Source organism: Danio aesculapii, chromosome 12 (assembly GCF_903798145.1).
Source record: "Danio aesculapii chromosome 12, fDanAes4.1, whole genome shotgun sequence".
Classification (NCBI taxonomy): Eukaryota; Metazoa; Chordata; class Actinopteri; order Cypriniformes; family Danionidae; genus Danio; species Danio aesculapii.
The window spans coordinates 11920901-12065079 of NC_079446.1; the positions used below are offsets into that span (position 1 = coordinate 11920901).

Genomic DNA, 144179 nt, shown 5'->3' on the forward strand with positions numbered 1-144179 from the left:
TGGAGGCTATAATAAATAATCTGAAGGGTATTTTGAGCTGAAACTTTACAGACACATTCTGGAGACACCAAAGGCTTATCTTACATCTTGTAAAAAAGATGCCCTTTAAATAAATATATGTTTGTCAGAATATACAGTCACTTGAGAATCTGACAGGCTTTTCAAAACTCTTAATTGATAACTCTTTATTTAATTACTCTAAATATTTGCCTGTTTTCATGTAAGTGGTTCAGACAGTAAGTTTAACAATGTTCACACAGCAGTGTTTGTGATTTATTATAATATTTCTTCAGAAAGGCAGAACAAATCAGGGGTCAGACAGTAAGTGTGTGTGTACTATCCATTATTCTCGTCATGTCTCCTAGTTCATAATGTGACCTCTTCATGTCCAGTGTTTTCCTTTGAATATTTTACACTCTCTCCGACTGTACAGAGAAGAAAACAGCAAGGGGCAGAGTGAATCCATATGACTAAAATTTCCCATAGCAATTTTTTTAAAAGAAGATACATGTACAGTGACCCCAAAATTCATTTGAACACTTAAAGGCGCAGTTCTCCAAAAATATTTTGTCTTTTACTTGTTCTAATATAGTTTAATCTTGAGATTTCTTCATTATTTGTTTTGATAGTATAAGGTGGAGATCAAAATTGGAGAACAATTTATTAACAGTGTATTTTTTTCAAAAATAATGTCACTCAAAATCCTACTGAAGCTTAGCGAAGATTACACCATACTTGTAGAACAGTGAATGACCACTTAAAGGTCTCGTGAAGTGCTTTGAAATGTAATCTTAAATTAAATATAAAGACAGGGCAGGACATAGAGTAGCTCCTCCCATTTAAAAAATAAGCAGTCAATAACATTTTCTTTCACCACTCTGCCAGTCTGCCAGTGAGAGTGGTTGAGATCAAGCGCATCAAATGAAAAGCAAATAAAAAGCGTCTTAAAGGGGGCGGGGCATGTCAGATACTAGTGAGTGTTTGATTGGTCAAGATTTGATGAGAAACTGAAGTATGAGGTGATGTGAAAAGAAAATTGTTGATCCATTTAGGGGGATGTGACAAACTGCAAGCTTTGGATGCTTATATCAGGTTTATGTCTTCGAAATGTGAATTTAGTTTCTGTTTTGCAGCACGCTAGCTTATAGATATCCTCGAAACTAACACACTCGTGCTAACATATATAAACTTTATTTTAATTTCACGAGTCCTTTAAACAAAAACCTTTTTTTAAAAAAAAACACAATGATGGTGGAGTATGTACATCTTTAACCTACACTTACTGTATCAGTAACCGTTTACCTTTATAGGTGTAACGCATTTAAACATGTTCACACAACAGGATTTGCAAAGAAACTCAGATTGAAAGATCTGCTGCACCTCAAGAATGAATTGTACAAGTTTAAAACATTTTTAAAACAGATATGTTTCCAATAAAGTAAAGACAGTAAAAGCTTTATGTAAAACATATGCTAAATAAGTTGGTGGTTCATTCCACTGTGGCAACCCCATATAAATAAGGGATTAAGCCGAAGGAAAATTAATGAATGAATAACCGCAGGAATCACCACAGTAGCACAGCGTCAGTAAACAGTGTGTGTGTGTGTGTGTGTGTGTGTGTGTGTGTGTGTGTGTGTGTGTGTGTGTGTGTGTGTGTGTGTACAAATACACAAATACATTTTTTTAGAAAAATTATAAATAAACAAATTAAGATATTTTAGATGAAATCCAGGAGCTCTCTGATCCTTCATAGACAGCAAGAGTTGAGATGTTCAATGTGCAGAAAAACATCTGAAAACATTGTCAAACATTCTACTTTGGTGGTTCAACTGTAATCATAAGAAACTCCAAGAACACCTTTGTGACCAAAAAAACTGTAACAACAGCTTTGTTTGACAGTCTTCCATATCAGTACAGGTTGCACGTTTGCTACACAAGAAATACGGCACTTGTGTGTTTGCATATTGCTGCTGACTCTAATGTAACTCTAATGAAGGTGAACAAAGTCATATTTTTATTGCACACAAAAGCATTCATGGAGCTTTGTTCATTCATTCATTTTCCTTTGGCTTAGTCCTTTTATTCATCAGGGGTCGCCACAGCAGAATGAACCACCAACTTATCTAGCATATGTTTTACACAGCTTATGCCCTTCCAGCTGCAACAGTACTGGGAAAGGAGCTTTATATGAAACAGAAAAAATGTTTTTAAAAAGGCTTGACTTTTTTCTTGCAAAATGCCACTATATTTGATTTTAATATATTTAACAGTTACCAAAACATCTGTTTACTTTTTTAGATTTAGTACAGAATGCGGAATATAGACCTAATTCTGTGAAGATTAAAAAAAGTCTGTTTGGAATCTATTTTAGTTGAACACCTGCTATTGCTGAGAGTCATTTTACTTTCGTTCGCATTTATTTTTAATCAAATTAAGCATTTCTTTTCACTTCATTTCATTTGAACACATTGTTTAACATTCATATGATGGAAAAAGGAAGCTGTGCTTGGATGAAACCATAACAGAAAATTTGGTAACACTTTATAATATAGTGGGACTAATATGCATTAAATATTGCATAACTGATGCACAGATAATCATGTGTTACTGTATAACTCATAAACAACTAAATCATTGGTAACACTTTACAATAAGGTTGTATTAGTTAATGTTGCTTAAGGTACTTACTAAAAATGCTGGGTTCCACACAATTCCTTCATGTTGTCCTAATCCAAATTGGTTAAATTAGCTTAATTGTTTTTTGCTCAATACTCTTCGGTTTATAAAAATGATTAGGTTATACCCCAAAAAAACTAAGAATTGTGTTGTTTTAACTCATTTTTAAAAAGTATTTTAAACAAGCAACAAAAGTCATTTTTGAGTGGTTATGAACAATACATTTATTAGTTTTTATTTGTCTTTGTTAACATTAGTTAATAAAATAAAGTTGTTCATTGTTAGTTCGGGTTAACTCACAGTACATTAACAAATTCTAACAAGAATGAATTTTAATTTTAATAATGCATTGCTAAATTTTGAAATATACGCTTGCCGGCCACTTTATTAGGTACACTTTATTGTCCAACTGCTCATTAACACAAATTTCTAATCAGCCAATCACATGGCAGCAACTCAATGCATTTAGGCATGTAGACATGGTCAAGACGATCTGCTGCAGTTCAAACCGAGCATCAGAATGGGGAAGAAAGGTGCTTTAAGTGACTTTGAACATGGCATGGTTGTTGGTGCCAGACGGGCTGGTCTGAGTATTTCAGAAACTGCTGATCTACTGGGATTTTCACGCACAACCATCTGTAGGGTTTGCACAACAAGCCCAACCTTGAGGTGAATGGGCTACAACAGCAGAAGACCAGACCGGGTGCCACTCCTGTCAGCTAAAAACAGGAATCTGAGGCTACAATTCACACAGGCTCACCAAAATTGGGCAATAGAAGATTGGGAAAACGTTGCCTGGTAATGAGTCTCGATTTCTGCTATGACATTCGGATGGTAGGGTCAGAATTTGGCATCAACAACATGAAAGCATGGATCTATCCTGCCTTGTATCAATGGTTCAGGCTGGTGGTGGTGTAATGATGTGGGGGATACTTTCTTGGCACACTTTGGGCCTATTAGTACCAATTGACCCAGCCGAGCCATCGCCACAGCCTACCTGAGTGTTGTTGCTGACCACATCCATCCCTTTATGACCACAGTGTACCCATCTTCTGATGGCTACTTCCAGCAGGGTAACGCGTCATGTCATAAAGCGCAAATCATCTCAGACTGGTTTCTTGAACATGACAATGAGTTCACTGTACTCAAATGACCTCCACAGTCACCAGAACTTAACCTAATAGAGCACCTTTGAGATGTGGTGGAACAGGAGATTCGCATCATGGATGTGCAGCCGACAAATCTGCAGCAACTGTGTGATGCTATTATGTCAATATGGACCAAAATCTCTAAGAAATATTTCTAGGACCTTGCTGAATCTATGCCACAAAGGATTAAGGCAGGTCTGAAGGCAAAAGGAGATACAACCCAATACTTGTAAGGTGTACCTAATAAAGTGGCCGGTGAGAGTAATTAATAAAAGCTGTAAGTATTGTTGCTTTTTAGTTTATGTAAGTAAATAAATTAACTTATCAAAACCTGTGATCAAACTATTTATTAATGATATTTATTAATGATTACCTCATTAAATGAACATTCTAGACAAAAAGAAATCTGTAAACTGGTAATATTTGCAAGTTTTGTAACGTATTAATTACCTATTAACATATAGCATAACTGTGTAAATTGATGCATTAATTACCACAAAATGTCAAAGCCATGCATTTCAACTGCCCAATGTCTGCTTTAATTATTCATTAGCTATTTGTAAAGGTATCATCTTATGACATGTTAAAGCTAGCTATGCCAACTATGTATATTTGATGGTAAAATGAGCTGATGTATGACGAATGATGTATGACTTACAGCAGTTCTGTCACTTTAAAAAAATGAATACTCTATATGAACCAAGGTGTTAGAGAAGGTTATGCGCCCAAAACAATTAATCACAGATTCACACCATCTCCAAACAGGCATTTATCTTACAAACCTACAGACATGAAACAGTAAAATGACAGAGAATGTGATTTATGCATCTCTCGTGCTGATCCGTTTCGAAGCCAGCTGGACTATTTTAAACAGAACATTGTGACATCCGTCTGTCTGCAGACTTGAATGAGATAAACTGTATTATTTAAAGGTAATTTGTTGCATAATTTCCAGGCCAGAAGCTGCATTGTCGCCTTTTCTGTTATTGGCTCCAACTGACAAACACAAAAGAACAATAGACTCCTCAAATAGCACAAAGCATGTCATTCAGATTTTTAACACTGTTAAAACACTGAAGATGTTGTCGATTGAACACAAACCCAGATTATTCCTCTAATGAAGTCTATTTTAAAAAGTTTTGAAATGGCTGCTTTTATCTGCCATACAAACAAATGTGATTTTAGAACAAAATTTCAGTCATATCTGTACGAATTTGGGTTCATCCTAACATCCAACATCCAAAATGTCCTGTGTACCAACCTTTAACTATAGATCAAGAAAAAAATTCAAACAGAATTTGGAAAATAAATAGAAGTGGTTTGATTCTGTCAGTAAATTTCATTCATTTTTCATGAGGATTTTTAATAATAACACATAAATCACGTAGCAACCACCTTGATGTTAAATGTTAAAATTACAAATCAATTTAATGTCAGTTGACCACCTTGATGTCAAAATTAATTTTAGTTGGAGTGTGTAATTAGATTGTGAGACTAGTTTTTTCCTATTTCATTTATCCATCACATAGTGTACCTTGTGATTCAGCTCTGGTTGGTTCAGTTAATGGCTTAGAATGATGATACTAACCAACTTTGCCATCTGGAGAAACATAAACAATGAATATTGAATATAGAGACAGGACAATCAACACAAACTGAAAGCGCCATTTTTTTTTTTTTTTTAAAGAAGACGAGTGGCAAAAAAACTCTTGGGTAAAAAATGTTTTTTTACAAACATATTTTTGTCGCATGTTAGCAGACCACTTTAATCCAATTGCTTAGGTCCACACACGAGCTGTGCTCTCATTGTGAAGAAAGCACATATAAAAACACAACATTGACAACCCATGTCTCCAAACAATTCATCTTCTTCCACTTGTTTTAATTATGGTTGGCAACACAATGTGGCGTCTAACTGAACACTGTAACACGTAGAAAGAGTAGGGATGTCCCAATAAGGTTTTTTTGCCCTCGAGTCTGAGATTTTGAATATCTTCCGATACCGAAACCCGCACTGATACTTCTATAATACACAAAAAGAATAAAGAGCATAGAAACAGATCCAGGATGTTTCTTTTTTTTTTTATTCACCTTATTTTAACATTCAACAACTCTGTTATTTCTGTGAGGTAGCTTGAATAGTCAAGTAATAAATAACATCAATTCTTCACTTTTGGACTTTTTTGGATTTAAAAAAATCTAATATAAAAACAAATAGCACCTTATCTTAAACTACCCCACAGGCAATCAAAGTTAAAATATCTCACAGTTTGCTATGGCGATGTTGTCATCATTAACTTTATAATACCTCCAGACCGCAGACAAACTCACGCTTTCCTCTTCAAGCTCGTGTGTTCTACTTTGTCTGCATTTAACCAGTAGTGTCTCTGCAACAAAGTTGTTTCATGCCACATGTGTTCCTCTTTCTGTGTAAAGTCAAGAAAGAGGTCTAACTCTGTGCCACCGCATAACTATTGATGTGTTATAAATAATGAATATATATATATATAAATATATATATATATATATATATATATATATATATATATATATATATATATATATATATATATATATATATATATATAAACTGTATTCGAGTCCTGATCGGGAGGTAACGTCTGATTCCAATCAAGTCTGAAACCTTGTAATTTCCGATCATGTGATCGGATCTAGACATCCCTAAAAAGAATATTTGAAGTTATATCATGAATATTAATGAAGTTGCATCTCATTCAAAATAAAGCGTGCTGTTTGGTTCGAACTAAGTCTTTCTCAGGATTTAATACACAGATATTTTGAAAACTGATCAACATCACTTTGTACCGGCTGGCAAAGACATCTTTTTACACAAATTTACACAATGATCACTGTGACACAGCTTCAAACATTCTTTTCAAAAACAACCTATTTTCACTTTTTAGTTAAAAATGTACAGTATGTGTTCTAAGTATGTGTTTTTAGCAACGTGGGCAATATATATGTTTGTCAACATCTCAAATGTGTTTTGGTGCTTTGTGACTCTTTAACAAAGCCGTCTACAAATTCCCTGTGTGAAAACACTTCTGGAACTAGCTCTGTTTATGCAAAAAATTTATCCATATTTCAGTCGTTTTTACCCCCTTTTTCACAGTACACCTGGATTTTATCAGGTGGTTGATGTCCTGACACCAAGATTATGTAGGACGTACAAACCGGCTCCACCAATCAGCATTTCTCAAAGGGATGGTTCTCCCAAATACTAACATTTACTCACTATTTACTCATCTTCAAGTGGTTCCAAACCTTTAGCTTTCCTTTTCTCCTGAACACAGAAGAAGATATTTTGAAGAAAGCTGAAAACCTTTGACTAGGAAAAGCAAATACTATGGAAGTCAATGGTTGCAGATTTCTAGCTTTCTTCAGACATTTTATTTAGTTTTTAATAGATGAAATAAACTTATGGTGGACACAAGTTAAGGGTGAATGACAGAATTTTCATTTTTGGGTGAACTCTCTCTCTAACAACTTTATCACTCATGTGAATCCTTACCTTACTTACAAGGTTTAAAAATGCTAAGCTATGAATCAAATATATATATTATATTATTATCACCATCCACTTGTTAAGTTGTGTTGTATGAAATACTGTTTCCGGGTCCTCAGTTGAATTGAAAAAATATTCGTTTATTCGACAAATTTTTAGTCATATCACATCAAATCATGGTTTACACAGCAGCCTCCGGTGTAGTGATTGCCTGCTGTGTTTTCCCCGCTGGAAATTACTTCCGATATTTTTTAATGAACTACAACTATATATATGTATATGTATATGTATATATATATATATATATATATATATATATATATATATATATATATATATATATATATATATATATATATATATATATATATACAATTTAGCCTACCCAATTCACCTATACCACATGTCTTTGGACTTGTTGGGGAAACCAGAGCACCCAGAGGAAACCCACACAAACACGTGGAGAACATGCAAACTCCACACAAAAACGGCAACTGACCCAGCCAAGGCTTGAACCAGCGACCTTCTTGCTGTGAGGCGAACATGCTACCCACTGCATAAAAAAATTAGAAATATGATTTTTATTTGTTACTTAATATTAATTTCATAATTTAATAAACATTGCAATATCACTGGTGTTCAAATATGGGTTACACAGATTCGTATTTTATAATTATTATTTTATATATATATATATATATATATATATATATATATATATATATATATATACATACATACATACATACATACATACATACATACATACATACATACATACATACATACATACATACATACATACATACATACATACATACATACATACATACATAGAGGCGCAGTAGGTAGTGCTGTTGCCTCACAGCAAGAAGGTCACTGGTTCGAGCCTTGGCTCAGTTGGCGTTTCTGTGTGGAGTTTGCATGTTCTCCCTGCGTTCGCGTGGGTTTCCTCCCACAGTCCAAAGACATGCAGTACAGGTGAATTGGATAGGCTAAATTGTCTGTAGTGAATGTGTGTATGGGTTTCCCAGTGATGGGTTGCGGCTGGAAGGGCATCCGCTGTGTAAAACAAATGCTGGATGAGTTGGCAGTTTATTCTGCTGTGGTGACCCCGGATTAATAAAGGGACTAAGCTGGAAAAAAAAAAGAATGAATAAATGAATGAAGCTATACTGTATATATATATATATATATATATATATATATATATATATATATATATATATATATATATATATATATATATATATAAATTTTACATATTTAAGTATATTGAACATGAAACGTTTAAGTTGTCCCCAAAAAACTAGAGAATTGTGTCATATGAAAATGTACGATTTTGAAAAGAAGGCGTGGCACCCAACACCACCGCTAAACCTAACCGTCATTGGGGATAAACAAATCGTACTAAACTGTATGAATAAGATCGTATGAATTCATACGAATTAGCCACTAGATCAAAAACTTACGAATTCTTGTGAGATCATGTTAGTAATACAAAACATTAATCTTCATTGTAATTAATCCCCATTGAAGAATGGTGATATCTAGTACTTTAAATGTTTACCCTAACCCCTGGTTTGTGTCTTAAAGAGTGCAGTAGAGGTCATGAAAACCAGTTAATTCAAATTTTTTGGGGCTATCCTTTTGGAAAATATTTTTTCAACGCATTACCTCATGCTTAAAGAAACTTGAATGTCGACATGTGCAACAAAATATTTTTGTTGAAAGATTACACCATCAGCATGAACCCTCCACATAAACTTATCCGCAGTGTGTTTTTCTTTCACTGTGGAGTTCAGGACATAATCCCAGCTTGTGGACTAGTTTTCCTGGCCAATATTGGTTTCACGTTTTATCAACACCTCATTGAGAAGCTCCCAACAGGAGCAGAATGGAGTTGGGGTGAAATCCTAGAAACTTCGTCCTGATGAAAGCTGGTTCTTTATACCAACAGTCGAATGCGGGAAAACATCACCTATAGGTCAACATGTAGTGGACTGTAAAACCTGTAGGAGCCTCCCAAAAACAATGTGTTTCTGACAGCAATATGGCTTTAGTAAATTACTTCTATTATTTTTTGTTTCTATCTGTTCATCTTCCGTAATCGCTGACTGTCTGCATGACCGTTTCCTGAGTGGAAACACTTTGAAACCTCACAGAGAAAGTTCCCACTTATAAATCTATTCTACAGAGACTCTTGGGTAATAGATCTCCTATGAGAGTGTCATGTCTGTTTTTCGAGATTAAAGGTACACTTAAATCCACTTTATTTGGAAATGGGCTAATTTTAAAGCACTTTAAAAAGTTTTATCCAACATTGGTTCATTCTGAAAATGTAGCCCTATATACGTTTCTGGAGACAGCGAATTATGTAGCCAGAAGTACGTATGGCTGCATTTCATTTTTAAAATGAACGCTACGGGGCTATATGATGCCGTTTCTTTTCGCGCTTACCCGCTGACAGCTTACGTTTGTATGGATGGCTTGTTGACCATTAAATAAATGCACTAATTTTAATCTAGGGGAGATAAATTACTGTGGATGAGAACAAAAAATTGGATGACAGTTGAAAGTGCCTGATTTTGATGAATTAAAAAAAACAAAAAAACATTGTTTTTAATCCACATGGAAGAGAGAACATTTTAAATCAACCTTTATTCCTAAATAACAGCACTGAAAGACAGAAATGAAATATTATATAAAAAATGGTGGAAGGGTGGAATTGTGAAAATTAGGAATGTGTTGTTCAAATTTGTTGTAAAAAATTTTAATTTTTTTACCAGTGCAATATATTTTTGATGTTTCAGATGAAGCAAGGGAAGATTTTAGTAGAAAAGAAATAGAAAACAAATATGATGTAATAAAGAAAGCTATACCACAAGACTGGATTAAAAGAATTGAAAATAAGGAAGACGAAAAATAAGGAAATGAGATTTATATGAAGTGGGCGGTAAATATGCTTGTTTTTAAAGAATATTCTGTTAAAATGTTTTATTGTATTTTTAGAGATGATGTTTTTTAAAATCTGACTGTGAATGGATATTGATTAAATAAATCTGATGGTTTACAAGAGGACAGTATATGGGATAATATGAAAGGAGGAATTATACAGACAAAGATAGAAAATCTGGAATATTTTATTAAACATGAAGCAATATTTACAGATGCAATCTTAAGCAAGATTTGGATGGAGCAAAGCGCTATTTGTCAAGTATGTAAGGACGAGGAGGAAACATTTTTACACGTGTTTTTACATTGAAAAAAATTGAAAGATTTTAATAAGAGATGCAAAGACATGATTCTAAAGCTTATGGGGAATGCTAAAGATGATTTTGAGTGGATTAAAATACTGATGTTGGGTGTTAATAAGAAATGTCACCTGTGATGTTGAATAAAAGTGCTGTATGGGAAGAGTAAGAGCAAAAACAAAGAAGATATTGTACTAAACATATGGCAGGTTTTTAAAATAAACTTTTTTTATGTAAACTTGTAAATGTCTGTATTTTCCTAGTGAAAAAAATTTGTGTAGACATAAATGCTGTAAATTATGTTCATTTTGATGCTGTAATTTGAGTTTGAAAATGTATTTTTGTTTTAACATTTTAATAAAAAATAATTAAATAAATCTTAAAAATGTATGTCTGCGGCCTTGAGTCCGGTGAAGAACTGTTCCAGAAAGCAGGTAAGACAAAAACAGAAGCCAAAAAAATAAAATAGTTCTGGATTGCTTTTGAAAATTGTTGGTTGGGTTTAGGGAAATGGGTGGTTGGGTCAATCAATAAAATTGGTTGGGTTTAGGGAAGGAGGAGGGTGGGTCAGTCGATTGGATAGTTGGTCAGTCAGTCAGTCAACAGTGGCCTCTGGTGGATTTACGCAAGAACAGCAGGCATGAATGGCTCTCACGAGAGAAATGTCAGTTCTCAAAAAGCATACACAGTGGCCTCTGGTGGATTCACGAAAACAAAAACTGCAAAAAAACCTACCTCCTGGGACGTATTTCGCGATCTCCAGAAATGTATATAGAGGTACGTTTTCAGAATGAGCCTGGGTTGATTTTAACATTTTGAATAAATTCAGCCAATCTCCAGGTTTGGCGGGAGCATTTTTAGCTTAGCTTAGCATAAACCATTGAATCGAGACCATTGGCATCTTGCTCAAAAAAAGAATTTAAAAAGTTTTAATATTAATAGGAAATTTTAAATAACAGGAAAATCATCAAAAATAATTCGAGATGCTACTGGTTTACTGTAATTTGATTCAATGATGTATGCTAAAATAAGCTAATCTAAAAATGCTCCCACCAAACCGGGAGTTTGGCTGCTGGATTCAACTATAGTAAACAGTTTAACTCTATTTGATTTGTAAAACGAGTCCATTTACAGAGATAGAGAAAAAAAAAAGTGGAGCATTCCTTCAAGACCCATTTCTGTCATGTTAGCAGCTTCTAGAAAGATCTGAACACTCAAAAGAAGAATGTTTGTGAAGCTCTTTTATGTCCTCTTTATGGTTTTCACAATGAAGAGAAACTTAATAGAGTAATTTACACCGCCACACTCTTTCAAGCAATCTCTCCGTGTTAAAGACGGGTGTAATAATACACCTAAGGGGTCGGAAGCAAAATACAATTTAAACATTAGCCGTTAACATTGGTGTTATATTTTTTATATTATATTTTACTAAGACTTTTAAAGCCATCTGAATTACAAAAAAAATACAAATATGACTTTTATTTGTTGCTTAATGTTTATTTCATAATTTAATAAACATTGCAATATCACTTGTGTTCAAATAGGGGTTACAAAAATTTGTTTAGATAGATATAGATATAGATAACTATATCTTATTAAATGTCGCCCCCTCCTGGAAGAAAGAGTCGTTGCATGCCATTTACGTTCCAGCTCCACTGAAAATTGCACACAATTTATATAAGCTGAATTTAAACAAACAAATTACATTTGGTAATGTTCAATTTAATTTGTTTGTTTAAATTTAGACCAAACAAATTGTTTAGAACCACTTACCATTAAAAACCACTGGGATATATATATATATATATATATATATATATATATATATATATATATATATATATATATATATATATATATATATATTGTGTATACACACATTATATATACTCTCTCAGAAATAAATGCTGTAATTTAGGTGATGCTTTTTCAATAATAATAATCACGGCTGCACAAGGCAGATAAACAGGGTAAAAGCATGTGAATGGGGTAGAGGAGGGCGAGCGATCACAAACAGACACAGTTCAGTAGATGAGTTCAGTGCTGTGGTTAAGCACCAATATAAGAATAGTCACTTCACTTAAATAGATACCACTTCATTCACAGGCGAAGGAGAAGAAGGAACATCCACGGAGGAGCACAAAGGAGAATCCGAGGGGGACCATATGTTTTTGATTTCAGCCGCTGACTGAGTGAGGTAAGTATGGTGGCTGGTGATTGCAGGTGTAGGTAATCAGTAATCAGGTGATGGTTCACGGGTGTGGTGTGTGGTGGACGGTGAGGGAGGGCGGTGGACTGGACTGCAGGAACGTGCCGAGGGTGTGACAAATAATACATACACTTACAGTACGAAAACTGTATGTATTGTTATCATAACAATGTACCATGTAGGACAACTTAAAAATGTAGTTATATGTCTGAGTGAACACATTTTTTTATCCTTTAAACCACAAAGAGCATTTCCCTATTTAAAATGAAAAAGTCACTTGTACCTTTTTTTGTATGAAATAGCTAGAAAGACGGCATGTTTTTGACAGGTTTGTATTCATTTTGAACAACAAAACAACAGCGTGTTCACTTCTGAGGAAGTTTTAAAAAATCATCTTCATCTTCAAATTGAAAACGTTTGCTGAATAACTACTGACCTTTCAGCTGCTGTCTGGGCTTTCCATGCCTTTTTGCACCTCTCTTTCTTCATGTGTTCAATACTTCGTTTTTCTGTGTCATTTTATTTTATTACACATAACATTTACCTTTTACTTTGTATGTATGGATTATTTAGGTTGTTATTGACATCTGGTGAAAATTTCAAGTCAACTCAAGTTTAGAAATATATTTTCATAGAAAAAGTATCATGTGTTCAATCCTTTTATATGTGCTGCATATATACGCTGCTCTTTTGACTTGCTGGAACATTGTTGGATCTAGACTACTTAGGATTTTGGTCCTCCAGTAGAGGATTGGTCACCCCTGATGTACAAGTATGATTGTGTAGTGTTGTGAAGTTGCCCTACATAGATAAGGAGACATCTGAGGTCATTCTCTCATGCATGACTCTTAGATCTGAGGCATTCCAGAACACCAGGCTTTCTCTCTGACATGATTATTGCCTATATTTCATCATCAGAAGTGTTTTTGATGTGGAGGATTATTTCACTTCACAGGAGAATTACACAGAATAATTATTTTACAAGGATTATTTTCAGTCAGCATGTACACACACAGCCTCACTTTGCACAAATGGAATACTGCAGGGATTAATGTAATTATTTACTAATGCGTCCTTCAAGAGTTTCCTTTGGGATTTTTTAAAATCTAAAAAATGTAAAAAGAAAAAATGTTTTTGTTGGGACTAAGCCGACAAGAAAATTACTGAATGAATGAAATCTTTTTGTTAACCAAATTTAAGAAAAACCATCTCTAGTTTACATAATGCATGTTTGTTTATATGTATATATATATATATATATATATATATATATATATATATATATATATATATATATATATATATATATATATATATGAGCAATATCACACGAGTAGCAGTGCAATATGGTTGTATATCGGCACTAGTGGGAGGCGTGCATTGGCTCAAGGCCGCAGACTGAATGCCTCAGTGTCCCACCAGTGCCGATATACAGTACTGCTACTCGTGTGGTATTGCATTTATTCAACAGTTCGAAAGCATAATCATGTATGTAAAAAAGAAAATCAAACATGGAGAGTCTCAAAAATACTTTTGTACGAGGGACTACCTTCCGCCACTCATTCACATCTGCAGCTGACGTCAGAACAGCAGAAACCGTTGCCAATTTACAATCATCACTTTAGAGCTAGTATTTGATTGCTTCTCTGTCGTAATATCTAAAGTGATGACAAAAAAGGTAATTTTTGCTCACATTTGCTTCTCTATTAACAAACTTCAGCTAGTATAAAAAAATGCAGCTGCCAGAGTTCATACCAGGTCTAGAAAATATGATCATATCACCCCAATTTTATCCACCTTATACTGCCTCCCTGTTAAGTTTCGTATTGATTATTAAAATAATCTTTGTTGTTGTTAGAGTACATTTACTCATGGTCCCTTTGCCTTTTCTACACCATTTTTATTTTATTTTTTTGGGGGGGGTTACATTTCCAGATGCTCATTCAAACAAGAGATGCAAAATATTAAAAAAAATAAAGTAAAAACTGTCATAACTTATCAGCATTAAAAAGATAAATTTGTTATTTACTGATCTGCTGAGAAACTAATGTACCTACTGCACCTTGGTGTTTAAATGTGTAAAATGTTAACATTTTGCTATATCACAAAATCCAAATGTAAGAACTCTTGAAATTAAGTTTTAAGTTTTTTATATACAATTTTTATACAATTGGTTTAAGTTTTATATATACAATTTAAGTTTTTCTATCACCATTGGTTAAAATCGAATTTAGGATATTTTAAGAGTTTCATAAAGTCTGAGTTAACTGATCACCAGTATTTTTTTCTGAAAGATCCTTAAAGTTAATCAGCAATTTTGAATGCTAACAGGTGTAATTTTTTTTGTAAATGGCGCCACCTATTGAAGCCATTCAAAATTTTTGAGTATCCCTTCAAGTTTACCCGAAACTTGAAATCCTGCCATCATTTAATCACTCTTCACTTCTTCCAAAGCTGTTTGAGTTTCTTTCTGCTGTTGAACATATACAAGATATATGAAGAATATTAGTTAAACTTCCATTGACTTCCATAGTATTCTTGTTCTTGCTAAGGCTGTATTAGTTTTTTTATAACATTCTTCTGAATATCTTGTTTTGTGTTCAACTGAAAAGATTAATCATAAAAGTTTAGAATCGGTGAGAAAAATGTTCATTTTTGAGTAAAATAGATTATTAGATATGCACAATAATAAAGAAAACCCGCCAAACACTTCTATTATTGCTGTATTTCTTGTTTATTTGGATAACCGGTATATAATTGATATTGATAGAGCTGTCCATATCTGTACAAAATATTATTTCCGATTAAAGATAGACATTAAGATTATATAGCTAATTATATATTATATAGCTTCGGTTTCTTAAGCATTTTAAACCAGAGATTCACATTCACAGAAGAGTTGCGGTGTCTGATGTGGTGTTAAAGGAACGCTACACTTCTTTCACTCCTCTACAATTGAGTTTTACCATTTTTTAATCTATTCAGCCGATCTCTCGGTGTGGCTGAAGCACTTTTTAGCTTAGCTTAGCATAAATTGAATCGGATTAGACCATTAGCATCTCGCTCAAAAATGACTAAAGACCAGTGATATTACACAGTGACCCAAAATAGTCTGCAGCACAAATCCCTACACCATTTAGAATTTGTGTAATATGTGCCAGCTGTAGCCATGGCACTGCAGCGTAGTTCCTTGATTATTACACCAAAATAAGAGTATAGTTCCTAGACATGTCATCCTTGAAAAATAGCAACTTTTCATTTTCCGTCAGTCTTAGTCAGCACACAATTTAACTACAGAAGAGTCAATATTTAAATAAAAGAGCTAAATGTGCTCCCACCGGAGCTGGAGATCATCTGAATGGATCCAAAAAGCATAAAACTCAACTGTTTCACTCCAGGGGAGTTGTAAATCGAGCCTATTTCCGAAAAAAAGTGGAGCGTTCCTTTAAATAGCCACACATAGTTTACTCAGCCAGCTGATTCACTGGGTTCTGCTTAGAAGTCAGGCCTGTCCTTCTTCAGCTTCGAGTAGTCCATGTTGACTGAGAAGAGCTGCAGGAGGTCAAATGGGTAGATTTCAATTAGTACACTTGGGACTATTTATAAGGGTATTGTAGGCATAATAGGCTATTAAAGCAAAATAAGCAACCCAAAAAAGAAGTTTGCTTTCACCTTGTACTGGTCATTAGGCCCCAGTTTGTTCCATGGCTCTGGGTTGTTCTTGCGATCCCATCTGTTGACAGATTTCAGTCAGTTTTCCAAACAATCTTAATGGATCAGAAAGATGTAATGGTTACTCACGAGCAGTCAGGGTTTTTTAGTGCAAGGCGGCCCAGGTATAGCATAGACATGGTCGCTCCACCACCGATGAAAATAAAAAGAGGAATTAGCTTTAAAGAGAAAAACAATTATAAATCAATGATAAAATCATGATGAAACTGGACAACAATAGAACTAAAGACATATCTGTAATATTCTGCCTATATATACTACCTTTCTTACTTACCTACCTACAACCCTTCTGTAATATTTTCCCCCTTTGTTCAAGTCATTAATTCAATAATTAGGTTTTAATTATAACTCATTCCAACACACCACATTATTAAATTTATTAATAATAATGAAACAATAAAAATATATATTAATTAAAGTAAAAAATACATTTCACAACGGCTATCTGAAACATTTTATTTGACGACATCAGCTTCATCTCTAGTCAAACTGAAGGTTTTTTTCTAGATTTATTTTGATTAGTAACATCATTTCAGAAATATTGTTATAACTGGAAAGGTTATGCTTTCCTGCAGCTATGGATTTTGATAATAAATACTATAGAATAGAGCACAAATTAATATATGGAAAATATTAAACAAGTTTTGAATAAAAATGACCTCATTTGATTTTAAATGTATTATCTTTTTTATAAAGACGTTAGCTGACTAAAATCTTGTTTTAATGACAGGGGTGAACTTAAGTGATTTGGGGGTCTTAAGCAATTCCAGGTATGGAGCCCTAGCATTAGAACTCAAAACACTCTCTCTATAGATTCATTTTTTATGTAAATAAACTGCATGCTAAAATATATTTTTAGCGGAAGCTTTATCTTCTTAATGTTAAATTAAATACAGTAAATTCACAAATAAAAAAAAAACAAGTTCACAAACAAACTACACGTACAGTTAATTGGCCATATTTGTGATTATTTATTCATTCATTTTCTTTTCGGCTTGGTCCCTTTATTAATCTGGGGTCGCCACAGCGGATTGAACCACCAACTTATCCAGCATATGTTTCACGCAGCGGATGCCCTTCCAGCTGCAACCCATCACTGGGAAAATATTTGTTCCCAGTGATGGGTTGTATTGACTATAATATTTGCATGTGCATTATGGAAGGAACGTTCCACTATTCATGGAGGCCCCTGGTTTTGAAAAGATGTAATAATGTTAAAATAATAATGGCTATAGACAGATTTTACAACATATGATAGAACATTTAGAAAAGAGCTATATGATTAATATATGCTTCTTGGCATTGGTAGGGGCCCCGTAATTCCCTGGGGCCCTAAGTGGCTGCTTCTCTCGCTTATTGGTTAAGTCCGCCCCTGTTTAATGAATACAACTGTTTAATATAACTGTTTTGTTGATATGCCGGTCCATATTCACTATTTACAAGCTGAAAACTCATTCCTTGTTTGTGTATATACAAACTCCTTAATTGTAGATGTAATTGTGCAATAAAATACAAGATAAAGGTTGTCCGAATAACATTAGTTTTTATTATTTATTATTTGCGTAGATGTCCACAACATTCCTTCGCATATGTCATTGTACATTCAATACAAATACTTCCTGATTAAGTCTTGTAAACCTCGATAAAAAGGTAGAACGCTAAATAAAAGGAAAAATGCAAAGCTATACTTTAACCTCAACGTCCTTGACAGCACTGAACACTACAACACAACAGCCATAAATGTGACAGATAGGTGACCTATAGCGGGCGTACGTGCATAGACTGTACGTGCTCAGACACTGTTGTAATATGGAGAATGCACAGCACATGTAGCCTACATAGACTGAAAACATTTGAGTAAAGCCAGTATATTTAGCATTTCCCAGAATGACAAGTATCACTGTCTGTGACGTAAAATAACATGATACCTTCTCATGGTTACACTGCAGTCATTCAATTACCTCTTAAATTTAACATATTGAGTGATATTAAGGGTATCCCGTAATCAGTGGACGAGGTTGTAGCTTGTTTATAAATATATAAATATATATGATCTAGTCGACGCCTTTAAACGACTGTAAGGCATAATTTGAGAATGAATGAATCATCATCATTAACTGACAGGACCATCATCTGTGAAGGATGAATCTGAAATACTTACCGCCGGATGGCTTTTCAATTGTTTCATCACGGTTGCAAGCATGTTTGACACCCAAAATGTATCTGTACAGCAGGAATGAAGCGCTATCAGATCACCGTTTTCTCTGAGTGGAGTGTGATGGGATGCCTGTGCGGCGCGGCTCTGCGTGAACACGGGGGCGGGTGTTTCTCTGCCTCACGTTCAAAGCTCGAGACCGAGATAACGGATGTTAGGCAATATACGAAGTGATATGATCAGTTTATTTGAATAAAGCGAACATTTCTTTTTATACTACGATAAGTGGAAACTCCGATGAGTCATTACATTATTTCATCACTTTCCTAATAAATGCTAGTGGTACTCGGCTGGGTTGCCAAGTCTGCATAAAATCTAATCTATATATATATATATATATATATATATATATATATAGCAGTACTTGTTATAAACAATGTATGTGTACAGTTTATTACATAATCTTTAATCAAAAACCAAACCATAATTTTTCTTCACTTCTGGTCTCATGGAATTCCTTTAGCTTTTATTTGATTTTTATATGATTTTAGATCTATTATTATTATTTTGTGTGTTTTTAGTAATTTTTATTCTTTTTTTATTTTATTTATTTTATTTTTTTGCATATATCCTTGTGTCTTTTACTGTGGCACATTCAATGAAAAGTACCTTAAGATGATACATTTAAAGGCACCTTTAAAAGTAGCATATTACATAAAAATAAAGTTTATTATTATTATTATTATTATTATTATTATTATTATTATTATTATTATTTTTATTATTATTATTTTTATTATTATTATTATTTAGGGAGGGGATATCAGGGGGCATGTCTCGTTTCTGACCTGTCTTCATCCATTCATCAATTTTCCGGCATTTTATTAGCAGCGGCCATCTTTCAAAGATCTAATAGGCGAATTACCGGTTTGTAAACATTCAGGATGCACATGCATCGAGGTTGCAGAAAAAAAATGGGAGCACTAGCATACAGCGAGGGAATGGCATCCGATGCAATACAGAGTTTGTTGTTGTATTAGAGAGAAGTTACATTGATTACATATTATATATATTATTTACATAATGCTTTCAGCGTATTATAACAGCTTGTCACCCAGTGATAAGCACTGTTATTCGGCAAAACAAGCGTTTAAAGTGAGCGGTGTTTGTCTGACAGGTCCATTTCCGATAGCACCCTCCCAATGGAAATTGGAAAAGACGAAATGGTCAAGCATCCAGCCCCAAATACACAACTATCTCATTGAAACTCCAAGTGTTTTTACAAGAGAAAAGTTAAAGCCCTGCAACTCTTTGGATGCCAACAATTTTGTTCTGTGTGGTCATGTGCAAGAAATAATGTTCTATGATTACCAGATTTAAAACTTTGTAGTGCTAAAAACCGAGGTTCTGCCTAGCCAAAGACGAGGAAAGAAGACGGAGCTACACAAGGCCTGGGCAATCATCAACAAGCAAAACAACTGCATTCTGACAGCAAATGGCACCTGTGTAAACTTACATTTTCACATTTCATTCTAAGCATTCAGTGTCCGCAGTTTAATTAACCATATTTAACTGTTTTTGCTGAAATCATTGCTGCAATCAAAAATGAGTAATGTGTATGATTCAGCATAGCGTGAACTTACCTGATATGAAATGAGAACTGCAGAATTGAGTATTTTTAATTAGATCCTCACACCATTCAGCTTAGCCAAAGACATTTGCAGTGTCGTGTACGGTAAAATAAAATTTTTCTTTTTTGGACTTATGATTTTGGCATCCTACCGCACAACACAACGTTTGCTATTGCAATTGGTCTTTTTTGCAACCGGTATGCGCCGTTGAACCTGTGAATTCCACTATTGGTTCCCAAAGGACAAAATCATGCACCGCCCTCCATTTTTCCCCTCATTTCTATTTTAAGTTGGGGAAAAAGGACAGTCATAACTTAGTTTTCATAGCATGTTTTTTTTTTTTATCTGCAGGATAAAGATTTCACATTTTGCACCAATTATATTTAGCCTATAGGGTTACATCGATATATGTTACTTTACTAAATTAATATTTCACAAATTATAAACGCTGTGTTATAATGATAAAACAGATTAGCCACACGTTTGTGAGATGCAGGGGCTCTAGAAAACAGACTGTGTGGATTTGGATTTGGACTAGTTTTGTTGTGAAAACCTGGCAACCCTAGTACTCAACGTACTGGCAAATCTGCGCCGACCCACGGAGGCATGGATGAGCCAAGGCCCATGAAGGTGACACCAAGATTTGTCCTGTAGGAGTCTCCATGGATCCAAGTCGTCCTGTACAGATGCTCGTTTGGTATTTTAATGTGAATTTGGAGACCAGGGTGTCATCTTATCCTGTTATCCTGAAAGACCAGTATTCTTTAGGGTTTAACTCCATCTAAAATCAAGCTTTTGATCATTTCCAGCAAGCGTGGTGAAAACATGGGTTTGATTTAGAGTTCAGTGGCTCTCCATGACAAGAGTTGACCATCCATGCCTTAAACTTCATGTTCTTTTGTCCATTCCTGAACAAGATGTGCAGGCTGGCAAAGTGCATTATCTTGTTGTGAAAGAGGCCAATTTCTCCAAAGACCATCATTGTTCTGAAAAAGTGAAAGTGGTTTGGGTAGGTAGTGAGAAACATGGACTCAAGCCTGAAATTATTCTTATCCCAGGGGCCTACTGTTTGCTAGAGAAGTGTTTAAAATCTGAGCAGGAATACCATATTTGACTATTCTTGCTGTTTTTGTTTAATTTATTTGACAAATAATTGTATAGTTTGACTGAAAACTATTTAAAATAAGATTTATATTTAATAAATAACATCAACAAAAGTAAATGGTGTTACAAATGTTACATTGTTAGTTCTGGTTAACACATTTGCTAATGTTAAGAAATGTTAACATTCTGCAATAATTTTCTATATGTTGTCATTTTAATTCATTCGATCAATGTGTGCATGTGTGTAACATAAAACCTGTGTAGTTTCTGTATAATTGTTTAAACATAATGATTATTGCTGGAATAGGCTGTGATCTGTTGTGGTAAAGAAGGAGCTGAGTCAAAAGGCAAAGCTCTTGATTTACTGGTCAATCTACGTTCCTACTATCACCTATGATCATGACCGCAAGGACAAGATCTCAGATACAAGCAGCCGAAATGAGTTTCCTTCGCAGGGTGACAGGGCGCACCCTTATAGATAGGGTGAGGAGCTCTGTCACCCGGGAGGAGCTCAGATTAGAGCCGCTGCTCCTCCACATGGAGAGAAGTCAGCCGAGGTGGCTCAGGCCTCAGTTTCGGATGCCTCTGGACACCTACCTAGGGAGGTCTTCCAGGCATGTCCCACCAGAAGGAGGTCTCGGGGAAGACCTAGGACACGCTCCAGGGACTATGTTTTTCAGCTGGCCTGGGTATCCCCCCAGAGGAGCTGGAGGAAGTGTCTGGGGAGAGGGAAGTCTGGGGTTCTCTCCGAAGACTGCTGCCTCCATGGCCCGGCCTGGGAAAAGCGGTTGAAAATAATGAAATGAAAGAATATTTTTATGGAGTTTCTGCAGAAGCCTGCTGCCACTGACTGCGCTAGAGTTTACACAGTCTATCATCTCCGTTATGCTTGAGCAACTAAATGAATGCTTAAGTTTATTTAACTGATTGTTTTGTACTTGCATTACAATGTCAATGCTGTAAAGGGAATCTTATAACATTTAAAAGTCACATTAAGCTTTTACCAAAGTGTACCGTTGGCTGAAAAATGAGCTGCATCCCAAATGGCACACTATGCACTATGTACTTACACACTCAACAGCATAGTATATGTATGTAGTGTCATCCAAAATGCAACACTAACATTTTTTTTTACCAAGCGGAAATTCAGACTGTTTCCCTGATGGCGTTTGACAGTTGCCAAATTAGCTAAATAAATGACCAAACTACCAAATAACACCTGTCATGAGTATAACTGCATTCACCATCGGAAGGGGCTATAAATCACTCTCGTAGGAGATTTTTGCTTTCACAATACAAAATAAATAAAGTAATCCAACATGTGCGCCCGAAAGCTCCGCCCCTTCCATGACGTGAGGAAAGCAGCAGCCGTTGAGAATGTGAAGTGTCCAACATTCCACACTTCATTTTAGCAGTTGAATAAGTGCATCATCTGGGTAATTAAAGTGCACATATTATTTTTTAGAGTTTTCAGTGTGAACGAAGTACTTACACTATTTATACTACAAAATGGTGTCGAATATTGTATAATTATGCGATTTGGGACGCACCTACAATCTGTGCATATATCCCATTCCTAAGCATCTACGTTATTGATGTTCCTACTTCACATTCTTCACCTGATGATCTGAACATAACCATTTCTTAACACTCTGTCCTCCCTCAAAACATCACCCATTTAAAATTTAGGGAAATGAAAATATTAATGACTCATGTTGCTCATTTCTCCTTTATGGGTGCCAAAACATACTGCAGACAAACATATTTAAAGTGATGTATAACAATACAAGTATAAAAATCATTACATCTTCAGTCAGCATATAATATTCTGAATACTTCCCGATTGAAACTCATTCATCATCTGAACAAAACATTTCAACCAAAGCTTTCAAAAACAACCCAAAAAATCATGTGCATTAAATGTGCATATTGAACAACGCAAGTCAAATAATATGGCACCATCCACATTCTATAGCTTATGTTTAGCGAAAACGTGCAAACAGTACTACCTTAAACAACTATCTTACATATTGTACAGATTCATCTTTACGAGCATAAAAAAATAACGTACACCATGTAAACATTCATTAGCCAAACCTAAATGCAAATCCAAAAACTTGAATAATGGCCTATAATTGTGGAAATCCCCCCCACAATACATTCTTCAATAAAGATACTAAATAAAGCTGTATACTTTAAGTAAACTAAAGCTAAATTTGCCTATTTTTCATTCATTTTAACAGATTTAACACTGATTTAAAATACAGACATTGCATTTACAGTACCATTCATCTTTATATAGCAAAAATGTAACATTCATCGTCTATAAGAACAGCCATTTGCTTAAGAAAAAACTGCCTAAATTGTTAAACCATAAGCCATTTTCACCGCTCTCACTGTGACCCATATAAAGAAAGCCAGTACTCTCTCTTATCACTAATACTTTTTTAAATAAGAAAACAAATGTGTACAGTTTTCACTGTTCAACAATGAAAAATGTACTTTTTAATTTTTTTTTTAATCAAGGTCAGAAGCTGAAGCAAATGCAACAGTGCTTTTTAAAGATACAGCCATTTCACCCCTTACAAACAGGTTTCTTATGAAGTGTTCATTGTCCAACCCAGCAGGAGCCTGGAGAAACTGAGAGGCTGCAGATCAGGAAGTCCACAGGAGGGAGGAGGGGCTTTGAGAGATTGACAGGGCAGAAGGCGGAGCCCGTGTGTGTGGTGAAGTTCACTTTGTTGGGGTCGGGGCAGGAAGACATGCACACTTGCTCTAAACATGAAGGGCTGAAATAGAAAAAAAGGGAGAAAATGACTGAAGACATAAGGTGGAAGGAATGGAATTAAGGCCCCAGTTTAGTATTGTCAAAAAAGTATAGTTTGGTACCAATTGGTACAAATATTTTTAAATGTCCATTTCCTGCTAACATTCGAGCATGTGCTTAAACACCGCTAATTGGCCATTTTGTTCGAGACCTCAACGAAATTCATATTTTTTTATTCTCAACGTAAATTAATTCAATTGAATTCAATTCATCTTTATTTCTGTTGCGCTTTTACAATGTATAGTGCGTCAAAGCAGCTTAACATAGAAGTTCTAGTAAACTGAAACAGTGTCAGTCCAGCTTTCAGGGTGAAGTTCAGTTTAGTTCAGTTCAGTGTGGTTTAATTTTCACTGCAAGTCCAAACACTGAAGAGCAAATCCATCAACGCGCAGCTTCACACGTCCCAAACCAAGCAAGCCAGTGGCAACAGTGGCGAGGAACAAACTTCCCCAAATGAAAAAAAAGTGAAGAAAAAAAAAAACCTAGAGGAAAACCAGCCTCTGGTCAAATGTCTTGTGCAGAGCTGTCGTCTAGGAGGCAGAGGCTGGAGAACACTGGAAGTCCATTGTGGAGAAGCTGCAGGTGTGAGTAGGTCACCGGTGTGTGTTCAGGCTGGCCTATGGGATCAATGCGGAGACTTGTCTGTCACTGGGGTCTTTCATGAATGAGTCTCATGCTCTTCACTCCTCCATGATCGCCACAGCATCTGCTCGGAATACGGCCTGGTCGAGGATTATGGATACCTTGGCATCACCTCACAGGTCTTCATTTCAGTAACGATTGGTACCAAACTTGATATTTTTGACAACACTACCCAAGAACACTTCAAATGAAGTTCTTGTTTGTATTTTGTTTGAGGGCAAATAGAAGCTTGAAAAGGCTGAGAGACGGTATACTGTTTTTGCTCCACTAAACTGCTATTTTTACCTCTAAACACAATAACGATGGCAGATTTGAGAGTAACAGTCTTCTCCACATCAGACGAAAAGCTCCATTGTGGCATGCCGGATCTTTACATTGTTTTCTATTCGTTGTGGACAGACACTAAATGGAACAATGAGTACATTTACATGGAAACCAATAATCAAATTTTAATACGATTAAGACAATACTCTGATTAAGAGTCTACCATGTAAACAGCAATTTTTGATTACCTTAATTTGTCTAAAGTCAAACTAAACAGAAATGGAATTAAGACATGTGGAGTATTTGCAGCACAGACATGTAAACACCTTAATCAAACTATTACTGTCATGTAAGACTTTTAGCCAAGCTTTGCGACAGAATAGTCTTTACACACACGGCTGTTTGACACTATTCTTTGCACCTACTGAGTCAGTAAGGACCACAGACACCTGCATCGTGAAATGCAGAGTTTTTTTTTTCCCATACACTCTTCCAGCAGTTCATACTTGCATCTAATATATCGTTTGTCATGGGGGGCATGCATGAAATGTTCCTGAATGAAAGTGAAAGTGCCAAACTGCCGTTAAAGCTGAAAATTTAAGAATGAAACACCCAAAATTACACGAAACTCTGAAGGAGATATGGATAACGTGGTGATGAATCGAATTATGTACTATAACATGTAAAACGGGATCATGAAAGCAAATCATGTAAATACCTTAATCATATTATTGATTAATTCAGATTAAGGCAAATAATTTGATTACTGATGTCCATGTAAACGTAGTCAATGTTTAAAACTTTAAAAGACAGGCACAAGGGGTGGTGTTTCTCATCGTTGTTCTCTGCTACTCGACTCTCCAGTGTATTAAAGTGGCTAACTTGGTGTATTTGTTATGATGTTGTTCTCCTGTCTGATCATGGCTATGGGATACCAATCAATCGTGAATCAAAGAAGGTGGAGTTTTAAAAGATGATGTCTACAGCTTGCGTAGTTTGGGAGCCAAAATGAATTCCCTCAAACTTTCACTTTGTTTAGCGGTTTCAAACTAACTTAAAACAAACTTCATTTTACTTTTTCGATTTCGTTTGAAGTATACAGAGTACTCAGAAAACTTTAGCAACTACATAACCAGTGTTGCAGAAAAGTAATGCAATACAGTATTGAGTTACTCCCACAAAAAATGGTTACGTTACTGTGTTTATTTTTATGGTAAGTAATGCGTTACATTACACGTTACTTATGGGTTACTTTTTCGGACCTGGCAGAGAAATAATTTCTCTGTCTGAACTTGCAGGGTTTTTTTTCTTTTTCTTCTTTTTCTTAAATAGAGGAGCTCTAAAATTAAAAACACATTCTTTCATTGAGTGCGAGATTCAATTCGACTACGATCATTTTATTTCAGCAATTTATTTTTTAAAAGCAAATTAACTAAACTAAAAATTAACTCGCATTACATTTTTTAAGAAGTTACTCAAATATTATTACTTAATTTTGTAAAGTAATGCGTTACTTTACTTCTTACATTAACGATTATTATGCAACTCGTGTTCCTTGTAATGCGTTACTTCCAACACTGTACAGAACAACATGCCTACTTACAAGTTTTCTTCACACACTCGGATTCTCTCGCAGCCCTCTGGAGGATCTCTCTGAAAGCAGTAGCTGTTGTTAGGCCGTGGCGATGAGGACAGCATCAGGATACAAGAGTTGACTTCTTCAACTGAGGAAAAAGCAGGATCACAGTCAGTTCAAGATAACCAGTTTTATTAAACCAGGGACATTTCCTGGGGTCAGTCATCGAAATTTGTTCATAAGGTGCACCTTAAATGCACAGTATGTACTTTTCACCACTAGAGGGCACATAATCATAACAAACAAAAGCGTAGCTTGATCACTGAGTGTAGAATTGTGGGAGTTGTTGTCTTTATTACATCCTGCGTACCTTATTATATTCTTTCTTTATATTTTGATTATAAAATTACGGTTAAAAAATACCAAATAATCAAGAAATAAAATTGTCAAAATTTTGTAATTTTCTTTGAATGAAGAAAGAGCAGTCACAAAGTGCCTTAAGATTAATAAAATTATTTACATGTTCAATTTGTGACATATCATATACTGTATAACAAATTATCAATTTAAACCACCATCAATTATCAAATTAACAAGTTGTCAGTCACTTAATACTATAAAACAATACTATATAACAATACTACATTTGTTAAAAACAATATAAGCTATATTTAATAAGAATACAAATTTTTTTTCCATTTAAAAAATTGGTTGAATAGAGACTATATATTGCATACATGTGAAGTCATGGCATGCATTAACTACAAGGGTAACTTTTTGCATGCTACTTTACATATTTGTAATAATTCAAACTCAGCTTCTGCAAATGTATTTATTTATTTAGTTTTTTACTCAAACTCAATGTATTTTCACAGGGCAGGAATATTTTGAATATTTCTAGAATATCTTGCATTTTGAAAATTAAAAAGAAAGACCTACCAGTGTCGAGGTCTAGAGTGCGCTGTGGAGAGCAGGATGTGGAGGACGAGGATTGTGAAACTACACAAGAAGAGTCAATCTGAAACTCACTCATGAAGTTCGGTTGTGGGACAGGAGCTCTGTGGCCATCAGGAACCTCGAATGACTAAAACACAACAACATGAAGTTTCACAATTTTAGAAGTTTGTAACTAAACCAAATGTCAAATTTCCTGACATTTCTCTGACTTTCATTGACTTAAAAGCTGCAATTCCCATTACCTAATGTACAGACATTAATTGAGACATTAAAAAATGCATATTTACACATATCTGCTAGTTTAAATACATGGCTAACTAGGTTTTGCTGATGCTAAAAAACTGTCAAGAGAGTAATTAGTTTGTAACCCAATTAGCTACACTTTTGATTTTGTTAGCAATCACTTATGCTACTCAACACAGGCTACACTTTAGAAATTAGGACTGCACGATATTGGAGAAGTATGACATTGCAGTATTTTATTTTCTTGTAATAAATATTGCGATGTGAATACGGTTTCACAAGATAGTTGAATGGCTCAGATAGCTGAACGGTTTTCTGGAGAATCTAACAGCATTCAGGTACAGAAATTAATTGCAATGGAAAAAATGCTTTTCTTATTTGTTTTGACTCAAAACTTGTCAGTGAACTATGTGGGCAAAAAAATTAAATAAATAAAATAATGGTTAATTAATTTTAATTGAGTTGAAATGTTCAATTAATCAAGATTTAGATTTTAGGTTAAATCGCCCAGCCCTAATAAATCGTATAAATTCTGTATAAATACAGTGATTAAATACAATTCTGTAGCTCCTGATCTACTATAATCCAGACTTAACATTGCATGTCTTTGCGATGTGACTGCTGCGGATGCGTACATTGCGATATCGATCCTGAAACGATATATTGTGCAGCCCTATAAGAAATAATGTTAAATCATATCTACAGTGCATGCGGAAAGTATTCAATTATTCAGCACTTCACTTTTTCTGAATTTTTTTATGTTACAGCCTTATTTCAAAATAGATTAAATTCATTAATTTCCTCAAAATTCTACACAAAATACCTGAACTAAAAATACCAAAATACCTTTTTAAAAATAAAAAAACCTGAAAAATCACATGTACAGAAGTTTTCACAGCCTTTCCTTAATACTTTATTGATGCACCTTTGGCAGAAATTACAGCCTCAAGTGTTTTTGAATATGATGCCACAAGCTTGGCACACCTGTCTTTGAGAATTTTTGTCCATTCCTCTTTGCAGTACCTCTCAACCTCTATCGGTTTACAGCTTTTTCAGATCTCTCCAGAGATGTTCAATAGGATTTAGGTCTGGGCTCTGGCTGGTCCACTCAAGGACATTCACAGAGTTGTTGTGAAGCCACTCCATTGATATTTTGGCGGTGTGCTTTGGGTCATTGTCCTGCTGGAAGATGAACCGTCGCCCCAGTCTGAGGTCAAGAGCACTCTGAAGCAGGTTTTCATTCAGGATGTCTCTGTACATTGCTGCATTTATCTTTCCCTCTATCCTGACTAGTCTTCCAGTTCCTGCTGCTAAAAAAAAAACCCTCAGCATGATGCTGCCACCACCATGCCTTGTTTTCCCAAAACGTAACACCTGGCATTCACTCCATAGAGTTCAGATTTGGTCAAGAGACAAGTTCAGACAAGAGAATTTAGTTTCTTATGGTCTGAGAGTCCTTCGTATGCCTTTTGACAAATTCCAGGTTGGGAGTGGCTTCCATCTGGCCACTTTACCATACAGGCCAGATTGGTGGACTGCTGCACAGATGGTTGTCCTTCTGTAAGGTTCTCCTCTCTCCACAGAAGAACGCTGGAGCTCAGACAGAGTGAACATCAGGTTATTGATCACCTCCCTGACTAGGGCCCTTCTCCCCCGATCACTCCAGCCAGGCCAACTCTAGGAAGTCCTGGTGGTTCCAAACATCTACCACTTATGGATGATGGAGGCCACGGTGCTCTTTCAGAGCAGCAGAAATTTCTCTATACCCTTCCCCAACTTTGTGCCTTGAGACAATCCTGTCTCAGAGGTCTACGGACAATTCCTTTGTCTTCATGCTTGGTTTGTGCTTTGACATGCACTTTCAACCCTGGGACCTTCTAAAGACAGGTGCCTTTTCAAATCATGTCCAATCAACTGAATTTACCACAGGTGAATTTCAATTAAGCTGCTGAAACATCTCAAGAATGATCAGTGGAAACAGAATGTAACTGAGCTCAATTTAGAGCTTCAGAGCAAAGGCTGTGAATACTTCTGTACATGTAATTTTTCAGGTTTTTTCATTTTTAATAAATTCGCAACAGTTTAAAAAAATATATTTTTTCACATTGTCATTATAGGGTATTGTGTGAAGAATTTTGAGGAAATAAATTAATTTAATCCATTTTGGAATAAGGCTGTAACATACAAAAATGTGAAAAAAGGAAAGCGCTATGAATACTTTCCGGATGCACTATAGATAACTTATGATATATAGCTACTTATGCAGCTTTATGGAATGCTCAATTCTGATTGGTCAGTCTAAACATTCCAAGATATGTTATTCCTAGATAGCAACCACTAAATAACACAAAACTTTGAATTACCTTGATCGTCAGCCCTACGTTAATTTCCAAATACAAATTACAACCACATTATCTGCTTGACTGTCACGCTGCTGTTTTTGACAGTTTGCTGCCATCTTGAGAAGAATAATAATGTAGGTTAGTCTGTTCTCCATTCAACCGCTTTTATTTCTGTCAGCTTTGCATTTTTGACGCCATCTTGTGACTAAATAATGTGCAGGTTAGCGAATGCTATTTAGCTGTTTTCGTTTATGCTAGCTTTGTGTTTAATTAAAGAATTGATCAACTATTATGGACCAGTACAATGCTTTGTGGCAAGCAACCATCTAATAAGTGGGATAAAGCACATCCAGGACAGTTAAATTTGTTGAATAAAGCCTTTGAGTTTTCTACAACAGCCCTCCGATTCACCTCAGGTTCCTAATAAGCCTGTCATGCTTTAGTATGTCATAAGAGCCTCCTAGATGTACTTTATCCCTAACATAATGCTGTTTGATCTGATGACCTTTATTCTAATGACCTTGCTTCAGGTAGTTCAAGATTTCAGGTTCTAGGGTTTAAGCAGGTTGAAAAGGAATAAAATAGAAAAAAATAACCATAACAATAGGCAAAAAAAAACCTAAACAATGCACTAAAAAATAAATAGCAAAAATTACACAAATGTAACACGTAAAATGACAAATAAAACTCCCTGACATTCAATGCTTGGAATAGACCTTTTAAAAAATCCATGACATTCCAGAAACTCCATGACCCGTGGGAACACCGTGTTAGCGACTTCCACAATCTGGAAAAATGGTGAAAAGAGTAAATAAACTTACTCCACAGTGGTGAACTGGTGATTGATGTATGAAGACTTTCTCCAGCTCCTGATCCAGTCTCTCTTCACTGTGGCGCAGACGTAATGGCAGTCGGGTTAATGACGCAGTGGGGATTAGCACAGCCGGGGACTGAGATGAAAGGAATCACAAACACATTGGCACTACAATGATTAAAGGATTTATGTTTAATTCTTATTTTGAGACAATCAAACAAGCACTGATATTTTTAAAGAGTTAGTTCACCCAAAAATGAAAATTCTGTAAATCATTATTCAACCTCATGTTGTTCCATTCGCCTGAGAATACTTTTATACTTCTTTTTAATTTTGAACAGAATAATCATACACAAAACAATTCTTTAAACTAAATACATTTCAACATGGTTGAAATGGAGCAGGATATAGCACAAGCTAATTATTTTCCCCACCCCATTACCGCACACATCAATCGTTTATTACTTCAACTTAATTCTTCTTTTACTTATCTTTTCTTTTCACATGAGACATTTTTCATCCTTTTGGCATCTTTGACATATTATATGTTTGAATCCATTTGTACATTTCCGTTTTATAACATAGACCTAAAAAATACATTGCAAACAGCCATCAATTGAAATTTCATCATACCTTTCTCATTTTATTCTTTTTTAATCACCTCTATTAATCATTATATTCCTTTAATAATATGTATTTATACAACTTTTTAAATTGATTAACATCCTGACATTGTTTGCGAATCTGTTCCAGACTGTTCCCTGATCATAACAAAAGTTAAGATATTTTAGATGAAATCTGAGCGCTCTCTCATCCTGCATAGACATAAACAGTCTCGAGATTAAACGTTTTTACAGTTTTGGGGCATACAAAACTGTTCTTGGAGCTTCGTATGATTATAGTTTTCCACATGGACTGTTCTGACAATGTTTTTGGTTCCTTTTCTAGACGCTGAATGTCTCTAGACCTGAATTCTGAACTCTCAGATTGTGTCTAAAATATCTAAAAAATTGTGTTTTGAAGATGAACTTAAGTCTCAGGGGACTGAAACTACATGTGAGATAATACTTAATTACAAAATTTTCTTTCTTTGGGTGAACTAACCTTTCAATAAACAAGGATTCATTTTGTGCTTTCCTTCTTCTACTGGGCACAGAAGAAGATATTCTGATGTTGGTATTCAAATGTTGGTAATCAAAAGTAGGGCAGTGCGATTTAGGGAAAATATCTAATAGCGTTTCTTTGACAGATATTGCGATTTTGGCAAATATTGCGAAAAGATTTTGATTTGAATTGTGATTTAATTTTGTAGTCAAGCTTCAGCTCAATAATCTGTATTATAGCTTCTTACTGCTAAAATGCAATGGGTGTTACTTTTAAAAAGAAGGAACTGAAAAAATATAAACCAACATTAATTCAAATTTGTTTTAAATATTCAGAAATAGAACACTTGTTTTTCTCTAGAGCAAGCAGTAATCTCAAATAAAATTATCTTACCTTTCTATAAACAAGTTCAACTTAAGTCAGGGAGATAATGTAGCTTGTTATAAAAACAAAAAAAATAATAATTATAAAAATACAGAACACTCAGCAAACTAACATGACTGATAATAAGACAGATTGAAAAGACGGCAGTCATGCATTTGCTCTGGGTTTGGGAAATAACACATATATACTCCATATCGCAGCCTCTTACGAGAAGCTAATCGCAATGTTTGAAATCGTGATTGCGATTTGATTTCGATTAAATCGCACAGCCCTAACTAAAAAGCTGATGGTATCCATGCACTCCAATATTTAATATAGTCAGTAGATTACATTTCAATTTTGGAATCACAATCAGAGGGGGTGGGGAGGGATTAATATCATTCGGTATCGATATTTATGGAATATTTTTTAACAATACATTTAGGAATATTAGTATTTTTTTATTTAACCACTTTAAATTAATATACCAACATTACTAAGGCAAATAGTTTTAATAGACAAAAACAAAAATACTTAAACAAAATATCTGATCTCTATAATAAAATAAAAATAAGTGTTAAAGAGATTCAAACTTGATAAATAAAATGTTACAAAGTGGTAAATGGTATGTGCAATGGTAAAGGTAAATCAACATCTGTAAGGTGTGAATAATGATACAGTAAACCTCAAACTCTGTAAACAAAACAAATTATGATAATCAAATCTGAGCTTTCAAGTTAAGGAACCAACCATCATTATTCAAATACATATTTAACATAACAAATTGTGAAGTTGAATGACTACATTACCCCTAAAAACTCTTTTAGATGGGGAGCTAGTGGCTGGGATGCACAAGAAAAAAAGAAAAGAAACGCCACTCTGGAGACATCCTTACATCCTTTTTTATTTTCAATCTCTACACTGCTGCTATACGGCACTCATTTTCTGACCTGAAGTGACAAGCACAAGCTTTCCTTCACTATATTCTATGGCATCTCTCGTAACTAGGCAACCGTTTTCTCAGAGGATGTCAAACTGACAAACCATTGCTGCAGCTCTGATGCAAATTTATGGAGGAAAGTAAGAAGCACTGCAGTGTTTGGATGTGCTGTGTTTGTATGAGGTAATTAGTTGTTATTTCTGAAATGTGTAGATTCCATACAACGTGTGAAGCAGATTGGTTAGTTCTTCTACCGTGAATCGCGGTGCACTCGAGGCATTCTAAATACCTCAGATGTTTTTCAACTACGTGTGCCAGGAAAATGCGCACACACCATGTGCACGTCGCACCCATTTTCACGTCGTGCACGCCGCACGCCTCCATTGGAAATAATTTACACCTTAAGCTTAGCTAAGGCATTGCTTCCAAGACGAGCAATTACAGCCACATTTTAATATAACTATAGCGCTTCATGCCGAAACTCCATACCGAACTTTTTTTATTATCAATATTGACAATGGTGTTTGGTCAATAAATACCGATATCGATTTTATCGCCCAGCCCTACATAATAGTTTAAAAAAAAAAATTCTAATAACTAACTTCATTTGTCTCTCTCATAACATTTTACTAGTCATTTTGCAATATAATAGTATTTTAAGGCTTAACTAGGCAAAGGCTTAACTAGGCAAGTCATTGGACAACAGTGGTTTGTTCTGTAGCCAGATCAAAAAAGGGACTAATAATATAAATTTTAAATTTGTTTTTAAAAAGAAAAAAAACTTCTATTCTATCCAATCTAAAATAAACAATCATTGCTCCGTTAAAATAGTCAGAAAATAGTTAGAAACATTACTTCATAGAAGGGCTAATATTTCTGCCTTCAACCATATAAGCCTGATCATAACACTGACAAATCTGATTTGCAGCAAGGTGGTATTACAGCCTCATACAATCTTCACAGCTATACGTTTCAAAGTCTGTATGGTTTGAACCTTGTGATTCTGCAACTAGCTGTTCACCAATCTGCAGCTGATTTTAAAGAGTGTACTTGTAAAATGCTTACAGTGCGTATCTGATATAATGTGTGCGTCATGTTGTAGATGACAAGGCTTAGTAGGCGGACTAGCATGTTGCAATGGATAAAAACTAACAACAGATAAAAATAAACACACCAGTATATTTAACTAAAATCATAAAAGAAACCAGAGTGTAAATCTGTAAAAACCCTGGTGTGTGTGATTTCTGTTTGCAGCTGGCCAGTGTGTGTTTAAAGCAGAACGGGTTTTGATACAACCACTCTTCCTGTTACTTTTTTGCAATCCTCCACACTTCCTCTAACATTTGTATACATGTGAATGTGTGTCAGAATATGGCACTAGAGTGCATTTGAAGGCTTCACCCACAGACCGCTAAGCTCATTTGAAGCATTTGGCGCAGTAAAGAATGAGCTCTAAAGTACAGGGTTTATACATTTATTTTTTAATTTCAGATTGTGTTACACTCATACATGAAAATACAATAACACAGATTTTCACATAAGAAGAGGCTAGATGATAATAACAGCTACCTAGATATTTAGATAGAGTTAATGTTGCTATTATTGTGGTGTTGGTGTGGGTGTTGGGGCATTGGCACATTGCTAATGTGTTATGAGTGTTTGCTACACTTTTGCTTGCTAGGCTGTTCCATTTTAGTGGTCTCTATGGTAAGATGCTTGAATACAGCTAAAATCCTTCCATAAAGGGATAGTTCATCTAAAATCTGGATGAATTTCTGCTCAACAAAAATGTATTTTGAAAATAGGTGTAACCAAACAAATGTGTGAGTAACCAAACAAACGCTTCATGCTTGTACAGTCATGTGGGACAAGTAAATGATGATTTTTTTGATGCCATCCATTTAAATGTACAGTAGTCCTATCCACGCAATCTCACAGCAACTTTTTGATTTAAAAAAGGTGGCTAATTAGTATGAACACTTTAGTATGATTTGCTCATCGCTAGGCCCACACGGAATCTGCGCACGCAGAATTCCGCTGATTTTTTTGGCCAATGATTGAGTCTAATTATTTACTCGTGTAAATGTGTATAAACCTATATTTATTACGTTTTTTAATTAATTTCCATAAAATTATTGACTAATATTAATGTGTTCATATTATTTACTTACAATACAGTTTGTAAAGTAATATTTTCTCTCTTGTATTAAATGTATTATATGAAAAAAATTGGTTTACCAAATAAGTGGATCTAATTAGATTTGCATTGTAAACATTTAAATAAAAGGTAAAAAGGTATTCTTTTTATTATTTCATACAGGTATATTAAGTTTTTAGTTCTGATACTTCCAAAATTATTCCGCATAAATCCACAGATTAATTACATAATTCTCTGCAGAAATAGCGAAAAAATGTCCGCAGATTCTGTCTGGCCCTGCTCATTGCCCAGTGATGGTTTTAGATTCAGTGGTTGGGGTTTGTGGGCATGCCTCGTTTTAAAAATCTTATGTTATTGTATAAATAAAAGAATATACAAATTATAGCCAATTTTTTGACAATACATAAAATAGTTACATTTCCTCGTGAGATCAGGCTGTCCCACCACACTGAACAAAAACTTCTCTATTTAGAGTGCTTTTGGTCTAGGCAGTTGTTGTCTGCAATTGTTATAGTTGAGACACACTGCAAAAATAGACTTTTCATTTTTTTCTCTTTCTAGTCCAAATAAAAAAAAAATCTTAAATCAAAAGGCATTTTCTAGACTCTTAAAAAATATTTTGTTTTTAGAAATGGTAAGTCAAAATTTAGTGTTTTTTCTTAAAACAAGATGTTAATCCTCCAATAGGTTAAGTAAAATAATCTTGTTTTTGGTTTATAATAAAATTATTTTGCTTATCCAAATGGCAGATTATTTTTATTTAAAAAAAAACACTTAATTTTGACTTACTATTTCTGAAAACAAAACAATATTTTTAAAGATATAGTTATATAATATCTAGTTGTCTAGAAAATGCTTCTCAATTTTTTGAGATTTGGACTAGAAATAAGACAAAAACCGTAAGAAACGTTTTTTTTTTTTGTAGTGCAGACATATGTCCACATAGAAATAAGACAAAATACAAAGAATACAATTTTTTTTTTGCAGTGCAGACATGTCCACATTTTGATCAGGCAGACCTTGGATTAATCGCGATGCACATTGCATATTTTTTATGAACATGTTTACTGATCAGCAGGTTCAGTATGGTTCTGGTTAAGGGCAGGTGCAGGAGGTAGACTTTAAAAATAGGAGGATAGAAAGAAGTAAGGTCCCAATAAGACCGCATTTCGAAAATAAAATATAAAATAAAATAAAAACTCTAAATATATAATACAAATTTTTTGCACAAAATTATTGTGCTGTACATAAAAATGATAATAATAAATAATATATATAAATATTCATTTATTTTCTTTTTGGCTAAGTTTCTTTATTTATCAGGGGTCGCCACAACAGAATGAACCCCTAACTTATCAAGCATATGTTTTACAAAGAGAATGCCCTTCCAGCCGCAACCCAACACTGGAAAACACCCATACACATTCATTCACACACATACACTACGGCCAATTTAGCTTATTCAATTCACCTGTACCGCATGTCTTTGCACTGTGGGGGAAACCGGAGCACTCGGAGGAAACCCACGCAAACATGAGCAGAACATGCAAACTCCACACAGAAATGCCAACTGACCCAGCCGGGGCTCGAACCAGCAACCTTGTACTACAAAATACTTGGGTGCAAAAAGCATCAACAACATTTAACACCGTGTAAAGTACAGCATCTAAAAATGATGAAATGGTATGGAATAAAAACCGAAATGTACCATAATGCACTTAGGTTTACCATTTAGCACATATTAACAATATTGCTATTTTCTCCAAACATAATTTATGCTAACAGCACAAATATCCCATGCCTTTTTTAGCCAGCTCTTAAATAGCACTGCGTGATCTTATGTTGAGTTTGAAAAGGGAAATAAGGATTGAAAATAAGGAACTAGGGAGCGTAGAACAGCAAGAACGAGAGAATAATGGTGTGTGTGTATGTGTGTGTGTGTGTGTACCTGATGTTGCTTGTGCAGTTTCTCTTTGTTGCCAAGTGGAACTCCTGGCCGTTGCTTCTGTTGCAGTTGTTGTTTCAGCTTAGATAACTTGGAAACAAAAACAGAATATTTTCCAAGTTAAACCTTACAAAAGTCACTGTAAATTAAGTAGCGTCCTAGTTTGACTTACCGATGAACTTGGACACACATCACTTCCATCCTGGAGACGTTCTGGATTCCCCCACGATGCAGAGCGTCTGTGCAATCTAACACTCGTTGTTTCCGCTCCAGCAAGCCAGGCTCGTGGTGTCTTTTACAAAAATACCAACCATCACCATCACATAAAACTGCACTTTAAAGCTGTTTTAAGTTTAGACAGTATTAAAAAAAACTTGGCTAAACAAAGTGATACTTCATGTTTATTGATTCAGTCATCATTTATTCAAAGCATGTTACAGATCTGGGGTCCATTCTTCGTACCTCACTTAAATGATCTAAGATGATTTGGCAGATCCAGGATCTGTTAATCTTGATAACTGATCTCTGGCTAATTTGGTTCTTCAAACAAGTTCACGAATCAGATTAAAATGTCTGGATGAACTGATCCGAGATCGCTGCGTGTGTTGTGAAGGACAGATCTATCGATCCTCGAAATCATGATCAGCAATGCAACGATCGGCTGATGGCACAGCAGCGTAATGACATCATCTGATTAATATTCAATTATCCACATGCGCAAAATTATATAAAATTCTTAGTAAACGGTTTGGTAAATATGATGCAAAATAACTTTACACAATTGTTGTGGGCTGCATCCTTTACACTTTCATGTGTCAAGAGTATTTAGCTATTTATTTAGTTTTACATTTTAGATCAGATTTTCTTTACTATGGCCTAGGCCTATTTTACTTTCTTAATCGGCGTAAGGAATTTAAATAAATTTTGCATCACAAAACCATTTTGATATTGGTAAAGGTGTCTGCAACTTTTGCAAAGCATCAAATCACCGTCATGTTAGCTGTCAAAACATGCATAGCTGCATAAATTATTATTCCTTTATAAAAAAAAAACAAAAAAAAACTGTTGAATATTGTGCATGTCTATTATCTTAAAGAAATTGTACTAGAGCTGGATTGGTACCTTTAAATAGTACGCATTTGTATCTAAAAAATCCATATTAATAAATGTTCCCTTTGATCCCCTTGAGGAGAACCACCCTGATTTTGTACTTTTATTTATTTATATTTTAAACTTATATGTACGTAAATATTATTAATTTTTTAAATATTAAATATTAAATATATATATATATATATATATATATATATATATATATATATATATATATATATATATATATATATATATATATATATATATATATATATATATATATATATATATATATATATATATATATATATATATATATGTATGTATACACATATATACATATATACCAACGTGTATATATAAACTTTTTTTAAACTATTTTACTTTTTTCCCAAAAAATATATAATCTATAATCAATAGTGTTACCTTTGCTTGAAAAGACCCGACCTAATCCTGTTCACATGAAATAAGCCTGCTCCCTAGCAGGTTTGAGCTACCAGACCTGTTGCTATGACAACAACATTTGGAAGAGTTTTGAAGAACGAAACGATCCTGGATCGTGTCAAATCGTCAATAACCAAATCCAGCTAACCGAGTAATCCACGTACAAAGAACGGACCCCTGATCTGAATTTATGCAAACAAAAAGAAAATTGAGAACTACAGCCTGAGAATTGATTAAAAGAGAAGAATTACTTATTTTGCCATCTGCTTCTCATATAAAGCTATTGTATCACTTTGGAAATAATTAGTTGAGTGTCGATTTTGCAATGCAGCTGAGCTGAAAGTCACAAGATAATTTAGTAATAGTAATAGTAGTTTTACCTCATATAATTAATTGTTTAATTGGACAACGACTGCCTTTTTAAACCTATCCATCAAAGCTCACATTCATCTGCCTTCATTCAACAGCCAATCAACAACCCACACAAAAAACCAAAAGCCAGATTTATTAAATTTACACAGAAACCTTACTAAAAGTAAACGTACACCAGAATGTATTTTTAATCATTTATTAATGATTATGGCTTATATGATGATTTAAAGTAGTTCAATTAAGTCAATATTTAAAGTTAGAAATGTTAATTTACAGTTTACTTACTGCGCACATTCTCTAATCAAGTTTGTTTTTTACAGATCACAACTTCTGCATGGAAAGAGGCGTACACATGTTTCCACCCCCATTTTGGGCATACACCATTTCCTATTTTTTTTCTTTTTCAATAATCAGTTTCTGGTTAAATTCATACATCATGCTATGGATGAAAAATTCCCAAATGTAACCAAAGCTGATAATAAAATAACCAGTCCTTATATAAAATGCATCCTCCCAAACAAATAAACATGACATATTTGACCTTAACTCTTGTCTTGAAAATGTTGTTATATCCTTGTTTTCCACATGGGTTTAGGTGTAAAACAATTCTAGTTTTTGGGTAAACAATTTTTATTTTTTCCTTAACTTGCATTAACAATAAAACAATGAGATACTAAAATATAAGGTAACTGGGCAAAACAGTTGTGGATATAAAAAGAAGGGTAAGATTTTGGTTGAAACTATGAGGAACTGAAAACAGATGATATTTAAAAAAATAAGAATGTGCCCACTTCCTTTCACAGCTGAGCTGATGGCTAAAGTTCACAGCGATTGCAAATCATAGACTGATGTAACAGCCTCGTTTGAGCAAACCATGGTGTCAGAAGATACTGTGAGAAACTTTGGTAAATTTATATATACACCGTAGTACTCTATCATGCTATGTAAAATAAAATTATTTAAAAAAAAACACACACAATAAATGAAAAACTAAAACTTACAACAGTTACTGAAAAACTAAATGAAATGAATTTATATTCAACAAAAATATGAATCATTTTTAGAATAAAGAAGAACACGGTGGTGTTTAGAGAAGTACTTGTTAGAGAACGGTGTAAAGTACGCTTAAATACATACTGTACATTATTGTGAACATGAAGAAGTTTGTAGTTTTCTTCAAAATGTTTACTTTTCATTTAAGTTGCATTTGTCCAGTTTTGGGTTCAGTGTCAGATCAAGGTTTTTTGTGTGTGTACATATATGACTTGAACCAGCCACCTTCTTGCTGTGAAGCAACAGTGCTAACCACTGAGCCATTGTGCTCATCTATAATATATTTTAATATATAGGGTGGCATGGTGGCTCAGTGGTCACTGGTTCAAGTCCCAGCTGGGTCAGTTGGCATGTCTGTCTAAAGCAGAGATGTCCAAACTAGGACCCGCGGGCCAAAGTTGGCCCTTGGTAACCTTTGATTTGGCCCACCATACCATATGAGAAGAGAATAAGAATGAATGGGGAGGTTTATGGTGAATAATTTCTAATTTAACATTAGTTTTTTTATTTGTTTTATTGATGAGCTGGGAAACACCAATTCACACCCATTCACACACATACACTACAGGCAATTTAGCCTACCCAATTCACCTACACCACATGTCTTTAGACTGTGGGGGAAACATGGAGCACCCGGAGAAAACCCATGCCAACATGGGGAGAGCATGCAAGCTCCACACAGAAATGCCAACTGACCCAGCCGGGGCTCGAACCAGTGACCTTCTTGCTGTGAGGCGATTGTGCTACCCACAGCGCCACCATGATGCCTCTAAACTGAAAATACAGGTTTAAATTAAATATTGTAAACAAATTTTATGCAGAAAACATTGGCGAGCAAATCAAGGCAAAAAAACAGGTGCAACTTGACAAGCGTAACACCATTCTGGGATGGTTTTTTTTTACTGTAATAAGTTCATTATAAAATGTAAAAATATATTCTCCATTAGTTAATATAAAGCAATGTTTTCTAGTTATTTTAAATTACCCATGGTAACTTTAATGTAAGAGAGTTTGGCATATTTACCTTCGGCCCACCACCCTCAGTAAAGAATGGTTTTTGGCTCTTCATAAGAAAAAGTTTGGGCACCCCTGGTCCAGAGTTTGCATGTTCTCCCCATGATTTCCCCCACAGTCCAAAGACATGCAGTACAGGTGAATTTAATAAACTAAAATTGGCCATAGTGTATGAGTGTCTGTGTGAATTTGAGGGTGTTTTTGGTGTTTCCCAGCACTGGGTTGCCGCTGAAAGGGCATCTGTTTATATAAAACCTATGCGGGAATAATTGGCGGTTCATTCCACTGTGGTGACCACTGATATTTAAGTGACTAAGCCAAAGGAAAATGAATGATATAGGTGAATATGCTGTTGAAGTCAGACTTATTAGCCCCCCTGTTTATTTTTTTTCCCCAATTTCTGTTTAACAAAGAGAAGATTTTTTTTTTTCAAAATCTAATAACTTATTTCTAATAACAGATTTATTTTATCTTTGCCATGATGACAATAAATAATATTTTACTAGATATTTTTCAAGACACTTCTATACAGCTCAAAGTGACATTTAAAGGCTTAACTAGGTTAATTAGGGTAACTAGGCAGGTTAGGGTAATTAGGCAAGTCCTTGTATAATGATGGCTTATTCTGTAGACCTCGAAAAAAAATATAGCTTAAATAGGCTACTAATTTTGACCTTAAAATGGTTTTAAAAAAAAATTAAAACTGCTTTTATTCCAGCCAAAATAAAACAAATAAGACTTTCTCCAGGAGACAAAATATTATCAGACATACTGTGAAAATTTTCTTGCTCTGTTAAACATCATTTGGAAAATATATATTTTTTTTAATTATTAAAAGGGGGGCAAATAATTCTGACTTCAACTGTATATTTGGCTGTACAGCAAATTTTAAAAGTACTGAAAAAAAAACTAATTAGAAAATGCAAAACAATAATAACTTTGCTGCAGTGATTTATTTAGCTAACCTAGAATTTAGCAGCTCCCAGTTTCCCTGAACAAAACCCATTTTTAGTCAATTAAAAGTTGGAATTTCTTAAAGTTTTTATTGCAGAAAATTTTTGCCACTTAAATCCTCATCGAAAAAACTCAAAGGGCTATATGCACACGGACTGTTTATTTGCAGCCCATCGGCTTCCAGTGACCTGTCTTTCCATTACAAAATTGTCACATTTAAGGTCTGATTATTTTAAAAATCAGCGATCTTGACTGCCTGTTAGATATACAATATGAAGTGGGTCTCAGATTGGACAAGAAGCACTGCATTAAATTCCATTTCCCCCCGCCATGTCTTTAAAATAAAACAGTTTATTTTACCCCAGTATTCTCATTGGAATTTCAGCGCTAGCCTGTTGCTACAGTACTGACGGCACTAACGGTTACAACCGTCTTACATATCATTTTACGCTTGAACAACTAAAATGAATGCTTAAGTCTATTTAACTGAATGTATTGTAATTACATTACAAGATCGATGCTGTAAAAACAATTGAAAATGAAAATAGTCACAATAAGCTTGCAACCGAAGTTTATCGTCAGCTTTAAAAGTCTAGCTGTGCATATAGCCCATTACTTAAAACAATGGATCCAAAAGTCCAAATGTTCTCACTCACAACAGCATTTCATGACTACAACACTGTAACAACATCAGTTTCTGCAACTGTGTAGACTCAGACTGCTGGTTAACTAATAATGGGTGAAATACTGTATGTGTAAATAGGGTTAATTATTAACTAACTGCTACTTTCATTATAATGGAAATTTCAATGCAAAATCAAAACTTTCTTTGTTAGTCTTAAGGTAAACAATTAATCCATGCACATTAATTCCCTAAAAAAAAAAAAAAGTGTTTGTTTTGGTAATCTTCAATCAAAAGTCAGACTATTTGCTTCTTTGGCGTTTAGAGCTTAGGCCACAATATTCTTAACCAGAAGATGATGCGCAAAAACCCCCCCAAAAAAAACACGCCCCTACTCAATATTCCATTTCCGTTTTTAAGTACATCAATATACTAAAATAAAAGTCTAAGCAACTTCTGGTTCACGCAGACTTTAAAGTTAATATGAAAAGGTGTGATTGTTTGAACCGCCTTCTTTCATCTGAGAAATATCGCTAAGTAACGTAGTATGCTTTCCATCTCAGATGTAGAAAAGCTAGTTCATGCTTTTATGACATCTAGGCTGGATTACTGTAATGCTCTGTTCGCTGTTTGCCCAGCATCCTCTATTAATAAACTTCAGCTAGTACAAAATGCAGCTGCCAGAGTTCTTAACAGGTCTATCCTCCTTACACTGGCTGCCTGTTAAGTTCCGTATTGAATTTAAAATATTGCTTCTAACATATAATGCTTTAAATAATTTAGCTCCTGTTTATCTAACCAACCTTCTGTCTCGCTACAATCCAACCTGCTCTTTAAAATCTCAAAACTCAGGGCTTCTGGTAGTACCTAGAATAGCAAAGTCGAGTAAAGGAGGTCGAGTCTTCTCATTTATGGCTCCTAAACTCTGGAATAGCCTTCCTGATAATGTAGGAATGCAGACACACAGCGAGTTCAAAACTAGATTAAAGACCTACTTTTTTAGTAAAACATACACTCAATGCATCACATAGCGGTATGATGCATGAGTATGTTCCACGCAGGTGAGCTGGCTTGACAATCACCTGTAGGACACACTCCACCTTAATACACCAGACATTGTGTTAGAAACTCTCATCTGCTTTACATGTTTGTTTCTATGTTTGTTTATGTAACTGCTATTTTCATTTATAACACGTTTTTGCATCTCGTTTAAATACACTATGCTAATTATTTTCTTTATTCTCTATTTCCACCTGGCGATACTCATTACGAGGTCCCTAGAGATTATGCAGCGTCATTGATGAGATCCAAGACCTGTGAAGAGATGATCCCAAGGTCTCCATAATCCTGGACCAGGCCGTATCCCGAGCTGATGCTGTGGTGGTCATGGAGGAATGGAGTGCATGAGACCACAGACCACAGTGACAAACGAGTCTCCTTATTGATCCTGTGGGCCAGCCTGACCTTTCGCCGGTGCCCTACTCACACCTGAAGCTTCTCCACGATGGACGTCCAGCTTCTCCAGCCTCCGGCTCCTAGACTGCAGCTCCACACAGGAAGTTTGGCCAGGAGAATTATGGTCGTGCCCAACAGAGCCTGGTTTATTTCAAGGTTTTTTTTTTCCCCTTCACTTGCTCGAATCGGGATTTGTGGAGCTGCTTTACAGTGTTTGAACTTTCAGCAGTGAAATTCAAACCACTTTAAACTGAACTAAACTGAACTTCAACTCTGAAATCTGGACTTTACTAGAACTATGTGAAGCTGCGTTGACAATCTATATTGTAAAAAGCACTATATTGTAAATAAACATGAATTAAATAGAATTTTCTATGCATAACCAATCAAAACAGCCAAATGTAAATCAGTTCGGTTTTAACCATCTGGATTTGATTCAATGAATGCAATTTGCTCTGCCACAGCTCGGGAAAGGTGTCACTAGTGGGATATTTGAATTTATAAGAGCAAATATTTTTTTTGTAATAATGATGTGCACAGAATTATCTATTTTAATTTTATAGTGACTATAGTTTTATAGTGACTATAGTTTGTTCAGCATGAAACCGTATGCAGACAGAGGATGTGGCGTAGGCAGTTTCACTCCACAGCACTCACATAAAACCAACAAGAAATGCAGAAAGTGATAACAAACGAGAGCAGGACTCGCTCAAGAAATATTTGTTAGACTCCAGTACAATAATATAATCAAACAAAATCTCACTACAAGCTGAGCCTACCAACAGTGACATGATGGAACAGAATAGAATTTAATAAGAATCATCTATTACAAATTTAAAGGTGCCACAGAATGCATTGTTAAATGACATTCTTTACAACTGAAGTGGTGAGGAGGTTTATTTTATCTAGTTAGTGAGCTATCTTTAATTTGCTCCTGAGTTCTGTTGTGGATGAAATAGACTAAATTATAATTATACTTGACAAAGGAAACAACAGAGATATATTTAGAGTTGTATTTTGTGGTTTAACGTATATAAAACCGCAGGCAGGAATTAATATCAAGCTCTGCATAAACGGATGAGTTTTTGAAATTTATTGTCATCCTTTGACTCCAGAAAAATGCATAGATGTACATTCAACACTTAGATTAAGCAGATTACATATGTTTTTTTTAAATGTACATGTATCTGTTGCCTCATTACAAACGTAAATGTATAATTTGTATATTGTGCATTTTGCGTTTTGACATGTTGTGAACTGATAAGATCATGTATGGCTGCTGCTTCACAAAACAGCTTACTTTTCTTTAATGGGGTTGTCCAGAGTGTATTTTTAAGGTAAAGTTGTGAGATGAGATGCAAAGCAATGTGTGCTTATGCTTCATTTGTAAAAAAAAAATAATAAATTTTATTAAAAAATTTAAATAAAAATCCCGCTATTTTTTTCATATGTTTTACTTTCATTATAAAAAGAGCAGATGTTTTTCCAACTAGGTGTACCTGGAAAATGCGTACGCGTTAAATGCACTTGCACACCATGTCGCTTCCATGTGCGCATTGTGCAAGTTGTGTTTTAATAAAACTACTGTGCTTTATACCGAAACTACATACCAAACTTTTTCTATCATCAATATTGACAATGGTGTTCGGTCAATAAATACCGATAACGATTATATCACCCAGCCCTGTGTGTAAGTAATATGAAACATTCACATACTGTATCTTTTGCGAGTTTGTTATTTGTGATGTAGAACACAGGGAAAGTGTGTCCACATAGAGAGACACTGCATGCACTGCTGAAGATGGTGGCTGTTTACAGCGGTTTAACAAATAAATCTGAATTTGTAGCTAAATTGTTAATGGTACCAAACAGCATTTCTGGGTGTTTGCATGCTTTTTTTATGTCCTTGCTACAACATATCGTTAATGCTAGAAACTATGCGTGTGATAGATGCACTCTAACAAATAAAAATCCACAGCTATTATGGTTGGAGCTGCTCCTTCTTCGAGGAGATTTTAGCCGAATCCAGCACTGAACTGGGAGAGATTCTGGACGCTCTCCTTTGTCAAATGCTTGAGCTATTTCTTTATTATAATTTTCTGGAACATAATTAAAATTAAATTGTAAGCACTTCTCTCTTTAGGCTGTGTTCTTTGGAAGCCAAAATACAGAAACAGAAGAGCCTCTGTGGAAATAGCAGTGTTTGAACGGCCTATTAGCTTTCTCTGCTAACATTATAGCGCCTCTGGCCACGCCCCTTTGCTGCGCGTGGTAAATGCACGTAACCTGAAGGGTTTATGATCTCATTAACCCTAATGTATTTTTGTCATCCACAAACTTCATTCGATGTAGGCTTAGCTAAGCTAACTCTGTAAAACAATGTCTCCCTTTGCGTTGAACTTTAAGCGTATTACATGCAGTAATTGTTTATTACATGATGTTGTTTATGTTTACACAATTACATTATACATAAACTAAAGTTGAAAATATGATATCGTAGTGGACCACCCCTTTAAAGCCTGTCTTTTTATTAAGAGCCCCACATACATAGTTAGCATAATAAAAGCTTTGATTAATTTAAATACAAGGGAAAAATATTATAATTGTTGTAATCTCACTAGCAAACATTGTGGCCAATCAAATGTTGCCTGGGGTATGCATATTATACTGTAGATATTAGTCTGTGTTTCGTTCCTATTGGCCTGTTTTTCAATGGGATATAATCTCATGAGATTTACATGAGAACAAGGAAACAATGGGGTCTGAGGGTCATGGTTAGGCCCACACGGAATCTGCACAGCCCATCGAGTCTTTTTTTTTACTTGTGTAAACGTGTGCAAATGTATTCAGGTTTTAAATTAATTTCAGTAATATTATTGACCAATATGAAAGTGTTTATTTGATTTACAATACAGTTCGTAGAGGAATATTTTGTCTTTTACTTGATATATAATAGACTTGCTTTGTTTATCAAATAAGTGGATCTAATTAGATTTGTATTGTAAACATTTAATAAAAAGTTAAAAACATCCTATTTTATATATTAAGTTTTTAGTTATGATACTCCCAAAATTAATTCCGTATAAATACACAGATTTTTTTTGCAAAGTTCTCCGCAGAAATAACAAAAAATGTCCACCAATTCTGTCTGGCCTTAGTCATGGAACACCATGTCATTTCCATTTCCAAATTATTCATTCAGGAGATTGAATCCCTTCACCTGTGTAGATTTGTCTTCCCTGTCATCTCTGTCACCCTCTTTGGGCCACTGGCCATGCAAGTACGGCCCGACAATCGCATCCAAAGATAGTGTGCGTCGAATCCGTGTCTGCAAACGCCACTCAGCTTTAGTCCTTAAACCTGAGGGAAGAAGAAAGCTTGTGTTTTAGGGTGTATTCATACTTAGTCATTTGTTTCTCTTGTTATGTTTCAGTCCACTAAAAGACACACAAAGAAAATGATACATCGCAAACAATCCATTACTTCAGAATCGGTATCACAATGTGTGCATCCGGTCATATCGCAAGATAGGAAATGTTGAGCTGGGATTATAGTTAACCAGAACCCACAGGTCAAAACCAATCGGCAACCTCCCGCTCTTCCTCGTGAAGCAAATACGTAAGTAACTGAAACTGCAATTCATCAAAATTCAGCTAGTCCTGGCTCCATGATAGAGCAAATTTTTATTGAGCCCACTGTTAAAATGGCCAACTTTACAGCAGAAAAAAGGTGTTTACAGCGTGGTACAAAAAAAGGTTTTGGTGCATATAGGTAATATTAACCTTCATGTCAACTGTGAGGGGGTGAATTTTTTTATAACTCATCCGTTTAGTTTATATTAAGTCTGCATTATTAAGGCTGTGGCCAGTCTCGCTGGTCGCAGTCACTTCACCTCAGCTGATTCTGGCTGATTAGCCGCTGAGCTCAGCATATACATCATATTTTTGTTTTGTTTTATGTGGCTTTACACAGTCAGTTGCCTTTTGGAATTATTTCTTACAATTATCAGATGATATGGCATGCTGTGTGCTCTTAATTGTGCTCACAAACCATTCAAGTGACCTCCATTTCACAGGTTAGTGAAATTCTTATATACTTCTATACCATCTCTAAATGTATTTGTTTTATTTAAGATAATTTATCAATTATAATTTTCTTTAGACCTGTAATGCACTCCAGAATCTGACAGATTGATTAGCTGTAGGCTCTAGAACAGTCATCTGGATTTCATCAATAGCCTTGCATTTACTTACACAGACTATATTTTAAGTTATTTGCATTTTCCTCCTGTAAAAAAAGTCATAAGAACAATGTTTAGTGGCTCAATGTATCACAGAAGTGTTTTTAAAAGACTAAACACTCTATTTATATAGTGTACAACCAAGCACATGTGGTCAGAACACAAAAGAGTCGCAGGTAATGAAGTATTAAGCGTTTCTCCCAAAGAAAAGCCCATCTAAGCAAAATGCTAGCAGGGGTCTTTAGCGCCACCTCTTTGCCCTTGTTTGGTATTTGGTATCCCGTCTGTGCAATGGCGCTTAAACAAAATGGTGACGGTTGGCCACGCCTACTTGTAGCTTCTTTTGCGTTCTTCAGAAACCTATGGGTGACGTCACGGATACTACGTCCATATCTTTTACAGTCTATGGTCAAAACACAAGAGATTTTTGTAGACACTGCAGAATTTGAACATAATAGAATGTTTTAAGACCTGTGACTGTGAGCATTATAGAGTTTAAGTCATTTTAATGGCGCATTAAGACAGATTATTTTTATTGAATTATTTTTATGATGAAGATTACGCAGTGTTATTTTACATTTTATTGTTCACTTTCTGTGCCCGAATACTGTAAGACTCTCCCCAGAAAACCATGAAGCACCGTTTATTTTGCTTTAATATTTGCTCCATTGTGTTTATTTAGTTTCTTTCTTACATACATATAATAAATTATGTAAAATATAGTCAGATTTAACTACTCTACAGAGTCATTCAAGTCAATCTAAATGAATGACTTTCAAAATGGAGGAAAATGTCTGGGGAAAATTCTATTTATATCACAATGCATATCACGGAGAAAATAAAACATTACAATGTCAAATTTTTCAATATCGTGCAGCCAGTCATGCTTTACTCCTGGTAAGCTAAGCATTTAATCTGTCGTTTTAAAGACCAAATCTGAAAATTAAAAAGGGCATGTGTATGTGTCATAGTAACCATTTGAATATCTTATGAAATGTGTTAAAGCAGGGGTCTCAAACTCTGACTACCAATTTATAGGAGGACCGTTTTCACATTCAAGAACAAGAAAAAAAGTGGAAACCAGACATAATTGATGCATCTTAGAATAACAGACATGACGTTTATATTTCAAGCATTACCTGTCACCAGAAAATAATGCAAATCAGCACGTTTATCGTTTCACACATCAGCTGCTGAAATATATCTGTGGTTGTACACTCAGTCATTCTTCCACAGACTATATGCAGTCAAAACCCTAGCTTTTGGTTTCTTGTTATACATATTGAAGCGGTAGTTTAAACTGCTATGAAAATAAAACAAATAATAGGCCTAATACTTATTATTCTGCCCAAAACAATTGTATTGTGCAATAGCACAAGAACAGCAGAAAGCAGTTCGGGTCACTTCAGTGACTTTACTGGCAATTGTTCTTCTCAATATTTTTCTTTTTTTGTAAAACTACAACAAAGATTGGAAAAGTATGTACATATTCACATTTACTTTAACAAGTTCAATTCAACTAGCAGTACAATTTTACTAATGTAAATAGTTTTTATGCAAATCTTAATAAGCACATGAGGAAAATCTATTAAATGAGACCATTTGAATCGAATTTTAGCAAAATTATCAATTTATTTATTACACCACCAGCATAACGTGAAAGCCATAAAGTTTGTTTGTACAACAAAATAAAGGTGGTATAAAACTGATAACAATAAAATGTTTAGTGCAAAACCCTTGAATATTTACCAAAATAGAGTTTTAGTAAAAACGGAGCACTTACAAATATATATTTTAACGTTTAAATAAGCCACAAAAATAAAACACATGCATGTTACTCTCGACCGTACACTGAGAGAAAACGAAAGTAAAAGTAATCCGAATGCAGTACAATAAATGTCGACTAGGTGGCGGGTCAAAACCATAAGTGGCTAGATGCAAAATGATAGTGGTTGAAAAAATATGTTTTGGCAGGCCGAATCGCATTTTATTTTTCACATCAATTGCAGGCTGGAGGGAAGAGGAGGGTTGGTCGTAAACAGCCCGCGGACCGGCAGATTGAGACCCCTGTGTTAAATGGTCAAAAAAGATTGTAAATGTGAAGTTTCAGCTCAAAACCCTCAGATAATGTTTTATTACTCTTTGAAACTGCCCCTTTTAAGCTTTTTTTTTTTTCCAAATTGTGCTGTTTTGGTGACTGTTGCTTTAAATTCAAATGAGATTGTACTCGATTGAAAAGAGGGCGGAGCTATAAACACCTATGCATCAGCATAGGAGCAGATTTAAAACAAGACCAGTGTTTTCTAAAAAAAAAGAACATGTAAAAAGAAGTGTCACAGAAGAAGGCTGTCTATTGAGACTACAGTGTTGATTTGTGCATCCTAAAACTCCACATTTATAATCCTCTTATTCTCTAATATTATACTCAGTCAGGGCTGTCTATGCTACTGAGAGAGAGATTGTCACTAATGGGTGGGGCTTTCCCCATCTGATGACACCTACAAAGGGAAAGGGTCTAAAGATGTTTTTCTGCAATTTTTATAAAGTGTGATTATAAAAAATTGCTTTAATAATTGTATTAATATGTTGGCAACGGTTTAAACACATGAAAGTGATTTTCCTTAATAGGTCCCCTTTAAAACAGGAACAGCAATTCCTCTATCACACACACGAAGATCTGCTGAATCTTAGACATATCAAACTAAAATAAATATGAAGAGAAAAGCTAGGTATGCCTGAGCATTTTATAGTTGCATCCATCTTGTGACATCATGTCCTGTTTCTGCTTCATTTAGAGGTTTCTGTTCCACACCAGAGTTCATTTGAAAGCACACTGAAATCCACACACAGATCCCAAATCCATCAGAGCAAACTGAAACACTGAAAACATCCAGCCAAATGTGAACACACTCCTAAACAGACAAAAGTTTCAGACTAAATACCTGAAATCAAAGAGCGCACAGAAAAAAAAATCCTTTCTTATTCAACCACAAAACAAGCTACTAATACACATTCTGTTCTATTAATTTGTTACTAAAATTAACAATAAAACACGAGTTAAATCTTATATTTTGCTTTAACCTCTTTTATGATAAACTTTGCATTCACTGCTCCAGATCAAAACAGTTCTGCAATTACTAAGACCTGACTACCCAACAATGTTATGCAAGAAATAACACATCAACAGTCCAAAATACCCAGAGAAAACACTTTAATTATCTGCCTATTAGTTTGCATTATATTACCTACTAGGGGTGTTTCTGATAAGGGGATATAGTGGGGCAGAGTACAATGGGCCCAGAGGCTAGGAGGGTCAAGAACACAAACAATCCATAGTAAGGCCCTTATTATCAACATAATAATTTGAGCTGTTAAGATTAAAATGAATTTCAGAATGATGTAATTGGACATCATTCATGTAATTTATCTTACTTTAATTACAGTAACACAGACATGAACGAATGCGGATGATAAACCTCATGACTTCAGGTGCTTCAAAGAACATCTTGTGTTTCAGTGGAAACAAAAAAATGTGACCTTCACTACAAAGAAGTTCACATGATCAGTGTCACAAATTGTATTATTTGATTAGTGAAATACCTGAAATATTTTTTGTACATTCGTTTCAGTACATAAAAAGGTCCTTCTTTGTACATTCTTCTCAGTACATAAAAAGGTCCTTCTTCAAACATTTATTATGTCATTTTAAAATAAAGCTTTAAAACAGATAGGCTCAGATGGAGTAGGTTTTCATAGGTTATGTTTCAAGATTAAATTAGGTAGCAAATAAATAACAAATGTTTATAACAGTACACTGTATAACTTTTTTTAAGTCTGCTGTCTATTTTTTTGATTAATCAACATTAATTTGTAATGATTTTCACAAAAAAAACTGACTACAAATATTAGGTTAAACTAATAAAATGTAAATAATTTAATTGAAACCTGATTTAAGAATAAAAAAAGTTTTCTATTTTTCTTGTTTCTAGTAGAAATCGCTAAGCATTCTTCAATCAAGAAGCATTTCTTCAATTCAAGCAATTCTGAAAACAAGACTATTATTTATTTCTTGATTTAAGAAATAATGTCAAAGTTCAGAGAGTTTTTCCTTTAAAACAAGTAAAAACAATCTGTGAATGTGGTAACCAATAATCTTATGTTAAAACGAAAAACAAGGTTATTTTGCTTATCCCATTGGCAGATTAGTTTGCTTGTTTTAAGGAAAAGCCTTTTGTTTCCATAATTTTTTATAGTGTAGAATGATGTTGAATTGAGGTAAAGTTGGTTTAATATTCACACATTTATTCATTTTAATAGTTCTTATATTGTTTAGCACTCTACTTTGAATATTCGGTCTGAAATAGCATGCAAGTATCACCTCAAAACAACATTAGGACTATTTAAATGACTGTGATTAGTGTTGTATTTTGATACTCATTGGCTGCTAATATGATTTTCCTATTTAGAATTTGCAAATAATGCTTTTCTGAAAATACATGTATGAATGTGTGAATGTGTGAATATAAAACCAACCTTACCCCAATTGATGATGCAGCAGCAGTCGAGAGAAAACTGTATGATGTACAAATTAAATGTGTTTACAGCTAAATTTCATATTTCCTCTGTGATAATGAGCCTATGTTGCAAAACCCAAACTTTGAAATGAACATGTTAAATGTTTAAATTAAACAATTTCGCTAATTAATGTATGCGTTTAGAAAGTTTAATGCATATTTGAAAAGTTAGTAAAACAGTAAACTTAAATTATTCATAATGTATATAGAAGCAGGACTTTCAGTGGTGTTGATCTTGTGTGGTACATTAGTTAACACTCGTGTGCGTTGTGTACTTCACCTGGAGTAATGTTTGTGACGGCAGCTCCATTTGCTTTGTGCAGTGTGAAGGGAACAGTAGCTTTGAGAGGCTGGAGACCTGATCCGCTCCTGGACATCTTCATCTCTCTACAAACACCCGTTCATACACTTCTTTCTGTCTGTGTAGAAAACATAACAAACCTGCGCAACGTACGTAAAAGACGACGCGTGCAAAATTCAGTGTGTTATCAACGTCCTGTTGTAGTTTGTCCTTCAACTGGCCATTTCCAGTTATTCTAGATGTTTCTTGTCTAGTTATTAACCAGACCTAGAACAATAAGAGGATATTCAAGTAGTACTCAAGTATAAAGTTATGCGAGTTACTCTGCTGCTCAAAGTGGAGTAACACTGGAGACGCTTTGTCGCATCTTTCATTCATTTTAGGAAGTGGGAGGATACGTTTACAACTCGCCTTTTGATTGGCTAAAAGAAATGCCTGCAACATGCGTATTGGATAATGTGACATCAATCTTGTAATACAACGACATAATTTATTTAAAGAGATATTTCACTTAAAAATTTAACATTTGGTATTAATTTACTCACCCTCAGGCTGTCTTTTTCCTCTATTAGAACATTTTTTAGCTGAAATTGTGGCTCTTGATGGTTCATAAAATGGAAGTCGCTACTGTATCTTTGAGAGTAAAACTAAGAAAATATTGGCAAAACTAAATTAATATCCATGGCCTTTGTCGAAATATTGAGGTCTTGTAAAACAAAATGATTGGTCTATGCAAGATTTTTTAACATGAAGTCAATGGTTACAGGTCTCCAACATTATTCAAAATATCTTCTTTTGTGTTCAACAGAAAAAAGAAACTCAAACAGGTTTTTGACAAGTGAAGGGTGTGTAAATGATGACAGAACTTTCTGTTTTATGTGAACAATTCCTTTAAGTGAATTTCTGTCCATGTCATTAGCTAGTTAACTACCACGTACAAAGTCTGAAGAAGTTTAAACTTACACCCAAATTGACACAGAAGTCAGAAGTTTTAAAAAATAAGCAATTACAGATCCAAACTTTTCCTCCAGGGACTTTAATTAAAATATTTTCAAATAAAGACAATTTAGTACATTAAATGTAAACTGGTACCATATGAAAAAATACTATAGTAAATTGAAGTAAATGTTGCTGTGTTTTAACCATACTATAGTAAAGTACTTGAATTAATCTGTTCTGATAATTCTATAGCTGCTGTGGAAATACAACTATTACAAAATACTGTAAAAAGTATATTATACTACACTACATCACAGTTTGTAGTAAAACTAAAGTATACTACAGTATTTTTTTACAGTTTATCAGTTTTAATACTTAAAATGTTGTATTTTATAGTAGTTCATGTACTTAATACTACTGTATTCTGTAACATTTATTGACAAAGTTGTATGATTACTATAATATATGCAGTAAAATACACTTTACAATGCGTTTTATACTTCACCCGGAGTAATATTTGTGACTGCCGCTCCAGTTGCTTTGTGCAGTGTGAAGGTAACAGTAGCTTTGAGAGGCTGGAGACCTGATCTACTCCTGAACGTCTTCATCTCTCTACAAACACTCGTTCATACACTTATGCAAGACTTTTAAAAATATTTTCCAATAGAGCCAATTTAGCACACTAACTGTACTGATTACCAGTAAATATTGTAGCGTTTTTAACCAAACTGAAGTAAAGTACTTGAATTAATCTGTTCTGATAATTCTATAGCTGCTGTGGTAATACAACTATTACAAAATACTGTAAATTGTATATTATACTACACTGCATGATAGTTTACTGTGGTAAATCTAAAGTACAGTTGAGCAGTTTTAATACTTTACAGTGCATCCGGAAAGTATTCATAGCCCTTCATTTTTTCCAAATTTTTTATGTTACAGCCTTATTCCAAAATAGATTCATTTCATTTAATTCCTCAAAATTCTACAAATAATAGCCCATAATGACAATGTGAAAAAAGATTTTTTGAAATTGTTGCAAATTTATTCAAAATAAAAAACCTGAAAAATCACATGTACAGAAGTATTCACAGCCTTTGCCATGAAGCTCTAAATTGAGCTCAGATACATTCTGTTTCCACTGATCATTCTTGAGATGTTTCAGCGGCTTAATTGGAGTTTACCTGAGGTAAATTCAGTTTATTGGACATGATTTGAAAAGACATACACCTGTCTATATAAGGTCCCAAGGTGGACAGTGCATGTCAAAGCACAAACCAAGCATGAAGACAAAGAAATTGTCTGTAGACCTCCGAGACAGGATTGTCTCGAGGCGCAAGGCTGGGGAAGTTTACAGAAAAATTTGTGCTGCTCTGAAAGTTCCATTGAGCACAACGGCCTCCGTTATCCGTAGGTGGAAGATGTTTGGAACCACCAGGACTTTTCCTAGAGCTGGCCGGCCATCTAAGCTGAGTGATTGGGGGAGAAGGGCCTTAGTCAGGGAGGTGATCAATAACTCTCACTCTGTCTGAGCTCCAGCGTTCTTCTGTGGAGAGTGGAGAACCTTATGAAGGACAACCATCTGTGCAGCAATCCACCAATCAGGCCTGTATAGTAGAGTGGCCAGACGGAAGCCACTCCCCACCTGGAATTTGCCAAAAGGAATCTGAAGGACTCTCAGACCATAAGAAACAAAATTCTCTGGTCGGATGAGACTAAAATTGAACTCTTTGGAGTAAATGCCAGGCATTACGTTTGGACAAAACCAGGCACCGCTCATCACCAGGCCTATACCATCCCTACAGGGAAGCATGGTAGTGGCAGCATTATGCTCTGGGGATTTTTTCAGCAGCAGGAACTGGAAAACTAGTCAGGATAGAGGGAAAGATGAATGCAGCAATGTACAGAGACATCCTGAATGAAAACCTGCTTCAGAGTGTTCTTGACCTCAGACTGGGGCAATGGGTCATCTTCCAGCAGGACAATGACCCAAAGCACACCTCCAAAATATCAATGGAGTGGCTTCACAATAACTCGGTGAATGTCCTTGAGTGGCCCAGACAGAGCCCAGACCTAAATCCTATTGAACATCTATGGGGAGATCTGAAAATGGCTATACACCGTCACTTCCCATCCAACCTGATAGAGCTTGAGAGGTACTGCAAAGAGGAATGGGCAAAAATTCCCAAAGACAGGTGTGCCAAGCTTGTGGCATCATATTCAAAAAGACTTGAGGCAGTAATTGCTGCCAAAGGTGCATCAAAAAGGTATTGAGCAAAGGCTGTGAATACTTCTGTGCATGTGATTTTTCAAGTTTTTTATTTTTAATAAATTTGCAACAATTTAAAAAAAATCCTTTTTCACATTGTCAGGTTTTATTGTGTGTAGAATTCAAGTCCAAAATTAATTTAATCCATTTTGGAATAAGGCTGTAACATAAAAAATGTAGAAAAAGTAAAGCGCTGTGAATACTTTCCGGATGCACTGTATATGCTGTAGTTAATTGTAGTTCATGTAGTTAATACTACTGTATGCTGTAGCATTCATTAACAAAGTTGTATAATTACTATAATATACTGTATACTGTAAAACACACTTGACAATAGCATGGTTCAAAAACACTGTAGTATATTACTAAAGCATTTTTTTCAGGTTGGACACTGATCTGTTATTAGCGGAACTATCTCGAATTGTGGGTTAAACTTTGACAAAATCAAACTATACTTTAAATACATAAGGGTGTAACAGCCCCGTCCCTGTGGGTGTCTTCAGCGTGTATTGTTGGAGATAAACTTCCTCCAAATGACTGCAGGGTGGAGTTTGTGTGAGATAGATAACGCATATATATTATTCACATATTCAAATGGTGTTATTTCAGAAAGACACATTTTAGAAGAAGCTTTTCTGTGATCAGAGCCTTCTATGCCATTAAAGTGAACCTAAACAAATGTAAATAATAAATGCTAAATGCTAATATATCTGAGACTCTAATAAACAGTGATTTCATGACACAATTCACTTGAGAAAAATGTGGTTTTTTTTGACAGCAAATTCAACAGGAAATCCTCTTTGTCTGTTTTCCTCGCTTCAAATTTAGCCATATTAAAGATCAAAAGTGATTCGTTAGCTTGGCCCTGCTGCATGCTGGGTAATCAATCAAAGGTCACATCTTTTCGGTGAGCATATTCACCAATCCTCATTTTGTTTTTAGACACTTCCCTTAGGTTGTTTTTCACTGCAGCAGTCTAAAGTGAACAAATGATGCTGACCTTTAACCCATAATTGACACTTGTTCTTGGTTTGACCCTTGGGTCACGTTGACCCTAAATTCACGAACTGTTGTAATGCGTTCCACGGTGACATCTGGAGGAAGCCCAGGGTTGAAATAGGTTAGAATGATGTTGTTTTTTTAATATGAGACAACAGACTTGCTCCTAGCTAACAGCTAACAGAGCTTACTTTGAGGCATTAACAAATGTTCTTCCAGTAACCTCAAAAGTTAGCATTCGTTTACAGTTATTTGCTCTTTAATGCTTTCAAGACGGGCTGCACGGTGGTGCAGTGGGTAGCACGATCGCCTCACAGCAAGAAGGTTGCTGGTTCGAGCCTTGGCTGCGTCAGATGGTGTTTCTGTGAGGAGTTTGCATGTTCTCCCCGTGTTTGCATGGGTTTCCTCCGGGTGCTCCTGTTTCCCCCACAAGTCCAAAGACATCTGGTATAGGTGAATTGGGTAAGCTAAATTGTCCGCAGTGTGTGTATGGATGTTTTCCAGCCATAGGTTGCGGCTAAAGGGGCATTCGATGCGTAAAACATATGCTGGATAAATTGGCGGTTCGTAGCGACCCCAGATTAATAAACGGACTAAGTCGAAAAGAAAATGAATTAGTTAATGCTTTCAAAACATCACCAAAGAGAAGTACACTGAATATAATGGTTCATGAAATGTCATTCATTCATTTTCCTTCAGCTTAGTCCCTTATTTATTAGGGGTTGCCACACTGGAATGAACCGCTAACTATTTCAGCATAATCACACAACAAAATGCTTAATTGGAAATGTCAAGATGTGCAAATGCGCAACAAAATCTATTTTCCTTTTTGATATTTGAGGCCAGTTTTTCAGGAAGTGACGATTTTGTTCTCTTTGGATGGAAACGTTGCTTTATTTGCAATTTTTATGCGATATTCCAGTTTTCAGCATAAATCTAATTTGCATCATCGGATGGAAACATAGATATTGACAACCAAAGTATGATAAACTAATACTATTGATACTAATGGTTACTGCTTTTCAGCATTCTTCAAAATATCTGCTTTTTATTCATTCATTCATTTTCTTTCGGCTTAGTCCCTTATTTATCAGAGCCACAGCGAAATGAACCAGCAACTATTCCGGCATATGTTTTTCGCAGCAGATGCCCTTTCAGCTGCAAGCCAGTACTGGGAAACACCTATACACACTCACATTCACACACACACTACAGACAATCTTGCTTACCCAATTCACCTATTGCACATGTCTTTGGGCTGTGGGGGAAACAGGAGCACCTGGAGGAAACCCACACATCAACTCAGGGAGAACATACAAATTCCAAACAGAAATGGCAACTGGCCCAGCCAAGACTTGAACCAGTGACCTTCTTGCTGTGAGGTAACAGTACTAACTCCTGAGCCACTGTAGTTAGAATGTAAGTCCCTAAAATATTTTAGTTGGACATTCATCTCATGTTTATTTTCTTTACTTCTTTTAAAGAACATTCAAATGTAAAAATCCTGGAATGATGCCAAATTCAATCAAATTCACTGTTTGCAAAAGTTTATAGAGGACTCAGAAATAACATTTTGATCATATTTTTACAATTTATTGTTGCTAGGTGGGGTATCATCTTCATAGCAACATACTAACTTCGGGAGACCCACCCCTCACTGACAAAGGTCCAGATTTCATCCAATACATGAGCTAATTTGTCCTATTTCGGCTGCAATGCATTTTCACAAATAGTGAAAATAACCCATCGAAAAATGCTTTAAGACCAAGCAGAATCCCCTGTTGACTGTCGCTTTGGTGTGACTTTAGCTAAAGTATTTTGTGCAAGAAAACATACAATCTGACGAAATAGAATTCAACTTCTAGTGTTTTGTTTTTAAAAAGAAAAAACATTTTAACTTTTATTCTAAATCTTGGATCTTATTCTTGAAACAAAATAGAGCAATAAAAAGGTGTGACACACCAAAAGCGGCCCATATTAAAATGAATGTGTTGTTATCCATGAATTTTCAAATGCACTTTTTTTACATGAGAGGCTAGAAAAATTGTGAAGCTCCACATTATGTTAATATTAATAATATTATTATGTTTTAATTATGTTTTTATTCAAGTGGCCAAATTCTGACTGTGGAAAGAATATGCTGGACAGTGAACAGGTTGTTATTTGTTGAATAAATAACAATAGGTTACAGTTTTTAATCTAAAACTAAGACGGATACCTATTTTTTTAAATGATAAATGATGTAATAAATTAGAATTTTAAAAATAATTCTTTTTTCATATTTCTCTTTATTCTAAATTTTTAGGAAATATTTTTGGTAAATCAAAAAGTGCGATTATGATGACCATCCGACAAGCTAATACAGCTACAGTAAAAGTAGTGCTTAAAATGTCACTAAATTTAATATTGAAATCTCATAATTAAACAGAAAATGAGGCTAATAACTGCAAAAAAGGTCCACTTTTTGAGACAAAAGAACCACCCCGTTCACCTGGCTGGCTATTGGCCAGCAAACGTGCACATTTTCATCAGTGAAGGCCAGTAAAAGCTATTTTAAAGGACCATGGTTCACTTTCCAATTTCCTTTTGTTTCCACACCACCACCAGTGTGCAGCATCTGCTTGAGAGACGCGACGGCAGCCACAGGACAACGGCGCCAGTGCGCTCACCACACCACAAGCTATAGGGGGAGTGGAGAGACAGTAATACAGCCAATTTGGTGGATGGGAATGATTGGGAGGCCATGATGGGTAAAGCCAAAAACTATAAAATACACAAGACATGTCACTCGTATCTTTTTTAATGGGGAAAAGTGTAACTGTCAATATGGTGTATAAAGTCCCGCCTACTAGTACAGGAGCCAATCATCGATCGCTGTAAACTGACAATTCTCCGGGGGAGGGGCTCGGACCAGACGTGAGTTTCTGCAGATTTTGTGTGATTTGGATGTTTAGAAATGAAACTAAAGACACAGTTGTTGTTTAATTTTATTAGTGATTCCTCGTAAATCGTAAGCTTGGCAAGCAGTTTTGGAGCATTTGATGTTTCCCCATTCAGACAGAATGCCCGAGCATACTGCCCGAGTTTCAAAGATGGCCGCAGAGTAAAATGACTTGCTTTAATGGGACTTTGGTAAAGCCTCATTCACACTACAAGCGACTCGCTGCGGCAAAGCAACAAGCGACCTTTCGTTTCAACGGAGAGTGAGCGACTTCCGGCGACCTCCATCTATGTGAGCGACAGCGACCATTGGCAACCAGGTGGGCGTGTCAAGTGACGCAACAAAGTTGAGAATCCTTCAACTTTATGCAAATGAAGAGCAACTTTCTTGAGCAACGGCCAATAGAACACCAGTAGAACTCACGTGATCTTCTCTCAGCTCACTCAAAGGCCGGTTGTATTTGTGCTGTATATCCCTAGACACCCCTGCATTTGAAGCAGCTCGCCACCCGAAGCGACAGGCAGCTACAAAGTCGCTGCTAGTCTGACTGAGGCAAAAGGGCTGATGGAGAGAATTTGACCAAGACACCCCAACTGTTTTATGAGAATTGCCATAATATTTTTAACGACCACAGAGAGTCAGGACCTCAGTTTAATGTGTCATCTCAAAGACAGCGCTCACTGACAGTATGGTGTCCCCTTCACTATACTGGGGCATTAGGACTCACACAGACCACAGGTTGAGCGCCCCCTGCTGGCCTCACTAACACCACTTCCAACAGCAACCTAGTTTTTCCATGTGGTCTCCCATCCAGGTACTGTCCAGACTCCACCCTGCTTAGCTTCAGTGAGTAACCGCTTTTTGGCTGCAGGGTGAACCGATGATACAAACAGTGAACATTTATGACTCAGTGGAAAACATTATGACAAAAATGGCAGTTTTATTGCGATTTTAAGTGACAAACAGCATAGTTTCCAATGGCTTTTAAAACCAAAACAAAAAGTGCAATGAATTAAAAAAAAAACTTCTAACTGAGGGTGAACAGCTGTCTAACACAACACACACACATTCTCAAACTAATAGACTTTCAGTTACACTGACAATGGAGGACGGGTGAATCTACCTTATCAGTTTTATATGTTACGATAAAACTTAGGCTTTCGGGAATTTGCTGCTAATATACCGAAGATGAATGTGGTTCACGCATTGGGGACAACAGATGACAAATAGATGGCGAACGTACAGTACAGTACAACAGTATGCAGATATATATGCATCCGCTACGATTACGTCAATCACTGTCAGTCATTCAGCAACAATACACTGCCAATCGTGTGCAGGACGCTCAAACAGGAAAGAAAAAGAGGAATAAGGCAGCGATTCCAGAAATGTCTTTCATTTTATTACCACCAGCAGACCGCAAAGTAAGACATACACATCATCTTGGCATGAGTTCTCTCTTTGTTTTGGCAGAGGAGGGATGTTCAGGCGAGAATTAACAACAAAAACGTGATGATAATGTCAACATACTATTATTATATAACTAGAATATGCTTTCTTTCACACACTGGTTAATTTCAGACTGTGATTTTGTATGTAGGTGTTTTGTAAGGAGATTTTTAAAGGGCAACAGAATTGTTGGAAAGCTGTGTTTGGGCTCTGAGACGTCCTATACTGTAGGGAAAAACAGGTCTCAGGTCAGTCAGTGCATAGTCCACAGTTTGCCTTCAATGGTTTCCACCTCAAGTCAGGAGAAAGAGCTGAGCAGCAAAGACATTCAGAGAGAAGCTCTGACACCATAAATTGGAGAGAAATATATCCCATCATAACTAGTAATATCTCTTCAAGGGAAAATAAATGATGTTTTCATGTGAATTTTGGAAAGTGGGTTACCCAGGCTGTAGCCGAGCCGCATATCTTTGGATGGCTTAGCTGGCAGGGCAGTTTCTCTCTGCTTGTGACATCTGGTGGTTTCTAGCTTGGGGTTAGAGCAGGACTGGGCTCTGCGCTGATGTTCACCAGACACTCCGTCGACCTCAAGCTTGGCAGGGACTTACAGCTGGGCAAAGAGGACATTGAGCCGCATAGACCTAGCATTGACGGAGTGTAGTCTTTTTCTGAAAAACAAAGAAATAAAGAGAATTATCAAACCCAAAAAAGTTTTTACATTTACTCACCCTAAAGTGGTTCCAGTATTTTTTTTTAACACAGAAGAAGACATTTGTTACAAACTGGTGGCCATTGACATCAATAGAGTGAAAGAAAACTATGAAAGTGAGTACTTTCTAAAGTCGGTCTCCAGCATTCTTCAAAACGTGTTCAGCAAAAGTAAAACATTCAAACAGGTTTGGAACATGAGGAGGGTGAGCAAATTGTGTCAGAATATTCATTTTTGGTGTGAACTATCCCTTTAGGGTGGTAAATAGATAGTTCAAACTGGCTAGTTATTGATGAAATTAACAATTGGATGTGCCAAAACTTTCTTCAGTTAAACAAAGAGAAAACTGAAGTGATTGCGTTTGGGAACAGAGATCAGGTTCTCAAGGTGAATGCGTACCCTGGCACTAAAGGTCAAACGACAAAAAATAAGGTCAAGAATCTTGGTGTGACTCTGGAGTCAGAGCTGAGTTTCAGTAGTCACGTTAAAGCAGTTAGTAAATCAGCATACTATCATCTCAAAAACATTGCAAGAATTAGATGCTTTGTTTCCAGTGAGAACTTGTTCAGGCTTTGATCAGCAGAAGGGTGGATTACTGTAACGGCCTCCTCACTGGCCTTCCCAAAAAGACAGTCAGACAGTTACAGCTCATCCAGAACGCTGCGGCCAGAATTCTGACCAGAACCAGGAAATCAGAGCACATCACGCCTGTCCTCAGGTCTTTACACTGGCTCCCAGTTACATTCAGAATAGATTGTAAAGTATTATTACTGGTCTATAACTCACTCAATGGCCTAGGACCTCAATACATTACAGATATGCTCACTGAATATAAACCTAACAGATCACTCAGATCATTAGGATCATATAAACTAGAAATGGGGGGTTTCAATTTTCCTGAGTTTGCTCGCGCAACAAATGGGCGAGCAAACAATGTCGACGTCACGCCGACATGGCTAAAGATTCGTTAACTGCGATTCATTCAAACCACTATGAGTCGACTCTTTTATAGATGAATCAATAGTTTTAAACAAGGTGCACTTTCAGATTTAAGCCTTAGCTGGATATTTCACATCACTTAGAGTTGTGTTACACACTGCATGGAAGGTCATTTTCAAAAACCCATAATAGGGGCTATTTAAAACTGGTAACCATTGACGTCCATAGTAGGAAAATACAATGGTTACCAGTTTCCATCTTTCTTCAGTATATCATCTTTTATGTTCAACAGAATAAAAAAAAAATCCTCAAACAATTAAAGGGTGAGTAAACAATGATAGATTTTTGGGGGGGTGAACTATCCCTTTAAATTGGTTGGCAGTGGATTTTAAGCTGTACCTGCTGTGCACCAGGATTTTCCATTCTGTTTTCGTTCTGTCCTCTGAGAATCTGTGGTTAGGCTGATATGGGGCTCCGGGCTGGGAAAACTACCCCTAAAAAGAAAGCAATGACAGAGCATTATTGTATTTGCCAGTAAATCTTCTTTACTGGCATACTTCCCAATCTACAGTACATTCAAAAAAAGATTTTTACTGTGTGTTCAAACTACTTAAAATGAACTGAAAAAACACAAATCTTGAGATTTTATTGGGGACAACTTTTATGTTCAATCTACTTAAATTTGTTAAGTTGACTTAATAGATTTGTGTTGGGAAAACTTGTATGAATTGTATGAAAAAATGCTGGGATCCACACAATCAATCAATTTGTGTTGGGACAACATGAGGGAAATAAGGTAACCGATTAGTTTTAACAAATTTAAGTGGATTGAACATAAAACAATTAAGTTGTCCAAAAAAGCTTTATAATTGTGTTGTTGCAGTTTGACCTCGACTTATATTTTGAGTAAGCTGTTGAGCCATATTTGTAATATGATGGAAAGTCCAAGGAAGGTTTATTCAACATAGAATGGTCAGGCAAGCAACGGTCAACACCGGCAAACAGATGTATACAGGCAAATCTAGAATCGTGTTCATACAACATATAGTCAAAAAGCAGGCAGCAGACAACGTTAATAAACAAAACAACAAAGCAAGGATCTAACATGGCAAGACAAGGAAAGGAAAACGCATCATAAAGTTCACAAACAGATAAACAAGACTCAGCCAAGATATGTGTGTGTGTGTGTGTGTGTGTGTGTGTGTGTGTGTGTGTGTGTGTGTGTGTGTGTGTGTGTGTGTGTGTGTGCGCGCTGTATTTAAAGTCCATGTAATCAGTTTGTAATGATCCTCTAGCTGTGTGAGAGTGTGATCAATGGAATGAGGAACCGGTGTGTGTGTGAGCGGTGCATGACTGGACATGTAGTCCATGCAACAGCGGATTTGTTGTTATTTAGCAATCTGCATTATTACCAGTGATCTGCAAGGATTAGATCGCTGGTGATTGTGACAATATTAAAAGTAAATACATCACCTGTGGTACAGTTTACTGTCTTCCTGGTTGTTGTAGCTTTGGAGTGATGGCCATTGGTTAACAAGAGGGATTGACAGATCCTTAGAAAGTGGATGTGATTCGCCTGGAATCAGACTTGTCCTGCAATTCAATTACAGACCAAAACATATAGTTTTGATATATAAATGATATATTTAAGGAATGAATATTGTAATTCCTGATTTTTGAGATGACTGTCTGCCACACTGTTTTTTACCAGCATACTGTTGGAAAAAACAAAGCAACGTTTAGACTTTCAAATGTATCAGAGATAGAATATTTAAAACTAATCATGCCACTTCATTTGAATTAATCAATTAATTTATTAATAAACTTAGTATGATCTGAAAGCTATTTGCATGAAGCAAGTTTTTTTCTCTTTCTGAAAATAGTAAATAGAGTTTGTTGCTTTAAACAACATAAATGTTAACGCAAAGAAAATAATAGCATATACAGAGAAAAACTAATATTAAATATTTAAATTTTTATTTACTTCAACTTTATTTACTAAAATAACTAAAAACTAAATAGACATATATAAAAGCCAATTCCTGCCATTGAATCATTTTTTAAAAGTAAACGAGGATGATTAATGGCGAGCATGATTAATAGCGGACAGGCAATGTGCAAAATTAGAAAAATACTCATTTATTATGCAACAAAATCAAGTTTACAGAGTTTTTCAAGCAGGAATGTAGTTATTTTTAAGTCAAGTCTGCAGTTTATGTATCAGAATAGCACGTCTTTAAAAACTTGCTTCGGACTATGAGCTCCAGTCACTCAGCGGCAGCTCTGCAAACAGTTCCTCACCGAGAGAAGCTTTATTTTGGCCAGACCATCTCAGGACCTGCCGCTGGATCTCAGTGCACTTTGGACGTCTTGCATCTCTCTGTTGTTAAAATGTGATATATAATTCATCTTGTGTGTATCTAATGGTTAGTCATTGGTCTTTTGATTTGTCTATTATTTGTCCTCAGGTGTTTTTTTTGGCAGAGCGCGGAATCTGCGATCGTTACTTTTTTTGTATTGTGACGCAGTTCCTAGAGAAACGGAATTTTAAATGAGTAAACAGTGGTGGCTTGTTTTTTCTACCACTTGCTGAATGGATGTTGTAATGTAGGCATTTCATTCAGAAAGATCAGGAAAAGTGGTTTTAGTCGAGTTATTGCAACCTAACAGACTCTGCTCACCATTTCTGTTTGTTGTCAAAACTGACAGTTGAACTAGCGTGGTTAGGTATGCTAGCCATGTCCATTATCTCAAAATCAAGTAATCTGAGAATTTAACTGAAAACAAACAGGAAATGCATTTTCAGATTTCAATTAAAGATTAGAAAGGCAAACTATTTTTTTTCCTAATGACATGCACAGATGAATTGTTCACCACAAAACTAGTAAGGTGAGCTAACAAAATCATGTTGTTAGTTTTGATTTCTTAGGGACTTTAATGCATGGAGAGCCGTTGATTATCCCCTACATATTACATTGTCAGAATTCTGACTTTATAACTCAGAATTCTGAATTTTTATCCCTGAATTCTGACTTTATATCATGCAATTGTGACTTCATTTATCAGAATTGCGACTTTATCAGAATTGTGAGTTTATATTTCCCAATTCTGACTTAATAATTTGCAATTTTAAATGTACATCTCACAATTTTGACAAAAAAAGTCAGAATTGCGAGTTTGTATCATGCATTTCTGAGCTAAAAACTCGCAATAACCTTTTTCTTATTCAGTGGCGGGAACATGCTTCTATAAAAACTAATAACATAACATAAACAAAAGCAAATTCAATCTATTAAAACAAATATTAAAATAAAAGCACAAAATAAAAACTAATTGTTGTAAGATTTCCTGACATATTCATGAAATCACGAAACACTGGTTTATTATTAGTAAAGAAAAGCTTATTTTTTATTTAATTTAGTAAAAATGCATTCATTTTTTTCTTCTTTGTGTTTGTGTGTAAGTTGAGATTCACCAGACAGAATTCTGCTGTCATGAACAACGACAGTGAACTAAATTGAATTGATTCATCAAAATGAATGCTAAATTTGTATATAAATATTGAACATGTAATAAATATGCTTAAACATTCATTGACAGTATATATATTTTAATATGATGGTGCTGATATATTGAACAACTAGACGTATACGTCTAAACCAGGGGCTGTCCAAACTTGATCCTGGAGGAAACTTTTCCAGCAAAGTTTAGTTTCAACCCTAATCAGACACACCTGGCTAGCTAATCAAGGTGTAAAACTGTGGTCACACTAAAGTTTGAGCATGCAAAAATCTGTCGTACGGCACTGCGAAAAGGGGCGGGATTAAATAAGATGATTAGACATTAAAACAAAGCAAGTGATTGGTCAATATTTTAAATTTCTGTACAGAGAGATCATCTTTTGATCTTCGATCGGTCTCCCACAGTCACGTGATGCGATTTTGCAGGTTAAAGTTCACCATGCTTGAACTTTGCAACACAGCGAAACTTTTCGTACAAGCTTGCATTTTTGGTTTGTCGCATTCACAAGCATATGAATGGAAGTCTATAGGGCGAAAAGTGCAACATGACCAAGGCTTTACTAGGCTTTCTAGAAACATCCTTGCAGGTTTGTTGAGGCAAGTTGGAGCTAAAATCTGCAAGACACCAGCTCTCCAGGACCGAGTTTGGACACCCCTGGTCTAAACCGACTGATCCAAACTAATTCCATCAATTTTAAGCATCAGTAGAGTGTGTTTGCAGCGCTCACAGTTGTTCCTGCAGCTCCAGTATGATGTTCTCTAGTTCTCTCTTCTCTTTCTGACTCTGTTGCTGCAGTTCTTCTAGTCCAGCCGTGAGTTTCTTATTCTCCATCTCCACGTTCTTCAGCTGGGACTCCCGCAGCCTCACCAGCTCCTCAAGGTACCCCTAAAAGAATCGCGAAAACTCTTCAGCACACCGAACATTATGAGCACTCACTATACGGAGATCTTGTTGTTGTGCGTTTTTACCTTTTGTGCATTGACGATCTTGAACCTCTGCTCCATCTTTCGGCACTTGTTCCTCCAGCTCTCCTCATCTGTGACCAGAGGGATGTAGGGATGCTCCACACTGTCATCACTGTTACTGCTGTCCACGCTCTGACCATCTTCATCGTCACTGAGGTAATCATAACTGAACACAACAGAACAACATTTTTCTTTGAGGTACAGCAAAAAGTTATGATTTTATTTGGCAAAGCTGAGATTGAAAGCATAATACACTATGGATACACTGTGTGTGAAAGCAATACAGTTAAATCTAAAGCCAAGCTTGGACGTTTGGTGAAGACAGCCATGAGAATCATAGGGAAAAGAGCTATCAGTTCTTAATGAAGCTATAAAAATATTAGCTGAGCCCTCGCATAGTTCATCTTGTGAGTGTGAGTTACTGTCAAGATCACCAGCAACCTAGCCTGTGCAGATCGCTGGAGAACTACGTATATGGCAATTTAATGAACTACAACTCCCATCATGCACCTCAGACACACCAGTTCCTGGTTTCCCCTGATTACACGCTCACAGCTAGAAGCTCATGATGGACTAATCAGATGGACCATATAAACAGCACACACACAGAGACTTTGTTCAGTCTTGTTAGCTGTAAGTGAGCAATTCTAAGCGTTTTCCTTGCCTTGTCTAGTCTGTTTTGACCATTGTTTTGTTGTTTTGCTGAATTTCTTGACCAGTGACTTTGACTACACTTTGGATGACCTACATGCTGTCTGTCCCTGTTTTGACCTATGACAATTGTCAAATAAAGCTACATTTGTATCCTCAACATCGTTGTTCACCAACTCATTACAGTTACTGCCTTCGTAGACTATACAGGTTGCCTGTGTGCAGATACAATCGTTTCTTAGAAATCTTTCAACCTACATCAGTTAGACATTTTACTGTGTAATATTTGTGATGGTGTCTGAATGTTTGTGTTGATTTGTGTATGTTTTTGTTCAAGGTATGCAAATGTGGGCCTATGGTTCAAGACAAATTTCCTCATTGGAAAAATAGTGTAAACAAACAAAGATCTTACTGCCACAGCAACACTGCAGTATATAATGTGCGAGGGCTGCATGCTAATTGTGTAATCGTGATTATTTCAAACATTTCTTTTATTTCATTACTGGTTCCCACTCTAATGAACTAGCAAAGAGGTAATAACATCAGTGATTAACCACAGCCAATGAGAGAGCAGCATCCACTTGTGGGGGTATCTGCAGGCCAGGGGGTGAAGTTAAAAGCACTTTTTTCGGTCTATTTGGACCCATGAAATGAAGTAAAAACTAATTGAAATTTAGCAGCAGCACCCGTGTCTGTCATCTGATCAATATTAAAATAGGGTCGACAAAGAAAAAGGTTTGAGAGAAATTGCTAAATCCCTTTAAAGCTAGGTGAGCAAAATAAGTCCATTTTCTACCCCACAAAAGGCTTCTTTCTCATTATGTAGTTAATAACAAAATATATAGTACGTGACCTTGAGTTGTTCTGATGTCACTTCTCATGTGTTTGGTTGTGAGATGTAGTTTGTAGATTGAGACAACGTTGTCTGTGATTCTTCCTATTGTAAAATCATGTGGTGTGAAACACACATTCATTGATCCATCCTACAGTGTAAACAGCACAAACAGAACACTACCCCAGATCAAGCGGCAACCTCCCGCTCTCCCTCAAAAGGTAATACGGAAGCAGTGGTGTAAAGAAACAAATACAAATACTCAAATTACTTTAATTGAGTAGTTTTTCTCAGGAATTGTATTTTACTAAGTAGTTTTAAAAATGTGTACTTTTACTTTCCCCTGAGTACATTTTAGTGCTGTATCAGTACTTTTACTCCACTATTTCCCTTCAACCTGCAGTCACTACTTTATTTTTTCTTGTCTTTGGGATTAGAAAAACCGTATCTGTGATTCCTGTCGAATCAAATCTCACATAGAAGGTAAATTGCCTCATAATGAAGTACCTCAAGACACGGGTGATTTATAATTGCAGCAAACTGTTGCGAAGAAATTGCAGCAAACTGTTGCGAAGAAAGAATTAAAGAAAGTCCAAGAAGATGTCCAAAATCTTTACATACAATGACACAGAGACTGTTTAGATGCATGTCACTGATGAGAAAATGGCAACAACGTGGGGGTGTTGCATTTTGTTTGGAAATGAAAATTGGGTTTACATCCGAGCCCAACGTCCGGCCGACGTCAGTATTCAACGTCCAATATGGATTAAACCAAATATCAACATCTAATGATGTTACAGCTTGACATTGTGTGGACATTACAACTATGACATCTATCAGGATTTTGGTTACCATACTTGACAAATAAACGTTGGTTAAAATATTGGCTCGACATTGGATTTTGGTCACTTTCCAACACAACCTAAAATCAACCAAATATCAACGTCATTTAACGTCATTTTTGGACATCAAAATAACGTTGGTCTTAAGACGGTGGCTTATTTATTAAGGCTGATGTGAGGTACTTTTGGCGGTGGTGACCTGCGGTGCCACTGTGTAATACTCACTACTCGCTACTCTTGAGTACTTTTGAAAGGTCTACTTTTTACTCATACTTTGAGTACCATTCACAACAGATACTTTTACTCTACTTGCACTACATTTTAGGCAAGTAATGGTACTTTTACTTTAGTATGATTTTTCAGTACTGTATGGAAGTGACTGTAACTGCAAATCATCGAAATTTCGCTAGTACTGGCTCCATAATAGAGCAAATTTTTATTGAACCCACTGTTATAATGGCCAACTTTACAGCAGAAAAAAACAAGTTTACAACCTGGTACAAAGAACAATTTTGGTTCATTTAGCTAATATAACCCTTCATGACAACTGAGGGGGTGAATTTTTTTTTATAACTCATCCGTTTTGTTTATATTAAGTTATATAAAGTCTGCATAATTAAGGGTGTGGCCACTTGAGTGACAGCTAGGTCTCGCAGGACACACTCACTTCACCACAGCTGATTCCAGCTGATTAGTCGCTGAACTCGGCATATACAACGTCTTTTTGTGTTGTTTTATGCAGCTTACACAGTCAACTGCTTTTTGGAATTATTTCTTACAATTATCAGATGATATGGCATGCTGTGCACTTAACTCTAAACTTAATCACAAACCATTGACGTGGCCTCCATTTCCCAGGTGAGTGAAATTATATACTTATATACCATCTCTATAAATGTATTTGTTTTATTAAAGTTAATTTATCATTTATATTTTTCTTTAGACCTGTAAAGCACTCCAGAATCTGACAGGTTGATTAGCAGTATAGAACAGTCATCTAAAACGTTGTCATGCAGTACTATGCCTGGATTTCATCAATAGCCTTGCATTTACTAACAGTATTTGGATGTAATTCGCGTTTTCCTTCTGTAGAAAAACTACATAAGAACAAAGCTTAGCGGCTCAATGTATTACAAAAGTGTTTTTAAAAGACTCAACACTTTACAAATTTAGTATACAACCAAGCACATGTGGTCAGAACACAAACAAGTCGCAGGTAATGAAGTACTAAGCGTTTCTCCCAAAGAAACGCCCATCTAAGCAGAATGCTAGCAGGTGTCTGTAGCTCCGCCTCTTTGCCCTTATTTGGTTACCCCCAGTTGGATTGATGACGCTCAAACAAAATGGGACCGGTTGGCCACACCCACTTTTAGCTTCATTTTGCGCTCTTCAGAAACCTATGAGTAACGTCACGGATACTATGTCCATATCTTTTACAGTCTATGCCCCAGATAGTCATGCACTGTGAAAACATCTGTGACGCGATTACTTTGAAAATCGTGCAGTCTGAACTCAGCATGAGCTGAATGTCAAATTAAAATATTCAAAAATAGTGATTAATGCAGCCCTATTATACAGAGAAATATACATAAAATAAATTAAATTCTAAATAAATAAATTCCCTAAGCTATTCCCTGTAAGCAACAGAGCTGTACAATAGAAATAAAGGTTCTTTACCTTTGAGTGAATTTAAGATAAGGAGTGTAGTCAATAACAGCCTCAGACTTCCCATCCAGAGCCTCCCCTTTCAAACAGAAACTGAAAAGAGCAGAACAACAAAGTTCACACAACACTTCACAGAATGACATTCAAAACCTGCATTTAAGTATCATAAGCTTTACATGATCCATCATCTTACCTAAAGTCAATCGCACCGAGTCCTATAAGCATTCCGGTTAGGACAGTGGCTTCTTCTCGCAACATTATGGCACCCTCGTCGTAAAACCTCCTGCAAACACGTAATTCATAACGCAATAACATTTTAATGCGCTATTTACTGTATTCAACAGTTTAGCATTCTATAAATAGTCCATTGCATAAACAGATTAAAATAGTATGATTAATACTGAGTTGTTGTTTTTTTGTTCTTTGATCTGACCTTGTTGTACGGCTGTCTCGCAAAGCTGTGGCGATGTATTCGGACAGACGCTTTTCCATCAGTGCAACCCGCAGCCATGCTCTTCCCTAAAGATCCACATAAATGACAATTCACAGCAAGCGTCACTATACAAACCTTACAAAAAAAGGGAGAAACTGTGGAGCTTTTCAGGTGACCTTGGAGAAACCGAGTGGGTTTTGGGTACCATTTACACTAGTGGATTTTCATTTTCATGGGAAACACCCATACACTCTCACATTCACACACACTCTTACTCTACGGCCCATTTACCTTACTTAATTCATCTATAGCGCATGTCTTTGAACTCTGGGGGAAACTGAAGCACCTGGAGGAAACCCACGCAAACACAGGTAGAACATGCAAACTCCACACAGAAACGCCAACTTGCCCAGCCGGGTCTCGAACCAGCAACCTTCTTGCTTTGAGGTGACAGTGCTAACCACTGAGCCACCACTGATCACAGTGATTTAAAGACAAAAGTCAAGTCAAGTTTGAACGGCACTGTGATCTGCCGATGTTTAAAGTCATGTTGTGTGAACTAAGCTTTAAGGAGTTGAAATTCAGATATGGTATAAATGGTTGGTTTCCGACACACAGTGTACACTGTTGACCACTTACAGCAAACTAAGCTTTCTGACTAGTGCAGAGCAGACTCTTGGAAAGGATGGGTTAAAGAGACTAGATCCTTAAACAAACTCTTTCAGGATTAGTTCATGAAAATTATGTTATTAATTACTCTTCCTCATGTCCTTCCAATAACCTGAGACCTTCATTTATTTTCAGCACACAGATGAAAATACTCTTTGTCAGGTAACAGTGTGTTTACCATGGGCAATTCAACGTTTGTGTGTTGCATGGCTGAATGTAATGACAATATGTTGTACTGCCCAAATGTAAATGTGTACCCCGACCTGACCTGTGAGAGAAAACACAGGCAAATAAAGTCATTTTCACTGTACACAAAATTATTCTTTGGAGCTTCGTATGATTACATTTGAACCACTGAAGTTACGTGGAATATTTTGACAATGTTTTCGGTTCCTTTTCTGGACTTTTCTGCACATCTCTGAACCACTGCTGTCTATGGAGGGTCAGGGAGCATCTAAAATATTTTAATTTGTGATCCAAAGATAAAGGAGGATTGTAGTGGCGCAGTAGGTAGCAAGAAGGTCACTGGTTCGAGCCTCGGCTGGGTCAGTTGCCGTTTCTGTGTGGAGTTTGTATGTTCTCCCTGCATTCGTGTGGGTTTCCTCCGGGTGCTCCGGTTTCCCCCACAGTCCAAAGACATGTGGTACATGTAAATTGGGTAGGCTAAATTGTCCGTAGTGTATGAGTGTGCATGGATGTTTCCCAGAGATGGGTTGCAGCTGGAAGGGCATCCGCTGCGTAAAACAAATGCTGGATAAGTTGGCGGTTCATTCTGCTGTGGCGACCCCAGTTTAATAAAGAGACTAAGCTGAAAAGAAAATGAATGAACTTTCATTTTAGGGTGAACTAACCTTGTATTTTAACTTGGATGTAAGATATAAACACTTTGTAGAAGTTCTCCCAAGCACAAAAAGGAAGTATGCCTATAGAGATTTGCACACCCACCTTTGCTCGTGAAGAGTTGATGTTCTCCATGTTCTCAATGCTGCTGATGCAGTTATTGGGCACTTTACTGCAGGCCAGACGGATGAAATCCCAAAAACTGCGCTGGCCATCGAACCAGCTGCCAGAGCCTGCAAAAGATAAATAAATAAATAAATAAATAAATATGTAGGATATTGCAAGCTTAAATATTTTCTTAGCTTTCTTAAGCAATACAGGCGAATCTGTGAACTAGTAGACTTTTTACCTTTAAAACGGTGGCTGAGGATGTGCTCTAGAATAGCAGCAAAGTTAATGAACTCTTCAGAAGAGTCATCAATGGGCTCTGCGGTGTACTTTTCCAACAGTGTCTTCACAGAAAACCTGCCATATGACCAAAATAGGGCACATAGGTTACCCCTTTTTTCATATTTAATATAAGTATTTTGTGTCCCCAGAATGTGTCTGTAAAGTTTCAGCTCAAAACACCCATCAGATTATTTATTATAGCTGTTTGAAGTGTCTATATTTTAGCTGGAAAAAAGGTTTTGCTGTTTTTTTTGTACTGGCCCTTTAAGGCTAGTCCTCATACACATACACACACACACACACATAGCTTAGACGCAGACACACACACACACACACACTTAGCTCAGACACGCAGACACACACACACACACAGCTCAGACACGAAGACACACACACACAGCTCAGACACGAAGACACACACACACACAGAGAGAGAGAGAGAGAGAGAGAGAGAGAGAGACAGAGAGAGAGAGCGCGTCAAGCTTTGCACTCGTTTTGCACGCATGTGACATGATACTGGTAATATCCACTGCTGTATGGATATCTCTTATATTAATGTATATTAATAACCGGGATTGAAGCGTCTTCCTTTATAATTGTTCTGACATGCGGCTGTGCTGATTAAGTGCATCTGAAGTGAATCGCTGTAATTCATTACACACATGCTCTGTTTTAAAACATTTTAAACATGTAAAACTCACTCTTGATCACGTTTGATGATGATTGATGAACCTAGCAAACTGAACACACCTTTTATTCCCGGCTGCTTTGCGCTCGTCCTGTCTTGATTATATGATTATACACGTGACTACCGGACATGTTAATGCGCAGCTGTCAATCAATATTGGTGGGCGGGGGGACCGCACTCCTACGTAAAGTTGCGGTCGATCTGAAAACAGCTCTAATTGGTCCACCGTTTTTATGTCATCAAATTTGAAAAAAAAGGACTGGGTGTGTTTATTTCACCCCAATATGACAGTTTATACACTATACTTACACACATTTCTGTCCAAACAGCTTGAAAAGTAAATTTTTCACCATAGGTGCCCTTTAAAGATGAAATGCAGCCATATGTAATTCTGGCTACATAATTCGCAATCTCCAAAAATGTATATAGAGCTACGTTTTCAGAATGAGCCAATGTTGCTTATGGAACATGACTGAATTCTCATATCAAGAATTACACTTTAACATATATATTTTTTTTAAGAGCACTTATCTCATGAACTGAATTTAAGTAATTTTTTTTACACACAACTGCATGTTATTCATAGTTCATTTAAATCTATTGTTGCTTAAAATTACATCAAATTCAAGTAGTTTTATTTAATTATATCCACTTAAGTAGAATTTACTGTATGTAGATCTAAAGGAGTCATTTCATAATTATGTCTTCTATTGTCTTTGAAATATGGCTTGGAGTACTGCTAAATGTACTGAACAGTAACTTTTATTAACACTGATATACAATGCATGTAAATATTCACTCACCAGCCACTTTATTAGGTACCTTACTAGTAACTGGTTAGACCCGCTTTAGCCTTCAGAACTACTTTAATCCTTTGTGGTGTAGATTCAAGGAGGTACTGGAAATATTCCTCAGAGATTTTGGTGCATATTGACATGATAGCATCATACAGTTTCTGCAGATTTGCTGGCTCCACATCCATGATTCGAATCTCCCGCATCCCACATCCCGAAGGTGCCCTATTGGATTTAGTTCTGGTGACTTAGGAGGCAATTTAAGTACAGTGAACTCATTGTCATGTTCAAGAAACCAGTCTGAGATGATTCACGCTTATCCTGATGGCATGGCGCATTATCCTGCTATAAGTAGCCATCAGAAGATGGATATACTGTAGTCATAAAGGGACATGGTCAGCAACAATACTCAGGTAGAGCGTGGCGTTGACACAACGCTCAATTGGTACCAATGGGCCCAAAGTGTGCCAAGAAAATATCCCCCACACCATTACACCACCAACACCAGCCTGAATCATTGATAAAGGCAAAATGGATCTATGCTTTCACGTCGTTGATGCCGAATTCTGACCCTACCATCCGAATATCGCAGCAGAAATTGAGACTCATCAGGCCAGGCAACGTTTTTCCAGTCTTCTATTGTCCAGTTTTGGTAAACCTGTGCAAATTGTAGCCTCAGACAGGAGTAGCACCCAGTGTGATCTTCTGCTGCTGTAGCCCATCTGCCTCAAGGTTGGACATGTTGTGCGTTCAGAGATGCTCTTCTGCATACTTCGGTTGTAACTGATTATTTGAGTTACTGTTGCCTTTCTATCAGCTCAAACCAGTCTGGCCATTCTCCTCTGACATCAACAAGGCATTTGTGCCCACAGAACTGCCGCTCACTGGACGGTTGTGCTTGAAAATCGCAGACTAGATCAGCAGTTACTGAAATACTATTACCAGCCCGTCTGGCATCAACAACCATGCCACGTTCAAAGTCACTTAAATCACCTTTCTTCCCCATTCTGATGCTCGGTTTGTACTGCAGCAGATTGTCTTGACCATGTCCACATACCTAAGTGCATTGAGCTGCTGCCATGTGATTGGTTGATTAGAAATTTGTGTTAACGAGCAGTTGGACAGGTGTACCTAAAAAAGTGGCCTCATGAAGTTACAGTTTAACTGTTAACTTACAATATATTTTAAACATATATTTACAACAATTATAATAGACCTTAGACAATAGTTATTACAAAGCATTTATTTAAACAATCTACAATTAAAATTTTTACAATTTAAAAATTTGTATAATTACAAAGTACTTAGAATGTTTAACGTGTACTTTATTTACATTTGAAATAAACTAAACTTAAGTACACGTCTTTCTTACAAGAGATAACACAAGATTTTATGAGGTATTACTTGACACTGTAGATACAGCATTACTGCAAACCTTGTGGAATGTCTTTAATTTTATCCAAACTAATGTATTTAACAGAAACCATTTCAAATTCAGAAAGATATCTTAACTACACCCTAGTCTATACTTTAAAAACCTGCTGTGAGAAGCGGTGGTGAGTTAATAGCCAATGACGTGATGAAATGATGACTAATGCGATGTTCCCTTGAACTGTATGGATCGATGCATTAAATGAATCTTTCTGATAAATGACTGGACATTTTCTATTTAGTTACTTCCTGTACTTCACCCACAGATGGGTCATATGTATACTTTAACTGCAGAGTACTCAACTTTAGGGTGCATAACCAATTAGTGTGGTTTACTGTATGCCTACTTAATTATTTATTTAACTTTATTTCTTGGTTTTAAAGAGTCCATTCTAAACATATATCCCATTTAGGGTTGTGGGAATTCTAGAGCTGACCCCAGCATTTTTAGTGTGGTTTCTAAATAATTGAATGGTTATTATATTAAAATAAATAACATAACTAAAGCCATTTTAGTGACAGTGTATTGTGTGTTTTAGTAATATACAGAATATCATTTCATTTAATTGCATGAAATGAAATTGTGATATTTGTTTTTCCTGTCAATGCTAAAAGCAGCAGTGACTTCACTATCAATTGTTCTGATCCCAACAATGACTCTTTCAGTACAGCCCTCCACTGCAGTACAATAGGCAGAGTTTGACCTGACAGACAGTGACCAGAGAGAAAAACCTTCATTCCACTATAACTAGTATAGTATGTATCATTATTTTTTTATCATTATAATTATAGCCTTTACTTTACAAGGAAAAAGCACACTGAGATTCCAAATCTCTTTTACAAGAGTGTCCTGGCCAAGTTTAAGCAGTATACAGCAGTATATTCAACAGTTCTGTCTGGTTCTCGAATCTGATTGGCAGCAGATCAATAGACTCACTACAGTTTGACAAATATTGCAGCTGTTGGACAACATAATGTACTTTTGAGGCTTTTTTAGACAAGAATGCAGTTGTTTAGATTGCAACTATGCAGTTTATTTATAAGGATAGTGCCTATTTTAAATATTTATAATTTTGAACATTCAGCATGTTAGGGGCCATTAGCCTGTCATACTGAGCAGAGCAAAGACAGTTGCACCACAAAATGGCGACAGAGACTGCATAATAAGTCCTTAGGGGAGAAAAACTCAGTGTTTTCCAACTACAGCTCATCAAACTTAAAAGCGGCAAGTGACTTTCTAAGTCACCTTAGACGTTATGCTAGAGAATTATTAAAATACTAGCTTTAAAGTGACGTTTGTGAAGTAGCAATGGTTTCTACTGTTCTGATGTCAGATATCCTGATATGAATGAGTGGTGGAAAAAAGTAGTTATTCGTATAAAAACATTTTTGAGACTCTACATGTTTGATTTTCTTTTTTATATACTGTGCTGTCGAACTAAACGTATAAACGTAAATATCACACTCGTAGCAGTGCGATATGGATGTATATTGTCACTGGTGGGACACTAGCGCAACAAAGCATGCCTCCCACCATATATATTATATATATATATAATATACACACATATATATATATATATACATATATATATACACACACACATTCATTCATTCATTTTCTTTTCGGCTTAATCCCTATATTAATCTGGGGTAACAACAGCGGAATGAACCACCAACTTATCCATCTCTGGGAAATATCCATACACGCTCATTTACACACATACACAACGGCTAATTTAGCCTACCCAATTCACTTGTATCGCATGTCTTTTGACTGTGGGGGAAACTGGAGAATCCAGAGAAAACCCACGCGAACATGGGGAGAACATGCAAACTCCACACAGAAACAGCAACTGACCCAGCCGAGGCTCGAACCAGCAGCCTTCTTGCTGTGAGGCAACAGCACTACCCACTGCGCCACCACGTCGCCACACACACACACACACACGCACGCACGCACGCACGCACACACACACACACACACATATATACACATATATATATATATATACACATATATATATATATACACATATATATATATATATATATATATATATATATATATATATATATATATATATATATATATATATATATATATATATATATATATATATATATATATATATGTGTATATACTTACTGTACATAAAAAAAACTGTTATTGTCTTCAAGGGTTTGTGGAAAGATTAGGGTTAACTGTGGGTGATTCACCCTGATATGGAAATTCTGTCATCATTTACTCATCCTCCAGTTTCAAATTAATTATTCTTGGAAGCACACCTAAAGGTATTTTAATCAATATATGAGAGATTTCTGTTGGAGTCTTTTCACTCCAAACTCCCTTGTTTAAAAATACATCAATAAATCCACATGAATCAAATTAATCCATTTAATTTGATTGTCTGAATAAATAAAAATAAATTATTTACTTCACAGGGGATGCCAAATTTAATGCATTCTGTACCATTTCTGTAGAAACATACTCCTTTAGTTTTTGTATAAGTTTCAGAAAGTGTTTTTATTTTAGTATGGATAGTGGGAACAGCATGCGCAGAATTGTTTTTTTTTTTAATATGACATCATCAAAGGTGACTTAGTCATTAGAAACAGCTGCTTAGCAAAGGTACATTACAGTAATTCTCATATGTAGATTTTCAACTAAAGTCTGATGTTGTTCTTGCTGTTTGATTGTAAACTCAGGATCTAATTCTGGATATAAAATAAATGGCAGGATTTGGCTTTCAGCCATTGTCATCTTAAGTGAATAAAGTTTGTGTTCCTTCTGTTTCATTCATGTCGATGACGTCAGAGCTAGTGGGTGATCTCTATGCAGAATCTGCATCTGTTCGTGACTCTTTAGCTCCACCCACAGCACACCTCCATGAGCACAGCTAAAACTGTCTTTGAAGAAATCTGATACAGCCGTTTTGGAGATAAGAAGGATACAACACTATCCTATTGTTACTTATGGGGTTAGATCATCCAAAACTGAAAATCTAACATTCATTTAATCACCACTGGTCTATCAAAGATATAGGTGACTTTTTTATTCAGTAGAGCATTTGTATAATGCAAGTCAATGGTCACCTGTTTTGGGGATTAAAGTAAAACACATACAAACAACTCCAATTCAATCCCCATTACTCCTGATGACTAGGGAGGTCTTATTAAGCAAAATGGAAGGACTATGCAACATATTAAACATTATTTACTATATTATCAGCTTTAATTAGCTCACTAAACTCATTAGAAGCCACAGGGATTGAAAGGGCAAACATTGACATTGGATGAACATTGACCACGTATTCCTCAATATCTCAACGATTTATGAATATTCATATTTATACCCCTTCTCGCACTCTTAGATCAGCCAACTCCTTCTCCCTGGTGCCACCTCGCACTCAATTCAGCACAATGGGAGCCAGATCTTTTAGCTCTATGGCTCCTCGGCTATGGAACTCGCTTCCAATGGACCTAAAGAGCAGTGATAGTCTTCACATTTTTAAATCTTGTCTCAAGACCCATCTTTTTAAGCAGGCTTTCTTTTGACTATCTTTTATCATGCTATTTTATACTCACGATGCGTTTGTACCTGCAAATCCTTACGTGTTTTTAAAATTTTGTTTGGCAACATTTTATTAATTGTTTTAATTTGTTCTGGTATGGCTGTTGATGCTTGTTGTAAGGCGACCTTGGGTGTCCAGAAAGGAGATTCAGTGAATTAAATTAAAGTTTTATTTTTGCATGGACAATCCTTTTAAAACGAATTTAGGATTGGCAGAAACCGTGTTACATCCACTTTAAGCTTACTGAATATCAGCATTAATCTGTGAAAGGTGTTTACAGTCTTCAGAGAAGCTCATGCTTTCTTGATGTGCAAAAACTACCGTTTTAATCTTTTGTTACGCTGCACATTTGAGGTTTGTTCTCACGCGTGGAACAGTTATTCCTGAGCTTCTGTTAATATTCACTGATCAATGTGTAAATGTGAACAAAAGTCAAAATTAGGCCAAAATCTTTTCATATATCCTGAAATCCTTGAAAGGTTTGGAATAAACTAACTGTAAATATGTATATATATATATATATATATATATTTTTTTTTTTTTATTTGTTCTTGAGTCTTCCGTAATTTTAAAGCGTCAGAGATTTAGATGAATAGACTTTTACAAGAGGAACAGAAATGTCCCATAAATGTTTTCATTAAAAAAAGATCTCAATTTGATTCCAAATATGAACAAAAAAGGTTGGAAACAACATTAGAGTGAGTAAATAATGACAGAATTTCTATTTTGTAGTGAACTAAATGACGTACTAAAACAGGGATGCCCAACATTTTCTTAAGTAGGGCCAAAATCCCAACTTGATTGAGGCTAGTGAACCAAAGGTAAATACAGGTTGGGTTATTTACCATGGGTAATTTCCTAATTTGGCTAATAATGTGTAAAAATGACTAAAAAACATAGCTTTATATAAACTAATACAGTATTTTTAACATTGTATAATGAACTTATTACAGTACAAACAAAACATTCTAATTTGATGTCTTCTGCATAGTTCTCTATCCATCAAGTCACAGTATTTACATTTTAAAAATCTGATTAATTTACATTTAATTGAAACATTTAATTTCTTTTTTTTTTTTGTAGCTGAGCAATAAAACAAACAAAAAAGGTTGCGAAAAAGAGGTCAAACTAAATGACGATCTCCGTTTTAGTCATTCGCCTCAACCCTCTCCATCATACTCGCTCTCCTCTCAGATGGGATGGTGGGTCAAAGGTTACAATGAGCCAACTTTGGCCCACGGGCCCTACTTTGAGCATCTCTGTACTAAAATGTTAGCACATACACTCCTGAAAATAAATGATGTAGAAAGGGTTTTTCTCTGTGATGCCATAGAAAAACTATTCTGAAGAAGAGTAAAAAGTTCTGCTCTTCAAAGAGCCATCTTGTTCTTTGTGTGAAGAACCTTTTTTGTGAAATAGAAGGTTTTCATTAATGGAATGTAGGGATAGTTCATGCAAAAATGACATTTTCTCATCATTTACTCACAGTCAAGTGGCTCTGATGATGGAAACGGACATAAAAAGTGTAACGAACTGTACCATACCAAAGGACTCAGTAACACTGAGTTTTAAGGTATTCGCTCATGGATGGCATGCTTTTCACTACAGTGTCGGCAGACGTCTTCCTGACAATTATTGAAAAAGTTTGGTAAAATTTGAATGAGAAACACAGGAGAAACCATTTTGGAGCATAAAAGTATTTTATTATGCTCTATATTTTTTTATTTTAAAAAAATCAGTTGAAGTATGTAAGTGAAATCGTCTTCTAGTCTAAAAGATGGAGACATTTTGAAAGATGTAAAAAACACAGTGACTGCTAGCCAGTTTTGAGGAAAACACGACACAGCGGATTAGTTGTAACAGGGTGTTACTAATAATAATTACTAATTCCGCATATTTTTAGCCCATCATTGATTCTGTTTATTTACTTGTGTAAATGTGTGTAAATTTATATTTCAGTTTTTTAATTAATTTCAGTATTATTGACTAATATGAAAATATATATTTGATTTACAATACAGTTTGTAAAGTAATATTTTCTGTCTTTTAGTAGATATATTACATGAGAGACTTGCTTTGTTTACCAAATAAAGTGGATCTAATTGGATTTACATTGCAAACATTAAATACAAGTTAAAAATGTATAACTTTTTATTTCATATATTCAGGTTTTAGTTATGATACTCCCAAAATCATTCCGCATAAATCTGCAGAATTTTAACAAAATTCTGTGAAAAAAATGTCCCCAGATTCCGTCTGGCCATACTTATAAGCCACACACTGTTGGACACTAATTAAACTAACAAAATCATTTTTTAATTTTGAGTGTAATGTTGAGAACTTTTTATATAAAAAATGTTTTTTAATAAAAAATAAAAATTAAATTGAATATAATGCTAATAATGCAAATAAATGCATTGTATAATAATCAATAATAATGTAAATAAATTCAAATGTGTTTATCCAATAGGTAAATAAATAAACAAACATGCTGTGCTATGAATTTAAAAAAAAGAAGAGGAAATATACTATTTAAAGTAAACAGAAATTAAATTAACTGTGTGAAATCTGACTTTTTAAGTATGTGACACAACTAACCCTCTGTCTGTTACAACTAGCCTCGCAGGTAGGGTAAATAGTAACAATTTTACTCCTGGTACTTTTGTCAATACTGCACAGAAACCAGGGGTCTGTTCTTCATACAGTAGCTCGCTTAAATGATCTAAGATGATTTGGCAGATCCTGTTAATCTTGATAACTGATCTCTGGCTAATTTGGTTCTTCAAACAAGTTTGTGAATCAGATTAAAATGTCTGGATAAACTTACTGAGATCGCTGCATGTGTTGTGAAGGACAGATCTATTGATCCTCGAAATAATGATCAGCAATGCAACGATTGGCTGACAGCCTAATGACATCATCTGATTAATATTCAATTATCCATGTGAGCTAAATTACATAAAATTCGTAGTAAACTGTTTGTTAAATATGATACCAAAAACTTTCCATGTTTGTTGTGAGCTGCATGCTTTACACTTTCATGTGTCAAGAGTATTTAGCAATTTATTTAGTTTTACAGTTAGAGCGGATTTTCTTCATTATAGTAGCATGGTAGTATTATTCTAGCTGGTTTCTTAATCTGTGTAAAGAATAAATGGATGTTTACAAAAGCATTTTGATATTGGTAAAGGTGTCTGCAACTTTTGTGAAGCATCAAATCACCGTCATATTAACTGTCAGAACATGTTTATGACTGCATAAATGTATCATTCCTTTAAAAATTGGATAAAAGCGTCTGCTAAATGACTAAATGTAAATGTAAAAAAGAAAAGTCACCTATTGTGCATGCCTATCATACACAAATTGTACTAAAACAATCTATAAAGTTAATTTCAATAAATTTTCTCTTTAAACCACCTAGTGGCAGTCTTTGTACTTTTATTTCGGAGTGCCGATTGCATAAGTTTTGTTAATATATATATATATATTTTAACTTGGTACATACTTTCAGTATTATCTTTGCTTGGACTGACCCGATCTTATCCTGTTTATATGAAATAAGCCTGCTCCCGAGCAGGTTTGAGCTACCAGAACTGTTGCTATGACAACAATTCTCAAATCAGTTTTGAAGGACGAAACGATCCTGGATCATGTCAAATCATCAATAACCAAATCCAGCTATTTGAGTAATCCACGTACGAAGAACTGACCCCATGTCCGGCGATCATACAACCAGTGTTTTGTAGGAGAGGCTTGTGTGTTGTTGATAAAAAAAAACTATGGTTTGTCTAACCTCATTACTTTGGTTATTATTTGACCAAAAGGTGTTACTTTGTGCCCCCTATTTCAAAATTCTCCAGAGTATCTTCTTTTGTCTTGATCAGAAGAATCTAAGAGTTTTGACAGAACCAATATTATCAATGATTTATCAGAATTTTTATATCTAAAATCATCGTTTTATTCGTGATTCCTGTTTTGTGTGCTGCTCAGCAGGTGCCCCCGTCAGCCCTGCTGCTGCTGCTGCCCTTGCAGGAGAAGGTTGTCGTCATAGCAACGACATCATCCGGGGAACAGACATAAATCACATCGCGTGCAATGTCCGGTTTCAAGGATAATTTCGTGTCCAGAAACATTTGATGCAACACTTTTAACGACTGATAATATACGCAGATTCCTAAAAACAAACACTGCGGTACTCCAATATATTTAGCGTTCGGGTGTACACATTGTTGTATTTATGTTTGTCATAGACCTCACAAAACACATCTCAGTTATATTTAAGACGATGATTAAAATGTTCACCTTTGACATCAGCTTTTTCTAACTGAAGGTAACGAATAAAGCAGAGAATAATCTTTGTCATGAGTGACCGCATCCATGTTTATGACTCTGAAGGCCGTCAACACAGCAACACACATTTACAGCATCTGAAAGCTCTCACACTCACCTACAAACCGTGATTAGGTTTTTCCTCTCCACTGCGATGCTCCTGGAGAAGCCTTTCTTGGACTGTGCACCCATAGCCATCGCGGACTGCATGAAACTCTGCTCCATCCCACAGGACTCCTCCCTTACGCCACAAATACACACACAACCGCATTCAGAGACGAGGCATGATGACAGGCGAACACAGTCGACATGAAAACGCCATTCTCCGCTATCAAAGTGCAGATGGACAGTAGCTTTCTCCCTCTCCTCGCTAAAGAGACACACTGATGGCGACCGTCTGCACCCCTCCTCTATACTGACCTCATCATGATCTCAGCATCCAGCCGGTCGGCAAACCATTTTAGGATGATTCACATCGCTTTAACTCGCGGGAGAAGCGCAAATACGTGAACCAACAATTAAGCTAATTTCATTCAAATATTGCAATGCAAAGGTTATTCCGAGTGGTGCTGCGGGGATGCGCGTGAAGGACGCACAGACCTTTGAATGTTGAGACGCATTGAAGCGAAACTGCCGCTAGAGGGCTTCAGAGCTGCTGCAACGGGTGTGAAATATAAATAGCATTATTATGTGCCACTACCATCTCTTTTTAAAAAACATTTATTGTATAACAGATTTATTTGATACACTCCATTTACAATAATAATCACATTATTTACTATGGTACCAATAAAAAATGAGCAAAAACTAAAATAAATCAAAACAAAGAAATATCAATAGTATCTGATCTAAGGATAGATATACTAAATAAAAATTGAGAGCGAAGAGGGGAAAATGAAAACATATTTAAGGTTGTGTAAATTGTATATATTTTGAGTGCTTTCTTGTTAGATGAATCTGGAATTCAATTCAATTCAATTCAATTCATGCTTTTTATATAGCACTTTTCACAATATAGATTGTGTCAAAGCAGCTTATAGTAACTTTAACTATTTACTATAGTATAGTAAAGTCCAGATTTCAGAGTTGGAGTTCAGTTTAGTTTAGTTCAGTGTGGTTTAAATTTCACTACTGAAAGTTCAAACACTGAAGAGCAAATCCACCGAAGCGCTGCTCCACATTTTGCAATTTGAAAATTTAGATTTATGAATATAAAAATAAAAAGGTTTATTCTAAAGCAGCCATTGATAATAATAATAATAATAATAATAATAATAATAATAATAATAATAATAATAATAATAATAATAATAATAATAATAATAACTTTTGGAGTCACAGAACAAAATTCCATAAAATAACATTTGAGATAAATACATTTTGCCAAATTTTGCAATAAAACATCTAGAAAAAAAATTGAGACACATAGTTGCATGACCAAAGAAGTGAGGAAGAGTTACAACATTATTCTGACAAAAGGAGAAATGTGAGTCAAATTGTGTCACATATAAATTAAATCATATCTTTAAATCAATCAATCAATCGTATGTATGTATGTATGTATGTATGTATGTATGTATGTATATATATATATATATATATATATATATATATATATATATATATATATATATATATATATATATATATATATATATATATATATATATATATATATATATATGTGTGTGTGGTTTGATTTATAGATTATTATAGAACAAAATTTTCAAATATATATAAATCAAACAAATCATATGCATATAACTAATCATATATAAATCAAACAAAATACAAATTGCAATTTGTTTTATATGCCACAGCTATGCTTTATTAGTCACTAGACAAATGTAGCCAATGTGAGTGCATCTGATTTTTCAGTCAAAATATGTGTGTCAAAGCAGCTTAACATGTTATCATAAATGTAACTATTTACTATAGTATAGTAAAGTCCAGGGGTCCATTCTTCGTACCTCGCTTAAATGATCTAAGATGATTTGGCAGATCCTGCATCTGTTAATCTTGATAACTGATCTCTGGCTAATTTGTATTCATTTCTGGCTAATTAATTTTTTCAAACAAGTTAGCAAATCAGATTAAAATGTTTGGATGAACTGATCTGAGATTGCTGCGTGTGTTGTGAAGGACAGACAGATCTATCATTTCTCAAAAATATTCAATTATCCATGTGAGCATAACTTTCCATGTGTGTTGTGGGCTGCAGGCTTTACACTTTCATGTGTCAAGAGTATTTAGCAATTTATTTACTTTTACATTTAGAGCAGATTTTCTTCATTATAGTAGTCATAGTAGTATTATAGTAGCCTGTTTCTTAGTTGGTGTAAAGAATGATGTTTTAATTAATTTTGCATCACAAAAGCATTTTGATATCAGTAAAGGTGTCTGCAACTTTTGTGAAGCATCAAATCACCGTCATATTAACTGTCAAAACATGTTCATGACTGCAAAAATTATTATTCTTTTAAAAAAGTCACATATTGTGCATGTCTATTATCCTACACAAATTGTACTATTTTTTTATCTTGTATACGCGTTTGTATCTAAAAAGTTCATATAAATAAATTCTCTTTAAACCACCAGTGCAGATTGCATAGGTTTTATTAATATATACTTTTTACTTTATATATATAAAAAATATTTACTATTTTCCCAAGTGTATATAACTTCTACTGTAAGAAAATATCAGAATTCGGTACATGCTTTCAGTATTACTTTGGCTTGAACTGACCCGATCTAATACTGTTTATATGAAATAAGCCTGCTCCCGAGCAGGTTTGAGCTACCAGCACTGTTGCTATGACAACAACTCTTGGATGAGTTTTGAAGAACGAAACGATCCTGGATCATGTCAAATCGTCAATAACCAAATTCAGCTAATGGAGTAATCCACGTACGAAAAACGAACCCCAGATTTCAGAGTTGGAGTTCAGTTTAATTTAGTTCAGTGTGGTTTAAATTTCACTACTGGAAGTTCAAACACTGAAGAGCAAATGCACCGAAGTGCAGCTCCACAAGTTCCGACCCAAGCAAGCCAGTGGCAAGGAAAAAGAAAAGAAAAGAAAAACCCTTCACAAATTGTTAGTCATTTTTAATCTCTTTCATAAATGCTACAAAAATGGGTTGGCAATTTGAAAACTTAGATTTATGAATATAAAATCTGCATAAAAATAAAAAGGCTTATTCTAAAACAGACATATTTTTTTTTTATAAATTTTAAAAATATATAATAATAATAATAATAATAATAATTACTTTGGATTCACAGAACAAAATTCCATAAAATAATACTTGATATAATAAAACGAAACAAAACATGATTTATGGTAATTGCTAAAACTGCTGGTAATTTTAAATTAACCTTTAACATCTACCTAACAACAATGGCAATGATAATAATATGTCCTTGTTCTTTTTATAAGACATAGAAACTTATTATTTTGTTCAAAACCATAGATATTTACATTAGATGTCGCCTGCCCTGTTGTTGTCTATTGGAAGGAATGCGTCAATAGAGCCGCCATTTTAGTACAGGGTAGCACTCCTATGAAATGAATGCGGGACCAAGCTGCAGTGGAGGACTGTGGTCATCCAAAGCCAGAGATATACACATATATCTATGATCGGAAGTTTTCCAAAGAGGTCAGTATGACATTTATTTTTTTTTTATTTACGAAAATTATCATTTTACATCACTTTTCTACATTGATGGATAAGTGACCGCACAGGCATTCCTGACAAAAACCTTGTGTTTGTGTGTATATAAATGTACTATCCTCCCTTCCTGATAAATTTGATCTAATCCGTGTCCTGAAACACCCAACCCCCCTCCCCCCACTTTTACTTCTCATACTGACGGCTGGAGCGATTCGTTTGTGAATGAATCTCCGTTATGAACGACTCGTTCACTTAGCCGACAATAATACACGTTTCTTGCACCGCAGCATCTTGTTGTCATATTTCATTTACATTGTTTGCTGATTTTATTCAACAAAACTAGCATAAGCCGAGTATTTAGTACGAGTTGGTGCTATTTTGCCTAATGGTGAATGGAGTAAATGACTGTATCTGTATTATCATCATTAACGTTACCTGTTTAGCACAAAAGTTCATAACATACAAAAACGTAAAACATTAAATCTTATCTATGAAATGTTCTGCCTTTGTGCTTTAATTTCTTTTTTAGCTCGTTACTACACCCGTAGACAGCGCTAAAGTCCAGCATCTTCACGTAACAGTCCTGACTAGGTTGAAAAACATTTGTCCTGGGAGCACTGTACAAATTTGGCGGTGCTATTGACGCATGCTCAGGGTCCCTATGTGGTATCTAGTGTTTATATCTATAGTTCAAAACGAGATTTTAAAAATACTTCACTGCCACCTAGAGTAATAAAATGAAACCTTCAGAAAGAACATGGAACAAACAGATCGTAAATTGCACAAATAAAATCTTAAAATGCAATGTACAAAAATATGCAATATTCTATACATGCATAGTAAAATTGTGAGAGTTTTCTGTAAAATAATACCATATTTATCAATCTACATCAATGCTGGCACTCCTTGACCTATCTCGATTTCAGCATTTTACTTCGTGGCCGTCATTAGTACCACGTGATTTCAAACAACCAATTGATTGCGCATGTCTGCGATTGATAATTAGGCAAATTAAATAATCACCCCAAGAATGATTTTTAATATATATTTTAATGTAAAAAAAAATTAACATATATGAATGCGTATGTTATTTATTATGCGTACGTGAGCGATTTTTGATTATAAGTTGCTATAGCAACGCGTGTTATGATTTGACATTTGACTCGATAAATAAACACGCGAAACCTCACGCTGCTCAGGGACTTTTGGAGAGGATTTCTGTGCAATACTGCGATTATTTAAGATCCCCGAGGATTTCTGACAGGAGACTTTTATTTCAGGAGATTATCATTGAATAGTTTCTCTCTTTTTTTCGAAAAAAAAAGTTTATTTCTCAGGACAATTCTTTTATTGTGCTTTTGTATTTTTTGGTTAACTTGTGCTATTTTTTATTCTGCATTTTATTATTTATTTATTCATTTATTTTATTTAAACATTTATTTATTTATTTGTTTATTTATTTATTTATTTATTTGTATTTTTTCAGTTGGAGTTTGAAGCTGTTCATGGTGGAGATGGGTGAAAGACGAGGTGAGTATTTAAAATCTTTCATTTTCTTCATTATTGGCATGTTATGATCTACAATGTTTGACTAATATGAGAAACTGTGTGCAAATTAATTCACCTAATCTTAATTTATTCACTGTAATCTGTTCAAATGCATTTTATCCTACGTTATTAAAATAAATGCATCTTCATTATAAAACTAATATTAAACAACAACAAGAAATCAAAATCTTTTAAAAATCTGATTAAAAATTAAATTAAATTAAAAATTAAATCTTATTGCTCGAAACAGTTTTAATGAGTGTTTTCTGTGTGTGACTTGTCTTTTAGCCTCAGGCCGCTCCAGATCCAGGAGTGCTGCTTTTACTGAGACAGCAGCTTTGGACACAGACACACATGATGGCACCGCTGAGTTTCCTGGTTATTTGGCTCCTCTGCCTTCCCAGTTGGCTGAGTCTGGCTCTACTGACCTGAGGAACAGGAAGAGGAAGTGGCAGAGCGACAGCCACAGCCAGCAAGTGCAGTCCACCTCGTCCAGGAGACCGGCCAAACACTCTCGCAGAGGTCAGCACACATTCATCTTTTTATTATGGCTCAGTTCTGAAATGATTTGTCATTAAAAACACTGCAGCATTTCTTGTGCACTTCTGTTGCAGACTTGTATATGAAGGGCCCATTGCTGGGACGAGGTGGATTCGGCTCAGTGTTTGCTGGGATCCGCAGGTCTGATGGACTGCCAGTAAGACATTTTCTCCCTCCTTCATTCAAAAATGATGCTGTCTGTAAATGTTAAATCAGGCAGGTGTGATTTACTGTGCTTTTACTGTCTGCAGGTGGCCATCAAGTACGTGTGTAAGGACCGCACGCAGAGGAGACTGAAAGTTGTAAGTCCCCCGTGTGAATCTGTTGTGTTTGACTCAGTGCTGGATATAATGGAGTTGTTCATCCTGCAGGAAGGTCAGGGTTGGCTGCCACTGGAGGTGGCCTTGATGACCCGCGTCACTTCAGCTCCTGCCTGCCCCAGTGTCCTGCAGCTGCTGGACTGGTTTGACCGTCCCAGATGCTACGTCCTGATCCTGGAGTGTCCGGCTCCTTGCCAAGATCTCCAGAGCTTCTGTGAGGAGAACGGCTGTCTGGACGAGCGTCTAGCCAAAAAAGTGCTGGTGCAGTTGATTGCGGTGCTGAAACACTGCGAGAGCCGTGGCGTCCTGCACCGAGACGTCAAACCAGAGAACCTACTGATCTGATACAGATACAGAGATCTTCTGAAGCACTCGGCCTACAAATATTTTGCAGGTGGGTTTAAGTTGTAAATGAAAGCGTTCTGTGGATATTTGTGAACTTGTGATGATCCACTAAAGGCATTTTGAGTGTGTTTGTGGTCTTCTTGCGTCTCTCAGGCACTCCTGCCTACGTTCCTCCTGAGTGGTTTAGCAGACATTGCTATAATGCCACTCCAGCTACAGTGTGGTCAGTAGGAGTGACCCTCTACAACATCCTGTGTGATCGTTTACCCTTCAGAGGCGCACAGAGGGTCACGTCCAGAAGCACACTGCACTTTACAAGGAATCTGTCAACAGGTAAGAGATTCAGACACAGATGGAGATGGTGTGTCAGCGAGCAGAAGTGTGGTGTGTGTTTCAGAAGACAGTGTTGTGTGTTCAGAGTGCCGTCAGCTGATTGGCTGGTGTCTCAGTTCATCGCCAGCTGATCGGCCCACTACAGATGATATTGAGCACCATGCCTGGTTGCACTGCACAGGTTGGCCATCACACTTAACTGGATGCAGCAGTCATGGCTTGAGTTGCATTATCAGGATGAGTGTAGATAAACACTGTGAATGATTTGTAGAGGGAGAGCAGGAGTAGCAGAGGAACTGAGGAGAACAGATCCTGAACATCCTCTGCTGCATCTGTGAGGCTCTGTGTGAAGCTGGAGGAGCTGAAGACACACACACACACACACACACACACTAGCTTGTTTACAGTAGCCAAATGTGGAGTTTCTAGAAGTGAGGCAGAGTGCAAACTAACATAATATGCTTTAAAAATCAGAACAGGAAATGGGAACAAATAAATAAAGAATTTTAAAATAGCTTAGAGTAATCCTAAACAAAATTATAAAAGGGTTATTTACAGTCTGTTTAAGACTGTTTTCAAAGAAAATTAATAATAAAACATATTTTATACCCAATCACCGCAGTTTATTTGTCTTTACAGCTTTTAGTAAAATATACTGTGAATGTTTAAATCTACTTTTAATGGCCAGTAAACTAGGATTAATGTAGCAAAACATAGCATCTGCCAATATGTTATTACTGGAAATAACTTAAAGCTTGTAATATATTCAGTTAAATTTTGTAGAAATTCTTATATTACCAATATATATATATATATATATATATATATATATATATATATTTGCATGCAGAATTATTAGCGCCCCCTCCCCCTTTGAATTTTTTTTCTTTTTTAAATATTTGCCAAATTATGTTTCACAGAGCATATTTTTGTGTGTGTGTATATATATATATATATATATATATATATATATATATATATATATATATATTTGTGTGTGTGATTAATGTAAAATATAAAAACATATTTTTACATTTATTTCAACAATGAAGTCACTGAACAACTGATGACAGAAAAGCTTAATGCCAGTGAAAGCCATGTTTACTCTTACACTTTTTTCAACTTCAAATTCACGTTTCAAGCACTTTCAAGGTGCATTTTTATGCTTTTCCAGCACCTAATGGCCACGGTAAATTACGTTTACCTATGCTATATGTACTTTTTCACAATTTATTGTGCTATTTTAAAAAACACAATATGACATTTCAACTTAAATTTTTGAATACTTTGGAGCAGAGATTTATTGGCATAGTTCACCCAAAAATGGTAAAAAAATAAAATAAAATAAAAGTTCAGTTATTGGATGGAGTATCTTTTAAAGTTTGGTCTCTTTCCACCAAAAAATGATATCTCAAAAAATTAGCTAACAGTCAGATTTTGTTTGGGTGTAATACCAGATTTCATGATCAGTCATTCATGATATTTCATGTGCATTGCTATTCAAAATTCATGTAACAAATTAAATCCTTATGTGTCCAAGAATATTCTTGCTGCAAATTAATGAGCTGTTCCTATGTCAACTGTTTTGAAAATCAGTCACCAAATATGGAAACCATAGTTTGTAATAGTCAATATTACTTTTTATTATTGTCAATATTACTTGGTGGCGCAGTAGGTAGTGCTGTCGCCTCACAGCAAGAAGGTCGCTGGTTCGAGCCTGTGGTGTATGTGTGTGAATGAGAGTGTATGGGTGTTTCCCAGTGATGGTTGCAGTTGGAAGGGCATCCGCTGCGTAAAATAAATGCTGGATAAGTTGGCGGTTTATTCCGCTGTGGCAACCCCAGATTAATAAAGGGACTAAGCCGAAAAGAAAGAATGAATGAATGAATTACTTTAGGTTAGGACTAAGGTACTGTTGTAACTATGCAAATGTCCCACCTGTGACAGTTAAGGGGTTACAGGAAAACATGCTCACTGCTCACAGTGAAGATGTCTAAAATGGAAACACTGAACGATAAGCCTTTAAATTACATAAATAAATGTAATCACACTTATTCAGTGAAGTTTAACGGAGACATTATCCAAAACAGAAACACAGATTCAATTCTTCATTGATAATACATGCTTTATACAGGCAAACAGATGCAACCAGAATACAAACACAGGGTGCTAAATTACACACCTAATTAATTTCCCCTTAGAAACCCATTGTAAAGAAGATTTTTAACATTCAGTTACAGTAACTTACTCCTAATATTTACAGTTAGTTACTGTCATCAGTTCATAAGAAGAGTTATATAAAAAGTGTTTACAGGTATGTGCCTAATAATAAACTATAGTAATTGAGTACAGTAAATAATTATGGTGTGTTTCAGTAACACATTGATAATTAATGTTATAATAATATAAAAATCACCAGGTATTACTCTGAAAAAATTTATTTCTGCCAAATTGTTGTAAACAATTTATGTGTTGAATTTAAACAAACAAATAAAATTTAGTAATGTTCAACTTAATTTGTTTAAATTCAGCCCAAATAAATTATTTACAAGCACTTAACATAAAAAAATAGTATATCCAAGGAATCATCTTTGAACATTTTTTCAGTGAACCTTGTGTGTATTTCAGAGTACATACATAGCAGTGTGTGTTTGTGTGTGTGACAACAAGACAGCAGGCACTGACACAGGCTGCATAATGTCAGCTCATTAATATTCATAAACCTTCCAAATATGGACAAAACCAGAATTTCATAATAGGGCCAATTCCTAAGGTTTTAAATGGACCTGTAAACCCATTTCCGGAGAATGTTTGCACTAACCTAAGTGAAATACCTTCTATTTAGATAGAGAACAATTAAATGTATTGTTTCAATACATTCTATGGCACCTTTAGTTTACCCTGTAAAGCAGTGGTTCCCAATTGGGAGTCATGGGACAACGACAGGGGGTCGCTTGGTGATTTCAAAAAGTCAAATAAATTTTATTCAACTATTAGAATGACCATATTTTATCCATATCCATAACCCACAGTAGATTAAATAGTTAATACCCCCAAATGAAAAGCCATCAGCCTTTCAATAATTTTTTTTCATACAAATTCCACACAGCAATAGCGTCAGCTGCAGCAGATTGACTTTATAGCACCAGGTTAAACTTTCTGACACCTTTATGTCAATCAAATACATAAAAAATAAATACAGGCCACAAGTGAACATTAAGGATGATCTCTGAGTGGCGGTCTCCAAAATTAGACCAAGAGTAGACACCAGTCCCTTTAGGTGAGGTTAATATTAAATTAAACAAATTAATAAATGACTATAACAATTATATGGTTCTTAGACAGTTTTTTGTGTTGTCAGTATGCTTTTGTTTATATAAGCCTATTGTGTGTGCAGTGCCTTATATTTATAACCACCTCCAAGGAATTTGGGAGTCGCAAGTCACTGGCATTGTTTTTTTCGGGCTCGTGGGCTGCAAAGTTTGCGAACCCCTGCTGTAGAGTAGATTTGCTATATGTGACAGCAGGGGCGGGCTGGTCATCTGGAACAATTGCCCAGGCAACCGATTTGATCTGCTGTCATCCAGACATTTTTAGTTTTTTTTACATTTATCATTATTTATTTTAGATCATTGACCATAACACTGTACTGACTGTACTGCAGTGATCATTTCCAATGTTAATATTCAATTCAAATAAATTCTCATGTAAAAAATGTAATCATTAATAAAAATCGACTGGTTTTTTGGTTGGTCAGCAGCTCAACTCATATTGTTCTATGGTAAACACACCCTGACTTGATGCGGGAGGGAAGATGTAAAAAAAAAGAAGTCATTTTTGCAGTTCTTTTGGCACACAAAATGCTTTTGGAGCTTAATATGATTGCAGTTTAACCACTGAAGTCACATGAAATGTTTTGACAATTTTGGTTCCTTTTCTAGGCTTTATATGTCCGTGACAATTTCTGTATATGAAGGATGAACGATAAATTATCTTATTTTGTGTTCTGATGATGAACGAAATTCTCAGGGGATTGGAACAACACAAAGGTGAGTAATTGATAGCATTATTTTTCAATTTCCGTCACTTTAAGTTGAACTAATCCTTCAACAATATAATAGATAGATGGAATCTTTGATATATTTGTAATGCTACAAATCATGAAGGTGTGGAATATCTGCTTTGCACTGATAGTCACTCATTTACATGACCCAAACAGCTATAGTTAACACTCATGAAACACTGATGATATGAATAGACAGCAGGACAGATTTAGTAGACTGAAGAGGGAAAATAGAGGATACACTCATACAGCATTTGGGATTCAGTATTATCAAAATGACAATTTAAGTGTGTTTTTTTTTTTTTTCTCAGTGTTTCTATGTGAAAGAGAGATGGCGACGCCCTGTGGAGAAAACAGCAATTGCAGTTACTTCCTCCATCACCATCACCGGTTGTCCTTCATTGGGTCATATCTTTCTTGCGTTGTGGATGGGGAAAATGCTATTTTATAAGGTATTAAAATGTATCTAATCTAATTTATTCACACTTATTTGTTAATAACTAATAGATTAAAACTGAAAAAGTAAAATACAAACGCTATATACAATATTCTATAATACTATAAATATTATATGAAGTACAGTATATATTGAAATTAATCATTTTTATGTTCATATTTTGTACGACATTTAAAATTGGCAATTATCTGAATATTTGTAGGAGGAAAGTTAAGACATTATGAAGTGAAAAACATTTATGATACTGTTATAAAAATATTTGCCAGTCTATTAACACTTAATAACATTTTAATGACAAATTCAGCTTGTACTACTGTAGTTGAGGTCAAGAATGAAATATGAAGCTAGTTTAATGAATATTATTTAAAAAAAACAGTTTGTTTCACTTCAGTTTGAAGCAATTATAATGGCCTCACTGGGGCCACACATAATCTGCAGAATTTTTTTGCTATTTCTGCGCAGAGTTTTGTAGATAATCTGCGGATTTATGTGGAATGATTTTGGGAGTATCGTAACTAAAAACTTAATACATGAAATAAAGAATAATACCTTTTTAACTGTTACTTAATGTTTACAATGCAAATCCAATTAGATCCACTTATTTGGTAAACAAAGCAAGTCTCTCATGTAATATACCTCCTAGAAGACAGAATACATTACTTTACAAACCGTATTGTAAATAAATCAAATGAACATTTTCATATTAGTCAATAATATTGCTGAAATTAAGTTAAAAACTGAATAAATTTAAATGTACTCACATTTACACAATAAATAATAGACCCAATTATGGGATAAAAATCTGCGAAAATCTGCAGATTTCTGCGTGCGCAGATTCTGTGTAGGCCTACTCATGACCAACATGGGCTCATTCTGAAAATGTACTTCTGTATGCATTTCTGAAGATCGCAAATTATGTCGCCAGAAGTACGAATGGCTGCATTTTGTCTTTAAAACAAATAATATAAGGCGGAATGATGCTGTTCCTTTTCTCGCTTACCAGCTGACCGATTACCTTCGCATGGACGGCTTTCCCGCTGTTACCAGTTTGTCCAGTAGCTCACTGTGTATGTCAGCGGACTTGAGGCGCAGAGAGGAGTTGAGCACAATGACAGGGTTTGAGTCCGGTTGTGAACGGTTTCAGAAAGCAGGTAAGACAAAAACAGAAGCAAAAAAAAAAAAAAACACAAAACAATTAAATAACAGGGTGAGAATGTGGTAAAATCTGAAAACGTGATAAGAATCAGATGGGGGCTTTTCTTTTTTTTAGATTGCTTTTTAAATTTGTTGTTTGGGTTTAGGGAGGTGGGTGGGCGGGTCAATCAGTGCTTTTGAAAACACTATCCGTTGGGTTTAGGGAAATTGGTGCTTGCTGGTCAATTCGTGTTTTTGAAAACAATATTGGTTGGGTGTAGGGAAGGAGGAGGGTGGGTCAGTCAATCCGTAAGATTCCGATCACACCGAACGCCCTTCTCCGTTCTAAAAATGCAAGGCGCATCATACTGCCTTTTTTGTTGACAAGGAAAAAAAAGAAGCGTGGTGCGCTTTTTATGTCACAAGGCAACGACTGAATCAGCTGGGTATTGTGCGAGAGTGCTACTGTTGTTATAATTTTAATATTTCATAATTTTGGGAAATTCAAGATTTGTAAAGTCATACAGCAACGGATAACTCAAAACAGCAACCACAAGTCTCTCCTCCATCTGCAAAAGTCTCCGTAGTCGTCTTGACAAGACAAACACTGCTGTCTCCTCAACAGAAACCCCGCCTCTACTTTCACTTGATTAGAGATTGAAAGAGACACGACAGATGTAACGTGCTGTTTCCGCTCAAAGTTGACTTTTTTCAACTGTGAGCACACAGAGCAGCATGTAAAACACTCGCCGCGGTTAGCAAATCATTCAAAAAAGGCCCTTCTCAAGGCAAAAAGCACATTGGGTGCGATCGGCCCCTAAGTCAGTCATTCAGTCAGTTAACAGCGGCCTGGTGGATTTATGCGAGAACAGCAGACATGAATGGCACACAAGAGAAATTTGTAATCTGAAAAAGCATACACAGCAGCCTCTGGTTAATTTGCGAAAACAAAAACTGCAAAAAATGTAGCTCCTGGGACTTATTTGGCGCTCTCCAGAAATGTATATAGCAGTACATTTTCAGAATGAGCCTGGGTTGCTCATGGCAGCCCGTGTCAAAACCAAACTTTTTCAAACGTTTCTAAAGTTTATGACACATTTATTACAAGTTGTGTTGTCTTGTTAATGTCGAATTGGCATTACAAAAAAGCTGACAGATTATGATTTATTTGTTTGTGAAGTTGTCATAAAGACATCACAAAACAGTGGCATCTTTGCTTTGAAAATGACATAACTGTGTAACGGTGAGTCTGAGACAGTATTAGAATTAATATGCAGAAGTTTATTAATGGGATTAGACAGAAACATCAACGGGTAAACAAGCGGAGAGTCGGCAACATGTAAGCAGTCCAAACCAAACAACAAACACAGGGGCAATTCCAGGAGACGTAGTAGTAATTCAGGCAGAGGATCAGTGCAACAATAATCAGTCCAAAACAGATCAAGATACACAGGGGCAAATCCAGAAGACGTGGTGAGAAGGCAGGCAAAAGTTCAAGGCAACAATAAGCAGTCCAAAACAGAGCAAGAGGGCAAAGACAGATAACGTACTTGATCAAGGCAGGCAGGGTCATACACAGAAAAGCAGTCATGAAAGTCTCTTGGAAAAATGCTTGGTAAGGCAGGTAGACTGGCAATACTTCGCAAGGAAGCATGGCCTGAGTTCTCACTGAAATACAGCACAAACAGGAAGTGACTGCAGAGGGAGCGGAGTCAGTAGTCGGGTGAGGGCTCTCTCTGCTGGCATGGCGTTGCAAACTGTGAATGACAAGTAATGACAGCTGCCATAAGCTATAAAACCTCATTCATATTTATGTGTGTCTTCATATTCTTGGCAGTCTTATTCACGGCCCCTTTAAGTAAAGTGTTACACACCATCCAACTCAAGCGATGCTCCATATTTAGTATTTCTCTGTACTTTATGCACCTATATCTGTTTGCTTACAGGAATTATAACCTGCAATAACTTGAAATTGTCAACATATTTTCATATGTTTGTATTTTTGCATTAAATTACAAAGAATAGCATCAGTGTCAGTAAAATGTAACATACCCATCACACACACATATTGATGCTTGTGTAAATTGTTAAAGTTGTGGGGTTAGTTTTGATTACAATTCTTTATTACAATTTATTGTTATTTTTGTTCAGTTTATCTAGTTGTAGCATTACAATCAGCATTACAAAATGATTTGAAATGTACTGCACTTAAAAAAAAAAAACTCAAACATACATTATTAGAATATATTGTGTTTTGGTTTTATCATTAAATAATTTATATTTAAATAAGGTGTTGCACATGAGATAGGCACAAGTTTTCCATCAACTTATTGTGTTCATAATCATTAAGTAACCATAAAATCACACAGCTACAATAAACTAAACAATTCCTGGAGGGCCACGGCTCTGCACAGTTTTGCTCCAACCCTAATTAAACACAGCTGATCCAACTAATCAAGGTGTTTAAGGGTGTTTTCACACCTGTTTTGTTAAGAAACAGGGATTAAAATTGTTAGAATGTTGCACTTTGTACTTGGTGCGGTTCGCTTTCACTCTGCAAGATTCTAAATGGACCAAAAGAGCTAAAACAAGTCACATGCAAGTAAACTCTCCTCGCATTGTTCAGAGTTTCATGAGTGCCGCTCAGCTGTTATGCGTCTTTATTTTAATTTATGGCAATAAGTGACAAGACATTATAAGCGAAAAGCTGCGCTTTAATTTTGAATGGTGACACCCACAGACATCGTCACCAAGTATAAATCAGAGGTAAGACTTTCTCATACATAGCCCTTGGCTAGAATTATGCATTATAGGCTTTACATTATAAAGAGAAATAACAGATAAACCAAGACTGCAGTTCGGTCAATTTACCTAATGGATAAACAGCTCTCATTAATAATTCAACATGCTTTTTTCACGTATTTGACATGAAACGCACATTTACCGGTAGGAATGACATCCCACCCTACTCATAATTCTCTCTTATAGCCATATACTGTATATGCCTGTTACATATCCATAATACACTGTGGTATAGCCGGGCTCGGGTCGTTTTGCTTTCTCACTACAATCGATCCGCTCCAGAGTTCGTTTCAATCGAGCCGAGACCACCTCATTCAGGCGATCTCGGACCGATTGTTTTGGCATGTATCAGAGCGCGATTGTTGGATTCACATATGCCAAATGAACCACGCTAACTGGGGAAACGCACCTAATGACTTCTAATGTACTATTAAGCAGGTGTAAGTTGGACTTGGTTGGAGCTAAACTATGCAGAGCTGCGGTCCTCCAGGAATTGAGTTTGAGACCATTGCTGGACCATTGCAGTTTATGTATTTTTTTTTATTCACCTTATTCTTCGTGTTCAAGCGAGCACAGCAATTTGAAACTTTTTGGCTCAAGATTTCCGGTCTCATACACTTCCAATAATTTTTCGATGTTAATAACAGCTTGTTAAGCTGCTTGATGTTGATGTCTAATTATATGATTCAGCTTTGCCTGTAAAATCATGCAAACACTTGTTTGTAGAGCAAGAAGTTTGACCGTTTTCTGCGGTTTATTATTCCTAGTGATTTCTCCAACAGGCAGCTGAATCGGAAGTTCTAAAACAATCGCAAAAACGAGCGCACTTCCGCATAGAAGAATAAGGTCAATATACTGTGTATTTCTTTTGTATATATATTTTGTATATATGTATATGTAAAGGCTATTTTTTTCAATCAGTGACAAAATAATCAATCGATAGTGCTATCGTACGACCATTAAGTTGACTTGAATGGATATTTATTTATTCATTTTTTTCGGCTTAGTCCCTTTAATAATCAGGGGTCGCCACAGCGGAATGAACCGCCAACTTATCCACAACTGCTCTTTGTGCCTTTTCCCACTTGTAAATATTAGTAACGTTAAATTAGGCATTACTTGCAGCACCTTACAATCATTTTGGAAAAAAGTGCAAGACTGGTTGATAATAAAGAATGTGGATGCTGAAGGTTTGACTTTCTAACTACTTTCTCATTACAAGATGTACTATATGGAATTACTAAAGATTGTTCTGTTTTGCACGATTTGATAAATATGATCATTGTATTAGCCAAATATTTGATTCATAAATGCAGTCATTTTAAAACCCCTCCACTACACAATGTCTTTACTAAAGAACTTAAAATCTTTTCGTACGCCCTGACCAAAATGAAAACAAAAACTGCCCTAAAAATGTGTAATTTATTTGTATCATATAACTTGCCATAGCCGAGATCTGTCTTGTATTGATTTCTTTTTTATGTTTTTTTATTTCACTCTTAATTTTTACTTAGATTTTTTAAATTTTTCTATATTATTTTGTGTAATACACAATTTGTAAAGTTGAATGTCATTTTGTTGTATTTGGATTTTGTATCTCCAATTAAAAAAAGAAAAAAAAACACATAATGCCGCAGCTAATTTGGACAGATTTCCTAAAAGTGTGTTGTTTTATCAAGAGGAATTCAAGGTTATTATTCCAGACCCTTTTTTGGCGTAAATGTATGTATGAAAAACTGGAATCGAACAATCAGCTGTCTTGGTTCTGTCACGGAAGAGTCGCGTCACAGAGGTCGACGTATTACAACTTCCTGTTTTGGGAAGCTTGGGTTCTTGTTCGTTACAAAGCTAGTAGGCTCGAATCACAACTTGATTGTCCTAATGTGCATTCATTGTTTAGAAGTAAAAAGTGCGACTTACTGCATATATTGAAGCGATGTCGCTCAGTCCAGGTAGGTATAGTTATTTACTAAAGTGAAGTAGCTAACGTTAAAACACTTACGATGCTAGCACAAATCGTCATCAAAAACGTGCATCGATGAAGGTTTTAGGTTGATTTACACGTCTGGTTTTAACTGTAAATGATTAATGACTTTCGAGAATGTTAAAGCAAGGTCACCAGACTGTCACGACAACAAATTTACTTCACTTAATGTCCGTTAGTCGTGTGTGGTTTTGCCATGTCAGGGTTGGATTAAATTATTCTGCTGATGTTGTTTCCAAGCAAGATCTAAGTCTTACAAAATATATAAAACCATAACCTTTTTTTTATTTTTGAATTGAATACATTTTTGCTCATAGCCACACGTTATATTTAATAGTTAGAATAACATGTGAATCTATTTCATCTTCTATCTGACAGATTTGCCTCCAAACGAGGAGCAAACTTTAGAGATTCAAGGATCTGCTACTAATTGTTTTTCTGTGGTAATAATAGAAGAACAGGATGACGTCTTTAGTGACCAACATTTCTGTAAGTAGAGGATATATACAAGCCGAAAAATTCTCTTGTATGTCTTCTCAATGTTCATATCTTCTCAGGTAAAGTTGGTTAGATATTCAGACTTTCTCCTTAATAATGTAGTTTCATAAAAGTTTCTTTGCAAATTCTGAATGGGGAATTCATATAATCAGTCAATGTCTATAAAAGTACAATGTTTACAGTCAATCAAAACAACATTTCCACTATTTGAATTCATACTAGGCATGGTACGATAACCGTTTTCAAGGTATACCGCGGTTTGGATAAGTCAAGGTTTTAAAACTGCCAAAATTTTCTGTAATACCGTTCTTAAGGTATGTGTAAGATTTTTTAAATTGTAAAGTTTTAAATTGTAAAGAAATCTGTTCTTAAATAAATGAAGACTACAGAAGTCAATGATTCATTTGAATTATATAGCCTGACGTGTTTACTGCTCCAAAATATCATACATTTTTCAAAAAATAGAATATTTTGTTTTCAAAGGGGAAAAAAGTTTTTGTTTATTACCCAGACATTTAAAAAGACTATATTTTAGAGCAGTGAGCACAATACCGTGATATTTTTATCCAAGGTTATCATACCGTCAGAATCTTATACCGGTCCATGCCTAAGTCATACCTGCATGCAATTTCAGACAGAATATCCAAAGTAGCGGTAAACAGTCGTCCACTGAACGAATTTGCGAATACATAATCAACTTTACCTCAATTCTTCTACTTTGTCTTTTTGTCAGATTGTGAGATGTGTCAACAACACTTCATAGATCAGTGTGAGACCCATGGTCCACCATCATTTACATGTGACTCTCCAGCGGCTTTGGGTACACCTCAAAGAGCTCTGCTAACACTGCCACAAGGCTTAGTTATAGGTCGGTCAAGCATCTCTCATGGAGGACTTGGGGTTTTCAACCAGGGTCAAACTGTACCAGTGGGGATGCATTTTGGGCCTTTTGACGGAGAAGAGATCAGCGAGGAAAAGGCACTGGATAGTGCGAACTCTTGGGTAGTAAGTGTCTACCTTACTGTTTTTTTCTGTATTTGTCACAGTCCTAATTGTTATTTCAGTATTGGATTAAAGATATATTCATATAAATATTTTTTCCAGATTTGCAGAGGAAATAATCAGTATAGTTACATGGATGCGGAGAGGGACACTCACTCTAACTGGATGAAGTAAGTACATATTTCATGCTCTTTTGTTTTGTTGTTTTAGGGTAGGGGTCACCAACATGGAGGATCACATGAGTTGACCGTGGGCCCTGAGTAAAGCAGTTTGAGCCGATATTCCTGACAAGCAAACTGCAAAAAAAATTATTTTCTTCCAAAAAAAATATTATTTCCACTCCAAATATCTAAAAATAATATGAAAATATTCAGTGAGTTTTTCCCTAAAACTAGCAAAATAATCTTCCAATAGTATAGGCAAAATAATCTTGTTTTTCCATTTGACATAATATTATTTTTCTAACCCCATTGGCAGATAATTTTGCTTGATTTAAGTAGAAACTCACTTATTTTGCTTAATATTTCTTAAAACAAGACAATATGTTTTGCTTGTCTAGAAAATTCTTCTTGACTTAAGAACTTTTAGATATTTGGACTAGAAACAAGACAAAAAACCTAAGTTAGAAATGCATTTTTTGCAAAGCATTATGTGTTTATAGCACCGCATATTCATAACTTTTAGGGCTTATTATCACTATATGTAATTTACTCTCTTGCTCGTTCTCTCATGCCTCCATGATTTCCGGGATATTGTTTCTAATTTTTAGGTATCAAGGAAACACTATAAACATGCTAGAAACTCCCGTAGCTTCAGGGAGAGTTTGGATGTCTGACATTGCGATAACAATTCTGAAAAGAAGTATTCTGCAGCTCTAGTAGTTTTCATAGTTTTATTTGTAATTGTCTCAAACGTGTGTCTTGTTTTAGGTTTGTGGTGTGCTCAAGGAGTGAGACGGAGCAGAATCTTGTTGCGTTCCAACAAGATGGACGTATTCTGTTCCGCTGTTGCCGCCCCATTAGCCCTGGTCAGGAATTTAGAGTTTGGTATGCTGAGGAATATGCTCAAGGACTCGGAGCCATCTGGGATAAGATCTGGGATAATAAATGCATTTCTCATGGTAATTAAATCTTGCAAATTGTGGTATCAACAATGACTATCATGAGCTTTGTGAGTTAAGAAAACCTATTAATCCATAACCTCAAGCACTTGCTTGGGAGTCATGTCCGGCTTTACTTACAAATCATTCTTTTGATCTTGTTGATGTATTGGTTGATTTAGACAAAATGTAAAAATAGCCGAGTGGTTAGTGCGTCGACACGTAGCACCAAGGTGCTCATGGCGACCTGAGTTCGATTCCTGGCTCTAGGTCCTTTGCCGATCCATCTCTGCTCTCCACACTTTCCTGTTTATAAAATCTCTACTGTCCTATCACAATATAGGTAAAAAATACATATACCTACATGTATGTAGATTGCTAGGCGACCATCAACCGTTTCCTCAGATGATGATAAGCTGACAAAACATTGCTGCAACTCTGATACAAGTTTTATGGAGAAAATTAAAAAGCTTTGGTGTGCTACCGAAATGTGTATATTCCATTCAAAGTATGAAGCTGATCAATCAGTTCTTGTCTAGTGACTCGCAGTACGCTCGCGGCATTGTGAAGAGGTTTTCAACTGCGTGCGCCTAGAAGGCATAAGCGTGTCGTGCGGCCTACGCGCATTGTTCCCAATATGCGTGCAAAAGCAGCACACCTCCTTTGGAAATAACGAACTTGTGCGCGAAAAAGATGTAATAGTTGAACGGCCACCCGTCATTTGCAATCTCCAGCAGTCAATCTTCTTGCACAGACATGCTGGATTCACCTGATTTTCTGGCCAATTGGTTGCAGATCCATTCCTTGGCAGTTCTTGGGTCCTTCACTGGGCCTTTTTCTGTTCGCAAAGATACTTTCCAAAGATGTCTGTTTCTTACTCATTTTGCTGCTTTTGGGTTAAATTTGGGCACTCAAGTGACCAAAATGTAACCGAGGGAATAATATAATTTTTTTAAATAAAAGATTTTCAAAATAAAAAAGATTGTTCAGACTCAGATAATAGATCAAACTAAAATAACTAATGATTTCACTGATTATTAATGATTTTAATGATTGCTGCCCGGTACCAATTGATCCGCGAACTGTTACCCGGGGGTTGAGGACCACTAGCTGATAGCTCCATCGGATGCGCACTACAGAATATCAGACATACTACTCGGCTTGCATAATGTTTTTAACGTACTATATTCTATAGAAGTATGCAATTTCAGACGCTGCCAGGGATTGCAGGAAATTAAGCTCTGATTTCCTGAACATTATGGTTAATTTATATCAAAAATACTGTCATTATTTACTCACCCTTTAAGTCAATAGGTTCCAGTAACAATCATTCGTCAAAATATCTTCTTTTGTGTTCAACAGAAGAAAGAACCTCATAAAGTTTTAAAACCAAATAATGATGTGGTAATGATGAGGCAATTTTCATTTTGGGGTAAACACGATTGCTCTAATTGTGCAACAATGTTCATTCATTCATTTTCTTTTCGGCTTAGTCCCTTTATTAATCTGGGGTCGCCACAGCGGAATGAACCGCCAACTTATCCAACATATGTTTTATGCAGCGGATGCTCTTCCAGCTGCAACCCATTACTGGAAAACAACAATATGCACTCATTCACACACATACACTATGGACAATTTAGCTTACCCAATTCACCTGTACTTTGGACTTGTGGGGGAAACCGGAGAGAACATGCAAACTCCACACAGAAATGCCAACTGACCCAGCCAAGGCTCAAACAAGCGACCTTCTTTCTGTGAGGCGACCTACTTACCTACTGTGCCACCGGGTCACTGCAATAATGTTTGTTGTATACATTTACTAGTCACACAATTATTATAACAATATTATAACAACCAACATTAAATAATAACCCTATACATATATAGTTATCCTTTGTGATCTAAAAATAAATACGTCAGTTAATATAACTTTAAGATTAGCTATACACAGTGAATTTGGTACTCATACCTGTGATGACAAAGAGGCTTTTCTGTAATAAGATTTTTTTTTTTTTTTTTTCAGGTTCATCTGAAGAACAGACAACTCAGAATTGTCCATGTCCTCTTTGCCATTACTCCTTCCCTACCCTTGTTTATCTGCATGCACATGTGAAGCGCTCACATCCTAATGAGTACGCACAATTCACACAGACACATCCGCTTGAATCTGAAGCCCACACACCCATCACAGAAGTAGATCAGTGTCTTGTGGCATCTGATGCAGTTCTTCTAACCCAAACGCAGCCGGTGACAGAAAGTCCTCAGGAGCAGATTTCAACCCAAAACGGACAACCCATCCATCAAGCAGAAAACTCAGACGAGCCTGATTTATCTGATATATACAGTGCTGCTGGTGTAATTTCAGATGAAATACATGCATGTGTCGATTGCGGTCGGTCGTTTTTGAGATCTTGTCATCTGAAGCGACATCAGCGCACCATTCACTCCAAAGAGAAGCCTTATTGCTGCAGCCAATGTAAGAAGTGCTTTAGTCAAGCAACAGGGCTGAAAAGACACCAACACACCCACCAGGAACAAGAAAAGAATATTGGAAGTCTAGACAGACCTTCTGATATTTACCCCTGCACTAAGTGCACCTTCTCCTTTGTGGCAAAGATCAATTTACATCAACATCTCAAACGGCATCACCACGGAGAGTACCTCCGATTAGTCGAGAGCGGCTCACTTACTGCAGAAACAGAAGGAGATCATACAGAAGTTTGTTTTGACAAGCAGGATCCAAACTATGAACCTCCTTCTCGAGGAAGAAAGTCCACAAAGAACCCTTTAAAAGGCAGAGGTTGTCCTAAAAAAGTGGCTGTTGGCAGGCCACGAGGACGACCCCCTAAAAACAAGAATCCAGAGGTTGAAGTGCAGAAGATTTCTCCCGTCTGCACTAACTGCGAACAGAGCTTCTCTGATTTGGAGACGCTTAAAACGCATCAGTGTTCAAAACGAGATGATGATGGTGATAATGTAGAGCATCCACAAGAAACTTCTCAGTATATCTGTGGCGAATGCATTCGAGCTTTCAGCAATTTAGATCTTCTCAAAGCCCACGAGTGCATCCAGCAAGGAGAAGGATCCTACTGTTGCCCCCACTGCGATCTTTACTTCAACCGCATGTGCAATCTGCGTCGCCACGAGCGAACAATCCACTCCAAGGAGAAGCCGTACTGCTGCACGGTGTGCCTCAAGTCCTTCACTCAGTCTTCTGGATTGAAACGCCACCAGCAAAGCCACTTGCGCCGTAAATCCCACCGCCAGAGCTCAGCCCTGTACACTGCCGCCATCTTTCCCTGCACATATTGCCCATTCTCCTTCACTGACGAGCGCTATCTTTACAAGCACATCCGGCGCCATCACCCGGAGATGAGCCTCAAATATCTGAGCTTTCAAGAAGGGGGCGTTTTATCAGTCGAAAAGCCTCACAGCTGCAGTCAATGCTGCAAGAGCTTCAGCACAATCAAGGGTTTTAAGAATCACAGCTGCTTCAAGCAAGGGGAGAAGGTGTATCTGTGCCCAGACTGCGGGAAGGCCTTTGGTTGGTTTAACAGCCTCAAGCAGCACCAGCGAATCCACACCGGAGAAAAGCCTTACACGTGTTCGCAGTGCGGAAAGAGTTTCGTTCACTCAGGGCAACTGAATGTGCACCTCCGTACTCACACAGGCGAAAAACCTTTCCTCTGTTCCCAGTGCGGCGAAAGCTTCAGGCAGTCTGGAGATCTGAGGAGGCACGAGCAGAAGCATTCTGGTGTTCGTCCGTGCCAGTGTCCGGATTGTGGGAAAAGCTTTAGTCGGCCGCAGAGTCTCAAAGCTCATCAACAGCTTCACGTCGGCACCAAACTTTTTCCCTGCACTCAGTGTGGAAAAAGCTTTACTCGGAGGTACCACCTCACCCGGCATCATCAAAAAATGCACTCTTGATTCAAATAGAAATGCACGGACGCCACGTGAAATGCTTTAAAACCGCTTTAGTTTCTATGTGGCTGAATAGCTGTAATAGATTTTTGAGCTTAACACAAGTGGGCACGCAGTTGTTGGATTGTAGTTAATTCCCAGACACATTAGACCGGTTGTAATCAAAAGTCCAAATTATATTTTATTAATGCCAAAATGTCTAATTGTTGAACAGTATGTTAACATAGTAAAATAATTTTGTAAATGTATGTGTTGCAAGATGTTTTCTTTAAGGTGAGAAGCTTGGAAGATAAGTTTTTTAAACTTATTGATGGAAAATGTTTTATATTTTTAACTCTTATGGGTTTGTGTACAGTTGAAGTCAGAATTATTAGCCCCCCTTTGAATTTTTGTTTCTTTTTAAATATTTTCTAAATTATGTTTAACAGAGCAAGGACATTTTCACAGTATGTCTGATAATATTTTTTTTTCTGGAGAAAGTCTTATTTGTTTTACTTTGGCTAGAATGAAAGGAGTTTTTAATTTTTTAAACACCATTTTAATGTCAAAATTATTAGCCCCTTTAAGCAATTTTTTTCGATAGTCTACAGAACAAACCACCTCTACATAGGCGGAGGGTGAACAAACTCCAGGGTAAGGATAATATTTGCGCTGCCCTTTAATGCATTTAAAAAGATTTGCGATCGACCAAAAAGAGGTTTTAACAAAAGCACCGCCCATCAACAAACGTCTATTATATTCAACACGCACATTACATTATTTTATTAAACTAACCCACTGATCTACACAGTTTCAAAAGTTTATGGTGAGTTTAATTATTTTTTATTATTATTACTTTTAAAAATGGAATAAAAATTCTGTTCATCAAGACGGCATTTATTAAATATTTATTTATTACTTACCGTATGCCGTTTCAAATGAAATTATTATTCCTTGTTGCTTTTATTACTATTAATAATAATAATTAAAATTAGAGAGGACGCAGCCCTCACTATTCTACCGCCCTAGGTCACCTCTGGATGCGCCGGCCCTGAGAATACGAAATCATTCTCCTTTTTATGAGGCCATTTGAAAACCGAACTTGTAATTCGGCAATAAATATTTGACCTTTAAAATGTAAAACTCCAAATGATTGCCTAAACAAGATTACTACACTATAGGCCTGACTACGTTACAATAAAACTACCAATTTCATTTAATGCTGAAAACAAGTTGAACCAGTGTGATATATTATTATAATATATTATTATTATTATTATTATTATACTTATTTGTTGTTTTATTACTAATGTCCTTGACCAGCAAATCAGAATAGTCTGCTGGCCAGCACTTTTGGTTTGGCTTTCAGAGGTGCTTCGAACACCACTAATAAACAGCGCTCATCAGTGCAACGTGCGGGGTTGGAAAGTTTCATTTTTGTGCAGAGGGGGACTTGAAATTTCATTGACAAACTTACAATAGCTAAACTGTTGTTAATCATCAACATTAAATTACATTCATATTCCGCCTTACACCCGTTACATGTTTTCAATGCATTTTTTTCTTTGCTGCTATCTCCGTGGTCTCTGGCCAGGGGGAGGCTAAGCCTTCCCCAGCCTTACACACGCTCCGCCTATGGTAATCTACCTAGTTAACCTAATTAACCTTGTTAAGCCTTTAAATGTCACTTTAAGCTGTATAGAAGTGCCTTGATAAATATCTAGTCAAATATTATTTACTGTCATCATGACAAAGATAAAATAAATCAGTTATTAGAAATGAGTTATTAAAACTATTATGTTTAGAAATGTGTTGAACAAATTTTCTCTCCGTTAAACAGAAATTGGGGGAAAAAATAAACAGCAGGGCTAATAATTCTGACTTCAACTGTAGATGCATAAAAAAAAATTCTTAAAGGATAGTTCACCCAAAAACGGAAATTCTGTCATATTTTTTTTCTTCTTTTGCTTGTTTCCAACCTGTTTAAGTTTCTTTCTTTTTTTTTTTTGTTTACCACAAAGTAAGGGTGTTTTCACACCTAGACTTTCGTTTCAGAACCTGGATCCGCGCCAAAACATTCGGTACGAGATCGCCTGAATGAGGTGGTCTTGGCTCAATTGAAACGAACTCTGGAGCGGATCGATTGTAGTGAGAAAACAATACGATCCGAACCAGGCTATATTACAGAGTATTATAGATATGTAATAGGCATATGGCTATATGAAGCGAGAATTGTAAGGCGAGATGCCGTTCCTACCGGTAAATTTGCATTTCATGTCAAATACGAAAGTGAAAGCATGTTGAATTATTAACGTTAGGAAAATCGAAATTGGTTTATATGTTATTTCTCTTTATAATGTAAAGCCTGTAATACATAAGCCAACGGCTATGTATGAGAAAGTCTTACCTCTGATTTATATTTGTTGACGATGTCTGTGGGTGTCACCATTCAAAATGAAACCGCAGCTTTTCACTTAAAATTTCTTAACTGTCATGCATCCTTATTTTAATTTATGACGATGAGAAATGAGCAGGACTCTGCAAAATAAACCATGAAACTCAGACCAATGTTAGGAGAGTTTACTCGCACGTGACTTGTTTTAGCTACTCTGTGGCCCGTTTTTTACTCCGTGGTATGGTTCAGTTCGGTACGCTTATGTGGCCGTTTCCACTGTCAAAAGGTACCTAAAAGTTAACCGTACCACTTTTTGGTTACCCCCTTGCAAAGGGCACCAAAAGGCAGAGCTAGACGCGCAGCTGAACACTGGTTTACAGAGAAACGTCACTAGCTCGAGGAGCTAGCCAGTATAAAAACAATGGAACCGCCATGTTTTAAATACACAGCAGAGACATTACATTGTAATACTATATGCATAAAATATTGAGCCATGGTTGACCTAAGCTCAAACAAACCTTGTCGTTGTCTTGATGTACAGCCATAAAGCCAAGAAGAACAAAATCTGCCCGTGTCCTGTTTTTGTTTTATGAGGCTGTCTAAAAGTGCGAGCGGTTTCGTTTTCTTCAGGGAGCTCGATCGCATCTATATTGGAAATGAGGAACTTCTTGTTTTGACGATAATAACGTGTGCGTGATTATTGAACTATATGTTGCCTGTTGTTTTTGAACCCAAATAAGCACTAAATGTATGCTGTGTGTAGTTTTTCTGTAATTGGTAAAATATCGGATACTAAGGGGCTGCATGTGTTCATATTTGTTGCATTTATTTTTTTATGTTATATAATTGCAGATGTTGCAGTAGGCTATTTCGCATCAATTATCTGCAGTTATAATCAAATTATGTTCATAAAAAAATTAGTAATGAACTTTTTTACACAAGTATTTTTGTGGATCAAGCATCTGTTTTGTCAGAAGTGCTTCACATATGATATATGGACGACCTTTACAGCTTTACTTTGACATTTCCTCGAGCGAGAATGACAACAACTGAAACTTTCTGTCGTACACCACGCGCGTTTACCCTTGGTACCCTTTAGGCAGTGGAAACACAAGTCTGCACCAGTCAGTGGAAACGGGCCATTGGTCCGTTTACAAACTTTGCAATGTGAAAGCAAACCAAGAACAAAAAGAAACATTGTAACAATTTTAATCCCGTTTCAGAACAAAAAAATCGATCCACAGTTGTGGAAGCACCCTAAGATATTTTGAAGAAAGCTGAAAACCTGTGACCATTGACTTTTATTGTATTTGTTTTTCCTCCTGGAAGTCAAAGGTTTTCAGCTTTCTTCAAAATATCTTCTGTTGTAGAATATTATCTGTTTTATAACCAATTGACGGAGAGAAATTTTTGGGTGAACTATCCCTTACATGCAACAGAAAATACACATTTGTTAATATTTATTTTTTAGTTTACAATCATTTTATTTCAGTTCATTGAGTGCAGTCTGACTTTATTTATAGTGGGTATCAAGTAATAACCTTGCACAGATAACTGCTGTTTAATCTGGCTTTGGTTGCAAATGGACCTCTGAAATATTGTGATGTTCATTTGTACACTTCTACCATGGTTGCTGTTGTGTGTCATAGCCATACTTGTATGCTGTGTAAAAATGCAATGTGTTTATTATCTATATTAAATACAACATTGACAAGATATGCGCAAAGTAGAAAAATACACACTCTTCACCTCATAAAGTAAGGCTAAAGTAATAGCCTTGTAGTCAACATTTGAAATGGATAAAAAAAAAATTCAAGTCGTCCTGAAATGTTCCTGTCGAAAAAATTTATTATTTGGCAAATAATTCGATTACAGTTGTCCCTGTAAACACAGTCACTGTCTTTCTCCCCTGTGTCTGTGTTTGTTTTGCCTCTGTGAAAATCAGCGTGTGCTCAAACGGAAACTCCCATTTTTATGCAAAACCTTGCCTCTTTCCCTCCCCCGACACTCCCACCTAAACAGAGCTGGACACACCCACTTTTCTGACTTTTTCCAAACTAGAGGTGTGATAACACCCTGCTGAAACAGGGGGTTTCATGACCCTTTAAGACGAAAATGGGTGAAATAAATAGTTGTTCAATAGCTTGAGGACAACTTTGATGAAAGGTTTTGACACACTTCAGATGTTGGCTACAGTACACTGAAGAATTGGTTTATCAGAATGGTCGGACTGATTTTGTTCACTTTATTTCTGCATAATTTTGTAAAATCTGCAGATTTACACAATGTTTACGCAAATTAACACAAAATACATATCTTTTTAAGTTTTTACCTTTCTTAAATATATTATTTTTTTATTTACAATGCAAAAAAAGTATAAGCAGAAGAAAATGGAATGAAAAAAAAAGCTTGTTTGGTAAACAATGCTAGAGTAACTCATATAGTACATCCACCTAAAGATGAAAATTACAAAATTGTATAATACATAAACATAAATATGTGCGTGCTATTCAATAGCATTACTGAAGTTAATAGAAACACTGAATAAATGTATATTTACACATTAAGGTAAGTAAATAGATTGAACAAAGGGTATAGTAATCTGGAAATCTGCATAACGAAATATTTTTATTATGCTAATGTTATCTACAGACTTTTGGCTGTATTGTATTGTGAGAACATTACAAAATGTCTGTTGAACAATTTCTGAAACAAATGTACAATAGAGATGTACTTAAGATGCTTGCGAGCTCTTCAAAAGCTCAAAGGCGCTATACAGATTACCCGCCTTGGAAACAATTCAACACTCAAATAAAACCATTCGTTAAAATAAAATAATAAAATATTTTCCTTTTGCCAATGGTAATCATATTTGACTTCTTTAAGAGTATAAAAAGTATTAAATAATTTTCTCAGTTTGTACCTCTGAGGCAATCAGATAATCGACAAACTACAATTGCAACATAAACACTAGCGTTAAAATTTCAGAAGGCTCACTAGCATACGTTGTGGCCAATCAAACGTTTATATTAATTATTTAATTCCAATGGCCTTTTTTCATGCTCACGGAAGAGAAAGACGAAACGATGGCGTTTGAACCTCACGGTATGTTTTTCCCATGCATTGAGCTTCTGTTTTTCAGATATGCCTGGTAGCTTACCTGTATGTGACTGCCATAGATATTTACATTCGATGTCGCCTACCCTGTTGCGTATTGGAATGAATGCGTCAATAGAGCCGCCTTTTTGGTACAGGGTAGCGCTCCTTTGAAATGAATGCGGAGCGTGAGCGAAGCTACAGACGCATGCTGGCAATTTGCTTTGACAGACTTTTCTTTGGGAGAACGCCTAATACTTAATTACCTGCGACTCGTTTGTGTTCTGACCACATGTGCTTGATTGTACACCATATCAATAGAGTGTTTAGACTTTTACTAAACACTGTTGTAATACATTGAGCCACTAAACATTGTTCCTATGACGTTTTTCTACAGGAGGATAGCGCAAATTACCTCCACAATTAAGTGCACACAGCAAGTTATAGTATCTGATAATTGCAGTAAATAATTCCAAAAGGCAAATGACTGTAAAGAAATATTAAACTAAACAAAAATATGATGTATATGCTGAGCTCAGAGACTAATAAGCCAGAATCAACTGAGGTGAAGAGACCTCGAGCAGCGAGACCTAGCTGTCACTCAAGTGGCCACGCCCTTAATTATGCAGACTTAATAAAAACTAAATGGATGATTTCTAAAAAAAAAAAATCACCCCCTCCAGTTGTCATGAAGGGTAATCATAACTATATGCACCAAAACCATCTTTTGTACCAGGCTGTAAACATGTTTTTATCAGCTGTAAAAATGGCCAATTTACCATGCAGTCAGAAATCATTTGGATTTCCTGAAGCCAGCCCCCAAAGGCGAGTCGATGAATTGCAGTTTTTGTTACTTCCGTATTGGCTTCCCGAGGGAGAGCGGGAGGTTGCCGCTTGGTAATCACTTGACAGATTTGGAAAAATAGCCGAAAAATGTGAGCATCTATTATGTCCAAATGAGCAAGAACAGTGTCCCATATTTTGAAGAAAAAAAGCAACCTTGGTTACAAATCCACAGTTGACTTTATTTCATAAAAGCACATTAACAAACCACATGAGTGTGTTTTCCATACAAGCCTTGTACTGAGAAAAAAAAGCTGTTTACATGCCTCATCGATTTAATTTAGTCTTTGTGTAAAGACTAAAGGTGACATACTAAATACTACAATCACAATCATTTATAATTCTTGGTTCCTTCATATATTTCACATGATTATGTATAACAAATAGTCTTCCTATAGGACGTGGAATTCACTGCTGTTGTATTTGGGACATCTTCCTCCAAAAGCCAGTCTAAGGTCCGTGTGCTGTGTTCAGTTACATTACACTGAACAATTCATATGACAGGTTCATTTTATGAAACTATTGTGGCCCATACAGGTCCATCTCAAACACACACACATACACACACAGTTCAGCCAGTCGCATAATCATACATGTTATCACCAGAGTAACCTATATAAGCAAACAAAAAAAAAACACTGAGGAAAAAAGGAGAAAACACCTTTTTTTTGCCCCATAAAGAAGGTTTAAAGGAACACTCCACTTTTTTTTGGAAAGAAATAGGCTTGTTTTACAATTAAACGGTTAAGGAGTTGTGTTTTACCATTTTGAATCAATTCAGTCTATCCCCAGGCCTAGAGGGAGCACTTCTAGCTTAGCTTAGCATAAATCATTGACCCGATTTAGACCGTTTGCATTTTGCTCAAAAAAATTTTTAAAAAGAATTTAGCATTTTTATTTAAGAGGCATCTCATTTTCCTATTTAAACCTTGACCATTCTGTAGTTTCTTTATGCAAGACAGACGGGAAAATAGATGCTATTTTCTAAGCTGATATGTCTAGGAACTCATTCCTACATCTCAACTCATCTCATGTGGATGTTATAATCAAGGAGTTTATTTATGCCATTTCATGGCTCTATGAGGGCACAATTATATTAAGCAGCACATTTACCTTGCTAGAGACTACCCATAAAGCATTTTTTTGTTTCTAAATAATGTCTAATAGACGTCTAAACATAGTCGTCTTGGCTAAACCAGGGCCAAATTTGTGCTGTCAGTGAAAATCTAATGGATGTCTAGGAAAAACTAGACTAGTCATCAAATAAACAAATGAGTGACTACACATAAAACGTCTGTCTAATCTGTCTATTTAATGACTAGTCTAGTTTTCGGCTATTGTCAGATCTCTATTAGATTTTCACTGACAACCCAAGTTTAGCCTCAACCCAAGTTTAGTTTAGACATTCAAACGTAGCCAAGCTGTCTACATTCAGATGTCTATTAAACATTTGTTTGCTGGGTATTTTCAAGAACAGCGTAATATCATAAATTATCTATAACATTTTTGGGGTTTTTTTTGCACAAGACGCTAACGGTCTAATAATAATTTATGCTAAGCTAAGCTAAAACTGGTCCAGTTGATCAGCTGAATGGATTAAAAAATAGTAAAACTTAACTGTTTAACTCTATGTGACAAAAAAACTGGATTGTTCCTTTAAGTGGAGATGTAAACACTGGAAAGTGAACACTGGAAAGTGGCTAAACAGGAATAATACTGAGGAAAAAGGCAGCAGTTGGTTTTTAAGGTTTGAGTCACCAAAACCTTACACAAGAGGTAAAGTGTGGACTGCTATAGGTAGAAAAAGAAGCATTTGGAGAAAGATGTTTTAGTAAAACCCTTGATATCTGGCTAAGGCTAAGCTAAGTATGTGTTTAATGACCACAAAATATGAGCTGGATTTCCACTTGATCCTCAGCTTTACAGAAATCTTTACAGTTTCCCTCAGGTTCCCTCCATGAATGATGTGCTTCCCATTTTATATTAATATATACTTTTAAAGAATCTAGACAAATTATACTTATCACATATAGAACAGTTCATCCTAAGGAGAGTTTAAGGAAAGGCATAAGGATAAAAAGAGGGAAAGTGTAACTGGGATTTTTTTAAGGTACAGCAGCGAGTGGCAGGTCATTACTGGAGTTTCAGAGACATCCTCACACTCTCCTCATTTATAACACTGAAATGGGAAAAATATATCACTGTAGTTGTTAATGAAAGATAAGAAAATGACACGTTTTTTGTTGCGTTCGTTAGATTGTTACAGGAACAACTTTGGCAGAACTATCAGTGAGAGCCGAATTGTTGTCTAGAGTTAAATGTGAGGAAAATACAAATGACCAAACACTGCAGGGTAAATCTATGATTCACAATATTAAGAACGACTAAAGAAAACATGTCTAAAACCATAAAAAGTCTGAAATCAAGGTATGGAGGAAGGAAAGTCTTGGGGATACTGACAAAAACAATAATGACAAAAGTACAAATTTCTCCAATTTCAGTACATTTACATTGAAGTAGTTGAACAATCTGTACTTTTATGACGGATCCAGTGACTTCATCTCCTCCACCTGCGACTCAAGATCTGTTACCTGCGTGAAGAGAAATTTCATATGAATGTTCGCCATATTTAAAAAGTAACTTTTTTATATCAGTGGTACACTAAGAATGCTGGATTATTTAACCCATATTTAGGTCAAATAGCCCAGCATTTTTTTTAAGTAAAAGCAAAAACCTTTCATGTTGAGGAACAATGTGATCAATACAGGGGTCTGTTTTTCATACGTGGATTACTCAGTTAGCTGGATTTGGTTATTGACAATTTGACACAATCCAGGATTGTTTTGTTCTTCAAAACCCATCCGAGAGTTGTTGTCATAGCAACAGGTCTGGTAGCTCAAATCTGCTCAGGAGCAGGCTCATTTCATATAAGCAAGATTCTTTTCAAGCAAAGGTGATACTGAAAGTATGTACCAAATGCTAATATTTTCTTACAGTAGTAGTTATAAACACTTGGGATATATTTATATATACAGCTGAAGTCAGAATTATTAGCCCCCCTTTGAATTTTGAATTTTCTTATTGAAATATTTCCCAAATTATGTTTAACAGAGCAAGGACATTTTCACAGTATGTCTGATAATATTTTTTCTTCTGGAGCAAGTCTTTGTTTTATTTCAGCTAGAAAAAAAAGCAATTTTTAATTTTTTAAAATCATTTTAAGGTCAATATTATTAGCCCCTTTAAGCTATATTTGTTTTCGATAGTCTACAGAACAAACCATCGTTATACAATAACTTGCCTAATTACCCTAACCTGCCTAGTTAACCTAATTAACCTAGTTAAGCCTTTAAATGTCACTTTAAGCTGTATAGAAGTGTCTTGAAAAATATCTAGTCAAATATTATTTACTGTCATCATGGCAAAGATAAAATAAATCAGTTATTATAGATGAGTTATTAAAGCTTTTATGTTTAGAAATGTGTTGGAAGTCGCTGCCAATAACCTAGTGGTTAAGTGTGCCGACATATAGCACCATGGTGCTCACGGCGACCTGAGTTCAATTCCTGGCTCAAGGTCCTTTGCCGACCCTTCCCTTCTCTCTGCTCCCAACTATTTCCTGTCAATTCTCTGCACTATTCTATCTATTAATGGTTTAAAACCCCTGAAAAATGATAATAAAAAAACTTTCAACTGTAAATGTAAATAAACAGGGGGGCTAATAATTCTGACTTTAACTATATATATATATATATATATATATATATATATATATATATATATATATATATAAACTATTTTTACTATCTTTCCAAGTGTATATAATTACTAAGAAAATATCAGCATTTGGTACATACTTTCAGTATTACATTTGCTTGAAAAGATCCAATCTAATCCCGTTGACATGAAATAAACCTGCTCCTGAGCAAGTTTGAGCTACCAGATCTGTTGCTATGACAACATTTCTTGGATGAGTTTTAAAGAACAAAACGATCTTGGATCATGTCAAACCATCAATAACCAAATCCAGTTAACTGAATAATCAACATACGAAGAATGTTTTGAAGTTTATAGTAATTACTTTGAAATGTAGAGGCCCAAGCTTTCATCCATAGATTTGTAATGTGCGTTTTCTCTTTTATTCCCAGCAGATCCCTTGATGTCCAAACAACATCAAAAAACATCAAAAAAGCCAATCGATTTGATGTTACAACCACGATGTCCACTCGACATTCTCGCATTGATGTCTTTTTGACCACCAAAATAACAACACAAAAGTATTATGACATAAGAAAGGTGTTATTCATCTACAAGCAACTCAAAATTACAAATTTGGATTTTGTATGCCTACAATGCACGTAAATACCTCGATGTCAAAACAACATCAAACTGACATCTAATTTTTAACTTCTATTTTTAATTCCCAAAAACACATCAAAATCAATTACTGGACAGTCACGAAGTCCTGATTTTTGAAGCAAATATTAAATGTCAGTTTGATGTCATTTTGACATCAAGGTAGTCAATTGACATCAAATCGGTTAGCTTTTTTGTTTTTTGATGTCATTTTGAAATCAAATGGTCCATCAATGGTTTTGTTCTCTAATTTTCTAATTTTGTTTATATATTAAGTTTATATATTGTGCTTCGGAAAACATGCAGCTGATGAAATATATATAGAGTAAAATATCATGATACCTTGTCTTGGAGTTGTTCTGTTTCCTCATTATGTGAAGCTTCAGTCTCCTCTACATTTTCTTGCTGAGCTGTTTTCTTTTTAAGTAATTCAATCTCCCTGTATGAAAAAAAAAGTTAGATTTCTAAAATTGAATAGAAGATTCATAAAATGTTCATTAATATCTTGGGCGTATATAATGATCTTAATCCAATAACTGAAAGAAGAACATCAAGAAAGAGTCCGTTTTCTTACTTTTTACAGTACATTCACAAGTTCTCAATCATTCTTTTAAACATTGTTATAATGGTTTGCAATTCTACAAAGATTATAACAAAGGTTTGGTCATAAACTTCAATACTGTCAGTGTGAATTGGATAAACTCTGTTAAAGGCACAGTATGAAATTTTGGCCACTAGACGACACGTATTTTCAGCCTGATATCACGAGGAAATGTAACTATTTTATGTTTTGTCAGAGTAGTGTACGAGTATGAAAATGTACGATTTTAAAAAGGTGTGGCACTAAACACAACCGTCATTGGGGGATAATTCAGTTCAATTCACCTTTATTTGTATAGCGCTTTACAATGTAGATTGTGTCAAAGCAGCTTCACATAAAAGATCATAGTAAATTGAAACAGTGTAGTTCAGTTTTCAGAGTTTAAGTTCAGTTCAGTTTAGCTCAGTTCAGTGTGGTTTAATAATCACTACTGAGTCCAAACACTGAAGAGCAAATCCATCGATGCGCAGGTCTACAGGTCCCGAACCATGCAAGCCAGTGGCGACAGCGGCGAGGAAAAACTTCACCAATTGGCGAAAGTGAAGAATAAAAAAACCTCGAGAGAAACCAGGCTCAGTTAGGCATGACCATTTCTCCACTGGCCAAACGTCTTGTGCAGAACTGCAGTCTAAGAGTCTGGATAAGCAAATCGTACTAAATTGTACCGAATTAGATTGTATGAATTCATACAAATTAGCCACTATAACAAAAAGGTACAAATTGCTGTGAGATTGTGTTGGTATTTCTGGACTCATGGATGAGCTAAAGTATTTAAACTTAATATCATGGTAAGATGAAGCAGAGTAAAGGTTATTGCACATGCACACTGATTCAGAAATTTTAGTCCATAATTTTCATGTTAAAAATAGTTACGTTCTCACATTGTGACAATCGTATTGACACATTGCCTCCAAAAATTGGCCATCATAAAAAAATGTAATGAGGTTTGGTTTTTTGTTTTCGCATCCAAAAATACGTTTTGAGATGTGTTTTGACAGTTCAGAGCCACCAAACAATAGTGGTGGGCAAAGCGAGGCTTCATAAAACACTGAAACAGTCGAAGCAAATGTGTCAAAGCTTCAAAACGATTCGAAACCCGTCTCTAGTGGTCATTTTTCATCAATGCTCTGGAACAGCTACAGAAAAGAAATCGTTAAGAAAATTGAGGTATTAAACCCCACATTGTAGAGTTAAGGTTTCAAGTGATTTGGTGAAGCGGTCAGAGTTCCTGACTTGCATGCAGATAATAGGTTCAAATCCAGGGTGATGCAGCTATAGATGTTAGTTATTAACTGCTCTGTTCTTGTAACGTGTTTTGTTTTAACATTGGTCTGATGTGCGAACGAACAAATATGTCTTGTTTTGGTCACAAAAAGTAACATTATTAAAATACATCAAGTCTCAATTTGTCACAAAGTCGGGATTCAAAATCGGGGCATTTGCAGCACAGTTACTGTGCACATGCACAGTCCACTAGGATACATAAGATAGAGATTTTTCAGACCCTGTCAGTGAAATGCAGAATCGCCAGGTCTCGAAACTCTTCTGAAATGACCAATGCTTTGAATCGTTTTAGTCACGTGACCTGGTGTTTCGAAACAGTTTAGTCACGTGACCTGGGTGTTTTGAATCACCTTAGGCACGTGACCTGGGTGTTTTGAATCACCTTAGTCACGTGACCTGGGTGTTTCGAATCACTTTAGTCACGTGACCTAGGTGTTTTGAATCACCGTAGTTAAGTCACCTGGGTGTTTTGAACCACCTTAGTCATGTGACCTGGGTGTTTTGAATCACCTTAGTCACGTGACCTGGGTGTTTTGAATCACCTTAGTCACGTGACCTGGGTGTTTTCAATCATGCTTCGGTGCAGTGTTTCGTGATCTTCTGCATCTCGAACATCAGCCATCTCTAATGTACAAGCGAAAGGCAAAATACAGAATGCCATCACTTGAGCCTTAAGCACAGATCATTTCATGACAAACACATGCATAAAATACAAATAAATGTGGTGGACAGTTGAGAAACCCTAAGCTGGATTCAGTGTCTGGTGCACCTCTCGTTGCTGTTTGGGCTGCATGTGTGTGTCCATATCACCCTGCAGCCCAAGACCGGTTACTCACTGAAGCTGAGCAACGCTGAGCCTGGTCAGTACCTGGATGGGAGACCAAATGGGAAAACTAGGTTGCTGTTGGAAGTGGTATTAGAGAGGCCAGCAGGGGGCACTCAACCTGCAATCTGTGTTAGTCCTAATGCCCCAGTAAAAGGGAAGGGGACACTATACTATACTGTCAGTCTTTCAGATGAGACGGTTAAACCACGGTCCTGACAAATTTTCTGCTATTCCGTTCCTAAGGTATGTGTAGGATTTTTTATTTAATATTTTATTTATTTTTAATTTTTATTTGTAATAAATAAAATAATAATACATTAAGAAATCTGTGTTTTTGAAACAAATGAAGACAGCAGAAGTCAGCTATTCATTTTAATTATTTAGACTGACATGTGTACTGCTTCAAATAGTTACAAATGTTTCTCAACATAAAATATTTTGTTCAAAGGGTGAAAAAATGTTTTTTTTTTTTTTTTACCCAGACATTTAAAAATAATATATTTTAGAGCAGTGAGCACAATACTGTAATATTGTGAAACCGTGATTTTTTTTATTCAGTTAATCATCCCGTCAGAATCTTATTTCGGCCCATGCCTAGTTCTGACTCTCTGTGGTCTCTGTGGGGACGGGTCAGGGGAATCCCTTATTATGTTACACATCCCAATGTTAATAGGTATGCCAGTATCTGTTCAGGATTTGTTTATGTGTGGAAATGTGTGGAGTATCACAAGCAATGTAACAAAATTCCACTGATTTCCTGATATAAACTTTGCATTTCGGATACAGCTCTTTAAGGAGGAGAACTCTTCTTCCTCCTCTTTCTTTTTTTACTTGAGAAGAGAGCAATGCATCATTGCTTGAATTGACTCCAAAATATTTTGCGTTTTTTCAGAATGGATTAATAAATACGCATCGAACTCAGTGTGTACACAGAGGATTGTGTATGTGATTAATTTTTTTACATATGAAAACAAAAAACTGCATGCAAAAAAAACTTTAAGGCTGAAATGTGTTACAAAATAGGAGCTTTGAAGCAATTGCTTAGGCCCACCTTGAATCGGTGCACACAGAAATTTGCGAAAATCCCCCTGAGTCTCCATTAGTAACATACACACTATTCTCCCGCCCTCCATCTCCGTCACACTCATTCAAGTTTAGGGATTGGGCTAGTTGTAAAGGAAATTCCTCTATTTTCATGTGGCCATTGGGCTACTTTTGTTGTGAAAACCTGGCAACCCTGACCTTTAGTAAGAATGTGGATGTGTGTTTTCTCTCACTTCTGCTGATACTCTTTGATGAGGCGTTTGGCCTTGCTGTATTTGCGCTCCAGAGCCTGGTACTGAGCCTGCGTTTCTTTCAGGTGCTCGTCCACAGCCTGGCACAAACTCTGCGCCTCCATCCAATATCCCTCCAGCTTCTCCATGCGCTCCCGGTTCTCCTGCATATTACGCTCCATCTGAGCCTTCTCAGAACGCCATCGCTGCTTATCCTGCTCTGCGTGATTTAACTTCACACACACACACACATGCAAACAAATGATTACTTGGCATGTAATTAGTAAGAGATCTCTTTTTCATGGTAAAAGCTTCAGTATGTTTCCTTTTTGAAAAATATAAATGCCGCTATTTCAGAGATGGGCGAAGTACACAAATCCTTACTTAAGTACTGATACTCGTGTTTAAAACGACTTTGGTAAAAGTTGAAGTAGTGATTACACTTTTGTACTCCAGTAAAAGTAAAGAAGTACTGCCTTAAGTATGTACACTACCTGACAAAAGTCTTGTTGCCTATCTAAGTTTTAGGAACAACAAATAATAACTTGACTTCTAGTTGATCATTTGGTATCAGAAGTGGCTTATATGCATACAGTAAGGACTGACTTTGCTTAGACAAAAGTCTTGTTACTTAACAGAAATAATATAGAATATAAAGTCATGGTGCAGTGGGAAAAGAATGAATATAGTGTCTGACTCCCATGAGCTTGGAGGACTGCATCCATACATCTCTGCAAACTTATTAATAAAGTCATCTGGAATGGCAAAGAAGCGTTCTTGCAAGACTTGCAAGAGTTTATCAAGAAACTTTGGATTCATCTTCAGTACCTCCTCCTCCATCTTACCCCAGGCATGCTCAATAATGTTCTTGTCTGGTGACTGTGTTCAGTGGCGGTTCTAGCTTGAATAGCACCCTGGGCGAACCACCCCATATACACCCCCCATGTAAGGTTACATCTAGTTAATATAAAAAAGGACCATTAAACATGTACAATTTTTAAAAGTTTGCTGTTTTACCCCAACTTTGGGTAAAATACGGACAACTAGAACTGGAATTATTAAAAATATTAATATTTATTATAAATAAAATTAATATTATTATTGTGTGCATGCGTCAGTTTGCTTGCACCAGCGTTGTTTTTGTTGCACATAGAGAAAAACAAACTTGCGTTTACAACAGATGCCAAATATGCCCCTACCGTCTTTATTGTGGGGTTAGCCTACCACTCTTGGGATTAATACACTTGCATAAAATAAATCGTAACTTATCTCAAAGCATACTTAGGCTCATATGATTTTTTTCTTTTGCACCGTCTCCCCGTGCCGCCCCCAGCAAGATGCCGCCCTGGGCGATCGCCCATATTGCCCATGCCTAAATCCGCCACTGACTGTGTTTGCCAATCCTGGAGCAGCTTGACCTTCTTTGCTTTCAGGAACTTTGATGTGGAGGCTGAAGTTTGAGAAGGTGCGCTATCCTGCTGAAGAATTTGCCCTCTGCTGAATTTGCCCCCTGCTGAAGAATTTGATGTTCATGCTTTTATCAGCAGCAGGGTGGATTACTGTAATGGCCTCCTCACTGGCCTTCCCAAAAAGACAGTCAGACAGTTGCAGCTCATCCAGAACGCTGCGGCCAGAATTCTGACCAGAAGCAGGAAATCAGAGCACATCACACCTGTCCTCAGGTCTTTACACTGGCTCCCAGTCACATTTAGAATAGATTTTAAAGTATTATTACTGGTCTATAAATCACTAAATGGCCTAGGACCTCAATACATTACAGATATGCTCACTGAATACAAACCTAACAGATCACTCAGATCTTTAGGATCAAATAGATTAGAAATCCCAAGAGTTCAGTCAAAGCAGGGTGAATCGGCTTTCAGCTACTACGCCCCTCGTTGCTGGAATCAGCTTCCAGAAATGATCAGATGTGCTCCAACATTAGGCACATTCAAATCAAGACTGAAAACACATCTGTTTAGCTGTGCCTTTACTGAATGAGCACTGTGCTACGTCCGACTACTATGTTTTTCTCTTCTTTTTAATTCTTTTATAACACATTTTATCAGCTTTTATTTTATTTTCATTTTTACCATTTTTATGTTTGTTTTTATTTCTCTTATAATTGTTTCTTTTATTCCTGTTTATGTAAAGCACTTTGAATTGCCACTGTGTATGAAATGTGCTATATAAATAAACTTGCCTTGCCTTGCCTCTCATATGATTTGTAATATAATGGGCAGCACAAATGTCTTGATACCTCAGGCTGTTGATGTTGCCATCCACTCTGCAGATCTCTCACACGCCCCCATACTGAGTGTAACCCCAATCCATGAATTTTCCTTCACCAAGCTTGACTGATTTCTGTGAGAATCTTGAGTCCATGCGGGTTCCAATCGGTCTTCTGCAGTATTTGTGATGATTGGGATGCAGTTCAACAGATGCAGTTCTTCCTACTAGAAGTCAAGTTATTTTTTGTTGCTCTTACAACTGGGATCGATGACAAGACTTTTGTTAGGTAGTGCACTTATGAAAAACTTATTCATTAAGACTTCCTGTTTCACGCTGGTAACTACACAGTACTTCATATATACATCTATACAAAAAATTTACATTTCAAATTTTTTTTGTAAAAATTTTGTTGCCAATTTTTAGCAGCAAAGTAGCTACTATATTTTTAAACAATACTGATCAAATAAGTTTCCCTGTGTATCATTTTATCAATGACAAAAAAGTATTCTCTTAAATCAAAAAGGCATCCAAATTTTTACAATGACAAGAAATAATATAGATTGTGCCATAAAACACAATAAAACAAAAGTAACAAGCCCAATTTAAAAATGTAAGGCCTATAAATTTCAGATATTTGTGTAAAAATATAAAGAGTAAAAAAGCAAAAAGGAGTAAAGTACTGATACCAGAAAAATCTACTTAAGTACATTAATGAAGTACTTCCCTACTTCCGTCTCTGCATTGTTTAACCATTCTCATAGCACTATTAAACCAGGACAACTACTTATTTTTACAAACAGATTTTTGAGAGTTAGCAGCGCTTTGCGTGCATATAAACTAGCTTAAAGTTAGTCAGTTCGTGTAATAAACCAGCTGAATGCACGGAAACAGCTGTCAGATTTTAGAGCTATGGCTAGTAGAAGATCTCAATTCAAACTTTTATGGTGCTTTTGGTCTTTTTTTTTTTTGAGCTTGACTATTTGAATCACAGTCCACTTTTATTGTAGCATTCCAACTGGTGCAATATCTCAATTTGATTCCAAATGAAATCCTGCAGGTTTAGAAAAGGCAGGTAAAATAAAATGCTTATGATTCAAAGAACATATCCAAAGTATTTGTCAAGACCATAGACTGTAAAAGGTCAAGATGTATGATAATCTGTTTAATAAAAAAAGTGTGCCCATACCTTCCTCTTGAGCTGTTGGATTTCAGCCTGGGTCACAGCATGTTTGATCTGCAACTGTATAAAAATAGTAAACAGGTTAAAGAACATAACCAAATCAGCTATTCTGCAATAACAGATAAACAGGACTTCATAAGGATGACATAAGCATACATCTTTGTCCCCAGAGATTGTAAAGAACCTTCATTATTTAGTTTAAACTTCATTAACTGATCTAAACTAAATGTTTTCTAAACTATATTATAGCTGAAGGTATTCTGGTTTTAATTCATAATGCTTAATGAATAGTTGCTGGCTTCTCAGCTGACAAATGTAAAGGGGGCCTATTATGCCCCTTTTATGAGATGTAAAACAAGCCTCTGATGTTCCTAGAATGTTAAGTTTCAGCTTAAAATGCCCCAACAATAATGTTTTATAACTCTTTGAAACGGCCCCTTTTAGGTTTTGATCGTAGTTGTGCTGTTTTGGTGACTGTCCCTTTAAATTCAAATGAGATTGTGCTCTCAACCTGCTTTTTAAAAAGAGGGGGGGTATTTGGGGGGTCACGGACGAAAGTGAAGGGGGTTGGCGAGTAACGGAAGAAAGTGATGAGTGGGGAGGAGGGGGATCGGTAAAATGAGGTGCTGGATCAGATTTCAGAGGTGCTGGATCCAGAGCCAGCTTGTTTTGGCACAAATTAAGCTCTGGGGGGAGCCACAAATGCCTACGTGTCAGCATAGTGGCAGATTCAAAAACAAGACTGATTTAATATGCTAATGAGGGAGAGATTGTCACTAATTGGCGGGGCTTTCCTCCTCTGATGACACATACAAAGGGAGAATGTCAATCAAAGTGTTTCTGCAGACTGTCTTTATCAAGTGTGATTATAAAAAATAAAATTACATTTTACAAAAATACATTTTTAACATTTGATGGTGGTTATATTCACAGACTGGTGCCACACAACTGTGTTGAAACCCCTTATAAAAGTGATGTTTGCCTAATAGGTCCCCTTTAAAGTACATGTTTGCACAGGTAAATGCCTAGATAAGATGCGATATCAACAGAAACCAACATACACCTTTAAAAATCAAATTAAAGCACATTACAGGTACATTTTCAAGAATGTCCAGCATTTTACAATATATTTACATACATATACATACTTATATATACACACATCACACATTTTTTGGTGTGGAGTTTGTAATTTCAAACTGTGTTTTAAAATGCATTTCAACCCATCGTGTATAAGATTTAGTATCAGTTTGGTTAAGCCCAATCTAATTAGGGACTGAATTGGAAACTGTAACTGAACAGTCTGCTTTACAAATGGTTATTAGTCAAAGTCCCACAGTAAAATCTGTTTCTTGATGTCATCAGTATTTTTAATAGCTGAAAACAGATTAATCTTTTTTAGTAGCAAGTATATTCATTCATTATTATATTATATTATATTATATTATATTATATTATATTATATTATATTATATTATATTATATTATATTATATTATATTATATTATATTATATTATATTATATTACTTCAGCTTAGTCCCTTTGTTCATCAGGGATCATTACAGTGGAATGAACCGCCGACTTATCCACCATATGTTTTACACAGCGGATGCCCTTCTAGCTGCAACAAATCACTGGAAAACCCCCATACACACTCATTCACACACATACACTAATTTAGTTTATTCAATTCATCTATAGCGCATGTCTCCACACAGAAATGCCAACTGGCCCAGCCGGGACTCAAACCAGCAACCTTCTTGCTGTGAGGTGACAGTGCTAACCCCTAAGCCACTGTGTCGCCCACTAGCAAGTATATTTCATTGTAAATACTTAAAAAAAATTCTTATATCAGACAATATAATTGTTATTTTGTATATAATATTATTACAAATTTGTGTCTTACTTCTTTATATTTGTGGGCAAGCTTCTCAGGGTCCACTTCTACGGGTGAAAGCATGTCTTCATTCTCGGCTAAGTCGAACACCTCTATGGCACTGGGGTATGTGGGGCTCATTTCATCTTCTTCCTCTTCATCTGTTCCGTAATCACCCTGCTAGAAGCGAAGATCAGGGTTAAAAACTTTTTGTGAATTATAGACAGTAGAGAAAATTCATATTTGTTAACACTCTTTTAAAACATTTTTAAATTTGGCCACAGACACAAGATGTGAATTCATTAGTAAAAAACACTGTCAGTTTCTTTTTTTTTAAATAATCACCACTTTAACTATGTGACGCAAAGATGTGTCAAACCTCTTCCTCATCGCCCATGTAGTTTCGATATCGTTGTTCCATCATCTCCCGCTGCCAGCGCTCCTGCTCAAGAGTCTGCTGGATGAGCTGGGCCACTTCACTTTGCTCTCCCGGCTTTTCTCGGCCAATAATAAACCTGAGAAAAGAGGGGTTTATCGCACACCTAAATGTAGTCTAAAGCCTTTATTTCCGAGTGCAGCACTATAGGTTTGATTCTCAAGAAATGCACCTGAATTAGTTGAATGAAATTAACTTATCTAGTCATCTCAACTCACATCAATCAAACTGACTAAACATATTAAGTAAAACTCTGTATAGCTTAAAAACATTTAGTTAAGAATGTCTGTTTTTAAATCAGAGATGATAAGAATACATTATTTATACTGATGCAACAAGATTTATCACTGAGTACTGTTGATATGGCTCTTATAGATCCTTCTATGCTTGTCTTTCTCCTCCTTTTTTATCCATCCTCAATTTCCTCCCTTTTCATTGCTCCTCGTGTTCGTGTCTCCTCCAACCAGTGTCTGGCTTCATAAACCCTTTCCTTGTTCTGGCATCCCCTAATAACACTCATCCACAATAATGAAATGTACTATTCTTCTCGTCTAAATACAATCTTTGTAACACATAATTACAACTGTAACAATAACCCCATTGGCTGAATGCTGAATGAATGCAGAGGAGGAGGCATATTTCATATTAGAAGGCAATGATCCAGAGTCAATCTTAAAAAAAAAAGAAGTTTAAGTTTACACTGAAATGTTCTTTTCACCACGTTGTGGAAGTATAACAGAAATGCAAAGCTAACACAATAACATGAGGCTAAGTAAGAAAACATAAATCTGTGATGTTGTATTTATTACTGTCTTCATGTCTTTCTACACTTTTAACAGAGGTTAGTTGACTTTATTTAAAAAGTTGAGTAAACAACCTGTTGCCATAAATAAAAAATTAAGTCAAAGAAAAATTATGCAAATTAAAGGGCACCTATGATGAAAATCAAATTTTGTAAGCTGTTTGGACAGAACTGTGTGTAGGTATAGTGTGTCCACTGTCATATTGGAATGATAGAAACCCAACAAGTCTCTTTTTTAAAATTTCCTGACGTTAAAACAAGATCCAAATCCCAGTGATTTTGAGGCCCACCGCAACATGATGTAGGAGTGCAGTTTTCCCTGCCCGCCGAATTGATTGACAGGTTTTTGCAAATAAACACTCTGTGATTTCTATAAGTTAAATATATATATATATATATATATATATATATATATATAGTGTGTGTGTGTTTGTGTGTGTTACCGCAAACAGAATTTCTGTGTGACTCATCATTTCAGAAAGGCTTGAATAGACTCCACCGCAAATACATCAAATAAACTTATTAGGTATTTTTGACTAATGAGCTGTATTTCAGCTTCATCCGTGTCTGTCTCTATCACTGACTGCTGTTTATCTGATATAGCGCATGAAAAGCAGACATGCACGTCAGAGCGGTGGGTGGGGAGAGTAGCTCATTTGGATTTAAAGCCACAGGCTACAAAAACAGCTACACCGTAGTCAGACAGACAGGAGGCTATAATAAATTATCTGATGGGTGTTTCGAGCTGAAACTTTACAGACACATTCTGGAGAGACCAAAAGCTTATCTTACATCTTGTAAAAGGGGTAAATAGGTGCCCTTTAAGTCAACGTAACGGTTATAAGTTAGAGCGGGTTTACTCATTTTTTTAAAGTGCAGTAACTTCCTTAAAAATGTGAGAGCTGTATTTAAATAACAATTGTGATATTAATAATTATGATTTGTCCAAGTGATCTAGGTACAGTAAATTGTCTCCAACCTTTTTCATAGAATGAAGAATTTTTTTGTGTTGATTATATTTATTCACCCCAGACAGCTTTCTTTCCCCTCCTTTTTTGTTATTTTTCCAGAGTTTAGCTGAATTTTGATGTGCAAAAATGTTTAAAATCATGCCATACAGTTGAAGTCAGAATTATTAGCCCCCCGAATTATTAGACCCTGCTTATTTTTTCCCCAATTTCTGTTTAATGGAGAGAATATTTGGTTAGCACATTTCTAAACATAATAGTATTCTAAACATAACTCATTTCTAATAACTGATTTATTTTATCTTTGCCATGATGACAGTAAATAATATTTGACTAGATATTTTTCAAGACACTTCTATACAGCTTAAAGTGACATTTAAAGGCTTAACTAGGTTAATTAGGCTAACTAGGCAGGTTATGGTAATTAGGCAATTTATTGTACAATGATGGTTTGTTCTGTAGACTATCGGGAAAAAAAATAGTTTAAAGGGGCTAATAATTTTGACCTTAAAATGTTTTTTAAAAATTAAAAACTGCCTTTATTCTAGCCAAATTAAAACAAATAAGACTTTCTCCAGAAGAAAAACTTTTATCAGACACTGTGAAAATTGTGCTGTTAAACATAATTTGGGAAATATTTAAAAAAAAAGAAAAAATTCAAAGGGAGGCTAATAATTCTGACTTCAACTGTATGTATTTGAATATAAGCTTTTAAAGAGGAAATGCAAAATAAAATTATACAGCAGAATTGCACGGTACTGGGTCACGACTCACAAAAGATATCATTTACCTTAGTGTATTTTTGTTTAAAAAATACAGAAAAAATTATGAAAAATGAATGAAGGACATGCATTTGATTCACAGTGAGTGATTTACTTCATTAAATTATTGACCTCTTGTAATCAAAGAGTTTCATTATTCTTGACCCAGTTTTATTATTCTTGGCTGACACATGAATAATGGGTCAACAATTAAATATTAATTATTATCAATACAAATTAGATTCTGGCATACTTTTTTAATTAACAGTCCTAATTTCCAGCTTTTATCACCAATAATTAAAGCACTCTGGTATTATTCATGTCTACACAATTGATAAATACAGTCCTTTTGACATTAACTGAAAGTAGCATTTGATTAATTCCCCGTTAATTGTGCCTACAGTTGTAAGTATATTTTAGTGTACAACATCCATTAAAATGCAGCAATGCCTGTAGATTAGATGACAGTAATTATTGAAGGTAAATGTAAATGAAACAAAAATATATGATAATCCATATACATAATACATATCTGTCACAGTAATTTCCAGCTTTTTGAGTTTACTCATTGTTTCGGTGAGCAGCTTATTACGGCCTATAGTAACGTAGAAAAGTTGAGCGCCCTCTAGTGAGTCGCACATTTCATGTCATTATGGACTTACATATGAATAAAATCCAGGTTTGTTTAAACTGCAAATGCAATGCATTTTTGGAGTGCCCGCAGTGTAGCGAGGCACAAGGTCAGCGCTGAGCAACGCAGAAAAACGTGGTGCCCATCAAAGTCCCTTTTGAGCTAGCTGTCCAATCACAGTGAAGCAGGGGCGAAACTGTCAACAAATAATCTGCTAAAGACTTTCAACTTTTAAAGGTACTGCGAGATAATAGCAACCAACTGAAAAAGCTGTGCTGCAAATATGCTCACAGAGCGTTTTTAGTACAGTGCTCGGTTTCTACAGTCCAAAAACTCTTCTATGGACACTCAGCCTAAGCGAAAAGTACCCAGATGGCTAACTACTTCTGGTAAGATTCCGATGTGCGCATCCAATGGATATTTTACTATGGCATGAGGCCGCATAGAAGAATTTATGAATGGAAGTGTAGCGATGCAAAAGGCGTGGTTAGGTCATGCGATGATAATGGCGGATGAAGTACATCTGAATTCATACTATTCACATTCATACTATAACATACTTGTTTAACAGTTGTGAAATACACTGACCGGCTACTTTATTAGGTACACCAGTCCAACTGTTTGTTAACGTTCATTTCTAATCAGCCAATCACATCTTAACAACTCAATACATTTTGGCATGTAGACATGGTCAAGACGATCTGCTGCAGTTCAAACCGAGCATCAGAAAAGGGAAGAAAGGTGATTTAAGTGACTTTAAACGTGGCATGGTTGTTGGTGCCAGACGAGCTGGTTTGAGTAGTTCAGAAACTGCAGATCTACTGGATTTTTACACACTTAAATAACTCAAATAACCCCTTGTTAAAACCGAGGTATACAAAAGAACATCTCTAAAAGCACAACACACCGAACCTTGAGGCGGATGGGCTACAGCAGCAGAAGACCACATCGGGTGCCACTCCTGTCAGCTAAGAACAGGATATTGTGAGTACAATTCTCAATTTCTGCTGTGACATTCGGATGGTAGGGTCAGAATTTGGCGTCAACAGCATGAAAGCATGGATCGATCCTGCCTTGTATGGTGTCTGGGATGTTTTCTTGGCACACTTTGGGTCCATTAGTACCAATTGAGCATCGTGTCAATGCCTTGCCTACCTGAGTATTGCTGCTCATATCAATCCCTTTATTACCACAGTGAACCCATCTTCTGATGGCTGCTTCAAGCAGGATAACACGCCATAAATCATCTATCAAGTAATCTTAGACTGGTTTCTCGAACATGACAATGAGTTCACTGTACTCAAATGGCCTCAAAAGTCACCAAAACTCAGTCCAATAGAGCACGTTTGGGATGTGTTGGAATGGGAGATTCGCATCATGGATGTGCAGCTGACAAATCTGCAGCAACTGTGTGATGCTATTAGGGATGCAACTTTTTTAGTAACCGCGCTTTAATTTGTCACAGGTAATTAATCGTAAAGGCTTTTCAACACCCCATTTCTGCACGGAACAAAACTGCTGAAACTAAACCAAGTTATGCCAACTTTGCTCTAGTTTAAAGTTATGAGCTGCTTGTACACCAAGACTAATAACGTCCACGTTTAAATTCCTTATCCTAATTATTATTGATATTTTTTGAAGTGGCAAGTAGTGCAAATGTCTTTTCTTGATATCAAAAACTGAATCACTACTGGTAAAAAAGAAAAAATTTTATATTGATTATTCTAACATCTTTTGTAGTAATGCTAATTTCAAATATCATGAATGCAATGACTGTAAGAAAGCCATTTTGGAAATCATAAATTATATTCATAAATACATTTTAGATATCGGAAATAACAAATGTAAAAGGTTGAAATACATTTACAAATATCAAAGACCTACATTTCAACTAGACAAATGCAATTTTATTTATTCTTATTTTAATTATTTATTTATTGTTCTGTCAATTATTTTCAGTGTAAAATTATTACTTCTGTTTAAATGCAAAAAAATAAATCACTTATTTTTAAGCACAAAGAGAGAAATGGACTATTGTTTATTTTTAATATTATTATGTGCTGTACTAACTGATTACTGAGCATAAATAAATAACACTTTAAAAAAGATTTCATGTGATTTTCTAAACTAGTAGTGTTTTGAAATTAATGAGCGCATAATAATGGTGATAACCGTGAAACCATGATTATTTCTCAGACTATAATCGTACAACCAAAATCTATAATCATTGCATCCCTAGATGCTATCATGTCAATATGGACCAAAATCTATGAGGAATATTTTCTGTACCTTGTTGAATCTATGCCACGAAGGATCAAGGCAGTTCTGAAGGCAAAAGGGGGTTCAACTCGCTACTAGTAAGGTGTACCTAATAAAGTGGCCGGTGAGTGTAAGTTTAAATTCAAATGCAGTACTTACTTGAATAATATGCAGTTTCTGACATTACATATTTCTATTTACTATGGACTTTGTTTACATTGAAGGACAGCTATGTTACAAACTACAAATAAGATATTTTTAAAAAGCATATCCTGTTCTTTCAGGTAAGTAACAAAGTATATGATTGAATAAGGACATCGTAGTGACTGTAGATTTGATGACAGAGTGAATATAAAAAGTTAGAAATTCACTGTGCTCTCCAGCTAGCCATCTGATCTTACCGAACGGTCCCGGATGTGTTTCTCAGAACAGATGCTGCAAAACTTTGAGTTACACCAACCAGGCTTGTTCCATCCACCTCCACTATCAAATCATTCACTTGTATCCTGAATGGGAAAAAAATGAGCAGTGTGACTATTGTCAAATGACCTTAAAAAATCAAGTCAAAAATGATTCTGTAAAATACGCATAACATCGACCTGCCATCCCGATGAGCAGCTCCTCCGTCTGTGACAGTCTTTACGAATATGCCAAGCTTCTCCAGGCCCATGTCAGCTCCAGCACCCATGCCAATAATACTGATTCCCAAACCCTCATTGTCTGATGATGGACATTAAAAAAATGGCAAATTCAGTAACAATACTGCTTGCAATAGCGCCAAAGATTATTTGTTCATTTCAAAATCCATCAATATACTATTGCAAAGTATGAAAAGTGTGATTGTGTACTATACACCAGTGTTTCTCAACCACATTCCCAGAGGACCACCAACACTGCATGTTTTGGATGTCTCCTTTGTCTGTCAAACCCATTACAGGTCTTTCAGTCTCTGCTAATGAGCTGATGATCTGAAACAGGTGTGTTTACTTAAGAAGACATGGATTACGTGCAGAGCTGGTGGTCCTCAAGGAATGTGGTTGAGAAACACTGCTATATACTATTTTAAGTTGACAATGTGAAGTTCATTTCACCATATTATGAAAGAACAACAAAGATGCTAAACAAACATAGCACAAAAAATATGCCCATATTCAATAATTCAATATAATGTGATAATAAACATGTATGATACTGATATCAAAATACTTTAATTATTTATTATTTAATTACTATTTGTAGAACAAACCATTATGAACAGACTTATAAGCTCAAAAACTACCTTATGAGTACCTCTCTAATTATTTAAACGAGACATATCATGAAATTAGGACTTTTTCTATGTTTAAGTGCTATAAATGCCAACCCAGAAAAGTTTTTTGTAAGCATTTTTCAACATCCTTACAGAAAAATTTTATTACCACCTTAATCTGCTTATACACTTGTACAAGGGACAGTTTGACGCTGTTCCTAAAGGCTTTGTGCTCTAACTTCAAACCCAGAACAAGTGTGTCATTTCATACTATATATGATTGTTACTGGGGCTGGGCGATTAATAGAAAAGTAATCGAAATCGCTATTCAGAACCTATAATCGATCAAATTTGTCCAGGTCAATAAATACTTTCCTTACCGTGTGTGGAGTCATGTGACCCTGCTCTGTTAAGGCTGAATTATACTTATTATATTATGATTCATACTTATTATATTATTTACTTTTTACATTATATACTTATTTATACTTATTTTATATATATATATATATATACCTCTCAAAAAAAATGTACTCATACATCACAACGAAACATAGCGCAATTTTTATGATAGGTCGGTTTGGTATCGATGATGACGGTGGGCGGCACAGAGAGATGCGTTTTAGGCAACGTGTGTTTAATTTTAGTTGTTCAGTGTTGATGTTCAATAAATAATCATAGATAGTAGATAGTGTGCATTTACTTTAATCATTTTAAGATCAAGTACTGCACCCTTCACTCAAAAATCTCTCACTTGTAATATGTGAGCTTATTTACTGTACAAAAACTGTCAGTGAACTATGAGGGCAAATACATAAAATAAATAAATAAAATAATCATTCATGAATCGTAATTGAGTTAGAATGTCCAAATCGCCCAGTCCTAAATGTTACCATTTTCTCTTGACTATATTCACAAAGAACAGAGATATTTGATTTGATTATTCTGAAAACCCATAATTCATTCATAATTCCTTTTTCTTTTTCTTTGAGGAAAGGAGAACTGTACTAGTAGTGTAGCTATGTGCTATGTGTAAAATGTCCTTTTAATTTGCCACTGGTCATATTTGCCTGCATGAGATTTGTTTGTTTTCATCTAAAAGCTCCACCCTCTTCTGGAGAGCAGCAGCTTATTTGCATTTAAAGGGACACACATAAAAGCTGTTTGTTTGTGACACACTATATACATATACACTATGCACTTATACCCATACACTACCTGACAAAAGTCTTGTCACCTATCCAGGTTTTAGGAACAACAAATAATAACTTGACTAGTTAACTAGTTGATCATTTGGTATCAGAAGTGGCTTCTATGAAAGGCAAAAGCCTCTAGATTACGCTTATTTTACCTAAATAAAATATGATCATGCCTTGATTTTTAATTATTTAATTAGGACAGTGAGGTCTCACTTTGCTTAGACAAAAGTCTTATCACTTAACAAAAATAATGTACAGTATAAAATATAAAGTCATGGTGCAGTGGAAAAAGATTTAATATAGTGTCTGACTACCATGAGCTTATTGGACTGCATCCATACATCTCTGCAATGACTCAAATAACTTAATAATAAAGTCATCTGGAATGGCAAAGAAAGCGTTCTTGCAGGACTCCCAGAGTTCATCAAGATTCTTTGGATTCATCTTCAATGCCTCCTCCTTCATCCTACCTCAGCCATGCTCAATAATGTTCATGTCTGGTAACTGGGCTGGCCAATCCTGGAGCACCATGAACTTCTTTGCTTTCAGGAACTTTAATGTGGACGCTGAAGTATGAGGAGCGCTATCCTGCTGAAAAATTTGCCCTCTCCTTTGGTTTCTAATGTAATGGGCAGCACAACTGTCTTGATGCCTCAGGTTGTTGATGTTGCCATCCACTCTGCAGATCTCTCGCACGGCCCCATACTGAATGTAACCCCAAACCATGATTTTTTACCTTTACCAAACTTGACTGATTTCTGTCAGAATCTTGGGTCCATGTGGGTTCCAGTAGGCCTTCTGCAGTATTTGTGATGATTGGGATGCAGTTCAACAGATGATTAATCAGAAAAATCTACCTTCTGCCACTTTTCCAAATGATCAACATGAAGTCAAGTTATTATTTGTTGCTTTTACAACTAAAAACACAATTTTTTTTAATTAAACGAACATTCAAACTGTTTCCCAGTCGACCTTTAATGTTTGCCAAATAAGTGAAATAAAAGTACAAACTACCAAATAGTACCTGCTGTTAATACAACTGCATTCGCCATGCCATAATCACTTACGTAGGAGAAAATTCATTCATTTATTCATTTTCTTTTCAGCTTAGTCCCTTTATTACTCAGGGGTCGCCACAGCAGAATGAACCGCCAACTTATCCAGCATATGTTTTACACAGCAGATACCCTTCTAGCTGCAACCCACCACTGGGAAACCGTAGTCAGATAGCTCCTCCCCTTTTTGCTTTGTGAGCTAAGCTGCAACTTTTGAGTGCATGAAGACTTCTTTTTATATGGTATACAAAGTGCACAGTGTGAATGCACTACTCATACTATTTATATAGCAAAATGACAGAGAATAGTGCAGAAATACAGTGCATTTGTTTCCGGATGTACCAAAAGACACCAAAGATTTATTTTACATCTTAAATAATTTGGGGCCAAATTTGTCATCTTCTATTGTGTTCTATTCAAAAGAAAAAAAAATTAATAAATGGAAAAAAAATCTACTCGCTGGTCTATCCATCCATATTGTCAACTTCAAAGCTTTTAATCCATCAATATATCCACCCATTTATTGACTTTTCCAAGCATCATTTATTTGACCGCCACTCCGTACCTTTCTCCAGCTCAACGGGAAACAGGTCCAGCCTTTCCACGCGTTTCTCCAGCTCATACTCAGCAGAAGCAGCCATGGGGTCCACGTCATCATTCCTCCTGTCATAGTCCTCATTGGAATAGGTTGTGAATACCTGAAAATTTGATTGTATATTAATAACCCAGTGACAGCGGTTGAGCTCAAGCACATCAAATGAAGAGCAAATGAGAAGCACCTTGAAGGGGGTGGAGCATGTCTGAACTACTAGGTGACCTTTGAATGTTTTTATCCCTTTAATATTTTCTAAACGTCACTGTATGAGTTGAGTTGTCTTTATTAGTACCCGTAGGTAGATTCTTTTTGCCGAAAAGTTTGGCATTTGATGCAATTTAATCACACATATACAGTTGAAGTCAGAATTATTAGCCGCACTAAATTATTAGCCCCCTTGTTTATTTTTTTCCCTAATTTCTGTTTAACGGAGACACATTCTGATTTTCTCAACACATTTGTAAACATAATAGTTTTAATAACTCATCTGTAATAATTTATTTTATCTTTGCCATGATGACAGTAAATAATATTTGACTAGAAATTAGGCAAGTAATTGTTTAACGGTGGTTTGTTCTGTAGACTATCGGAAAAAATGCCTTAAATAATTAAAATTTTTTAAATAATAATAATTTTGACCTTAAAATGGTGTTTAAAAAATTTAAAACTGCTTTTATTCTAGCTGAAATAAAACTGACTTTCTCCAGAAGAAAAAAATATTATCAGACATACTATGAAAATTTCCTTGCTCTGTTAAACATAATTTATGAAACATTAAAAAAAAAGAAAAAAAATTCAAATGGGGGCTAATTCTGACTTCAACTGTACATACCCACATATACACATACAAAGTACCTTATAAAAGGTTACAATTTATTCAGAGCAACAATAGATGATGGGACAAAGTCAACCGTTTTGTCCTACTAAAAAAGCATCAGAAACCTTCAACCTGAAGGGAGCAGGATAAACTCCTCAGACAGCGGATGAGAGCTACAGTTACTAATGTTCAGGGAAATCTGTAAAAGCTACCTACTATACAGGAATTCAATACTCATCTGTGATTTACCAATCAAACTGCTAGACCACCTAATAACCTGGTTCAGTCTATTCCTGTTTTTGAGAGTCAGCCACCAGAGCGAAGGATAGAATAGACTCAATAAAAACACGATAGAAAAGAGTAAGCATATTGGGGCCAATGTGAAAACATGATAGTTTCCATAGACAATATAAAATTTGTGCTCGGCTCTTCTGCACAGAATTTAAGCAGTCGACCGCAGCCTCCAAGTTAACCAAGTATGCAACAATCTTTCAAATCTTTCTGAAATCAGACATTACCCTGAAGTTCATCCAGTTTATTTCGTAGAGACTGCACATTATTTCACTGTTTTGGAGCACACTAGATTATAAATATCCTTGAAAGTAACAGCCTGAAACTAACATCTAACAAATGTATTTTAATTTCACTGGGGCTTTAGGAATCATCCTAAGTGAACATACTTGTTTATCTGAAAAACAATGCAAAGTCAGTTATTCTCCTTTGAAAATGTGCTTTCAGTGTCAGTCTTGTCAATAGAGTGGAGGAACTATGACGTCACCTTGTAGGCTAATTGCCTGCTAGCATAAAACGGGTTCCCTCGAAAAAAAATCCCTATAGGATTTTCCCATAGGCTTTTTAAAGATTGCAAATAATAAGCTCTGTGTTCAAACACAGTTCATTACGCTTACACGTTTTGTCCAATCCTTACACGAAAATACATCTATTAGCACTTTTAGATCTTAAATGCAAACGCAAGAATTGAAAAGCTAACATTAGGCTATAAACGGACTATAGTGCCTGCAGGGCACTCGCTTGCGATGTCAGCACCACCCTGTTACAGACGACTTTTCAAGCTTATTTTTAGAAATATGGTCCATGACAAAGAGTTCATCTCTTGGTTTATTATATTATAATCCATGCTATATATTATAAACAAATACAAGTACACAAAACACATCTGTATAGACCTACGTGCCTTTTGGATAGTTTTTTTTACCTGGGAAATACTATTTGTTTTTCTTTTACAGTTGTTGTAAAGGTTTTATAACTGTATGTATAAGTGTGCCTACGTAGTATTATCATAAGACTAAATAAGTGTATCGCTCGCGTGCATACAGCCCGCTTACCTTAATAATAGATGACAGAAATGAGGCGTGAGAGACAAGTCTATATGCTTGCAAGTTCCATCATGAATAGAGAAGAACATGCAATACTCTTTTTTTGTCACAAAGTACAGCGAAAAGCAGCCCATACCATCACATATGCTTTAAATTTGTGTAAATAATGCAGTTATTATAAGTTTTCTTTACGGCTTAGTCCCTTTATTAATCTGGGGTCACGCAGCAGATGCCCTTCCAGCTGCAACCCATCTCTGGGAAACATCCATACACACTCACTCACACTCATACACTAAGGACAATTTAGCCTACCCAATTCACCTGTACCGCATGTCTTTGGACACACAAATGCAGGGAGAACATGCAAACTCCACACAGAAACGCCAATTGACCCAGCCGAGGCTAAATGTGTTTAGATGAAGAAAAAAAACAATGAAAAATGTATTGATCACGTTAAAAATGACAGTTAACGTGTGTATTTTTTACACATTTATTTACACGTTTGCATTACTGAGAGCAGGAAAGAGACAGACTGCACTGGTAAGCAGTATCTCCATAATATCTTATTATTGTCTTATATAAATATGTCTTTACAAGTGAAGGCATTATCTACACACAATATGAATTCCCAATTAGAAATATACTATAAAATACTATTCATGAAAATTAAAACTTTAATCACAAACAAATCCAAATTCCCAACGCAAGCAGGCTGTGTTCCTGACCAGTTCAGCTCGATGACGTATAATGTCTCCGACCCCACATGTAATCCCATTTAGTAACTTGATAACAACCGTCTTTTTAAAGAAGCGTAACCATTTAAAAAATCAGGAGTGTGATGTAGCTGATATGATTTATGTCATAGAATAAAATGTGAAAGTATCTTGAGTTTTTGTTTACCACGAACCTTATTTAAGCAATTTAACCGAAATCCCAATCAAAATACCCATAGACTTTGGGGACGAGGGAACCAGAACTGCTAAAATGCTAACTTGCTTCTGGATTTTTGCATATAATTTAACGTCATAGTTCCTCAACTCTATGTCTGTCTTGGCAAAGTCCCTTCAAGGCAAATCATTTCACTCGGCGGCCATCTTTGAAACACCTCCCGGGCAGTATACTCAGGCATTCTGTATGAATGGGGAAACATCAAATTCTCCAAAACTACTTGCCAAGCTTACAATTAAATTACATATTACGAATAACCAATTAAATTAAACAACATCTGTCTACTTCTACTTTCATTTCTAAATGTTCGTATCACACAAAATCTGCAAAATCTGCTCTGAGCCCCTCCCCTGAAGAGTTGTCATTCTATAGCGATCACTGATTGGCTCCTGTACTAGAAGGCGGGCTTTATTTGCCATATAACAATCGCTGATTGGCTCCTGTACCAGAAGGAGGGGCTTCATTCGTCATACTGACAGTTACCATTTTTCCCATTCAAAAGTATACGAGTGACATGTCTTGTATATTCTATAGTCTTTGGTCTTGTCTGTGTAACTCCGCCCACTATCAGATTACCCAATCATATTTCGACACCCTGGGTTGACTTAGCCACATCCAGAGAACAGTAGCAGCCTCCAAAATGAGACAGAGATTCAGAGTTGTATAAATTTGCACAGTTGGTTTTTAAATAGCAATAATATAAACATTACAAATGTACACATTATCTGAGCAGCTTATACATTTTAAGAATCAATCATCAGGGGCGCTCACTCCTCAAACCTGGGTTTGCGATTAGTCGAAGGAACTGGGTGGAAAAAACCTTCTCCAATATTTTGAATTTGGACTGCAATACTTAGTTTAACCACTAGGTGGTTCAATCATACTGGAGCTTTAACTATACTGCTTGTTCATTTAATTCACTGCAATATTTAGCATAATAAAAGAGAATTGGGGCTCAGATTCATGCAGTAAAACCAATGCTGTTCATATTACCATTTACACAAATGCTGAGGAAGCTTCTGGAGCTGAAATACAGATATGGTAGGTTTTTGGTTTCTGGCAGACATTAAATCTATGAAAACAGGCAGAGAGGCATTTGAACAGTGTAGGTTCTGAAAAGGAGGGGTATAGAGAGACTGTGTCCTTGAAACACTATGGGAAAATGCTGTTTGTGTGTGTGTCTGTGTTTTTGACCTTGGATGGATGTAAACGTTGGAGATTTTAAAAACGCTATTGGGAATCCTTAAAAGGGTCACGATTTCGTGTTTTCCTGTCTTTGGGGTGTTACAGGTTCATGCAAAAAAAAATCTCATTATTAATAATTCACTGTAAAGATTGCCTCACCACAGCAGGAATACAATAGAGGTCACCTATTTGCAACAACTCATCTTTTCTATATTGCTTAAAAACTTCCAATGTTGGTTTAGCAACAAATGTTTGCAAATCAAAGTTACTCCTTGTCTAATACTCACATAATGCTCACTTCAAAATGGCAAAATGTGAAATTAAAAGAAGAATTTGTTTTCTAAATCACAGTTTTTCCTCACACCATACAAGTATGCACACACAAAAATATTATCCAGGACAAAATTAAAAGTTTAAATATTTTGATTAGATCCCGGACAAGCCCCCAATTGTATGTTATGTAATTCCATGGCAATTAATATTTGCACCACACTAAGCAATAATAAAAAAACCTTTAAAAAATAAACAGACTCCTAAGTGTTGCATGCCATTTGATTCTAATTATTTTATCTGATGCGCTGACTGTGGATGGAAATGAAGTGGCTCTCTATTGAAAGCAAGGCTGTGTGGGCAGAGCAGGTGTGCCCACTTCACAGCACTTCTTGAGG

The 144179-nt window shown here is 35.8% G+C and overlaps 6 protein-coding genes across 7 annotated transcripts in view; 2 read left to right on the plus strand and 4 right to left on the minus strand.

Moving 5' to 3' along the window:
• Positions 1 to 15523: 15523 nt before the first annotated feature.
• On the minus strand, positions 15524 to 18928 carry ndufa4b (NDUFA4 mitochondrial complex associated b). Its single transcript, XM_056470194.1, has 4 exons — positions 18707 to 18928; positions 16615 to 16703; positions 16486 to 16546; positions 15524 to 16365 (listed from the first exon to the last, which is right to left on the minus strand). The coding sequence occupies exons 1-4, from the start codon at positions 18746 to 18748 to the stop codon at positions 16309 to 16311; spliced, it is 249 nt and encodes an 82-aa protein (XP_056326169.1). The 5' UTR covers positions 18749 to 18928; the 3' UTR covers positions 15524 to 16308.
• A 4231-nt stretch (positions 18929 to 23159) lies between these two features.
• fam117ab (family with sequence similarity 117 member Ab) lies at positions 23160 to 54060 on the minus strand. Its single transcript, XM_056469548.1, has 8 exons — positions 53714 to 54060; positions 47840 to 47979; positions 37783 to 37902; positions 37614 to 37700; positions 31108 to 31236; positions 27684 to 27828; positions 26772 to 26892; positions 23160 to 24224 (listed from the first exon to the last, which is right to left on the minus strand). The coding sequence occupies exons 1-8, from the start codon at positions 53814 to 53816 to the stop codon at positions 24044 to 24046; spliced, it is 1026 nt and encodes a 341-aa protein (XP_056325523.1). The 5' UTR covers positions 53817 to 54060; the 3' UTR covers positions 23160 to 24043.
• Positions 54061 to 61802: 7742 nt separating this feature from the next.
• Positions 61803 to 86230, minus strand: rundc3ab (RUN domain containing 3Ab). The gene is made up of 12 exons (XM_056470159.1): positions 86026 to 86230; positions 85724 to 85846; positions 74748 to 74863; positions 74504 to 74631; positions 72890 to 72975; positions 72650 to 72739; positions 72469 to 72549; positions 68470 to 68632; positions 68229 to 68386; positions 65453 to 65572; positions 64379 to 64473; positions 61803 to 62999 (listed from the first exon to the last, which is right to left on the minus strand). The coding sequence occupies exons 1-12, from the start codon at positions 86031 to 86033 to the stop codon at positions 62857 to 62859; spliced, it is 1311 nt and encodes a 436-aa protein (XP_056326134.1). The 5' UTR covers positions 86034 to 86230; the 3' UTR covers positions 61803 to 62856.
• A 4561-nt stretch (positions 86231 to 90791) lies between these two features.
• LOC130238841 (serine/threonine-protein kinase pim-3) lies at positions 90792 to 92651 on the plus strand. The gene is given in 8 exon segments (XM_056469957.1): positions 90792 to 90807; positions 91114 to 91347; positions 91440 to 91522; positions 91617 to 91667; positions 91737 to 92079; positions 92184 to 92363; positions 92449 to 92544; positions 92635 to 92651. Coding segments are annotated over 8 exon segments (1020 nt in total).
• A 9960-nt stretch (positions 92652 to 102611) lies between these two features.
• On the plus strand, positions 102612 to 109574 carry prdm9 (PR domain containing 9). The gene is made up of 6 exons (XM_056469873.1): positions 102612 to 102771; positions 103182 to 103292; positions 104035 to 104306; positions 104406 to 104473; positions 105233 to 105423; positions 107429 to 109574. The coding sequence occupies exons 1-6, from the start codon at positions 102756 to 102758 to the stop codon at positions 109330 to 109332; spliced, it is 2562 nt and encodes an 853-aa protein (XP_056325848.1). The 5' UTR covers positions 102612 to 102755; the 3' UTR covers positions 109333 to 109574.
• A 6240-nt stretch (positions 109575 to 115814) lies between these two features.
• The window catches only part of ppp1r9bb (protein phosphatase 1, regulatory subunit 9Bb), a 54881-nt gene continuing 26516 nt past the window's right edge, over positions 115815 to 144179 (minus strand). Inside the window, exons 2-10 of one of the 2 annotated variants that reach the window (XM_056469696.1) lie at positions 139195 to 139327; positions 135726 to 135846; positions 135528 to 135632; positions 129649 to 129784; positions 129300 to 129446; positions 127399 to 127452; positions 123984 to 124213; positions 120338 to 120434; positions 115815 to 118230 (exon numbers count right to left, since the gene is read on the minus strand). In XM_056469696.1, coding sequence (XP_056325671.1) covers positions 118177 to 118230; positions 120338 to 120434; positions 123984 to 124213; positions 127399 to 127452; positions 129300 to 129446; positions 129649 to 129784; positions 135528 to 135632; positions 135726 to 135846; positions 139195 to 139327 — 1077 coding nt within the window. In that variant the 3' untranslated portion in view covers positions 115815 to 118176. Of the gene's footprint in view, positions 118231 to 120337; positions 120435 to 123983; positions 124214 to 127398; positions 127453 to 129299; positions 129450 to 129648; positions 129785 to 135527; positions 135633 to 135725; positions 135847 to 139194; positions 139328 to 144179 lie in introns of both variants that reach the window. The other variant, XM_056469695.1, reaches the window with a different exon arrangement.

Coding starts and splice junctions, on each gene's coding strand:
- ndufa4b (XM_056470194.1), bottom strand. CDS start 18,748: ATGCTTGCAACCGTGATGAAACAATTGAAAAGCCATCCGGCG. Junction 16,704..18,706: donor AATTGAAAAGCCATCCGGCG/GTAAGTATTTCA, acceptor TTCTCTTTAAAG/CTAATTCCTCTTTTTATTTT. Junction 16,547..16,614: donor CTAAAAAACCCTGACTGCTC/GTGAGTAACCAT, acceptor ATCTGTCAACAG/ATGGGATCGCAAGAACAACC.
- fam117ab (XM_056469548.1), bottom strand. CDS start 53,816: ATGAAGATGTCCAGGAGCGGATCAGGTCTCCAGCCTCTCAAAGCTACT. Junction 37,903..47,839: donor GGGAAGACAAATCTACACAG/GTGAAGGGATTC, acceptor TTTTTGTAAAAG/ACACCACGAGCCTGGCTTGC. Junction 26,893..27,683: donor CACTCTAGACCTCGACACTG/GTAGGTCTTTCT, acceptor CTTTTTCCTCAG/TTGAAGAAGTCAACTCTTGT.
- rundc3ab (XM_056470159.1), bottom strand. Junction 72,740..72,889: donor CGAGACAGCCGTACAACAAG/GTCAGATCAAAG, acceptor ACGTGTTTGCAG/GAGGTTTTACGACGAGGGTG. Junction 64,474..65,452: donor GACAGTAAACTGTACCACAG/GTGATGTATTTA, acceptor CTTTCTTTTTAG/GGGTAGTTTTCCCAGCCCGG.
- prdm9 (XM_056469873.1), top strand. Junction 103,293..104,034: donor CTTTAGTGACCAACATTTCT/GTAAGTAGAGGA, acceptor TCTTTTTGTCAG/ATTGTGAGATGTGTCAACAA. Junction 104,474..105,232: donor ACTCACTCTAACTGGATGAA/GTAAGTACATAT, acceptor GTCTTGTTTTAG/GTTTGTGGTGTGCTCAAGGA.